The sequence below is a fragment of the Mus caroli genome, unplaced genomic scaffold (genome assembly GCF_978045245.1).
Source record: "Mus caroli unplaced genomic scaffold, Mus_caroli_1 scaffold_11, whole genome shotgun sequence".
In the NCBI taxonomy this organism is placed as follows: Eukaryota; Metazoa; Chordata; class Mammalia; order Rodentia; family Muridae; genus Mus; species Mus caroli.
This window is the reverse complement of record NW_028227266.1, coordinates 51,661,563-51,805,741: the sequence shown is the minus strand read 5'-3', so window position 1 is coordinate 51,805,741 and position 144,179 is coordinate 51,661,563. Positions and strand designations below refer to the sequence as shown.

General features: G+C 42.3%; 3 protein-coding genes, 1 non-coding gene and 2 pseudogenes across 4 annotated transcripts in view; 3 read left to right on the top strand and 3 right to left on the bottom strand.

Moving 5' to 3' along the window:
• The window catches only part of Slc35f2 (solute carrier family 35 member F2), a 47,109-nt gene extending 44,433 nt beyond the window's left edge, over nucleotides 1-2,676 (bottom strand). The window contains exon 1 of the mRNA XM_021172419.3: nucleotides 2,458-2,676. Coding sequence (XP_021028078.1) covers nucleotides 2,458-2,567 — 110 coding nt within the window. The 5' untranslated portion in view covers nucleotides 2,568-2,676. The remainder of the gene's footprint in view (nucleotides 1-2,457) is intronic.
• Nucleotides 2,677-61,065: 58,389 nt separating this feature from the next.
• On the top strand, nucleotides 61,066-61,604 carry LOC110302181 (nucleoside diphosphate kinase B pseudogene; annotated as a pseudogene).
• Nucleotides 61,605-63,149: 1,545 nt separating this feature from the next.
• Rab39a (RAB39A, member RAS oncogene family) lies at nucleotides 63,150-81,689 on the top strand. Its single transcript, XM_021171864.3, has 2 exons — nucleotides 63,150-63,467; nucleotides 81,263-81,689. The coding sequence occupies exons 1-2, from the start codon at nucleotides 63,241-63,243 to the stop codon at nucleotides 81,687-81,689; spliced, it is 654 nt and encodes a 217-aa protein (XP_021027523.1). The 5' UTR covers nucleotides 63,150-63,240.
• LOC147002018 (5S ribosomal RNA) lies at nucleotides 69,409-69,532 on the bottom strand (annotated as a pseudogene).
• Nucleotides 81,690-100,603: 18,914 nt separating the features above from the next.
• Cul5 (cullin 5) lies at nucleotides 100,604-143,596 on the top strand. The gene is made up of 19 exons (XM_021171863.3): nucleotides 100,604-100,886; nucleotides 109,221-109,330; nucleotides 112,559-112,658; nucleotides 115,697-115,873; nucleotides 117,837-117,978; nucleotides 119,485-119,630; nucleotides 119,713-119,793; nucleotides 126,561-126,654; nucleotides 127,720-127,850; nucleotides 127,996-128,103; nucleotides 129,478-129,542; nucleotides 132,418-132,550; nucleotides 135,243-135,374; nucleotides 136,936-137,059; nucleotides 137,206-137,381; nucleotides 138,065-138,226; nucleotides 139,006-139,124; nucleotides 139,671-139,794; nucleotides 142,941-143,596. Exons 1-19 carry the CDS (start codon nucleotides 100,638-100,640, stop codon nucleotides 143,133-143,135), a joined length of 2,568 nt encoding a protein of 855 aa, XP_021027522.1. The 5' UTR covers nucleotides 100,604-100,637; the 3' UTR covers nucleotides 143,136-143,596.
• On the bottom strand, nucleotides 121,733-121,861 carry LOC115032013 (small nucleolar RNA SNORA61). The gene has a single exon (XR_003837662.1). It is a non-coding gene; the product is annotated as a small nucleolar RNA SNORA61 (small nucleolar RNA).
• Nucleotides 143,597-144,179: the final 583 nt, after the last annotated feature.

The following is a 144,179-nucleotide window of genomic DNA, read 5'->3' as shown; positions in this document are numbered from 1 at the left end:
GCAACTTAAAAGTCTGCATGGTCTACTTAAGATGCTGAAAAGCAATAACAAGAAAGAAAGTTGCAGATCTGTGGCCCTCGGAATAAAGACCAACACAGGGAAGAAATCAGAGTGTGGCAAAAATCAAAAGAAGCCCTCATGAACTTTGTCTCAGGAAACAGATACACGCACAGGCAGTTCCAAGTACTCGGGAAGTTAAAGCAAGAGGATTGTTTTAACACAAGAGTTCCCAGCCAGCTTGAGGACAACAGAGAGATACTGTATGAAAGAAAGGGTATGGGAAAACTAAAGACCGGATAAGAGCAAATACTATTTACGGGCTCTAGAGTCCAGAAATATTGTTGAGCTTAATTTGCTTTCCCGACATGCAATTTTGGATCAGGAAAATAAATGGTTTATGAGCAAAGAAAAGTATTAAGAAAAAAATGTATCATCTCACAGCTACTCGTTCATTCCTCCATTCCCCATGCTAAGGGTTGTGCGGAATGCACAAGTGATGTTAAGTGATGCTAAGCAGGACCATCCGGGGGGTGTGGAAGATACCCACAAACCACCATCATACAAAGAAGAAAGTAAAAGCCCCTCAGGGAGGTGCAGAATGAACCTCTCTAGAGGGAGAAGAAATCTGAAATGTGTTATAAAACACATTATCTGAAAGCACTACACTTTGAAGAGAAAATCATCTTTGCTAGTTCTCAGCAGCTCTTGCTGAGCTATCTGCTAGATTATCTACCCCAGCCTGGGGTCACTGGCATCTCCCCAGTTACCACATGTTCCCATTACCAGGGAATGGCGAGAGCTAACAGTGGTAACTAACCTCTGCAGTACTCTGAAGTGGGCCAGGCTGGGCAGTCAACCAAGGAATCCTCTCAAAGCCCTACGGGGTAAGCAGGTTGGGGGGGGGGGGGGAGGGTGGTAGAGAAGGTTTTTGATATTTTTTGCACTTATTTATTTATTTTGTGTGTCCGTGTATGTATATGTATATGGACAGGCATGCCACAGCCCATGAGTGTAGATCAGAGGACAATTTGGGAAGTTGGTTCTCAAAACTTCCATCGTACATGTAAGTTCTGGGTATAGAACTCAGGTAACCAGGTTTGGTGGCAGGGGCCTTTGACCACTGAGCCATCTTGCCTTCTCACGTGTGTGTGTGTGTGTGTGTGTGTGTGTGTGTGTGTGTGTGTGTGTGCTATTGTTGAGAACTGAACCCATAGGTCTGACCCACGTAGAGCACAAACTCACTCACTGTGCTGTGGTACTGCAACAAATCCTCACGGTACAAATAGTGAACACAGAGTTTTGTGAATTGTGCAAAACACCTCACTAAGATTTGAATTCAAAGTCTTCATCCTTGGTTATGTATGCCACGGTAACATCTCCCTGCTAATCAATGACATTACACAGCTGTCGGAGAATAAGCAATTTAAGGTCATTTGCCCCTTCGAACCAGAGCATCTATTTAAAACTATGCTTATTTATGACAAAAAAATGCATGTATACATATTTATTGATCAGCTCTGAAGGTGAGATGCCTTTTCAAGGACACAGCTTTCAAAATCTTTCAATTGAAATTCGTTGCCCAGGTGGGTAGTGGCACATGCCTGTAATCCTGCCATTCTCGTTATCCCCAAGTGAACTGCTTAGCCTTGTGTTTCCTAACCTGGAAAGTGGGTCTAACAATAGCGCCATATCCTAAAGCAAAGGAGATGCGGTGCTATTGTCTACATAAATGGCTAAGCGCAGTGCCTGGCACGGAGTAAATGCTCAGTAAATGGATTTCATTATTTGGATGTTAGCCTCTAGTGTCTTCAGAACGCAAGTCGTCCAGTGACCACAGAAAGCTTTCCCCAGAGTCGCTGCCAACTCTTTGAGAACATCTCTACCTAAAGGCTCAACAGAGCACAGTGACATCAGCCACCTGCTTCCCTGGACCGCAGCTCCGGAGGTGGCCATGTCGCCTCGCTCAGGCCCCCAAACAGGGCAGACGTTGTCTCCGGTTTGCAACAGCACAAAACTTAACCCAGCTTTCTCACTTGAGTGAACTTCAGTTGGAGGTGATCACCAGGCTAGGTGGGCACGGATCCCGATCTGGAGGAATGCGGGCACCGAGCCAGGAAGGGCAACACTTCCACCTGCCAAGCGCCAGGTTGGGCAGCGCTCCTCCACAGCATCTACGGTAGCTCCCACCCTGTCACAGGGAAATAGGGGAACCTATCTCAAAATGCTAATCGGATGAATTCCCCGCGTATCCTCCGAAAAGCCAGCGTCGCCACGGTTTCGAAGGAGCGTGGGGGGAGCACCCAGAGGAAACGCGACCTTCTGGGTGGTTTGGGAGCGCAAGGAACCGAAGTCGAGACACCGCCACCTCCGTTCCCAGTCCAGACACATGCGCGCGGGTCGCCAGTCGGTCCTGCCTATGTCCCCGCCACCCAGGCCGGCCCAGCGCGCTGCACTCACCAGGTGAAGAGTTTGCGTCGGATCCTGCTCAGCTGGCTGCCGATACTGCCCACCGTACCCAGCGCCCGGGGCTCGCTGGCCCCCGCACTCGCCGGCGACTCAGCCTCCATGGGGTCCCTACGAGCCTCGCGTGCCCGGAACCCCGAGAAATGCTCGGGCCCGGAAGACAGGAGGCGGTGCCTGTGAGTACGGCGCGGACTCGGCTCGCGCCCTGCCTTGCTCTCCTGCTGCGCTCGCTAGTACGCTCGCCCGCGTCCCGATACTCCTCCGCCCCGCTCGTGCGACAAATCATTAACTGTCAGGCCCTGAGGGCCAGACAATGCTTTTGCAGATCGCCACCTGGCACCTTTGGAAAGCTGGAGGAGAAAGGGCGGTTTGTTTTCTAGTGTCAGAACTGAGTAGGACATAATGTAAATTTAAGATGAGAGGGTTGGGCTTCTTCCTCTCCCACCTCCATGTGGGTGGAGTTGATTTGGTTAGTTTCTTTGACCTAAGGTCTCACTCTGTAGCCCGGTCTATCCTGGAACTCACAATATTGCCGAGGCATACTGTGAACTCGCAGCAGTCCTCCTGCCTCAGCTTCCAGAGACATGGGATTTACAGGTCGACGCTACCACGCCCGATGCATTTCAGGATTTCAAGGTTCCTTGTTTGAAATCAGCAAACTATAGGTAATCCGATAAGAGGTGCTCTTGGCTGGTTCCCAGGATGCCTACAGGCAGAGAGCTGGTGCCCTCCTGAACTTTGCTATCTGGAAGAACCCACTGACCCCGCCTCTGTGTCCAGGTCTCCCTCCTTTTCCCCTAAAAGAACTGAAGACAAGCTGTGGTTTCTTTTCCTTTCAAAAGAACGATCAGGGTGGTGTGTCTTTGTGGAGCGAGCTAGGCAAATCTTCCCTCACAGACCTGTTGGGTTGCCTTGTCACCTATCCTGGCCTTGACCCGGGCCACGCCTTCTGATGCTTGGATGGACCAAGAAGGAACAAGAGGGAATAAAAAGTGGGATGGGGAAGTTCCTGGTTCTTGCTGACAGAAGCAAGTCTGTAGTGCCAATTAAGCATTTTTTTTTTTCCTGAAGGAGACCAGGCAGACAAAAGAACTACTCCCCACCTCCTCACCCCACTCCCCAATCTCCTCCTTTAGTGGATAAAGATACACTGTAAACGGTAAATTCTAGAAGACTGCGTGGATGCAGAAGAGCAGGTGGTTTTGTAGAAGACACTAAGAAAAACCAGGTTTTTAACTAGCTGGTAGCTCACGCCTTTCATCACAGCTCCTAGGAGGCTGAAGAACCATTGCCTTAAGCTCGAGGCTAGCCTAGAATAGTGTGAATTCTTGGTTAGCCTGAGCTAAAATGAGATCCTGCTTCAAAAACACACGAGGTGGGGGTAGGAGTGTGTGGCTCAACCCGTAAAGGTACGCCATGCCAGGGTTCGGTTCCTGGAACCCACATGGTGGAGGCCAAGAAACAGATCCCTACCAAGCTAAACTCCACATTTAGGCAATGGCACACACAAACACACAATCAATCAAATTGATATTAAAAAACCGTTTATAAAAAGGGGAATAGGTTTTGGAAAATGTAGCTAAGTGAGCCTTAAGTTTGCCAACTACAAGTGCTGTAAAGTTTAAGTATAATTATTTTCTGTTTATTTTTGTCTTTTTGAGACAAAACCTCACTCCATAGACGAAGCTGACTGAAATTCAACTATGTGTAACCCAGTCTGGCCTCCAATTTAGGACAGTCCTTATACCTCAGCCTCCCAAGGGTTGGGGCATACACAATCATGCCTAGTTGAAATGATTGTTGGGATTATTTTTTTATTTTTTCAATTTTTTTGTTTTTTTTTTTTTGTTTTTTGTTTTTTGTTTTTGTTTTGTTTTTTTTTTTGTTTTTTTGTTTTTTTTTTTGAGACAGGGTTTCTCTGTGTAGCCCTGGCTGTCCTGGGACTGAGGGTATAGGTCAGTAGTAAAGAGCCCACTCAGCATGCTTAAGGCCCTGGGTTCATCTCCTGACACACAAAGATATAATTACACAGATAGATTTCCTTAGATGGACAGATGTGTCCATATAGATGACTAGTCCAAGAGTAAAACCCAAAACTAGATGACCGAAGAAGACTGTCTGAATATTACGGGACAACTGGACGAAGGCTGCTGAGAGCATCAGAAGCACACGTAGAGGCTTGGGATGCGGCTCAGTCGGGAGAGTGCATCCCTGGCATGTGTAAGGATCTGGGTTCAGTCACCAGGGCTGGAGAGAATCAAGTCACACAAGCTGGTAAGCCCAGCACCAAGGAGGCAGAAGTTCAAAGTCATCCTCAGCCACGTGGAGGGTTCAGACGCAGGGTGAGATACACCCTGAGCGACACCCATTAAACTCCAGAGACTGACAATGTGGAATTTTGGACACTGTGGCCTAGGTCTTTAATCTCAGTACTCAGAAAGGCAAGTGGATCTCTCAGAGTTGATGCCAGACTGGTCTACACAGTGAGTTCTAAGATAACCAGAGAGCAACACAGAGAAACCCTCTCTAAAAGAAAAGGGGAAAGGAAAAGGACAAGGTGGTATTTTTCACCTGAACCCTGTTTTCATCTATGTTCTATGTTCTTCATCTATGTTCATCTATGTTTCATCTATGTTCTATCACAGCACACCTTCTCGTGTGATTACATTAAGACCCACAAACGACCTCTCAGATCCCCATTCTTTGCTTCATTCCCACTGACTAAATAGAACAAAATACTTATTAGCCAAGTTTTAATTAATTGATGGGGTTGTCGTTGTTGATAATGGTGGTGGTGGTTGGTTGGTTGGTTGGGTTGGTTTTCTGAGACAGGATTTCTCTGTACTGTAGTTGTGGCTGTCCAGGAACTCTGTAGACCAGGCTGGCCTCGAACTCAGAGATCTGACTGCCTCTGCCTCCTGAGTCACTGGTAGGATTAAAGGCATACACCACCATCACCCAGCTGTAGTTGTTTTTAATTTATTTAAAAATAGAGTATGTTACCCAGGCTGGCCTAGGACTCATGATCCTCCTGCCTCATCCTCCCAAGTGCTGTACTTATGCAATTATCAGCACACCTAGCTTTAACCAAGTTGAATTTTGCCTTCTATCCCCAGGCCTCTGAACTTTCACCATCCATGAGTCAGCATTCCAGAAGAGCCTCTCCTAAAAACAGGCCACTTTCGGCTAAAACCTTCTCTTCCTGTCAATCAAGCCAACTCCCTGAAGTCTTGGATTGTCCCGCCCCCACCTTCCTGCTGAAGTAACTCTTGTAACAATTCCCCCACAAAGCCTCTGTCTTAGGGATGGTATTCCTGCACAAAGCATCATGACCAAGAGGCAAGTTGGGGAGGAAAACATTTATTCAGCTTACACTTCCACATTGCTGTTCTTCACTGAAGGAATTCAGAAGAGGAACTCACACAGGGCAAGAACCTGGAGCCAGGAGCTGATGCTGAAGCCATGGAGGAGTGCGGCTTACCGGATTGCTTCCTCTGGCTTGCTCAGCTTGCTTTCTTATAAAACCAAGGACTACCAGCCCAGGGATGGCACCACCCATAATAGGCCCCTCAATGAGCTGGGCCCTCCCCCACCCCACCCCTGTCCCCTTGATCACAATTGAGAAAATGCCTTAGAGCTGTATCTCATGGAGGCATTTCCTCAAGGGAGACTCCTTTCTCTGTGGTAACTCCAGCTTGTATCAAGTTGTCACACAAAAACAAGCAGTACGGCCTCTCCTGAGTATTAGACTTGTTCTATGTGTGATTATAGAGAAAGGTACGGGCTATAGCAATGCACATAACCTTTAAACTAAGGCCAGAGGGTGTCTCGTGGTTAGGAAAGCAGGCACTTACAATGAACTAAGTGTGTCGTGTGTCTGGGATTTCTAGGTTCAATCTACTCCACCAAGACCTGCCCCCACCTCCCAAAAATGGTGGGGGAAAGGTAAGCAGAGGAAAAATCTTCAAAAATGTAAAGAAAAAATTACCAAAAAAATAAAATAAAATAAAATCAAGCATTGAGATAGAGGAGAGGGGGAGAGAGAGGTAGTAAAGCTGGACATGGCAGTTTATGCTTGTAATCCCAGAGCTTGGGTGATGGGGGCAGACGAACAAAAGTTCAAGGCCACCCTCGCTCCATAGGAAGTTTGAAGACAGCTTGAACTATGGAAATCTGTTCCAAACAAACAAAAACTAAGATGGGTTTGGTGCAACACACCTATAATCCCAGGATTTAAGAGATCAAGGCAGAAAGATTTGCCTAAAAATTGAGAACATTCTGTTACATTTTGAGTTCCAAGCCACTCTAGCCTTCAGAGTGAGTCTCTGTCGTTCAACTATGAAATAAGCAACAGCAAGCATGTATCGTATAGTCCTTTAGTGTATGTGTCTTAGTTAGGGTTTTACTGCTGTGAACAGATACCATGACCAAGACAAGTCTTATAAGGACAACATTTAACTGGGGTTGGCTTATACGTTCAGAGGTTCAGCCCATTGTCATCAATGCAGGAACATGGCAGCATCCAGGCAGGCATGATGCAGGAGGAGCTGAGAGTTCTACATCTTCATCTGAAGGCTGCTAGTAGAATACTGGCCTCCAGGATGAGGTTCTTAAAGTCCACACCCACAATAACACATCTACTCCAACAAGGCCACACCTACTGCAACAGGGCCACACCTTCTAAAAGTACTACTCCCTGGGCTGAGCATATACAAACCATCACAGTGTGCTAAGACTGAAAGTTCAGATGCAGCTGGTCATGGTGGTACAAGCCTTTTATCCCAACACTCAGGAGACAGAGGCTGGCAGATTTTGTATGTTGTAGTCCATCCTACAAGAAACTCAGCTGGGTGTGGTGGCGCATGCCTTTAATCCCAGCACCCAGCAGAGGCAGGCAGATTTCTGAGTTCGAGGGCAGCCTGGTCTACAAAGTGAGTTCCAAGACAGCCAGGGCTATACAGAGAAACCGTGTCTCGAAAAACCAAAAAAAAAAAAAAAAAAACAAAAACAACAACAACAAAAAAAGAAACTCAAATATGGCAAGTTCCAGGACAGCCAGAGCTACATACTGAGACCCTGCTTCAAACCAAACAGTAGAAAAACCAAGAGAAATGGGACTAGAGAGATGGCTCAGTGGTTTAGAGTACCAGCTGCTCTCCCAGAGGACCTAAGTTCAATTTCAGGAACTCACAAGTCAGTTCACAACTATCTGCTATAACTGCAGTCCCAAGCTATCCAAGGATACCAGTTACTCACGTAGTACACAGACACACATGCAGACAAAACACTACACACGCAAAAATCTTAAAATAAAATAGATTTTATAAGAAAAGAGTTCAGGAGCTGGAGAGATGGCTCAGTGGTTAAGAGAAGTGACTGCTCTTCTAGAGGTCCTGAGTTCAATTCCCAGCAACCACACCGTGGCTCACAACCATCTGTAGTGGGATCTGATGCCCTCTTCTGGTGTGTTTGAAGAGAGCTACAGTGTACTAATTTACATATATATATATATGTGTGTGTGTGTGTGTGTGTGTGTGTATGTGTGTGTGTGTGTATATATATATATACATATATATATGTATATATATATATATATATCTTTAAAATCAAAAAGAAATAAAAGAGTTCAGATGTGACAGGCTGGATTATGTTTTCAACCCCCAAATACAGGCTAAATCTGTAGAACTACGGGTGGTTGTCTTACATAGCATCAGGGACTTTGTAGGTCTAATGAAGGGCTGCATCCTGACTTGAGAAAGTGATCCTGGATTATCCAGTGGGCCATAAAGGAAATGTCCTCACAGAGGGAAGAAGGGGAGAATTCTCACCAGAGTAATTACATAAGGGGACCAAGGGGTGACACACTTTTAAGACAGAGGAAAGTATGTCTTCAAGCCACACAGCTAGCTGCTACAAGCTCAGAACCTCCCGAAGAAATAGCCTTGACAACTTTAGGCTTCATTTCAATAAGGTAAAACTGAGCTTGAACCTCTGGCCTCCAGAACACTGAAGGAATAAATGAATTTGCCCTGTTTAATCTATAAATCAATGACAATTTATGACAGCAGCCAGGGAAACATAGGCTACTTTGTAAAGACTGTGACCGGATGTCAAGTGAAACAAGCAGGCTTCAGAGAACTGGTGAAACACTATTCCATTAACAAAAGCCACCAACAAAACTACTGTCCTTGTATCTACGTATGCATGATTCACATATACTTACACTTGCTTCTGTTCACATGAACCAGAAGAGTAAGGCAGCTGCTGGTGGATCCTTACCATTTCAGCACTGGGAGGGCTGGGGCAGGAAGTTGTCTCACACCCAGGAGTCTAGGTCCAGCCTGTGCATCATACTGAGCCTTCAGCTCAAAAGGAAAACGAAAACAAAAAACAAAAATAATAATAAAAACAAAAACTGAAGCCACCCAGGGTAGAGCAAACCTGTAATCCCTATGCTTGCATGACCTGGCCTACAAGTGAATTCTAGGTCAGCCAGCTACACAGCCAGGTCCTATCTTAAAGAAGGGAGGAAAAGGAAGGCTAAAGTGTGGAAAAGCACACGCCAGGCAACTGAAAAACCGTTAAATCATGGCACAATCAGGAATGGGGCTAGGGGAGTAAGTGAGGAGAGAATGCCTGTATCTGTCTTTATTTTCTGGGCATATTACTAATTTTGAAATGTGAAAACATCCCATTAAAGCATTTTTCGATTGGCCATATGTTAGGTTCAACATTGTACACCAAAGGGGAAATGAAGTCAGGACGTACAGCCAACCAGTGCATGCTACTGTAAAGTTATACGGCACGTGTTCTCTACACACAGGGCCCTCCCCAGAAAGTAGGACTTCCTAGCTTTGCTCCACAGTGAGCTCATCCCTCACTGAGGAGTATTGATCAGCCTGCATTATTTTGGTATCAGGACTAAAATATATTGAGTTGATCTGTGGGCACAAAGCCACGTGATTTTTTTGTCAAAGGAAATTTACTGGGGGACAATTAGATGTTGGGGATTTTTCTTCATATAGCAAACTCGCTTATTAGAAGTCCAAATAACAAATTTTTTTTTAAAAATCTACCACTTACTAAACACCTTCCGTGTGCCTAATATGATCTATTGTGTGTATCAAATCAGCCCAAATCCCTGCGGTTTCAAACAGTCGTTTTACTATGTCTCGTGGTTTCTGTGGGTCCGGAGTTTGGGGAAGGTATGCGTGTTGGGCAATTCTGACTGGAACTGCCTCCTGCTGTCACAGCTAGAGAGTAGCTGGAGGCAGGAGTGGGAGGCTAGGGCCAGAACATCGAGTTCCTGCCCAACAACTCTCTTTCTATCCTCTTAGTTTAGGGGCTCTCTGTGTGACCTCTCTGAGGATTAATTTGGACCTCCTCACAGCCTGGTGACTTCAAGGCCTTTGGTCAACTTACTTGGCAGCGTCTCCCTCAGCCCTAGGCAAAAGCCAGGGAAGTCAAAGCATGAGATCAGTGCCTTCTGACAAAAGACCACCAGAAAGTCTCTTTTTTCTAAACCAGAGTTTTTCTAGTTGTTGTAGTGCTGGAAACGGAGCTTAGGACCTGGGGCCAGCACTGCTCCACTAAGCCATGTAAGTGCCCACCCTCTTTTGAGACTGAGTCTCACTAAGTAGCTGAGGCTGGCCTTTGGTTTTGGTTTTATTTATTTATTTATTTATTTATTTATTTATTTATTTATCCTAGACAGGGTTCCTCTTTGTGGCCCTGACTAACCTGGAACCCATTCTATACTCTAGACTGGCCTTGAACTAACAGAGCTCCATCAATCTCTGTCTCCCACTTCCGTGCTAGGATTAAAGACATGGGCCAACACACCTGTCCAGGCTGCCTTTTGTTGTATAGCAGTTTCTGAAAGAAAAAAGTATTGGCTCAGGACCCCCAAGACCAAGTTCTCAGCACAAAGATTTATTTGTCCCAGAGGGACAGAGAAACAGGACAAGGGACAAAGACAGCAGACAAATGAAGAGGGAGGAGGGGGAAGGAAACAAGAAAGAGAAGAGAGGTGTTTGTCCCAAAGGAGGGGGACAAAGGACTGTCTCTGGATAGAGAAGATCTCTATCCAGTTTATAAAGAAACAAGGGGAAAGCCCATGTTAGTGTGAGGTGTTAAATTTTAATTGGGCAGGTTATTTAGGTGAGCCAAAGGGAGCTTTTGATTGCTGGACTTCAACACTTTAACAGCTGGACCTTGGTAGTCAGCTTCAGGAGGAGGTGGCCATATAAGGGAATAGACCTTGGGGGCTAGCTTTAGGAGTGTAATCTAAGGTGTTTAGCAAGGCAGAGGGAATGGTGGAGAAGGGCAAGGCCTGCCAAATCCATGCTCACAGTGCTGGAGCTGGCTAGAGCCACTTGACAAAAAAGGAACTCAAAAAATAAACAAAATCTCACCTGTCTGGGAAAGAGGGATTTTGAACGATTCTCTCAGGCCAGGGTTTGTAAAATGAGTAAAGACTGCAGGGAAGGAGATTCTGACAGACTTGACAAGAGAGTCCCTGAACCCTTGGAGCTACTGCGAGGCTGTGTAGAAAGCTCTGAGGTGTCTTCCAGGGCATTAAGGTGGGCTTTTCAGTAACCCAGCTGCTTTTGGGTCACCTCTGTTCCTGTAAGTAACCCCTGGGAACGAGCTGTGTCTGCAGAGGTTGACTGGCTGATTAGTAGACCATTGGTGATGTGGAGAGGTTGGAATGTTGCAGATCCACAGCCTAATTACAAGTTATTTTGGGCTAGCTTTTGTCCTAAGTAGCCGTTTCTTGTCCATCCCTATTTCAGTTCTAACATCCTGTAACGAACATAAAAAAATCCTCTGAAAAATATGAATAGAGCCATCAGTGTCCACCAATCAAAGGGCTAAGTGTGCTGTCAGAATGCATCTAAGGCCTATGGCAGAGTTTCCTCTGAGTTGCTGTATCTACCAGCAAATCCACCTACCAGATGTAACCACCAAATGTATTTGGAAAGTGTTTTAGTGCATAGCTTTCTGTTCTACCACTATGAATAGTTCATGAAATGAATGCTGCCATATTGGAACACTGTATTGGGGAAGACCTAAGTCTGTGTTTCCAGGTCATTGTCACTCATATTTGGCTCCAGAAAAATAACCTTTTATTCTTTTAGAGAGAGATGTCTTCCTTCCATCAATAGTTCTTAGTCCCCAAAGTATGCCCCCAACTAGATTGGTACCAGGACAGGGTGTCCCTTGTTACCTACAACCCAGTTTTGCCTCACCAGCAACTGGGTGGTAGAGGCAGGCAGATCTCTGAGAGCTCAAGACCAGCTTGGTCCACAGAGTGAGTATAACCTATGTAAAGAGACCCTGTCTCAATCAATCAATCAATCAATCAATCAATCAATAAATAAATAAATAAAATATAGTGAGTCTTTTTTCTTAGGGCTCAGACCTTCTTGATTTATTCTGACAGGAAGTTTTTAGGATACTATTTTACCATTTGCATTTGACATGTTTGCTTTTAAGTAGCCACATCTGTTTGCTTCAGAAGCATTTTTTGGTTCCTGATTGGTTGGTTGTCAGCTTGGTTTGACTTGGTTTTGTTTGCCTTGGGAAATAACCTTTGGTTTATTACCTATTTCACACTTGTCTCTTGACATTCCTTCAATAACCAGTGCTGCGTTTTTCTGTGATTCCTCCCGCATATTGCAACCTTGTTACCTTCATCTTAAGAATATTCTGAGTGGAGCTGGAGAGATGATTTAGTGGTTAAGAACATGTGTAGTTCTTGCAGAGGACCAGGTTTCCCAGCCACCATACGGAGGTTCCCAGACATCGTAAATCTTCTTAACTCTGCAGTCTCTCATCACACATGTAGTATACAGGCAAACATCATACATGCGAGCAATACATTCATACACATAAAATAAAAATAAAAAATCTTTAAAAAATAAATTTTGAATCCTTGATCATTAAAACACTAAATATAAGAGACAATTGTTCCCTCCAAACCAACAAGATAAAGATGTCTGGGAGAACTCCCCGCCCCTTACGATGATGTTATAGGGAAACAACAAATATACCTTGTTCCTGGCTGAAAAGGAACTTTATTAGCTTGCCTGGAGAAGACACATATAAGGGTTTGATCATTCACTGTCTTGAAACCTCTCACATTTCCACAAACATGGAGGATAACCCTAGGGACCCAGTGGGAGTCAATGGTCTCGGGGTGAAAGCTGAGAAGGTCCACCCCAAAGCAGCACAGAAACGTGATCTAAAGCATAACTCCCCTACAGAGGCTTGTGATTTGTCAGGAGAAGAAAACTAGTAAGAACACTTCCAACAGGGACAACACGTTTGAAGATAAACCATCATCCGCTTACTGCTTCCGGTTCTTGATGTATAATCATCACGGACATTCAACGTACATGTATTTGGGAAAGTAGAGAGATCTAACCGAAGACGACTTTAGCTTTACAGTTCCTTCAACGTACAACAGTTGCTGCTCCAAAATTGATATTTTGCACGCAAAACAGGAAACTCCCAGCAATAAAACAAAAGTCATGAATAGGCAACCCACTTTAACTGGAGTTTAGAAGCATTTAAGAGAAGAAATAATAAAATTGATAACTTACAGAAAATGAATAATGGGCTTTTGGAAACTATCAGAATTAAGGGCAGACACTGAAGGATAAGAGGTTAATTCTTAAAATGTTATAAATTGTGTTCAAACTAAAGATAACATGCTGAAGAACTTAGCTCTTCTCAGCCTGCTGCTCCCACCTAACCCCTTGACTCCTCTATCAGAAGAAACCCAGTTCCTCTCCTCTTTTTGCACTTTTCCCTTCTACCTTTTACCCTATTCCCAAGGGGAACAAGATTCTATTTACTAAGAGAAAAAAATCTTAAGACTCCTTTTAAGATAAAACTCAGTGGGGAGAGAGGACCCAGATACTGTTTGTACTCCCTAGACAAAATATGAGATAACATCTTTGGTTATGGTGTTCTGTGACACATAGTAGAGCCCTCTAGGTTTTACTAAAGAATTTCAGGTCACCCTATTGACATATGAAACTGAGCTTTCTGACAAGTTGATTCAATTATCGGCTTCAGGAAGCAAGTTGAGGAATGGTTTCATTTGGCAGAATGGAGAAACCCCTTAAGGATTTTAATAAGATGCTGATGATTTAAAAAATGCCTTCCAGGAATTAGGGAAATTCCTCTGCTGTGATACCAAAATTATCTTCACAAAGTATTGACTGGGCTAAACAAACTACATCAGTGTGACACGGGACCAGAGGAACCTGTACCTGACTTTTGTGTCAGATTCTAAACAAAACAAAACATTTAAACAGCACTGAGTATCTCCCCTAAGAACTTAGAGGCTCACAATTTAAATTCTGCATCACTGTAAAAAAAGAAGATGGAGCCACTTTGGTCAGGCAGAATAATCCAGCACACAGACCTCCCTTCCCACTGAGGCCCTTTTAACTTTAATAGACCAGCTTTCATTTTGTGTGTGTGTGTGTGTGTGTATGTGTGTGTGTGTGTGTGTATCCCTAGCCAAGCCACTACAGGCTTACAGGTAGAATAGCTGAGCTTCCAGACAGAGAGATACTAATTCCTCCCTTCTTGAAAATAACTGCAGAGTCAACTGCAAATATTGTGGAAAACTTGGCCACTTCAAAAGGGATTGTATGAAACCGAAGTGGGTGCTTTCCCCAAAAGAGCAGCCTCGAAAGGAAAACTAGGCTATAGTAGAGCTGCTCTGAGGGAATCCAGAACTTTTCTTCTTCTCCTTACTAAAATAAAACAAAACAAAATTTACAGAGAATTACTAACCAAAAGGAAATAAAGGCCCTGGTGGGTACTGAGCTATTCTATGTCATGGTTAAATATTTCCTCAAAGTAAAATTAAATTCTAACTACCCATAGTTTTGACAAATTCTATAAGATCCCAATTGGGAGAAACTGTAGGGCACCACATTTTTTTCATTTTTTTTTAATTTACTTTCTGTGTATGGATGGTTTGCCTGCTTATAAGTCTGTATAACACATGTATGCAGTGCCTGTGGAAACCAGAAGAGGGTATCAGATCACCTGGAACTAGAGCTATGATGGACGTTGTGAGGTGCCATATGGGCGCTGAGAATTAATAGAAGATGGGTTCTCTGGAAGAGCAATCGGTGCTTTTAACCTTGAGCTGTCTATCCAGCCTGTATCACAGTTTTCACTGGTAAACTGTGCCCATGTACACTCGTTAGGATGACTTTTTAGAAACACATATTTTTGTTTCCTAAGAGGGAGAGATGCATAAACTTAGGTGATACTGAGAACCTCTAGCCTCACCACCATTGTCTCCATGACACTTGTCAAAGTCAGAAGACCCTACAAGAGGAAACTGACAGTTTCTTTCTATAAGTACCAGGGAAATTATAGGTTTTCTATTCCTGTACAAACATCATGACCAAGACACAAATTGGGGAGGAAAGAGTTTATTCAGCTTACACTTCCACATTGCTATTCATCACCAAAGGAAGTCAGGACTGGAACTCAAGCAGGTCAGAAAGCAGGAACTGATTCAGAGGCCATGGAGGGATGTCACTTACTGGCTTGCTTCCCCTGGCTTGTTTAGCTTACTCTCTTATAGACCCCAAGACTACCAGCCCAGGGATGGCACCACCCACAATGGGCCCTCCCTCTTGACAGCTGGATCTCATGGAGGCATTTCCTCACCTGAAGCTCCTTTCTCTGTGATAACTCTAGCTTGTGTCAAGTTGGCACACAAAACCAACCAGTACATAGGCAAAGTCCACAAAAGGCATAGAACAAACAAGATCAGCTGCCCCAACTAAAATAACCACAGCAGACCCTTGTCTAACATAAAACAACACCCTTTGAGGCAAGAAACCTTACTGGGAAGCCAACCCATGGAAGAATACCCAGAAAGAGGCTTAAAATCCCTACACCAGTCCTTGACATGTCTCAGAATTACTCATGAAGCGGTCAAATGGAGTCACAGGTTTGTGCAGGGTCTCCAGGCCACAAATAAGCTAGTAATCCCTCAACAACCATTTCTGCCCAATTCCCACATGTGCCGGGTAACAGTCCTCTAAATATAGCCTGTTTGCCCACCCCTGTGGATGGTATGTATATTGGATGACCTCTGGTCTCTGGTCTTCTTTTTACAGCAACAAGCTAAAAGGGGTCATAAAGAATCAAAAGGCAAAAATTCAATTTGCAAGCAGGAAGCTAAATGCCTTTGTCATACAGAGATGTGCCAAGGTTGCTCAAAACTCCCAACCATATTTCTACTCTGAGGAGTTTTCCTACCCCAAGACCAAATAAACAATTAAGAGGAGATTTAAGACAAACTAGCTACTATTGAAAATGAATTCCAAACTATTCCTTAATTTCCTAGCCACTATATAAGAACTTAAACAGACCAACCAGATACCAGATAACTAGGTCTAGAGGAAGAGGCAGTATAAGACCCAAGATAGCTTTTTTTTTTAATTAGGTATTTTCCTCATTTACATTTCCAATGCTATCCAAAAAGTCCCCAATACACTCCCCCCCACACTCCCCTACCCACCCACTCCCACTTTTTGGCCCTGGTGTTCCCCTGTACTGGGGCATTTAAAGTTTGCAAGTCCAATGGGCCTCTCTTTCCAGTGATGGCCGACTAGGCCATCTTTTGATACATATGCAGCTACAGACAAGAGCTCCGGGGTACTGGTTAGTTCATATTGTTGTTCCACGTATAGGGTTGCAGATCCCTTTAGCTCCTTGGGTACTTTCTCTAGCTCCTCCATTGGGGGCCCTGTGATCCATCCAATAGCTGACTGTGAGCAACCACTTCTGTGTTTGCTAGGCCTCGGCATAGTCTCACAAGAGACAGCTATATCTGGGTCCTTTCAGCAAAATCTTGCTAGTGTATGCAATGGTGCCAAGATAGCTTTAAATCAGGCCCCTGCCCAAGGACAACCAGACAATAATCCTCCCTTCTTCCTGTTCATTCATGAAAAGGAAATGAATGTATTGAGCGTGCTGACTCAGAAACATGGGGAAAGGCACAGACCCTTATGGTATTTCAGTCAGCAATTAGGTCCAGTAGACAGAGGCCACCTCCTGTATGAGCGTCACCTGCCTCTGCTGATGTACTAAAACCAGCGGAAGTGCTCTTAGGCTCTCCTCTCACCATGTAAGTGCCTCATTCTGTAGAGCCTTTGCTAATACCCCATTACATCCAACATTGCTCAGCAAGTAGCCTGACTTCCTGAAAGACACTTCTGCTTTCATCATCCAGGGTTTCCCAGGTATAACTCTCTCAGTCCTGTGGTCTCCTGCGCCCCTTACCGTGTGAAGTAGAAGAGACTGAACATGACTATACTCAAATAAGCCATAGACTTCTTGCCCTTAGAAGAGACATATTGAAAACAGCTACAAAAATGCAGAATTGAAGCCGGGCATGATGGTGCACGCCTTTAATCCCAGCACTTGGGAGGCAGAGGCAGGCAGATTTCTGAGTTCAAGGCCAGCCTGGTCTACAAAGTGAGTTCCAGGACAGCCAGGGCTATACAGAGAAACCCTGCCTCGGAACTCCACCCCCCAAAAAATGCAGAATTGATTTTTTATTTACTGACAGTTCTTATACACAAGACAGACAAGGACGTTTTGGGCAGGATATACAGTTACCCCTACTAATGATATAACTGGGAATGTGCTCATTTGCCTGGGACTTAATCTGCTCAGATGGCTAAACTCAGAGCCTCAACCAGAGTGAGCCATTTAGCAGAAAACAAAAGAACCAAAATCTATATAGACAGTCACTATGCATTTGGAGTAGTGTCATACCTATGACATTCGGTGGTGGCAATGGTAGATTTATGACTTCCTAAAGACAATGTATTTGAAATAGTTCACAAATCTCAGAATTACTGCATGCTATCCTTGTCAGGTCAGATGAGAACAGTTCACTAAAATGTGTGTGTGTGTGTGTGTGTGTGTGTGTGTGTGTGTGTGTGTAGACACTGAATTGCAAGCATTGTAGGTTCCTTTCTTTCTGTTTTCTTTTTAGATAAATATCATGTTTCCTTATGTGTTTTTCAGCCATCTATATTGTTATTTTACCTCCCTCCCTTCTTCTCCTGTCTGTACCTTCTTCCTCCTTCTCCTCCCACTTCTCTAAGGAGCCTCTCTCTCCCCATCAGATAGCTTGTACCCTACCATTCCCCTTTACCTTTTCCCACCTTCTGTGTTTACCTCCATCTCCTTTCCTAAGGAGTCCTATCTTTTCCCATTTCCCTGATCAGATCCTTGTACCCTGCTAATCCCCCACTCCATTACTCTCCATTCCCCTCTCCTGGCAAGGGTTCCATTTTACACTCCTGCCTTCTGTAGTAACTGCAGGCTATGTGCTCACATCTGAATATTTGGAGCCAAGCGCTTCCAATGGGAGAGAGCATGTTTGTCTTTCTGGGTCTCAGTTACCTCAATCAATATGATCTTTTCTACTTCTAACCATTCACCTGCATGATTTCATTTTTCTTTTCTGCTAAACAGTATTCTATAGTGTGCATATATCATATTTTCATTATCCATCTATTGATTGTAGGACATTTAGGGTTTTTTTTTTCCTATTTCCTACCTTTTGTTCATAGACAGCAATTGGACATGATTGAGCAAACATTTGTGGAGAATGATGTTAAGTACTTTGGACATATTGCCAGGGAGTGATAGAGCTAGGTCATATAGTAGATCTATTTTTAGCTCTTTAGAATTCTCCATTCTGACTTCCATAGTGGCTGCACCAGTTTGCTACTGTATTGGAACACTGTATTGGGGAATGCCTAAGGCTGTTCCCAGGCCATGGTTACCTGTATTTGGCTCTTCAGAGACCCTGTTGCAGGAAACAAACCAGAAGAAGACAACAATGCAAGAACATGCACTGTAGAAATGGCCGTTTTTCAATAGATGGTTTGAAGAATATCAGTTATCCATTGGATAGAGAATGAAATCAGATGCCTATCTCTCACCAGGTACAAAAATCAACTCAAAAATACCTTGAAGATTTAAGTGTAAAACCTGAAATAAGAAACTTATGTTCTTATTATAAGAAAAACATAATAGGTGTAATGCTTCAGAGCAGTGAAATGGGATGGATTTTTTTTCACAAGACCCCCAAAGCAAAAGAAACTAAAAATAAACAAATGGGATTGCAGCGAACTAAAAGTTCCTGCCAAAAACACAGAGAAAAGCAACAGGATCCAGAGACAGCCCACAAGATGCAAGAGAGCAGATGTAAAGCAGACCCCTGACTCCCAGGGCAGAGAATGCATTTCGAAAGCTCAGGAGCCAAGAAGCCAAGCAATTCCATTTAAAGGTTGGCAGTGGATCAGGCATTTTCCAAGAGGGTGCAAGTGGAACAAGTGTAGGAGAAGAACTGACATTGCTAGTCATCAGGGAAATGTGAATAGAAGTCACAATAAGCTACTCCCTCACCCTAGTAAGAAGAGCAACTATTGGGAAGTCTAAAGACAACAACAGTCGGGGAGGATGTGAAGACAAGGAATTCCTACACACCCTGGATTGGAACGTAAAGAAGCACAGTCATTATGGCAAATACCAGAGATGTTCCTCCAAAATTAAAGAGGACTTCTAAATGACTCAGTGACCAATTACAGGAAATATTTAGAAGAAATACAATCAGTATGTCAAAGAGACATTCATACTTCTGTGTTAATACAGCACAATTCATAACAGCCAGACAATCCACATATCTGTCAACGGATGGATAGACAGAAGAAATGAGTTGCATACCCACAGTCAAGTTCTCTTCTAGCATTAGAGAAAAATGAAGTTCTGTTATTTGCAGCAACATGCATAGATCTGGAGGTAGTTATGTTGTGTGGAATAAGCCCGACACATAATGACAGGTTCCACAAAGCGCCCCCCTCACCTCTGAAGTAAAGAGTTGATCACTAAAAATTGAGCCTGTGTCCTTATTGCATGGTGGGACATCTGGGTATATGCCCAGGAGTGGTATTGCTGGATCTTCTGGTAGAGCTATGTCCAATTTTCTGAGGAACCTCCAGACTGATTTCCAGAGTGGTTGTACCAGCTTGCAATCCCACCAACAATGGAGGAGTGTTCCTCTTTCTCCACATCCTCTCCAGTATCTCCTGTCACCTGAGTTTTTTAACTTAGCCATTCTGACTGGTGTGAGGTGGAATCTCAGGGTTGTTTTGATTTGCATTTCCCTGATGATTAAGGATGGCTGTGGGATCATGAGGTGACTGGTTACATAGTGTCCACTGACAGGAAACCAAGAGAAGTGAGTACTGGGGTTCAGCTTGCTCCCTCCTTTCTCCACTTTTATTAAGTCCAAGACCCCTCAGTTCCACCTCTCTGGGACAGACCCACGACACACTCATAAATGTGTCTCCTAGGTGAATCCAAACCCAATCAGGTTGGCCATGAAGATGAACTCTCAAAATCTGTATCAATAATACCACGTGGTATGACATTAATATGTGTAAGGTTTATCTTTTGTAACAGTTAACAAATAAGTAACAAAAGTTAAAAAAAAATAAACAGACTTTTAATCTAGGGCCAAGGTATTATAAAAAATATTTTCTATAAATTCACTGAAAACTTTCTAAACATAATCTAATGCTGTATTGAAGACCTTGCTTTCAATATCTTCTTTCAAAGTCTTATTTGTAACATCCTATAAAATGTACTTATTGCAAGTACCACTGCACCCCTCAGAGAATAATGGCTCTTTTTCTCCAGCTAGGTTTTCTTATCTTCTCCTTCAGGGTTCTAAGAATCCTTGTCAGTGCCAACCTGACTTTGATTTGAATGCCCAAAATACACAGAGTACCAAACAACTGGGAATGTCAGAATTATTTGTCATTCAGCAGAGTGAATCAATAGCTCTCTGTGCTTAGATGGCAACTTTATAGAGAACTCACATCGTTACAATTGGCTTAGGATAAAACGATCAAAAATCAACCAGCCAGATATTGGTTGAGTGCAAACTTAGTGCATTCTACAATTCCAGATGTGATCTATAATGATTCAAACTATGGATTCAAGGTGCTTTTTTTTTTTAAAGATTTTATTTATATGCGTACACTGTAGCTCTCTTCAGACACACCAGAAGAGGGCATCAGACCTCATTACAAATGGTTGTGAGCCACCACGTGGTTGCTGGGATTTGAACTCAGGACCTTTGGAAGAGCAGTCAGTGCTCTTACCTGATGAGCCATCTCTCCAGCCCTCAAGGTGCTTTTACCTAGTAATTCCTCCCTCTGTAGACATTTTTAGAATACCTACTATGCTAAGGGTCTCACGCCATGTGGTGAAGGGGACAGAAAACTAAAGTGTCTTGATTTCATCCTTGGATTTTTTTTTTTTTTTTTTTGAGACAGGGTTTCTCTGTATAGCCCTGGCTGTCCTGGAACTCACTTTGTAGTCCAGGTTGGCCTCGAACTCAGAAATCCACCTGCCTCTGCCTCCGGAATGCTAGATTAAAGGCGTGCACCACCACGCCCAGCCATCCTTGGATTTTTTACAGTTTAACTCAGAAAAAGAAAAGGGGTTGTATATAAGACCAAATGAGCACCTGATGGTGGTGGCGTAACGCCTTTGATCCCAGTGCTTGGAAGGCAGAAGCAGCAGATCTCTGAGTTCAAAGCCAGCCTGGTCTACAGAGTGAGTTCCAGGACAACCAGGGCCTCAGGGAGAGATCCTGTCATGAAAACAAACAAACAAACAAATGAGACAGACAAGCAAACAAAAGTCCAGATGATCTTATTATTTAGATAGAAGATACTAGAGCATGAATTTCCCCACTCTTCATTCCTTCCGCCCAGCCCCACTCCATCCTTCACCCCTTCCTTCCCACTCACTATCCTAAAAGACTTCTCTTCTTGCCCAGATGTGGTCTGCGCATCTCTTTCTAAGGGCACACAACTTCTGAGATAAACCTTGAATACAAGAAAAAGAAAACCGACATGGACAAAATAGTAATCAATAAATAAGAGTTTAGTGGTGCACATGTGAGAAGATGCCATGATGAAGCTTAACACCTTACATGCTAACCTAAAAACATAATAAACGAATTTTAATGGGACAGAGAATCATCTGGAGAGGCTCTTGATTTTACGTTTCACCATTGCTTTTCTTCATTATTAATCTAATGTCTTACAACTGTGATCTGGCCATTCCCAACTTTTTTTTCCAGCTTATTCTATTATCAGTTTTAAACAATATCAAGAAAGTTTGCTTTATTAAAAACATCACTTTACATTTTGTTCTTATAAAATATTTCATTATTCCTTGATTAACTGAAGTTATCCATGCCAACTTACACAGTTTTAAAAAATATTCTCACGCCTTTAATCCCAGCACTCGGGAGGCAGAGGCAGGCGGATTTCTGAGTTCGAGGCCAGCCTGGTCTACAAAGTGAGTGCCAGGACAGCCAGGGCTACACAGAGAAACCCTGTCTCGAAAAACCAAAAAAAAAAAAAAAAAAAAAAAAAAATTCTGTAACAGGCCCTAGACTGTAGCACAAGTGACGCCATGTAAGATGCACCAAGACGCCACTCTGCCCTAAGAGCCCAGCATGTAGACCTCCAACACCTGCCAAAACGAGAACAAAGACCGTCATAATCCACAGTTCTGGGAAAGTCCACAAATGTACTAACCTTGCTTTTTTGGCTTCTGTTGCCCTACTTATTTCTTTCTTTTTTTTTTTTTTTTTTTTTTTTTTTTTGGTTTTTCGAGACAGGGTTTCTCTGTGTAGCCCTGGCTGTCCTGTCACTCACCCTGTAGACCAGGCTGGCCTCGAACTCAGAAATCCGCCTGCCTCTGCCTCCCGAGTGCTGGGATTAAAGGCGTGCGCCACCACTCCCGGCCCTACTTATTTCTAACTGAAGTGTGTCAATCAGGATGTGGCTTTTGTTCATAAAAAGCAAGGAGTAGTAAATATTGTGACTACAAGATTTAGGTAAGTTTCCTGTGTAGCCCTCCAGCTGGTGAAAAAAAAAAAAAAAAAAAAAAGACTGATTTTTTTGTTGATTTTAAGAGTCCATGTACTAACCAGAGTCAACTAATCTGGATCCTTGGGGTCTCAGAAACTAAACCACCAACCAAAGAAAATACATGAGCTGGACTTAGGCCTTCCCACACATATGTAGCAGATGTGCAGCTTGGTCTTCATGTAGATCACAAACAACTGGAGCAGGGACTGTCTCAAAAGCTGTAACCTGTACATGGGATATGTTCTTCTAGCTGGGCTGCCTTTTCTGGACTCAATGGGAAAGGAAGTGCCTAGCTTCACGGAGACTTGATGTGCCAGGTAGGGGACTAGGGGGACACCTGGTTGGGAGTAGGGAGGGTTACCTGCTCAGAGGAAAAGAAGGGGGAAGGATTATGGGAGGGAGTGGCAGTGAGTGGGATGCAAAGTTAATAAATAAAAAAATTAATTTAATTTAAAAAGAGTCTATGTGCTCTCTGAATGATTTAACTTGCAACAATTTATTTATTTTTATATTATATGTATGCATATTTTGCCTGCATATATAGCCTGACCCATGTGCATGCAATACCTGCAAAGTCCAGGAGAGGGCATCATATACTTTGGAGTTGGAGTTACACGTTTGTTAGCCACCATGTGGCTGCTGGGAATTTGAACCCTAGGTCTTCTGGAGTGCCATTAATCACAGAGACATCTCTCCAGCCCCACATGGATAATTTTACAGTACACCTAACCCCTCTTTTCTACTCTATGCTGTATTCTGGCCAGATACTTGAGGGTTAGAAACGGCTCTAGTGGTTAAGAACACATAGTGCTTTTGCAGAGGATTCACATTTGGGCCCCAGCACCCATGTCAAGTGGGCTCATAAGTGCCTACAACTCAAATTTCATGGGATTGGATGCCCTCTTCTGGCCTTTACTGGTAAATGCACATATACATAGTTGAAAATATAATAAAAAAGAAAAATTATTTCACCAGATACTTACACTTTTTATTTTTATTATTATCATACTTCAATCACTAAATAATGCAGTATTCAAGCAGATATTCTACTGGACTGTTTCTCATTTAAAATGTTCTCTTAGGAGCCGAGGAGCTGTCTCAGTGATTAGGTGCAATTGCTGCTCCTGCAGAGGAGCAGAGTTCCGTTCCCAGCACTCACATGGCATCTCAAAACCCTCCGTAACCCCGGCTTCTGGAGACCCTACAAGCTCTGCCTGCTGTGGATTTGGTTTAACGCTTGTGTTGTCTTAATTGGGTTCCCAAAATTGCATGAGAATCCGTATGTAAGACGCTGAGGATTCTGATTGGTAAATAAAGTTGTCAGTGGCCAATGTTTAGGCAGGGAGACAGAGGCAAGACTTTAGGATTTTCGGGCAAGGGACCAAGTGAAGAAGAAGAAAGGAAAATCACCATGCCGGGAAAGGAATAAGATCCAGGCTTGAGAGTTGCAGAAGAAAGAGCACACCAATCATGTATGAGCTGGGGAAGAGTGCCCCCTCCCCCCCCCAATTGTATCTAGGGTAGCAAAGATGGAATATAGACTTTAATAAGTAATAACTCAAGTATTGGAGGGGAGGCATTAGCAATGTGGAAGTTTGGGAGTGGCCCAACCAATGAGATGATTAAGGCATATTAAGTACAAGTTTCTCTCTCTCTCTCTCTCTCTCTCTCTCTCTCTCTCTCTCTCTGTGTGTGTGTGTGTGTGTGTGTGTGTGTGTGTGTGTGTGTATGTGTGTGTGTGTGTGTGTGTGTGTGTCTTTCATTCGGGAATCCAGAGCACTGAGGCAGGTAGCAAGGAAGTCATGCAGCTGCTGCCAAGGCAATTAGAGTGTTAATCAACTACTGCAACACTTCTGGCCTCCAAGGGCACCAGAAATGCATGCACTGCACGTACACGCATGCAGGAGAAATGCTCACACACATAATTTTTAATTAAAAACTTCACTTCGGCTACTTCTTAAGTACTTCTATACCGTGTTTATCCCTTTTGCATTTCTGATAAACACAACCTACCATTCTGTTTTTGAGGCATTCCCTGGTGTGGTGGTGTAAATGAGACTGGGTTTCACGTATGTTTGAATACTTGATCTCCAGTTAGTGGAAATGTTTGTGAAGGATTAGGAAGTGTGGCCTTGCTGGAGAAGGCATGTCACTGGAGGGTAGGCTTTAGGATTTCAACAGACCCAGGCCATCCCCAGTGTTCCCTCTCTGCCTTCTGCTTGCAAATCAAGATGTGAGCTCTCAGCTGTTCTTTACACCTTACCTTCGTTCTGCCATTATGGACGCTAGCCCTCAGAAACCATAAGTCCATAATGCCTAAACTCTTTCTTTTCTAGGTTGCCTTGGTCATGGCATTATCACAGCAATAGAAAAGAATACACCTGAAGTGCATCAAAGGGGGAATTACATTGCACTTAGACCGTGACAATCCCCTTTTAACAATTATATGTAATTAAATGCTATTCAAAGGCTGGTGAGATGGCTCAGTGGTTAAGAGCACCGACTGCTCTTCCGAAGGTCCAGAGTTCAAATCCCAGCAACCACATGGTGTCCCACAACCTCCGTAACAAGATCTAACGCCCTCTTCTGGAGTGTCTGAAGACAGCTACAGTGTACTCACATATAATAAAATAAAATAAATAAATCTTTTTTAAAAATGCTATTCAAAAATAAAGCACGGAAAGTAAAGTAGATGCGGTACTCAGATGTGACACCTTTTTAAAAAATAAAATTATTTTTAAAGTGTAAATGAGAGAGCAAACAGTTTGCATACGCGTGATGTGTAGCACTCAGTATAAATCTAGAGCACTAAGAACAACCGTTGACTGCATCCTCCAGGCATTGAATGACACCACCATATTTTTAGGTGTATTCTTTCTTCCCATGTATTCAGAGAACGCACCAGACACTGTCTTAACTTTTCAAAGACTGCAGAAATAGAGTAGGCTACTACATTTTTCCCCCACAAATTCAAAGAACAAAGAGTTACCATTATCCATTTACATTCCAGTAACAGCCATGTTAAGAACCAGTTCTGGAAGCATGACTCAGTGGGTTAGAGTGCTTGCTGGACAGACGCAAAGACCAGTGTTCAGATCCTGGCACCTTCAAAGAAAGCTGTGTACAGGTTCTGACCAGAGCATAGCCCTAACTAGGCGATGGGAGCTCGGTGATGTGAAGGTTGCTGGGACTTTCTGGTTGTCAGCTAGTGAAAAGGAAACACACAACGCTCCGTTGCCCATGCAAGGACTCCAGAATCTAGTCCTCCCCTCTAGACTGTGTTAACAGACACAGTAATGTGGGGCTGTATAGGCTGCCATCCTTGGAATGAATAGAAAGAGGCTGACAGATGCATGACCCAACCTTCACCTCCTCTGCCCCTGCTAGAGGGATCCTTCTAAACATGTGCTGTGCCAGAAGAGGAGATTCTGGTTCAATAAATTACTATTGGAGGTAGCATCTGCTGTGCGGCTTCCAGGGCATGATATTGAGAGTCAGCCCATCTCTCATAGATAGTCTCGTCTCAAGTGATTCTAGATTATGTCACGTTGACAACTGGGATCAAGCATTGACACAATATTGAGAGTTGGCATTTGTAGGTGCAGCAAATGCAGGGTTGGAAGGGCCTGGACCTTTGGCAGTTGTATGTGAAGAGAATTCTGAAGAGGCATGTTTAAAAAGGGCAGGTTGGGCAGAAGCCAAACGGGCAGGCCAGAAACGACCCCCCACCCACCCACCTTGCCACTTGAGAGTCTGGGGTAATGAAGGAGTGGAGCTGTGCATGTGCTATGGAGAAAGATGGAACCAGTGCTCTGACAGCCGTGGTGGGCACAAGAGGGCTGAAGATCCTGTTGTTGCCTAGTGTTTTTTTTACAGGATGGTGTGCAGCAGCTCAGAGCTCAAGCAGATGCAGACTCAGACCCCAAACAAGCATCCTGACTGTGGGATCACCCAAATTCGGGACAATGGCAGGGGCCCAAGATGACGAATGGTCAGCTTTCTAGACTGGACCTCCTCAAAGGACCAATGCACCCTGCTATGCCACTAAGGGATACATTTGGGTCAGTGGCCCGGATGCAGCCAAGACTCGGGTTCTGTCCCATGGCCATGTTGTCACCTGACCTGATGGCATGCACATGTTCATAGCCTGGACCATGGTCTGAGTCTGTGTTGATGTTGTGGCCATAATTCCCCCAGTCTGTGTTGATGTTGTGGCCATAATTCCCCCAGTGACCATGCTGGTGTGAGTGGCCTGTGCTACCACCTGAGACTGAAGTGGTTTCTGGGTGGGGGCTGCTGCCGAGTGTCACGGGCCATGTCTGGGTCTGTCCTGGTTTTATTTCTCTGAAAAAGACACCATGACCATGGCAATTCTTACAAAGGAAAACTTTTAATTGGGGCTGGCTTACACTCTCAGAGGTTTAGTTCATTATCATCACGGTGGGAAGCATGGCCATGTGCAGGCAGACATGGTGGTGGAGGAGCACCTCTTGATCTGCAAGCAGAAAAAGGAGACTGTGGTCTATACTGGGCATAGCCTTAAGCATATATGACCTCGAAGCCCCAACTCCACAGTGACGCACCTTCTCTAACAAGGCCACACCTTCTAATGGTGCCACTCTATATAAGCCAAGCACTAAAGCATGTGAGTCTATCCTATGGCAGCCATTGGTATTCAAACCACTATGAGGGTCCATGGTTTAATGCAGCCAGGTCTGTGTTCATGTCAATAGCTCGTGTTGCCACTGAAGGCTGGGCAGATACATATGGTCTCTGATGCATCGGAAGTCGTTATTTGGGTTTGTGGCCCTACTGCAACTGGGAGCTCCATTTGTTGTCTATACTGAGACCAGAAATCATGTGTAAGCCCATGACCCATGCTCTCTTGGATGGCAAAGAGCAAATAAGCTACGCTGACAGTGATATCAATAACTTCAGCTGAAAACGGCGAACATTGAAGACCTTTGTAACAACCGCTACCTCCACCCCACTCCATGCTCCTAAAATAGTAACAGCCTAAAAACAGGAAGTCATCTAGGACAATTCTTAAAGTCTGTGATAGGATGCAAAAGTGTCATCTACACAATAGATGGCTTTCAGCTGGGCTCCGGGAGAAAAAGGACTCAGCTCCATTTAAGGGGCAGTCAGCTAAGAGTTTGAACACACTCCAGTGAGTATATAGATAACACAAATTGAACTTAGTCTTTTTTGCTGGAGAGGAGGTCACGGGGGGGGGCATGAACAGGGAAGGACTGGGAATTGAATGTGATAAGGGTGTATAATGTGAAATCCCTAAAGAATCAATATATTATTTTGAAAAAGAAGAAGAAAAGGGGGAGGAGGAGGAGAGAGAGAGAAGAAGGAGGGAGGAAGAAAGAAGAGAAGGAGGAGAGATGGGGAGGGGGAAAGGAGGGGAGGAGGAGAAGGAGGGGGGAGGAGGAAGAGGAGAGGGGAGAGGAGGAAAGGGAGGACGAGAAGGAGGAAGAGGAAAAGAAGAAGGAGGAGGAAGAAGAAGAGGAGGAGGAGGAGGAGGAGGAGGAGGAAGAAGAAGAAGAAGAAGAAGAAGAAGAAGAAGAAGAAGAAGAAGAAGAAGAAGAAGAAGAAGAAGAAGAAGAAGAAGAAGAAGAAGAAGAAGAAGAAGAAGAAGAAAGGGAAGGTTGGTCCTGGATGAGACAGTCCCTTCTCAGTCATGTCTGATAGGCTTTTGAGTGACTGCAAGGTCACCAAAGGCAAACTCATCCTGATTGTTTAGACGTGTGCTCTGCTTTGAACTGCTGTGTTGTTTAGACGTGTGCTCAGCTTTGGACTGCTGTGTTGTTTAGACGTGTGCTCAGCTTTGGACTGCTGTGTTGTTTAGACGTGTGCTCTGCTTTGGACTGCTGTGTTGTTTAGACGTGTGCTCTGCTTTGGACTGCTGTGTTGTTTAGACGTGTGCTCTGCTTTGGACTGCTGTGTTGTTTAGACGTGTGCTCTGCTTTGGACTGCTGTGTTGTTTAGACGTGTGCTCTGCTTTGGACTGCTGTGTTGTTTAGACGTGTGCTCTGCTTTGGACTGCTGTGTTGTTTAGACGTGTGCTCTGCTTTGGACTGCTGTGTTGTTTAGACGTGTGCTCAGCTTTGGACTGCTGTGTTGTTTAGACGTGTGCTCTGCTTTGGACTGCTGTGTTGTTTAGACGTGTGCTCAGCTTTGGACTGCTGTGTTGTTTAGACGTGTGCTCTGCTTTGGACTGCTGTGTTGTTTAGACGTGTGCTCTGCTTTGGACTGCTGTGTTGTTTAGACGTGTGCTCAGCTTTGGACTGCTGTGTTGTTTAGACGTGTGCTCTGCTTTGGACTGCTGTGTTGTTTAGACGTGTGCTCAGCTTTGGACTGCTGTGTTGTTTAGACGTGTGCTCAGCTTTGGACTGCTGTGTTGTTTAGACGTGTGCTCAGCTTTGGACTGCTGTGTTGTTTAGACGTGTGCTCTGCTTTGGACTGCTGTGTTGTTTAGACGTGTGCTCTGCTTTGGACTGCTGTGTTGTTTAGACGTGTGCTCTGCTTTGGACTGCTGTGTTGTTTAGACGTGTGCTCTGCTTTGGACTGCTGTGTTGTTTAGACGTGTGCTCTGCTTTGGACTGCTGTGTTGTTTAGACGTGTGCTCTGCTTTGGACTGCTGTGTTGTTTAGACGTGTGCTCTGCTTTGGACTGCTGTGTTGTTTAGACGTGTGCTCAGCTTTGGACTGCTGTGTTGTTTAGACGTGTGCTCTGCTTTGGACTGCTGTGTTGTTTAGACGTGTGCTCAGCTTTGGACTGCTGTGTTGTTTAGACGTGTGCTCTGCTTTGGACTGCTGTGTTGTTTAGACGTGTGCTCTGCTTTGGACTGCTGTGTTGTTTAGACGTGTGCTCAGCTTTGGACTGCTGTGTTGTTTAGACGTGTGCTCTGCTTTGGACTGCTGTGTTGTTTAGACGTGTGCTCAGCTTTGGACTGCTGTGTTGTTTAGACGTGTGCTCAGCTTTGGACTGCTGTGTTGTTTAGACGTGTGCTCAGCTTTGGACTGCTGTGTTGTTTAGACGTGTGCTCTGCTTTGGACTGCTGTGTTGTTTAGACGTGTGCTCTGCTTTGGACTGCTGTGTTGTTTAGACGTGTGCTCAGCTTTGGACTGCTGTGTTGTTTAGACGTGTGCTCTGCTAAGGACTGCTGTGTTGTTTAGACGTGTGCTCAGCTTTGGACTGCTGTGTTGTTTAGACGTGTGCTCTGCTTTGGACTGCTGTGTTGTTTAGACGTGTGCTCAGCTTTGGACTGCAGTGTTGTTTAGACGTGTGCTCAGCTTTGGACTGCTGTGTTGTTTAGACGTGTGCTCTGCTTTGGACTGCTGTGTTGTTTAGACGTGTGCTCTGCTTTGGACTGCTGTGTTGTTTAGACGTGTGCTCAGCTTTGGACTGCTGTGTTGTTTAGACGTGTGCTCTGCTAAGGACTGCTGTGTTGTTTAGACGTGTGCTCAGCTTTGGACTGCTGTGTTGTTTAGACGTGTGCTCTGCTTTGGACTGCTGTGTTGTTTAGACGTGTGCTCAGCTTTGGACTGCAGTGTTGTTTAGACGTGTGCTCAGCTTTGGACTGCTGTGTTGTTTAGACGTGTGCTCAGCTTTGGACTGCTGTGTTGTTTAGACGTGTGCTCTGCTTTGGACTGCTGTGTTGTTTAGACGTGTGCTCAGCTTTGGACTGCTGTGTTGTTTAGACGTGTGCTCTGCTTTGGACTGCTGTGTTGTTTAGACGTGTGCTCAGCTTTGGACTGCTGTGTTGTTTAGACGTGTGCTCTGCTTTGGACTGCTGTGTTGTTTAGACGTGTGCTCAGCATTGGACTGCTGTTTGTTTAGACGTGTGCTCAGCTTTGGACTGCTGTGTTGTTTAGACGTGTGCTCAGCTTTGGACTGCTGTGTTGTTTAGACGTGTGCTCAGCTTGGACTGCTGTGTTGTTTAGACGTAGTGCTCAGCTTTGGACTGCTGTGTTGTTTAGACGTGGTGCTCAGCTTTGGACTGCTGTGTTGTTTAGGTGTGCAGCTTTGGACGCTGTGGGTTAGACGTGTGCTCAGCTTTGGACTGCTGTGTTGTTTAGACGTGTGGCTCAGCTTTGGACTGCTGTGTTGTTTAGACGTGTGCTCAGCTTTGGACTGCTGTGTTGTTTAGACGTGTGCTCAGCTTTGGACTGCTGTGTTGTTTAGACGTGGTGCTCTGCTTTGGACTGCTGTGTTGTTTAGACGTGTGCTCAGCTTTGGACTGCTGTGTTGTTTAGACGTGTGCTCAGCTTTGGACTGCTGGTGTTGTTTAGACGTGTGCTCAGCTTTGGACTGCTGTGTTGTTTAGACAGTGAGTGGCTCAGCTTTGGACTGCTGTGTTGTTTAGACGTTGTGCTCAGCTTTGGACTGCTGTGTTGTTTAGACGTGTGCTCAGCTTTGGACTGCTGTGTTGTTTAGACGTGTGCTCAGCTTTGGACTGCTGTGTTGTTTAGACGTGTGCTCAGCTTTGGACTGCTGTGTTGTTTAGACGTGTGCTCAGCTTTGGACTGCTGTGTTGTTTAGACGTGTGCTCAGCTTTGGACTGCTGTGTTGTTTAGACGTGTGCTCAGCTTTGGACTGCTGTGTTGTTTAGACGTGTGCTCAGCTTTGGACTGCTGTGTTGTTTAGACGTGTGCTCAGCTTTGACTGCTGTGTTGTTTACACGTGTGCTCAGCTTTGGACTGCTGTGTTGTTTACACGTGTGCTCAGCTTTGGACTGCTGTGTTGTTTAGACGTGTGCTCAGCTTTGGACTGCTGTGTTGTTTAGACGTGTGCTCAGCTTTGGACTGCTGTGTTGTTTAGACGTGTGCTCAGCTTTGGACTGCTGTGTTGTTTAGACGTGTGCTCAGCTTTGGACTGCTGTGTTGTTTAGACGTCGTGCTCAGCTTTGGACTGCTGTGTTGTTTAGACGTGTGCTCAGCTTTGGACTGCTGTGTTGTTTAGACGTGTGCTCAGCTTTGGACTGCTGTGTTGTTTAGACGTGTGCTCAGCCTTTGGACTGCTGTGTTGTTTAGACGTGTGCTCAGCTTTGACTGCTGTGTTGTTTAGACGTGTGCTCTGCTTTGGACTGCTGTGTTGTTTAGACGAGTGCTCTGCTTTGGACTGCTGTGTTGTTTAGACGTGTGCTCAGCTTTGGACTGCTGTGTTGTTTAGACGTGTGCTCAGCTTTGGACTGCTGTGTTGTTTAGACGTGTTAGGGTGTGCTCTGCTTTGGACTGCTGTGTTGTTAGACGTCTTGACTGTGTGTTAGACGTGTGCTCAGCTTTGGACTGCTGTGTTGTTTAGACGTGTGCTCAGCTTTGGACTGCTGTGTTGTTTAGACGTGTGCTCAGCTTTGGACTGCTGTGTTGTTTAGACGTGTGCTCAGCTTGGACTGCTGTGTTGTTTAGACGTGTGCTCACCTTTGGACTGCTGTGTTGTTTAGACGTGTGCTCAGCTTTGAACTGCTGTGTTGTTTAGACGTGTGCTCTGCTTTGGACTGCTGTGTTGTTTAGACGAGTGCTCTGCTTTGGACTGCTGTGTTGTTTAGACGTGTGCTCAGCTTTGGACTGCTGTGTTGTTTAGACGTGTGCTCAGCTTTGGACTGCTGTGTTGTTTAGACGTGTGCTCTGCTTTGGACTGCTGTGTTGTTTAGACGTGTGCTCAGCTTTGGACTGCTGTGTTGTTTAGACGTGTGCTCTGCTTTGGACTGCTGTGTTGTTTAGACGTGTGCTCAGCTTTGGACTGCTGTGTTGTTTAGACGTGTGCTCAGCTTTGGACTGCTGTGTTGTTTAGACGTGTGCTCAGCTTTGGACTGCTGTGTTGTTTAGACGTGTGCTCAGCTTTGGACTGCTGTGTTGTTTAGACGTGTGCTCAGCTTTGGACTGCTGTGTTGTTTAGACGTGTGCTCAGCTTTGGACTGCTGTGTTGTTTAGACGTGTGCTCAGCTTTGGACTGCTGTGTTGTTTAGACGTGTGCTCAGCTTTGGACTGCTGTGTTGTTTAGACGTGTGCTCAGCTTTGGACTGCTGTGTTGTTTAGACGTGTGCTCAGCTGTGGACTGCTGTGTTGTTTAGACGTGTGCTCAGCTTTGGACTGCTGTGTTGTTTAGACGTGTGCTCTGCTTTGGACTGCTGTGTTGTTTAGACGTGTGCTCAGCTTTGGACTGCTGTGTTGTTTAGACGTGTGCTCTGCTTTGAACTGCTGTGTTTTGTCATGCCTGCAGATGCTGTAAGTGCTCTGCCATCTATCTACCGGCCCATTGTTGACACGTAGTATGGCTCTGAGTGTGTCTACTGACTGGGTATAGGTTTCTCAAGCGCTAGCACTGGCCCCTGTGAGCATCCCATACGAAACGTTACTGTGGACGACTTTACAGTGTTTACAAAAGCTTCCAGTTCACTCAGTGCAAAGACAGACATACAACAGAGACAAATATTTCTTGTACCACCCACTAGCTAAATGTAAACAATGTTCTGCGTTCTCTCATTTTGTTTGTTTGTCTGTCTGTCTCATTCTTTATCCCCACTGTGAATTTAATGCCAACAAAACCAAAAATCTGGCAACCATGGGTGTAACAGAAAATTCTGCCTTCACCTTCTCTCCGGAAGCCCCATGTGAAGAGGGCAGTCCACAGGGGCAGCCTTGGAGCTGGGACTGTGGTAGGCAGCAGAATGAGTTTATAATGATTAAGGGGGAAGGGAGTGCAGCAGTGAGATTTAACATGCAGAACTTTGAGCCCAGCACTCAGGAGGCAGATGCAGGCAGATTTCGGTGAGTTTGAGGCCAGCCTGGTCTACAGAGTGAGTTCCAGGACAGCTAGAGCTCCCTGACAGAGCTGACAGAGCTACAAAGACAGACCCTGTCTTGAAAATGAAACAAAAAAGCAGAACTTTGAAGGGAGTACCAGGGGCGGGGGGCAGGGGGCATTTCATCCTGGTGTGGCAGCAGGAACAGAGGCTGACTGGCACAATTTATCTATGGTCAAGAAGCAGAGGGAAGCTGGGTGTGGTGGCGCACGCCTTTAATCCCAGCACTCGGGAGGCAGAGGCAGGCGGATTTCTGAGTTCGACGCCAGCCTGGTCTACAGAGTGAGCTCCAGGACAGCCAGGGCTACACAGAGAAACCCTGTCTCAAAAAAAAAAAAAAAAAAAAAAGAAAGAAAGAAAGAAAGAAAGAAAGAAAGAAAGAAAGAAAGAAAGAAAGAAAGAAAAAAAAGAAGCAGAGGGAGAAGAATCTGAACGTTTTACTCTAGCATGGACTTCCTCTGGGCTGCAGCTTCTCTGTATATCCTCCAAGAAAGTGTGTGTATGTGCGTGCATGCATGAATGTGTGTGAGTATGTGCAACCACAGTAGCTCGGAGAAAGGACAAGGTAAGTGTCCCTTCCATGTTTAAACATGAGCCTTCAGATCCATTAAATACATACATACATACATACATACATACATACATACATACATAAGGTTCTATTGATGTAAGTTGCTTAATTTGTGAAACACTGCAATAGCAGACCTGGAAAATGACTGTATTATGAACTCAAGAAGGCATGAAAGAAATTTCTGAGGATACAAGAAATGGCTTGTGTCCTGTCCACTTGCTTCATGCTATGTCCACTTCTAAAAATCAAATAAAAATAAAAATATAGTACATAGTATAGTAAAACTGAACTCCGAAGAGATTCAAAAGATAATAACTTGTAATGTCCTCATCTTAATTTTAAAGCTTTTGCTCCATAAAAGGTCCATATATGAACCATTTTACTTTTCAAAATGTTTTTTAAAAACGTCCATAGTGGAAGAAGAGGAAGATGAGGGGGGAAAAGTAGGAATCATATAAAAACATATAGGAAATCTAACACTTATCTCTCTGATCTTTGGGAAGAAGGAATGCTTACGAGGAGAACATGGGAGAGAAAGCAAGTACTAAGCTGAAAGTTAGCACACGTGAAACATGGGGGCCCATCTGCAGTAGAATCAATTTCCTCAGTAACTGAGGTCTTTTTAAAAACATGATTTACTCTTGTGAGCGCCTGACTCGCCAGCAAGAACGATGCCACAACAGGATCCTTCTGCACACGTTTATTGGGAGAGCTTGATTGCAGAGGCGAAAAGACCCGAAGCCCAGAACTGGTGCTGCTTATATAGGCCTAGGAGAGGTGTGTCTCACACCCGGATTGGTTATGCTTTCCACCTCATTTGCATGTTCCTCATCTGATTGGTTATTCTCTCTCAGTACCTCACTGAGCCTCATTATCATACCTCATTTGCATGTCTCTCATCTGATTGGTTATTCTCTCTCAGTACCTTGCAGAGCCTCATTATCATGCCCGGGCCAGGCAATGACTTGGTGAAAACTTTACTGTATATATACACATTGGTTTTTTACCCAGACTTATTTGTGGTGGCCAGCGGTAGCCAGCACCACGCTGCAATGGCACATGTGGCTTCCCACAATTTACCTACTTTTATTTTATGTGAATTGGTGCACAGATGTCTGTGTGAACATGTCAGATCCCCTGGAGCTGGAGTCCAGATGGTTATGAGCTGCCATGGAGGTTCTGGGAATTGAACCCTGGTCCTCTGTAAGCAAGCCAGTGCTCTTAACCACTAAGCCATCTCTCCAGTCCCTGGTGATCTGTTTTGTTTTGGTTTGGTTTGGTTTGGTTTTGGTTTTTTGGTTTTTTTGAGACAGGGTTTCTCTGTATAGACCTGGCTGTCCTGGAACTCACTTTGTAGACCAGGCTGGCCTCGAACTCAGAAATCCGCCTGCCTCTGCCTCCAGAGTGCTGGGATTAAAGGCATGCGCCACCACCGCCCGGCTCCTAGTGATCTTTATAGCCATGAAATACAGTGTCTCCCTCACATTCTTTTGTGGGTTTTTGTTTGTTTATTAAGACGAAGTTTCACTCTTCCCAGGCTGCCCTCCAGGTCACCTAAGTCCTCTTTGCCTCAGCCTCCTGGGTTAAAGATTTAGCTTTCTGGGGTTTGTTGTTTTGTTTTGTTTTGTTTTGTTTTGTTTTGTTTTGTTTTGTTTTGTTTTGTTTTACCAGCCTCAGAATTGCATCTTGGTCCCAGTGTCCCTTAGCAATGCATCATCTCAGAGTGGCCGTTCCTGCTGGATGCTGTCCACTCTCAGAGATAATGAGTGTATTTTTAGTTTTCTTCTTGAAGCCAACAAATTCTGGGAATGCCTTAATGTAAGTTTCTCTGCTAAACTCTTCCTCAGTGAGGAATATACTCAATAGCATCTACTGAAAATGTCAAAGAGGGGAAAAGCAAAAGGGAACCTGGGTAAGGAAGCTGGTCTCAGTCGCCCAGGGTTGGTGCATATTTGAAAGCCTCACTGGACCTTATTCCATCACTGTGCAAACACATAAGTGGTTTGAAGATTTCCCAGGCACAAGTGAAAGGAAAAAGATGTCTGGAGGTTTGGGATGTAATGGAGCAAAGTGCTGCTATTAGGAGGTGAGCACTTGAAAGGCCGGGGCACACACAGCACTGAGTGCACATAAGGATGATATTTTGAGTTACAAACTTGAACTTATTGAACTACTGGCAGTTCTGAATAGTATTGGAAAACCATAGTAGCAAAGCAAAGAATTCAAAAGGCAACTGCAGTGTCAGCCTGTATCAATCACGTACGATTGATCCTTGAACGTTCTTTACAATCATCCTCAGCAGCTCAGCCCACTTGTCAGCAAAAATTAAATGGCAGAGCCATAGGATTATTAGTGCCCACCTTTACCAAACACTCTTCAAGACACTTACTAATGCACTACTATGTATTACTATAAATAATTAAGAGCAAATAAATTTAGAATGGCTAAATAATTTAAACACTTGTCAAAATAAATCAGCTAAGAATATTCTGAGGTTTCATGTATTTTATTTTCAGACTTTGATCTACTAGTTTTCTATTCAGATTTAAAAGAAAAAAGAGCCAGTTAAACTGTGAATTCGTATGTGTTAGATAACATCATCTTTACTGCCCTGTCCATAAAGCCATGTCATCGTGAGCCAGTGACATGGCTCAGCTGATAAAGGCATCTCAGACCAAACCTGGTGCCCCAAGTTCAATCACACACATACACGACGGGGGTCGGGGGAGAGGCACACATTGGTTGGAAAGCAAACTTAAATCAAGAAATAAGAACTTAAAAGCCATGTATAGGGATCTGGAGAGATGGCATACTTGTCAAAGTAGGAGCTTTTCTATGCCCTCCTTTGTTTTGAATAATGACATGGAGACTTTTATATTTATTAAAAGCTTCAGGCACTATAGCAATACCGATTCTGAGCTATCCTAACCCAGCCCTGATGGCCTGGCCTACTTCCTAGCCATGTTGCCTGTTACTGACCATCTTCGTCTCACCTGGGACTTCCTCCTTCATTCACATCCAGATGGTGACTCCACCTGGTCCCCACCTGAGACCTCTCCCCCTCTCTGGGCTCAGAAGTCCCATCCTCCATCACTCAGGGATTAAGAAAACTAGATCAATAGCATCTACTGAAAATGTCAAAGAGGGGAAAAGCAAAAGGGAACAGGGGTAAGGTTAAGAAAACAAGCTGTTCTTCTAGAGGAGCCAGGTTCAATATCCAGTACCTGTGTGACGTCTCACAATCATCTGTAACATCAGTTCTAAGGGACTCAGCACTGTTTTCTGAACTCCATAGATACCAGGCATGCTCATGGGGTACATACATACAATTAGGAAAAACAAATAAAATATTGGTTTAAAAGCTGTTTAGGAAACTTGAATTTTCTACAAGTTGTAAGCACCCCAAGTCATATTTTCATAGAACTTATGTCTGAATTCTGGTCTAACATATCACTCGTTAGCTCAAAACACTCATATATGTATTTTTTTCCCTTTTTCTAAATAGATCCTGTGGATTGGACCCAAGCTTTGCACATGCTATGCATTCTACCACTGAGTTACAACCCAGCTACTAAATATATTAATAGATAACTCTATATGTGTTCTTAGTATCAAGAACTTGGGCTGGAGAAATGGCTCATGGCTAAGAGCCCACACTGCTCTGCAGAGCGGCTGAGTTTATTTCCCAGCACCCACATCAGGAGGCTCATGACCACCTGTAGCTCCAGCTCCAGGGGAGACCTAGCGTCTCTGGCTTCTACACTCAAGGGCAGAAATTATGCGCACAAACATAACTAAAACAAAATATTCATATTGATTTTAATTTCATTTATTTTGTTGTATTAATTTAAAAATAAAAAATAACTCTCCTTAGCAAACAGGCTGGATAGATGGCTCGGTCTACACTGTTTGCCCAGAAAGCATGAGAACCCATGTTCAGATCCACTGCAAACACTCAAAAAGAATCACAGTACATGCCTATCAGCCTGGCTCAGTGGCTAGGCAGTCTGGCCAATCTGTGAGCTGCAGGTTTGGTGAAAGAGCCCCTCTCAAAAAGTAAGCTAGGCTCGAAAAACAACAACAACAACAAAAACAACAACAACAACAAAGTAAGCTAGGCAGTGGTGGCACATGTCTTTAATCTCAGCCCATGGGAGACTGAGGCAGGCAGATCTCTGAGTTTGAGGCCAGCCTGGTCTACAGAGCTAGTTCTAGGTCAGTCAGGGCCACACAGAGAAACCATGTTTCAAAAAGCCAAACAAACAAAGTAAAGTAGGGAGTGGTAGAAGACACTGATGTTTAATGTCAATGCCTTGTCTTCACACATACATGTACAAGCATGTGAACTTGCACACACATGTACACATAACCAAACTCATATACCAAATACACACAGAAGATAAATTAGAGATTTATTAAAGCCTATGTATTACAAGATGGCTGGCAAGTATTAATATGAAGTGCTCTAAGTGACACGTGGAGTTAAAAATATGTAAGACAGCTGTGGGTTCAATCGGACTCCAGCTGGGGTGGATGTGGAAATGGCCTTGTCTTAGTTCCTTTTTTTTTTATTGCTATGATGAAACACACTGAACAAAGTCTGGCCAGACTGACACACTTCCTCCAGCAAGTTAACACTTCCTAAACCTCCCCAGGGTCACCAAATATCCAGATGTCTGAGAATATTTGTGACATCTCATTTAAAGCCCCTCAGCCCTTTCCCTGAGAATTAAGGTATTGTTTGTAATTGCTGATTAAGCAAAACCCTCTGGCTGAGAGGTCAGGACTCAGTGATAGGACACAGAGGATAAGTAGGGTGAGATCTGGGCCAGATTGCAGAGGACCTCAAATTACAAGCCAAAGAATTTGTGTTTCATTCTGCAGACAGTGGCTAGTAGTTTAGAAGTTTGCATCTTTGAACAGCAAAGAACTTAAAACGTCAACTTGTAGAAAAAACGAGCAGAAAGGGGGTTTCAGTGTTGCGCAGGGCCCACTTGTGATGTATCAGGAGGAGCACAGAGAAGGAGCCAAAACAAGAAGTGTCTACACAATCTATAGACCTAGGGCGAGGCTTGGCGAGAAGAAGGAAGAGATAGAGGATAACCCCAAGATTTGGGATGGTTTTCTTTATTATGGTAAGAATACTGAAGGTGGGATCTACAGCATGGATAAGAGAAAAAAAAAAAAACGAGAGAAGGAGAGAAGGAGGAGGGAGGGAGGGGAGGGGAAGGGAAAATGGAAGAGAAAGAGGGAAGAAGGGAGAGAAGGAGGCAGGAAGGGAAGGAGGGAGAGAAGGAAGGCAGGAAGGGAGAGGGGAAGGAAATGAGGGATGGAGGGAGGAAAGGAGGGAAGGAGGCAGGGAGAGAGGAATGAAGGAAGGGAGGGAGGGAGGGAAAGAGAATGTAGTATACTTATTCCAAAGACTTTAGGAGTGAGTGGCTGAGGAAACGATGGGACTGTAGACAGAGTCAGGATAGGTCAGCCTGTGAAGAACAAGGGGGAATTTCAAGGATGTTGCATTTCAAGGAGCAGCTAGGCTTGCAGGAGACCATGTGTAGGATCTCTAAGACACAGCAAAGAATACTGGAGAGGAAGGTCTGGGGTCCTTTCACCTAGTGTTACAGCTCAGCTATTAAGTGTACCCCAAAAGGTTGGCGTATTAAAGGTTCTGGTTGTCGGCTGACGGACCTCTGGTTTAATCAGTGGAATAATTCCTTGATGGATTTGTAATCTGGTCACATTATTGGGAGGTGGTGGAAAACCAGAAGGCAGAGCCTACTCAGGGGAAGTAGGTCACTGAAGGTATGTCCTGGAAAGATAAGCTGGCCCCTTCCTAGTCCTCTGTGTCCTGGTCAGCATTAGGTAAGCATCCTTACTCTACCATACTCTCCTGTGATACCATCCAGCTTTACTGTGGCCGCAAAACAGCACAGGCAGCCAGTGGTGGATCAAAGTCTCTGAAACCTGAGCCAGAATTAACCTTTAATTTAACCTTTAATCCTTTAAACTTATATCAGATATGTTGTCACAACAAAGAAAAGCGAAATTATCTACTTAGAAAGGGTGATCAAAACAATGAAATTACTATGTCCTCTAGATGGCTTAGCAGCTAAGAGTACTGACTGCTCTTCCAGAGAACTTGGAGTCAATTCCCAGCACCCCCTGAGAACAAACTGGTACCACAAATTAGGCTCCCAAGTAATTTTCCTGTGGTCCTGATCTCTCAGTCTGAATCAAGCGTTCAAGACATTTTCATCACATCTGAGACTAGTGTCTTGAGTACTCAATGTGTGGCTGATCCCAACCCCAACAGAGTTGAGCTTACATGTGTGTGCACAGCCATGAGTGTGCTTGTAAGAGAACTCTGTCAACAGAAACATACATCAGGAGGCAGAGACAGGTAGATGTTCAGGTGTTTTCTAACTAAATGCACTTAGCTCATCTAAGTGAGATGAGGGCTAATAAAGTACTCATTCATTAATAGTTCAATCACTAAATACAGAGTTTCTAGGAAGGCTGATAGAGAATAATATGCAATAGATAAATCACCTGTAATAGTAACCTGAACCAACTACATAATTGTATCTTTAATTTAATCAGAGCTAGAGAGATGGGTCAGTGCTTACCCAAGAGCTAAGATGGCTTTTTCTGAGCACCTGAATTCTGTTCCCAGCACCCAAGCTGCGTGCTCACAACTGCCTGTAACTCCAAGCTCCAGGGAGTCTAGCACCCTCTTCTGGACTCTGAAGGCACCTGCACTCACACATTCATATACATATACATAAACATACACACATACAACCGCACACATATAGTGAAAAATAAAATATAATTTGAGATAGGTAGTGGTTACACACGCCTTTAATCCCAGCATTCAGGAGGCAGAGGCAGGCAGATCTCAGACTTCAAGGTCAGCCTGGTCTATAGAGTGAGTTCCAGGACAGCCATGGCTACATAGAGAAACCTAGTCTCAAATATATAAACAAACAAATAAATAAAATTAAATTTTTGATTAATTAGTTAGTTGAATTCCTGTATTTGGTTGTCTTAGGACTGTGAAATCAGCCAGAGCCAAGCATTCAAATATAATATATGGCTCAGGATGGAGGCAGATGCCTGTAAACCCAGCATTTGGGATGGTGAAGTACAAGGATTGCCAAGTTTAAAGTCAATTTGAACTTCATAGAGAGACACTGACTTGAGCCAACAATCAAAAATATATAGATGGCTTCTAATTATTCACTTGACACATTTATAGATAATTCTCAAACCCATTCATCTGTTGGGTCTTGGAATTCTGATTGAATTGGCCTCATTTCTATATTATTTCAAGCAAAAATTATGTTTGAAGTTATTGCCTTGTAAAAGCATGTGTCTACTGTGGGTAAGCTCTTGCCTACCACTGGGTATCAGTATACATTTACCATATTGGTGAATTTTTATAGGACCACCAAGTTATTAGAAGAATTTTGAAAGTTGATATTATTCGAGGCCAGCCTGGTCTACAGAGTAAGTTCCAGGACAGCTGAGGCTACACAGAGAAACCCTGTCTCGAAACACCCCCCCCAAAAAAAAAAGTTGATATTAAAACCTGAAGGCTGGGCCTGCCATCCCAGCGGGACCTCCATTCTCCTGCTGCCTTTCCACCACCTCCATCATTCTCCTAAACCATACAGACAGGAGCATGTTGTCCTCTGAGAGGCTCCACCCAACAGCTGACTCAGGAAGATACAGACACCTACTGCCAAACACTGGATGGAGCGTGGGACTCTTATGGAAGAATAGGAGAAAGGATTGTAGCCCCCAAAGGGCATAGGAACTCCACAGGAAGACCAACAGAGTCAACTAACCTGGACCCTTGGGACTCTCAGAGTCTGAACCACCAACCAAAGAACATACACAGATTGGACCTAGGCCTCCCCGCACATATGAAGCAGATGTGCAGCCTGACCTTCATGTGGGTCCTGAACAACAGGAGTGGGGGCTATCCCAAAAGCTGTAGCCTATACATGAGATATGTTCTAGCTGGGCTGCCTTTTCTGTTCTGACATCAATGGGAGAGGAAACACCTAGCCTTACAGAGACTTGAAGTGTGTGTGTGGGGGGGGGGGAGGTGGTTACCCAGGGAGACCCCCACCTGCTCAGAGAAGAAGGGCAGAGGTGATGAGGGAAGGATTGTGGAAGGGGATGGCCTGGAAGGGGGCAGTGAGTAGGATGGTAAAATGGTATTAGATTTGGACATTAAGCAAACCTAGACTCAAAAGAATGCTGAAAAGATTGGATGAATGGAGATACACACATATGTTGTTAGGGTCTGAAAACCCCAAACATCCCAAGCAGACACAAGAGTCCAGCAAAGCAAGATCTTTATTTGAATTAGGCTGCAAAAACTGACCAGTCAGGGGCAACAGCACACTGGAGCTGACTGCATCTTTAAATATTCCTCTTAGTGAGTATTTAAGTAGATAACAAAAACTTACTGTACTCAGGCCCTTACTGATCAATCAGGGCCACAGAACAGACTTGGGAGCTGAACTGTGACCCCAAGTCAGAATCTGTGCCAAGTTATCCCAAGCAATCAGGATTTGGGGCTAAGGGACTTCCTTAGGATCATGTCTTTGTGGTTCACTTATCCCGTTCCCGTTGGTTGGGTTATTCAACTGTAGTGGGGCAACTTTCATAGCCTTCATATCTCAACTTGCACAAGCAGGATCTTTAATATGTCATAGACACGTCTTTCTGCCAAGCAGGATGTCTGTTACCCAAAGAGGTCTTGGGAAAACTTTATTTGACCCCTATTCAAAATGAAGGTTTTATTCAAAATGGTTTCAGTTTGGTTCCTTCTTATAAAGTGATTAGTTAGTTAGTGTTGTCTAAATAGGTTAATGAAATTCTAACCTTTGATTCTTATGAACAGCAAAGAAAGACAGACATAGAATCACCAAAGAAAACGCATACAAGAGCTGGATGGTATGGGTTACATTGTGATACACACACACTTAGAAACCAAGGAAGGATTATTGTGAGTTCAAGGCCAGGCTAAACCACATAAAAAGACCTCATCTAAATAATCCCTCAAACAAATAGATACATTAGTTAATTAATTAATTAATTAATTAATTAAAAATAAAGTATTAAATCATCATTGTTAAGCACGTAACATATGTCAAATATTATCTTCATTTTATACAAGAAGACACTGAGTTAGAGAGCTTATATAAATCGTGCAATGTGTCACATAGTTAATAAGTGATCATTTCAAACCAGACTTGGCTGGACTGTGTGTCTGAGATGCCTCTGAGTCATCCTGATGGAAATGCATAGCAAGGTGTTTAAAATCGCTGTCACTTAGAAGTGATGTCTTATTATCTATTAATAGCAACTTGAGCTTTTTATTAATTTACAAAACATTTTTAGGTATGAAGAAGCTAAGACATAAATTTATTAGTTTATTCCAGTGGCCATTATCATATACTTAGCCTACAAACCCTGTCTTCAAATGTCACACTGATGGTCAGCATTGATGTATCAATACACACGTATCAATACTCCAAGCAGCAACAGCAAAGCAAAAGTTAAATCACCTACTGCATTTCTTTTAGGCAACTGTTATCCACATTCACTTAGGAGCCAAAAGTAACCCAACAGATTCCCAGTTTATGTGACCATTTAGAAAATTATTTGTAAGGTGTTTTTTTGTTTTGTTTTGTTTTTGTTTTGTTTTGTTGGGTTTTTTAAAGATTTATTTATTTATTATTATATCTAAGTACACTGTAGCTGTCTTCAGATGCACCAGAAGAGGGTGTCAGATGTCATTACGGATGGTTGTGAGCCACCATGTGGTTGCTGGGATTTGAACTCAGGACCTTCAGAAGGGCAGTCGGTGCTCTTAACCACTGAGCCATCTTTCCAGCCCTGTTGTTTTGTTTGTTGGTTGGGTTTTGGTTTTGGTTTTTCAAGACAGGGAGGGTTTTTTTTTTTTTTTTCTGTGTAGCCCTGGTTGCCCTGGAACTCTCTAGAGCAGGCTAGCCTTGAACTCAGGGATTTGCCTGCCTCTGTCTCTTGAGTGCTGGGATTAAAAGCATCCCCCACCACTGCCCAGCTGTAAGTTATTTTATAGCCTGTAATTCTCATATTTAAACCTTAACTGTCAGTGATAATTTTTAGATGATATAAGAAATACTTATTTGGGGCAGGAGGGAGGATTCAGTGGTTAAGAGTACTAGCTGCTCTTCTAGAGTACCTGGGTTCGAATTCCCAGCACCACAGGGCAGCTCACAACCATCTATTACTCCAGTTTGAGGGAATCCAATGCCCTTTTCTGGTCTCCATGAACATCAGGCACACATTTGGAACAGAAACATGTATGTAGGCAAAAATATCTATCCTAGCACCCATGTGATAAGCCAGGAACGCCTATAAACAAACGCCTGTGTCTTAGTTAGGGTTTCATTGCTGTAGAGACACCATGACCAAAGCAACAGGCTTTAGTGATACTGGAGAAGGAGCTGAGAGTTCTACATCTTGATCTGAAGGCAGACACATTGGGTGTAGCTTGGGTTTAAGAGATATCAATGCCTACTCCCACAGTAACAAACTTCCTCTGACAAGGCCACGCCTACTCTAACAAGTCCACACTTCCTAATAATAGCACTGCCTATAGGCCAAGCATTCAAACACATGAATCTATGGGGGCCATTCCTATTCAAACCACCACATTCCACTCCCTGGCCCCCATAGGCGTGTAGCCATAACATAATGCAAAATACACTTAGCCCAACTGAATAAGTTCTCATAGAGAAACCCTGTCTCGAACAAACAGACCAAAAACCAAAAAACAACAACAAAAACAAAATCAAAAAACAAAATATCACAAGAACCATCTCTAGGCAACATACTAAACTTCTCCTCTTAAACTAGGTCCCACAGTTCAAATCACCCTCAGTATAACTGTCTTCCATGTTCCTACTAAAATGGCCCATTTAAGTGCCACGTAAAACATCCAACTGCTCTCCTAATCTAAATTCCCAAAATCCACATTCCTCCAAACGAAAGTATGGTCAGTCCTATTGCCGCAGTGCCCCAGTCCATAATACCAACTGGTGTCCTTGCTAGGGTGTCCATTGCTGTGAAGAGACACCACGGTCATGGCAACTTTTATAAAGGAAAATATTTTAAAAACATGAGTCTATTCAAACTACCACAACCTATATGCCTTGCTCTGAGGTAACCAAAGACAGAAGATCTTCTTGGGCTTAATGGTTTCCAACCTAGCTAAGATGTGAACCCCAGGGAGTGTGAGATGACTCAGCGGGTAAGAGCACTGACTGCTCTTCCGAAGGTCCAGAGTTCAAATCCCAGCAACCACATGGTGGCTCACAAACATCCGTAATGAGATCTGCCGCCCTCTTCTGGTGTGTCTGAAGACAGCTACAGTGTACTTACATATAATAATAAATAAATAAATCTTTTAAAAAATCTTCAAAAAAAAAAAAAAAAGATGTGAACCCCAGAGAGAGAGATTCCACCTCAAAAGGTTAGGCAGAGCGATTCAAAAGTATGCCTTTTTGCACACACAAGCACATGGACCCTGTGCACATACCTGTGTTCATAAACTCACAGAATGCTCATATCTCTCTCTCTCTCTCTCTCTCTCTCTCTCTCATACACACACACACACATACACACACTTTTTAAAAATAAGAATAAAAAGGGCCAGAATATGTAAATACTTGCTATTTTATTTTCCCATAAATGTTAGTCAGAAGTAGTAAAGATCTACATTTCTCCTGGGTGGTGGTGGTGCTCACCTTCAATCCCAACACTTGGGAGGAAGAGGCAGGTAGATCTCTGAGTTCAAAGCCAACCTGGTCTTGTACTGACAAGAATAAAAACATTGTTGGATACTGTAGTCTTATGATTTAGAGAGATGCAGATCTGTCTGTAAGACCAGGGATTTGAGGACCTTGAAGAATGGAGTAGACCACAGTCTAATGTTGTAGACAACTTTATTTCTGTTTCAGTGTAGTTTTATACATGAGTGAAACAAAGAAAGCAAGGAAGGTTGTTTGACTTCAGAAAACCATGCTTATAATTGCATAATGCATGGAATTTGTAGTAATTACAAATAAATGTCAGTAAGCACACAGTATTAACAGAACAGCCTTTTCCCAGATCTTTCTCAGGATAGACCAACATAAACACAACTGCCTGGCATGTGCTGTAGCTTACGTGTAGAAAAAAGCATGAAAGCAAGATATCCAGACTCAGGGTACGATGGGGACAGCACTCAGCGTGGTCTCTCACTTAATTGAGCTCTATAGCTATGTCCTGACATCCAACAAGAATAAATGTATCTTATAAATTGAATGTAAATGTTTGTCACAGGAGGCATGAAATCATGTCCAAGAACAACCCAGGGAACAAAATGCACTTGAGGTAAAAAGCCCTTTGCCCTTTTTTCCCTGGAGTTTCTTGCTCACCATGGGTCATTCTTTTGACCATGTTCTGATGTCTTTCCCCTCCCTCCTCTTCCCCCCTCCTCCTTTTTTAAAGCATGAACAGCTGGTGCAGTAGACAGAGCTGAGTGTTCTCAAGCATTCGTTCTTGTTTCGAGCCACCGGCATCCTAATAGAAGCATGAGAAGACATAAGTGCAAAGTTAGACACAGAGCACTGTGCGTGGTATTTGCCACCAGGAACACGGGACTCCACCTTGGAAGGCATCAACAATTCCTTCTGCTAACCCTTGTCCTGAGATTCCAGGCGATTGTTTAGAAACATGCTTGAAATTTTCATTGGTCTGGTTTTTGATACCATATCAGATGGGACAATGGCTGCACATAGGGCTGAGCATCCTGAAAATGCCAGGAATCTCAAGTAATAGGTTCCCATTGGGTCAAATGTAAAGTAAATACGGTAGTAGAAAGAGGATCTCGGGGAGCAGTATCCTGCTTTTTACCTTATAAAAGTTGCTTAAGGGGGGAATCTGTGGTTTTTACAGATACTTGACCCTTTGGGTTTGTAAGGAATCCCAGTGATATATTAAATCTTGCCATTTATAACAAATTTTTGATAATTTTGCAAATGAATAAGCCGCACGGAGAAGGAAGGTATTGGAAGAGAGCCAATGCTGCCTCATTCCTCCCCCTCAATAACACTGATTTTTTTTTCAACATCTTTGTAAAACCCTAGGTTTGGAACCAGAATAAAATTTGCCACTACCTTCACAGTTTAGGAATCCCAACAAAACAGCTCCCTTTAACGATCATGAGATTCGCTGCGATGATTTATACTTTACGCTTTGAGTTATTTAATTTCCAGTGACGGGAAAAGTGAGGTAAGGGAAAAAAGGGAAGGTGATCAATCACCAAGTTCATCGCCCTCAGCAAAACTGTCAGTGCAATAGGTAAAAACTGCATGCCATTGATTTACATTTCATTTCTATGATTACTACTGAGTCGGGTACTTTCTCAGCACGCACTGGCCACTGTATTGCTTTATTTGGGAACAACCCTCTCACAGGTAGGAAAGGTCTGTTGACAAGTCATACAACACTCCAAGTGGAGCAGAGACAGACCTACCTTTGTCTCTTCTTTTTAAAAATCATTCCTTAGTGGCATAATCCCGGCTTTGGACAAATGGGTTACAGGCTTCTGCTACAAAAATAACAAAAGCAGTAACAGCAACAAGGCAGTATCTGGGAGTGGAGGGATGGCTCCGTGATTGAGGACACTGGTTGCTCTTCCAGACGACCAGAGGACTCCAGTTGAGTCCTCTGCACCAACATGGCTGCTCACAGCCTTCTAAACTCTAGTTCCAGATGATCCAATACCCCCTCATAGCTTCCCCATACAGTGCATGCGTGTGATCCACTGACATCCAGACAAACACTCATGCACATAAATTAATTAATCAATTAAAATAGTTTTAAAAGAAAAATAAATATTTTGTAACAACCAAAATCTTTTTTTTTTTTTTTTTTTGGTTTTTCGAGACAGGGTTTCTCTTTATAGCTCTGGCTGTCCTGGAGCTCACTTTGTAGACCAGGCTGGCTTCGAACTCAGAAATCCGCCTGCCTCTGCCTCCCGAGTGCTGGGATTAAAGTCGTGTGCCACCACGCCCGGCTAACAACCAAAATCTTAAGAATGGATTTATTAATGTTTTTGTGATCACTGAATTTGTCACAGGGATATTTCACTAGTTTCCCACTGGAACCCTGGTGCTTGTAATCTCAAGTCAAATATTTTCAGAGGAGACGCAAAACAGTGTAAAAGAAAGAAGGGGGCTGGAGAGATGACTCAGCAGTTAAGAGCATGAACTGCTCTTCCAGAGGTCCTGAGTTCAACTCCCAGCAACCACATGGTGGCTCACAACCATCTGTAATGGGATCTGATGCCCTCTTGTGGTGTGTCTGAAGACAGCCATAGTGTACTCGCATATATAAAATAAATAAATCTTTTTTTAGAAGACAGGAAAAGATAGGTGTACTGGCTAGTTTTGTGTCAACTTGACACAGCTGGAGTTATCACAGAGAAAGGAGCTTCAGTTGAGGAAATGCCTCCATGAGATCCAACTGTAAGGCATTTTCTCAATTAGTGATCAAGGGGGAAAGGCCCCTTGTGGGTGGTGCCATCTCTGGGCTGATAGTCTTGAGAGAGCAGGCTGAGCAAGCCAGGGGAGGCAAGCCAATAAAGAACATCCCTCCATGGCCTCTGCGTCAGCTCCTGCTTCCTGACCTGCTTGAGTTCCAGTCCTGACTTCCTTTGGTGATGAAAGCATGGAAGTGTAAGCCAAGTAAACCCTTTCCTCCCCAACTTACTTCTTGGTCATAATGTTTGTGCAGGAATAGAAACCCTGACTAAGACACTAGGTAAGGCTTATTACAGAGGAATATAAAGTACTGTCAAGGGAGAGGGTGGACAAGGGCTAAAGGGACTATGTTAGTTACATGTTTCATGCTTTGACAAAATGCCTGGTTTAAAAACAAGACTTAAGGAAAGACAGGCTCATTCTGGCTCGTGTCTGAGAGTACAGTCCATTATAGTAGGGAGGCGTGGTGGCATGAATGTGACACAGCTGGCCACGTTCTACACATTCGGGAAACAGAAAGATAGATGCTGGTGCTATGCTCACTGTATTCTCTCTCCCCTTTAAAGATTTATTCTCATGAATTTTTAACAATTATGAGTATGTATGTGTGTGGGTTGGGGGAATGTGTGCACATGAGTGCTGGCATCCTTGGAGTCTAAAAGATCTCTCCAGAATCCCTGGAGCTGAAGTTACAGGTGTTTGTGAGCACCCCAACATAGGTGCTGACCACCAAACTCAGGTTCTCTGTAAGAATAGTTTGTATTCTTTGTAAAAGTACATTTTATTTACCAGACTTAATTGTCTGAAGACTTACTGCTGAATAAACTCACTCTTTCTAGCTCTTTCTGAACTCTGGTTGCCTGATTTAATGCAGCTCTTCTGGATCAAACTCCCCTCCAAGTTGACTAACTCAAATTGGCTTCTATTAGCTTCTCACTGAATTGCTCTGTTTCAAAAAAAAAAAAAAAAAAAACCTGCCTCTGAACTGAACTGAGCTCAACTGCCCTCCCTGAACTTCCCTCCCTCCCTGACTTACTCTGTGCTGCTCTTAAGCAGCCTCTTTCCTGCCTGTTCTCCTGAGAGTTTTGAGTACCCTATCTCTGACTCATTCTGTTAAATATTTCTCTGATTCATCATTTAGTCTGCCCCTCAATTAGATGTCACTTTCAAACATCACTGCTTCCTTCCACAAACTAACTTTACCTTCACTGCTTGAGGTTAAAGTTTGTACACTAAAGGTGTGTGTGTATGCCAGTTAGAGGGATTAAAGGTATGGTATGTGGTATGGTATGTCTGCATTCCAGCTGGTTCACACAGACTGGAAAGGTCTTTGGGTGTGATGCCCTGACAGACCAGCCATGTTGCTGGATTAAAATTCCTCTGCAACTCTTAACCACTGAGCAATCTCTCCAGCCTCCACTTTCTCCTTTGTATTCAATCTGGGAACCCCAAGCAATGGGAGCCAAAAAAGAAGGTAGACTTGCCCACCTCAGTTAAACACCCATGGATACACCCTCACAAACATGCTCATAGGTTTGTCGCCTAAGTGATTCTAAATCCCATTAGGTTAACCAGCAAAATTAACTATTATAGTCAGGCACGATGGTGCAGGTCTGTAACTTCAGCACTTGAGGGGGTAGAGACAGGAGGATACACAGCTACACAGTGAGTTGAAAGCCAGCCTGAGCTATATGAGATCCTGTTGTTAAGGGACAGTTGACTTCATTTTCTTTTTAGTTAAACAATTTTAGACTTTGATCATGTCCTTAGCTAGAGGTCAACTTGGTTTTTGTTGTTGCTGCTGCTGTTGTTGTTGTCTTCAATAATCCTGCAAGTTACACATTGTAAATTCTTTTCATTTTTCTGAGAATTGATTGACAATAAAATGTTTCATGGTATGTTAACTATCTGACCATGAATCTATAACATGTACCTTTTCCATGATCATAAAAATAATTTCAAAATTCTGCTTTCTTAATCACTAGCTTGCTTGCCATAAGAAGGCCTTTCTGTTTCTGGTCTGAGCTGTTTCATTCCCCTACTCCTGAGGAGAATGTAAGTCTAGTCTAGCCATACAAAATAAAAATTTTGCCTTGTAACATCTTGGTGTTAGTTCCTGGTTTTCTCAATATTGTCTTTTAAAAAATCTTCTTCTTCTTATTATTATTATTATCATCATCATCATCATCATCATTAAATCAGCAGCAGCAGCAGCATCACAAAGACCATGATGATGGCAGATCTTTAAGTGGCTAGAAAAAGAAGCTCTTCCTGAAGGACTTTGTCCTATCTGGGTGATTGGAAGACCCATTTGATTTGATTCTTACAGATGGGAAATGGTGAGTTTTATCAGAATGATAAGTTCTTTATCAGAAAGCCTCCTTCATAGGAGTTATAGGAATGGATCAAATGTAAAAAGTCTTCTGCTATCCAACAATCTTGTAATATTTGGGGATCTGGAATTGAGCTTGCATAGTCATTTATTAACAACCTTCCAAGTTCAGATGTCATGTCTTCTTCCAGGGTCAGAGAGATGACTGAAGTCTCATTCTACTGATCAGTAATTTTAGTTCTTGGTTTTATAGTCTTTCACTTACTAGAGAGAGGTCCAGTACTCAGTTTCTGAGAACTGGCTAACACCTTACCTAACTATCTGACAATCTGTATTAGTCAGAGTTCTCTAGAGAAACAGAACTGATCAAATGTATCTATATTCTATTTAGACATATAAAATATTAGTTTGAATAATCTGACAAATGGCTATCTCCTAAGAGAAAGTTCAAGAATCCAACAGTTGTTTGGTTCACAAGGCTGAATGTTTCAGCTGGTCTTAAGTATACACCAGAATCCTGAAAACAAAAATAGACTCTAATATCAGTGGGGGGATGACCTTGCCAGAGAGAACGAGGGCAAGTAGGCAAAAAGCAAGAGCTCCCTTTTCCCATGTCCTTGACATAGACACAGTGCCACCAGAAAGCGTGGCCCATATTTAATGTGGGTCTTCCCACCTCAAATGAGCCAATGAAGAAAAACCCCTCACAGGTGTACTCAGCAGCTTAGGTTTAGTTAATTCCAGATACAGTCAAGATGACACCCTAAAATAACCATCATACAAGCCAACCTCTATTTTCAAATAAGAAATGCATCTAGGGTTGGAGAAATGACTCAGAGATTAAGAGCTCTGGCTGCTGAAAAAGTGCTCTGTCAGCTTCTTCAGAGTTCTCTGGTTCAATCCCCAGCACCCACAGTGACTCATAACCATCTATAACGTTATAGTGCCAACTTCTGGCTTCCTTGGGCACTGCACACATGTGGTCCACAGATAAACATTCAGAACATCCATATGCCTAAAATAAGAACAGATGTCTTTTTAAAAAAATAAATATAAAAAAATACATCCTTGGGATGCCTGCCCTAGTTAATACATTTACAATTCAGCCCTACATTTAACGATCAGGGAACTCTGCAGAAGAGGGATGGAAAGACTGTAGGAACCAGAGGACCAAGACAATTGCTAAGAGATCTTCCAGAGGGAGGGAGAGAGAGGGGACACAGTATGGAGGGTGAGGTAGATCTGGAGGGCACTGAGGAGTAAATATGATCAAGATATGTTGGATGAAATTCTCTCAAAGTTAAAAAATGTTTATATACATTACATTTACAATACATAAAAACTATATTTGAAAGACATTCCTATGTATTTACTGGCTGGGTTAGCTACATGTATCTCAGTTTGAATAGCTGAAATTAATTAATATTAATTTAGTTATACATGATTTAAAATCATCCTGGGTTAAGCTACTAAAGTTGGGCTCCATCATAGGGTCTAAGAGACTTTTTCATCCCAAAGTGTATCCTGGAGTGATGTATTTTCCCTCCCTAAAGCTGCTTTCATCCCTTCTAAGACATTTCCATCTCCAACAGAGGTTATTTATCTTATCACAAGTCAAAGGAACTATTAAATTTTATCTCTCTGCCTTTAACTGCACTCCTGGCATTGAGATAACATTTAATTTACAATCTTTGTCCAAGTAAAATATAAGTAATACTTACGGATGTGTGATGGAATAGTTTATTCCCCTCATTTATGCTCACAGATATCCCTAGGAAGGACCAAACTAGAAGAAGGCTGGGCCACATCCCTCCTCAGCCACTCCTGCTGGAGTACATTCAGATGGAATGTCACTGTCCTTCACTAAGGGGAATATATATATATATATATATATATATATATATATATATATGCTTTTCATCAGAACCATGAGAGAGAGAGAGAGAGAAAGAGAGAGAGAGAGAGAGACCCATTTCCAAGGTCTCATATATTAAAGTACAGTCATCACTAGAAACTGTCTCACTTCCTAAATGACAGATCAGATGTCTCACCTTCCTGGCAGTCTGTTCAACTCCTTTACTTAGCTGCCTTGGTGCCCAAATGTCATCAAGTGCATCTGTCTACTGACCCACCTTCATTCTACCAAGGTTCGCTTACAGTCTCATTCTTCCTTAACTCCCCACAAGCACTTAGGTCTATATTTATAATCACACATGTGATTTACAAATCAGAGTAAGGGTCCATGAGATGGTTCAGTGAGTAAAGGCGCCTGCTGAGCCTGAGGACTGAGCTCAACCCTGGGAGAACTTGGTGGAGAAAATTATTCCCCGCAAGTACAGACAGACAAATATGCATACATACACACACTTTAAAAATAAACGCACAAATTAAAATTGAATTTTTTTTAAATTCAAGGTTGGAGTTTTGTTAGAGTTTGATATAAAGGATCAGAGGATGTCAGTAGGGAGGATCCTCAAAAAATAGGATAACTGAAGAAACTACACTCTCTCTCTCTCCCCCCCCCCCCTCTCTCTCTCTCTCTCTCTCCTCTGTGTGTGTGTCCTGGCATAGCAATTGACAGACAGACAGATGGATAGATAGATCCTGTCTTAGTTAGAATTTCTGTTGTGTTGAAACACCATGACCAAAAGCAACCTGAAGAGTACTTTTCTTACTCTTCCATATCACAGTCCATCATTAAGAACAGTCAGGACAGGAACCCAAGGCAGGAATCTGTATGCAGGGCCCGACCCAGAGGCCATAGAGGAGAAATGCTTACTGGCTTGCTCAGCTTGCTTTCTTATAGCACCAGGACTACCAGCTTAGGAGAGCTCCTACCTACAATAGGCTGGGCCCTCTCCGATCAATCACTAATTAGGAAAATACCCTACAGGCTTGCCTGCAACCAGATCTTATGGAGCCATTTCTTCAGTTGAAGTTCCTCCCTCTCAATGACTCAAGCTTGTGTCAAGTTGACATAAACTAGCCAGCACATACCAAAGGACTCTAAGTACACAGTAGACACATTTGTAGATCCTTGTCGATTGTTGCACTATGAACCAGTCTAGGTATCCATCAACGGATGAATGGAGAGAGTAAACGTGGTGTACATGCGGAAGTCTACACAGCCAGAAAGAACAACAAAGTCATAACAATTGCAGGGAAAAGATGCACTGCAATGCATTAAATAAAATAAGTAGGGACTTGGGGGAGCACTGTCTCAGAGGCAAGGGAGAGGGGGGTAGGATGAAGAATGTAAATAAATAAAACAATTTTTAAAATAAAATAAATATATATATTTAAATAAAACCATGAAAAAATAAAATAAATAAAATAATGAGTATTTTACTTATTTTATTTCTTTACTTATTTACTTACTAATGAGTAAAAATAAAACAAATTTTCTCTTCTATGTGGAACTTGGATTTAAAGTCTTGAGGGGAGAGAGAGATTGAGAGAAACTAGAAAAGGGATGGTGATCAAGAGGAAGGGATCTTAAAGGAGGTGGGAGGCAGTGTAACGGAATTCACATAATAGGAATACACAAAGGAACACGGACTGCGGAGGGAAGGAAAGAACCGGCTAGAAGGGAGCTATAAAGACACCATGATGAAACTCATTAATTTATACCACGGCCGGAAACATTAATTGAAGAACTCACTACTTAAAGCAGTGACACAACAGGAGGTTCAGCGGCCACCCACAGATACAACTCTCATCATAGCTCCAAGATTCACTGGAATATCCTGTCTGAACAAGCGTGAAATATTTGTCCACATGTACACCCACTACCAACCCTCTTACAAGTCAGTTATGATCCGTGTCAGTTCCTCCTCTGGTAGGAGGCAAGATTCTTCCAGTTTACTGCCGCAGGCATGGAAGTGAATAGTGAATTCTTCCTACAACCCAGTGTGGTGGTCATCCTGAGAGTCCATTCCACCTAATGATAATACATTTACTTAAGGTATCTTTTCAATATTGTTATAGATTTAAATTACCAACTCAGGACTCCCTCCTCCTCATATTTGTTCAGATTGTCCAAATACCTAGATGGTTATAGGATCACAGTAGATTGGAAGTGGGGCTGGCTTGGTGGTGCATACCTTGAATTCCAGCAGACTGATCCCTGACTTTGAGGCCAGCCTGATCTATAGAAGGAGTTCCGGGACTACACAGAGAAACCCTGTCTCGAAACAAACAAACAAACAAACACACAACAACAATGACAGGAGATGGGGGTGGAGCTGAACATTAGCCCACCTGAGAGATGGCAAAGGTTTTCACAAGCAGTGACTGTAGGGTCTTAATTTTTTGTCTTTTGTTTTGAGTCCATAGTTTTGCTAGGTAGCTTAGTCTAGCCTGGTAATTGTGTAAATCCTCTTGCTTCAGCCTTTCAAGTGTTAGAATTACAGGTTTATGCAAGTTAGTTTTTAATTTTTTTCATTAATTTATTTATTCACTTTCCATCTGATATATACTCTCCTCCTGGAAAGGGTAGGGGCCCCCTTGGTATCACCCCACCCTGGCACATCATCTCCCACACAGGCCAGACAAGGTGGCTCAGTTAGCTGGATCCACTGGCAAACAACAGATTCAGAGACAGCCCGCCCCTCTCCAGGTTTTGGGGAATCCTCGTGAAACCAAGCTGCACATCTGTTACATATGTTGTTTGGTGGGGGTGGGGGCGGTTAGGTCCAGCCCATGCTTGCTCTTTGGTTGGTAGTTCTGGGAGCCGCCAAGGGTTCCGGTTAGTTGACTCTCTTGGTCTTTTTGTCTTGTTCCTATCAGCTTCGGGTCCCTCAATCTTTCCCCTAACTCTTCTACAACACTCCCCAAGCTCTATCTAATGTTTAGCTGTGGGTTTTTGTGTGTGAGCTGCATTTGTTTCCATTGGCTGCTGGGTGGAGCCTCTCAGAGGACAGTTATGCTAGGTGCACATCTGCAAGCATAGCAGAGTATTATTAATAGTGTCAGGGATTGGTTCTTGCCCATGGGATGGGTCCCAAGTTGGGCCAGTCATTGGTGGGCCATTCCCTCTGTCTCTGCTCCATCTTTGTCCCTGCACATCATGTAGGCAGGACATGGATTGAAGGTTTTGTGGGTGGGTTGATGTTTTTATCCCTCCACTGGGAGTCCTGTCTGGCTACAGGAGGTGGCTACTTCAGGCTCCATATGCCCCACTGCTAGGAGTCTCAGCTAGAGTCACCCCCATAGACTCCTGCCCCCACCTAATCCCAGGTCTCTGGCACATACTAGAGATGACCCTCCACTGCTGTTTTCCTGCCCCCCCTCCCTACACTTCCTCTCTGCCCACCACCCTATCTCCTCCCCTATTCAGTTCCCAACCTCCATCCACCTCCAATGCTATTTTATTTCTCCTTCTGAGTAAGATTCAACTGTCCTTCCTTGGGCTTTCCTTGTTATTTGGCTTCTTTGGGCCTTTGGATTATAGCATGGGTATTCTACACTCTATGGATAATATCCACTTATAAGTGAGTACATACTATGCATGTCCTTTGGGTCTGGGTTACCTCACTCGGGATGATACTTTCTAGTTCCATCCATTTGCCTGTGAAATTCATGATGTCCTTGTTTTTAATAGCTGAATAGTATTCCTTTGTTTAAATGAATCACATTTTTTTTATGTATTCTTCAGTTGAGGGACATCTGGGTTGCAAGCTATACTACAGAGAAATAGTAATAAAAATTGTATGGGGACTGGGCGTGGTGGCTCATGCCTTTAATCCCAGCACTCGGGAGACAGAGGCAGGCGGATTTCTGAGTTCGAGGCCAGCCTGGTCTTCAAAGTGAGTTCCAGGACAGCCAGGGCTATTACTGAGAAACCCTGTCTCGAAAAAAACCAATAAATAAATAAATAAATTGTATGGTATTCATATAGAAACAGACAAGTTAGTCAATGGAATTGAATCGAGACCCAGGAGTAAACCCATACACTACTGACTCTTGATTTTTGACAAAGAAGCTAAAACCATACAATGGAAAAGGGAGAGCATTCTCAGCAAATGATGCTGGTCTACCTGGATGTCTGCATGTAGAAGAATACAAATAGATCCATATTTATCACCCTGCACAAAACTCAAGTCCAAGTGGATCAAAGACCTCAACATAAAAGTGGATACGGATACACTAAATCTAATAAAAGAGAAAGTAGGGAATAGCCTTGAACTCATTGGTACAGAAGACAACTGCCTGAACAGAACACCCATAGCTCAGGCACTAAGGTCAACAGTTAATAAATGGGACCTCAGCCGGGCAGTGGTGGCACATGCCTTTAATCCTAGCACTTGGGAGGCAAAGGCAGGCAGATTTCTGAGTTTGAGGCCAGCCTGGTCTACAGAGTGAGTTCTAGGTCAGCCAGGGCTACACAGAGAAACCATGTCTCAAAAAAACAAAAACAAACAAACAAACAAACAAACAAAAAATGGGACCTCATGAAACTGAAAAGTTTCTGAAAGGCAAAGGACACTGTCAATATGACAAAATGACAGACTACAGAATGGGAAAAGATCTTCACTAGCCTGATATCTGACAGAGGGCTAATATCCAAAATAAAGAACTCAAGAAGTTAGATACCAACAACCCAAATAACTTAATTTTAAAATGGGGTACAGAGCTAAACATAGAATTCTCAACAGAAAAGAGAAACATAATGAGACTGTTGATAGATAGATAGATAGATAGATAGATAGATAGATAGATAGATAGATGAATGGATAAATAGACAAATTGGTTTTTCTTTTTTTTAAAGATTGATTGATTGATTGATTGATTGATTGATTGATTATATGTAAGTACACTGTAGTTGTCTTCAGACACACCAGAAGAGGGCATCCGATCTCATTACAGATGGTTGTGAGCCACCATGTGGTTGCTGCGAATTGGACTCCGGAAGAGCAGTCAGTGCTCTGAATGGCTGAGCCATCTCTCCAGCCCGACAAATTGGTTTTTCAATACAGGGTTCCTCTGTCTGGAACTCTCTCTGTAGCCCAGGTTGGCCTCAAACTCAGAGACATAACTGCCCCTGCTGGGATTAAAGGTGTGTGTCACCACTGCCAAGCTTAATAAACAATTTTTAAAAGAAAGAAAAGAAAATCCTATCCAGAAAACAACTATAATTTTTACAAGTATTGCAAAGAACATGAACATATATTCTAAACTAACTTTATTTTATGGAATTATTTTTGGCTTCTCTATGTAGTAAATTCTAGACAAGCTCCCTATCCAACACTAAGAAGGTAGATGAGAATCGGGTTCAAATCAGAGCTTTGGTTCCAGCTTCAGCTGTCTCTGTGAGGAATAGGAAGTTGCAAACACTTCACACAATCCCTCAATGGTCTATCTCCAAATTCTCAGCTGGAGCCATTATGGAAAATTCCAGTTTTGACAGTATATTTATGACCGAGTTAATGTATGTACTTTAGTTTAATGTATCAAAAGCTTCTAGAAGTTTTTAAAAGAGGAAGCAATATTGAGGGCCAACTGGATGTTTAATGGGCAAAGATTTGTTCTGCCAATGTGAGAACCTGACATCAGTTCCTAGATCCCAGAAGAGAGAACAGACTTCTGCATGTACGTACCTACAAAATAATAAGTGTTTCAAAATTAAAAATATAACATGAGACTGGAGAGCTGGCTCTGTGGTTGAGAGCACTCATTGTTCTTATAGAGGACCTAACACTCATTTGGTGTCCCACAATCATTAATACCTTCAGTTCCTAGGAATTTGACACCCTTTCCTGACCTTTGTGAGTATCAGGCATCTACATGATACACATACATAAATGAAGGTAAAACAGTCATGCTCATGAAATTAAATAAATCTTAAAAATGTGCAATAGAGGCTGGAGAGATGGCTCAGCAGTTAAAAACAATGACTAGTCTTCCAGAGGTCCTGAGTTCAACTCCCAGAAACCATAGTGGCTCACAATCATCTGTAATGGGATCTGATACCCTCTCTGGTGTGTCTGAAGACAGCTACAGTGTACTCATATAAATTATATGTATCATATATTTATTATATAATGTATACATTTTAAAGATTATATATATGTGTGTATATATATGTATATATGTATATATGTGTGTGTGTAGATAGATAGATAGATAGATAGATAGATAGATAGATAGATAGATAGATAGATAGATATGATAGGAAAAATAGCAAGCCTTGTATCAGACTCTCCTGGATAGATTGTAGATATAATTATATATGCTCTTTCTCCAACACTATAACACACACAAACACAATTTAACATCACCCTCAGTTCCACCCACATTGTTGTTACAAGTATATGCTGTCATATTCTCCTGCAGCCCCTAACTGCAGACCCTCATTCAAGCAGCAAGCACTTTACCCACTGAGCCATCTCCCTGGTTTCATCACAACTATCTTTGAAGTCATGCCTTCCAAGGACCTAAAGACCTTCTATCACCTCCCAGCAATGTGCCTAGCTGGGGGGGGGGGGAGGCAAGGTTTTAATATATGGAGCTTTGAGCTTCATCTAAGGCCCACATTATAGCATGTATGAACACCTATTCTAGACTAAACCAACTAAATTATTTCTATACAGAAACAAACACCATCTAACAGGAGCTCTGCAGCAGCTATAGCCTAATGCCTTTCAGATACCTGCAGCATTCCTATCTGTGGATTCTGCTAAAAGAACAAGGAGCAGCAAAAGGGGGAGGGGAGGAGGAGGAGGAGGAAGAGGAGGAGGGAGAGAAGAAGAGGAAGACAAAAGAAAGAAAGTCCAGGGGCTGGAGAGATGGCTCAGTGGTTAAGAGCACCGACTGCTCTTCTGAAGGTCCTGAGTTCAAATCCCAGCAACCACATGGTGGCTCACAACCATCTGTAATGAAATCTGACGCCCTCTTCTGGTGCATCTGAAGACAGCTACAGTGTACTTAGATATAATAATAAATAAATCTTTAAAAAAAAAAAAAAGAAAGAAAGAAAGAAAGTCTAGCCACCAATAGTTGAATGGGTACTTTGTAGGAAGAAAAAAGAAAGAAGAGTGAAAGACATGCAGCTGAGAAGTAAACCAGAGCACTGGCCCCATCTCCTGGGTACCCAGCTTCAATACCTACATGTTAGTCCACATCCTGTTGTAAATCTGATGCTCCTTTCTGGGCATCTGCCTGCATCAAGCCCCCAAATGGTGCTCAGACATAATGCATTCAAAACACTCATATTCAAGAAGAGGAGGAAAAGAAGGGGGAAGATGGGAAGGTGGAAGACGAGGAGGAGGAGGAAGAGGAAGAGGAAGAGGAGGAAGAGGAGGAGGAGAAAAAGAAAAACAGACAAAAAGGTTGCCATGCCCTCACAGAAAGAAATTATCTTTACCCAAAAATGCCACTCCTCTGTCTCAGAGGATAGAACCGTCACTTGGTTACCCTTAAACGGAGGGGTCCTGAGAGGTCAGAGGTGTGAATGATGAGAACAGGTAGGTTGAATCTGATAATTAGGGGGTCTCATGCACAGTTATCTGAAGCAATTGTTTCGTGAGAGTCTGCGGCATAGAAAGTGTATGAAGGTTTGTCAAAGATAGTCTTGTGGACAAGAAATGAGGGTAGAGGGCTCTTTTGAATACCTGAAAAGGAATAAGATGGTGGAAGCAAAGGAACATCACCGAGGGGGTTCTGATTAATTAGCTTTAGGACTGAGAATACTCAAATACGGTTGTAGGCAGAGGAGTAGAAACAATAGTAGAGCCAGGTGGTGGTGGTGGTGGTGGTGGTGGTGGTGGTGATAGTGGTGCACTCTTTTAATCCCAGGGAGGTATGCAGAGGCAGGCAGATCTTTGTGAGTTCGAGACCAATCTGGTTGACAACACTAGTTCTAGGATAGCCAGGGCTACATAAAAAACCCTGTCTCAACAAAACAAAAATAATAAATAAATAAATAAACAGGAAGGAGGGAGGAAGAAAGAGAGAAAGAAAGAAGGAAGGAAGGAAAGAAAGAAAGAAAGAAAGAAAGAAAGAAAGAAAGAAAGAAAGAAAGAAAGAAAGAAAGGAAGGAAGGAAGGAAGGAAGGAAGAAAGGAAGGAAGAAAGAAAGGAAGAAAGAAAGGAAAAAAGAAAGGAAGAAAGAATTGTAGAAGGGAGACAAGATACATACCACATAAAATAAAGATTGACTAATTGCAGATAGGGGCCTAAAGATGCATGGCAGAGAAAAGAACAGTTCGCTCTCTCCGCGCCGGCTGGTGGTCGTTCTAGTCTCATTGTTTCTGTCGCTCATCGCAGACACCAGCCGACCCACCGGCTTTTGGACCATGGCCAACCTCGAGCTTACCTTCATTGCCATCAAGTCAGATGGCATGCAGCGCGGCCTGGTGGGCGAGATCATCAAGCGATTCTAGCAGAAGGGGTTCCGCCTGGTGGCCATGAAGTTCCTTCGGGCCTCTGAAGAACACCTGAAGCAGCATTACATCGACCTGAAAGACCGTCCTTTCTTCCCGGGGCTGGTGAAGTACATGAACTCAGGGCCCGTGGTGGCCATGGTCTAGGAGGGGCTCAATGTGGTGAAAACGGGCCGAGTGATGCTGGAGGAGACCAATCCAGCTGATTCAAAACCAGGCACCATCCGTGGGGATTTCTGCATTTAAGTTGGCAGGAACATCATTCATGGCAGTGATTCAGTGGAGAGTGCTGAGAAAGAGATCCATCTATGGTTTAAGCCCGAAGAACTGATCGACTACAAGTCTTGTGCCCATGACTGGGTGTATGAGTAGACGTGGAGAAACCAGAGTCCTTTTCAGCACTACTGATGGGTTTCTGGACAGAGCTCTTCATTTCACTGACAGGATGGATCATATTTTCTAAAACAATAAAGACTTTGGAACTGGGGAAAAAAAAAAAGAGAACAGTTCTCTGAAAGTCACACTTCTTCCTCCAAAACAAAGAAAGGAATTAAGGATGAGTGTGATAGTTAGATGTTGCAAGAATGAAATGGTTGGCAAGAAATTTGCACAGTCCTGGCTGTCCTGGAACTCACTCTGTAGACCAGGCTGGTCTTGAACTGAGAAATCCATCTGCCTCTGCCTCCCAAGTGCTGGGATTACAGGCGTGCGCCACCACTGCCTGGCTGAAAATTTCAGTACTGAGGGATCAAACCTAGGGTTTCACGCAGGCTGGGAAGAGTGCTAACACTGAGCTATGTGGCTCTCATCACAAACTTTGGTATAAAACACACACCTTAAAGCTGTTGCACTTTGATTTGACTTTAAAAAGCTAAGTCATCCTGTAACTCTCTGTGTAGCTGAGAGTTACAGGATATAATCTTAAACTTCTGATCCCCGTGCCCCATGTGATGGAATAATGACCGTGGGCCACCATATTTGGTTTATGTGGAGTTGGGGACTGAACCCAGGGCTTCATGTTGCTAGGCAACTCTACCATCTGGGCTGCATCCCAGACCAGAAGAGAAATTCTCTTCTTCCTCGTCAAATTTGAGGGGAGGGATGAGAACACAGTAAGGTCTCACCAACATTTAAATTACGCTTCGTTTATTAGGTCTTTGGTCATACGCAAGCAGAAGGCAGCTATAGACTGAGAATAGTGATGACTCGTATGAGCTTCTCAACATTTTAAGTTTTTCCCAGGCTGGAGGGCCCCAAAGAGCATAGGGCTAGAACTATCCTGAAAACGCTGTGGCAAACAGCAACAGGCAATCCTTAACAGAAACTATCAGAACTAGTTCTGCAAATTTTGTTTTCTTCATTGGAAACTGCCAACTGGAATCTTCTGAGAACCCGGACACCATGAATCCACATACAGAAGCCTGACTGACTTTCAAAACCAGGGTCTCAGTCTGAAGAGAGCCTTCGCAGACGCGTGAGAGAAAATGACTCTCACTTCCCATTGGCTGACCTTTCTGGAGCTTAGCCCTTGAATACATTTTCATTGGTTGCTATTGCTGTCACATCCTTTCGCCACACCCATTCCTTGTCCATTTCCAGCAAGATCTGGACTAGAATGAGCTAAGGTCGTCTAGAGTTCTGCTACTTCCCTATCCTCTCAGCCGATGCTCTTGCCGCGCCCCTCTAGTTAGAGGCCCCGCCCCCGCACGACCAATGACCCGCCTCTACAACGTCAGTTCCCTCCCCTTACAGCTCGGGCCCGGCCCCCTGCCCGAGGCAGCTGCTCTGCAAGTTAGGTTCCCGCCCCCAACTCACGATCACACCCCTACCTACTATCCCTTCCAAACTCGTGGCCCCTCCCTCACCCTCAAACCCCACCCCAATCAGACCAAGTCCACGCCCCCTGCCCGCGGCCCCGCCCCTCCCTCCCCAGAGGGCGGCTACCAGGCGGCGGCCGCAGCCGCAGGAAGATGCTGGAAGCGGGCGGGCGCGCGCCGCGTAGGTGCTGAAGGGACAGTTCCTTCGGCAGAACTTGCTCCTGAGCGCACCCGGCACGTAGGAGATGGAGACTATTTGGATCTATCAGTTCCGCCTTATTGTGATCGGAGACTCCACGGTGGGCAAGTCGTGCCTTCTGCACCGCTTCACCCAGGGCCGCTTCCCAGGGCTGCACTCCCCCGCCTGCGACCCCACAGTCGGCGTGGACTTCTTCTCGCGCCTGCTGGAAATTGAGCCGGGCAAGAGGATCAAGCTGCAGCTCTGGGACACGGCGGGGCAGGAGCGCTTCAGGTAGGGAGGCACCCGCCACAGGCTCTCGAAAGTGCTAGCGCTCGGTGCTCGCTTCCCCTTCGCCCCTCCCCTTCCAGGGGCGACTTCCTCCTCCGCAGTTTCTTCTTTCTTTAGTGCGGATTTCCTGCGCCCCCTTTCTGTCTCCTTTCCTGTCCGAATCAGGGTCGCCGGTCTTTCCCAGCTCTGTTTGCTCCTCTTGGCGTTTGGGTCCCTTTGGCTCCGCCGCTGCCTTCTCCCCAAACTCGACTTCGCTCGCTGTGCACACACACCCTGCCTCAACCACCCTCCTCCTAGCACCTCCTCCCAGCCTTGACCAAGCCTCTTTCAGGCCCGGGAAATATGCCAAGTGGGGTTCCCAGGTCTGTGAAAAATCTTTAGTTCTCAGCAAGCAGAATTCCAGACGGGGTTCCAGCCCTCAGGACGGTTCACAGAGAGATGCATGCGGTAATGGTTTAAACATCTGAAAGCACCGAGTGTGGTCATCAGAAAATTCTGGGCCATGACCCTCGGGAGTAGGTCTTGGAAAACAACTAAATGCAACATCGGAGTCACTGACACAACTAAGGGTGTGTGTTTGCGTTTATAGGGTGAAGTTTCCTTTAAAAGTTCGTCACCTTTGACGCTTTGGTGTGAAAAAGATAATACTGAGGGTTGTCCGCAACCTTTCCTTTATTTCACAGATGGATTCGTAACGTTCTAGTGTGTGACAACAGAAGAAAGCACTTTTCTAAATGGGGAGAGAGTCAGTCTCAAGTAGATAGTCTCGTTCTGGTTGTTTACTGGGGAACCTGAAAGATTGTATAAAGTCGACTGGCCTTACAGAAAAAAAGTAAATGAAACTGAAGTCCTTGGATAGTTGAGATTAAATCACATTTAAAGCCTATTTCCAGTTTTTGAGATCGAAGAGTACTTTGTTCTAGAGCAAAGTAAGAAAGCTGATAATGTAGGGAATTGTTTCTTTAAAAATCACATGATCGGTACTGGTGAGATGGCTTAGTGGGTAGAGATGGCTTAGAGCGCACTGACTGCTCTTCTTCATTCTGAAGGTCCTGAGTTCAAATCCCAGCAACCACATGGTGGCTCACAACCATCCCTAATGAGATCTGATGCCCTCTTCTGGTGTGTCTAAAGATGGCTACAGTGTACTTACATATAATAAAAAAATAAATCTTTTTTTAAAATCACATGATCAATTGGAACTCTTGTAGGCAAGCATTTTTATATCTCTCAACAAGTACTTTTGCTTGTGAAATAAAGAATTCCATTAAGGAATTTAACAAATGTGGCTTGCCCTCATTCAGCCAGGATCCATTCCAAGAGAGTTCAGCCTACATGTGTAAAGTGTTCAACATTCAGAAGTTTGGCTTCCAGTCAGTGTGATAGGACAAGCCTTTAATCCCATCACTCATGAGGCAGAGACAAGCAGATCTCTGTGGTCTCAAAAAAAAAAAAAAAAAAAAAAAAAAAAAAAGTGAGCGGGGCATGGTGGCAGACGCCTTTAATCCCAGCACTCAGGAGGCAGAGGCAGGTGGATTTCTGAGTTCAAGGCCAGCCTGGTGGTTTTGTTTGTTCGTTTGTTTTTTATTTCCATTCCTGGGTGTGACACTGATTCCACTGGTACACAGAGATAACAAGGGATGTGATGCAAGGGAAGGCCAGCTTTCAGAGAGGTGCTAAAGGTCATGGACTGTTTAGAATTCCATGAAGACATTGTCCTTTCCTTTCCAATCAGCCTCCTTTGATTGAAACAGTTTTGTTTTTCTTTAAAACTTGTGCTCCATCTGTAAGATGAAGACATTTTTTATGATTTCTAAGACTTCTTCCGGTTCAATCACTCGTGAAATCCGTTACAGATTCTTCCATTTGTGATCTTAATCAGAGATGATCTTGGAGATATTTCAAGGTCCGGAGGGGGTGGGGAGCAAGCATTTACTAAGAGCATTTGCTTTACCCTTTAAAGATAGTAAAATCTTCCTCTGTCTATTTACTTAAAAGTAATTCCTCACCCTGCCGACAGGAAGGTGAAGGATAATTAATTTGTTAGAATGTAAACCTTTGCTAATTGAGGGTTTTGTAATGGCTTTGAGAAGAATCTAAATAGCAATTCATTTTATGTATACATTATTAAAACCACCCAATAATGCAAGGACAGTTAGAGAACATTTATGATGAGTCATACTTTGCTTAGTTTGGCTCTTTCCCGATGATATATTCATAAATACATATTTCAGTAGCTACCTACAGTAGTTGCCTTTCTAGCATTTAGCAGAATGCCTCACCATAAAACGGCATTCAGAACAACTGCTGTTAAGTCATCCCATGGCTTCTAGAAAACACAGACATTTACTTTGAATCATAGATCTCCTTCAAGGGTACTTGAAGATATATGTCTGTCATTACAGTCGTAACCTGAGGAATTTGTGGGAAATATTATATTAGGTTTACTGGTGATTAGACATAAAGAGAAAAGGAACTTACCTTAGGGAGCTCATGAGGTAGTTTGAAATATATTACAGAACAATGAAGTGATCATCAGATAATTATCACCATTAGTTTTACTTTATAGTATTTAAATTAGCATTCTGGTGGGTTTTAACTACCAGCATAACAAAGAAAGAACAAGATCAGCTGGGCATTGTGATACTTGCCTATCATTCAGAGATTGAAGTAGGAAGTTCATAAGTTCAAGGCCAGCCCAGGCTACACAACCAGACTTGGTCTCAAAAGAGAACATTACTGGGCATGGGGATGCAATCCTTTAGTCCCAGCATTTTGGAAGCAGAGGCAAACAAGTCTCTGACTTACAGGCCAGTCTTGTCTACACAGAGAGTTGCAGGCCAACCAAACGCTACACGGTGAGACTCTTTCTAAGAAAAATAGAAGAATAAAATCAGAATTTTGATTTGATTTGATTTGATGCAATACTTAGGTTTCCATGAAGAACCCTAGTTCAATAGAAAAAAAAAGGGCTGCTCTATGTCTAGGAAGTGGGAAAGGGGAGTTTAGAATTATGAATGTTACAGGGGAACTAGCCATCACCACCTTTTATAATTTTTAATATATTGGGGAAAGTTGATTAGTAAAAGAAAAAAATGTGTTTAATACAGTATTTGGTTTCTGTTTGTTTTGTTATTTGTTATTTTGTTTGTTTACTGTTATTGTTTTTATCCCCCCCCCCCAGCCCTCTTTGTAGCTCTAGGAACTCATTGTAGAGCAGGCTGGCCTTGAACTCAGTCAGCCAGCTGCCTTTACTCCCCAGGGCTTGCATTAAAGGTGTGCACCATCACACCAAGGCAATACAGTGTTAGTAAGTATATAGAGTGCTAAAATATGGAAAAGTATTAAGTAAAAGAATACAAATTTTGATTTTGTTTCCATAAAGTACATTTATGTACTATAAAGTACTAATGTTTATCCTTCATGTGTTGACACTACTAGTCTCAACCAAATTCACCAGTGTAATTGGGAAGAGGTGCTGGGACTCAAAATGTAGGGGGTCTATAGAGTAAAATTATTGGGTCATTGGCTACACCATCCTTGGGAGGGATCAAGTCATTTCTCATGGTAGGGTCTGCAAGATGGCTCCATGGATAAAGATACAAACCTGATAACCTGTGTTTGGTTCCTGGGACCCACATGGTATAAAGAGAACATTGGCTCTTGTTACAAGTTGTCCTCTGACCTCAATGTGGATAATGAGGTGCCTTTCCCCATAAATAAATTCATGAAATAAAATTTTAAAAGAAAAATGTAGGATAGAAATTTTTAAAAAGTAATTTCTCATGGAGCCTCAAATAGTTTCATGAAAATAAGTTCTTTCCACAGAGTGAGTCCAGCCCCTTCCAGCTTTCTGGCACCTTGTCTTGCTATGTGATGTCTTTCTCTCAAACATGCAGCCAGGAGGATGTCACCTACCATGATGGGATGCAGCAGAGGTTGACCTCACAAAACCCAGTGTCACGCTGCTAGATGAACTGTTTTTCTTTATACTGTATCCAATCTCAGATATCCTGTCACAGTAGCAGAAAGTGATCTAATTTACAGGGTGAAAAAAGCATAGTAGCAATATTGAATCCACACATGCATCATGAAACTTGTGAATTTCAAGCCAAATTTGGTCATTTTTTTCCCATATTGTCTGACCTTTTGGGACAGTACAGTTATAGGCACTAATTCTAATGCTCCAGGAGTGACACCTTCTTCCTCACCTTCTTCCCTCAGTCCTCTCAAGGTGTGCTTGATCCTTAGTGATCCTTTTCAAAGGATGACTGAATAATCAAATGTGTCAGAAATCTCTATCACTTTAACATTCCTTTAAAACCCCATATCAAAGCATCTAAGAAGCTGAGCAGTGATGGCATATGCCTTTAATCCCAGCACTTGGGAGGCAGAGGCAGGCAGATTTCTGAGTTTGAGGCCAGCCTGGTCTACAGAGTGAGTTCCAGGACAGCCAGGGCTACACAGAGAAACCCTGTCTCAAAAAAATAAAATAAAATAAAATAAATAAATAAATAAATAAATAAAAATAAACTAAATAAAGCATCTAAGAAGCCAGGCATAGCGGTGATCTAAACATCTGGGAGGCAGAGTCAGGACTGTAAGTTTGAAGCCAGCATAGGCTACCTGGCAAGACTTCGTCTCAAGATACTAAGGACTAAAACTGTGGCTCAGTGGCAGACTTTTTCTTTACCATTCCCAAGGCTCTAGGTTTGACCCTAGCACAGGAGCACCGGAAGAAGAAAGCTGCTAAGATTGCAGCAAAGAGATGTGTTTTGTTTTATTATTATTATTATTAAATTATCCAATTTACTTGGGCTCTTTCAAAACATGCAATCAGGAATAACTGTTTACCAAGGAGTATAAAGAAGAAGCAGCTCTTTTTTCTTTTTTAAGATGGAAAGCAATAGCAGACCTACTAATGAGTTAGCTGACTAGTTAATTTAGCAAAAGGCTGTAGGCAGTAAGGGTCATTGGACTCCAGATCTCCTCCTGCCTCCACTTCCTCAATCCATGCTGCTGTGCCAGCCTTTTTTTTTTTTTTTTAACATGGGTGCTGTGGACCCAAATTTAGATCCTCTTACTTGCAAAGGAAGCAGTTTACCCAGTGAGCCACTTCTGCTCTGCACTCGCCCTTCCCAGTGTATCCTTTTTACAGGACACACTAACATTTACAGGATGCAGATACACTCCTGTGATATGGAGTCATGTAGGTAAGGCTGAAGTATAGCTTCAACCACAGATGCGTGCCTCAGAGGTACAGAAATAGAGGAAGTGATCCATACAGGAATTCCTTCTGCGAGACTAAGAGAGAACGCTGGGGCTAGGGTGAGGGGGAGCTAGGAGGCTCCCAAGAACTTCTCTAGCCATAAAAGAAAGCATTATGAAGAAACATTATAGATTCTCAAATTATAGGTTTTGCCCATCACTTTTCCCTGAAATAGTTTTCAATGTACTATTAGTAGATGTCATTGGAGGAAAGAGCTTATTTTTTATGAAACTAAATTTATTTTTATTGAAAAATGGTCTCAGCCAGGCATAGTGGTGCGCGCCTTTAATCCCAGCACTCGGGAGGCAGAGGCAGGTGGATTTCTGAGTTCGAGGCCAGCCTGGTCTACAGAGTGAGTTCCAGGACAGCCAGGGCTATACAGAGAAACCCTGTCTCAAAAACAACAACAACAACAAAGAAAAATGGTCTCATGAAATCTAGGTTGTCTCCAACTAACTTTGTAGTCATTCCCTTAAAATTCCCTTAAAACCTTGAACTCCTGCTCCTCCCACCTCCAGCTCTCAAGTGCCATTTTCTTTCTTTCTTTCTTTTTCCTTTCCTTTCCTTTCCTTTCCTTTCCTTTCCTTTCCTTTCCTTTCCTTTCCTTTCCTTTCCTTTCCTTTCCTTTCCTTTTCTTTCTTTCTTTCTTTCTTTCTTTCTTTCTTTTTCTTTTTCAGCCTACAGCACCTGGTATTCCCAGGTGGTCTCCCATCCAAGTACTAACTAGGCCCAACCCTGCTTAGCGTCCAAGATCAGATCAGATGAGATCATGCATGTTCAGGGTGGTATGGCTGTAGACTCAAGTGCCATTTTCTAAGTAAGATAATTAATGTGTAGAGATTCTTTGGCTTGTCCACAATCTTATAGCTTATATCTACCTGGCTTGCATAAAAAGTCTCTCTCTCACAGCCGGGCGTGGTGGCGCACGCCTTTAATCCCAGCACTCGGGAGGCAGAGGCAGGCGGATTTCTGAGTTCGAGGCCAGCCTGGTCTACAAAGTGAGTGCCAGGACAGCCAGGGCTACACAGAGAAACCCTGTCTCGAAAAACCAAAAAAAAAAAAAAAAAAAAAAAAAAAGTCTCTCTCTCTCTCTCTCTCTCTCTTCCCCCCCCCTTTCTCTCATGTACGTCTCTGTACCACATGTGTATAGTGCCCATGGCGGCCAGAAGAAGGCATCAGATACCTTGGGATAGAAGCTATATGCCGTTATGACTGCCAGATGTGTGTAGTATTTAATTGTATCTGGTAATCCATTTTATTATGTAAACAATAATGCTAAGAAGCTGGGCATTGCTTTTCTGCAGAAGATACCACGAAACACTGGATTAGGAGCTGGGGAACTGGCTCAGTGACTGCAGAGCTTGCTGTTCAAGCATAAGAACTTGAGTTCAGATGCAGGGTCTTAATACATAGCCAAAGCTGGCTTCGAACTCGTGATTATCCTGCCTCAGCCTCTCAGTCTTGGGATTATAGCCATACACCACAATGGCTAGCTCTGTGGACCTAATTTTATAATGGGAGGAGTTGAACTATAAAATAAGCTAAAAATCACATAGGATGTCAGAATGTACCCACTGCTATGGAAAATTTTTTTAAAAATGGCAACTAGAAAAAAAAATGGCAACTAGAATACTGGGGATGGCAAGAAGCACTGTTACCAAATGCGGATGTGTCATGAAAGAGAAATAAAACATGTCCACAGGGGAGTAGATTGACTGACATATTCAAAGGGAAAATGGGGTCTACCAGCCTCTTGTCAGTATTTCTTGGAGCTTTTGTAACCACAGCATTATTTTTTTTTAATTGAGAAGATGCTGCAATTATTAATGTTTGGGTGAAGAAAGACTAGCCTAACTTCAAAGTGTTGAGTTTCAGAATCCTAGGCAAGGGCAGGGACTGAGCCCTGCTAAGGCGAGAGGGCAGGCATTTGTTGTAAGCAGTCCTAAGGGCCAGCATCACAAGGCAAAAGAAGCAGGTGAGTGAGGCAGTAGCACGATGCCTATCCCCACAAGGGCAGTCGGAGCACAGCGCGCTGGCTGGAAAGGGGGCTAATGCATCTTGGGCTACTAGCTGCCAACCGTCTCCAGCAGCAGAGCACTCTCAGCTTCTAAATGCCGATTTCACAGTTGGCAAAGCCACAGGGCGGGCATTTCCAGGAGGAGCATCTGCTTCACTTAACCCAAGTCGGCAGATGCCCAGTGTTTTAAAGAGTCTGAGGTCCATCCAGCAAAGTTCAAGATGACATGCAAACACTATTTAATCTGGCCACTTACATTTAAATATTTATATATGTCACTGCTATAAATCCGGGCACTCCAGGGCCTGTGGGGTGTTGTCCTCCTTAGAGCAACATCATCTTCTTTTCAGTGCTTGCCAAAAAACTAGGTAGCTGTTTGAGATATCATTAATATATTTTTAGAACCTCAATAATTGTTCTTTGTGCCAAAAGACTCCAAATTCCCCATAGCGGTTCACTCCCAGTTTGTTACATTAATCAAACATTAAGTCTTTATAAATTTAAGTGGGCTCTGAGGCTGCTAGCAATTACTCATGCATACATTATCGCTGGAGGAAAAGAAAGAAAGAAAGAAAATTCAGCAGCTAAAACCCTTTAAGTAGCCATGTTGGACATGGTAGCAAACACCTATAATCCCAGCACTGGAAGCCAAGGCTAGCACTGAGGCCAGACTGGGCTAAACAGTGAATGTTGGAAAGAGACAGAGAGATGTCAGGGGATGTATAATGCATGATTCTAGAAGCATTTAACTTGTCAAACCTAAGGAAGCAGAAAATAGAGTGATCAAGAGAGATCTAGATTTAGAGACCTGAAGACCTGAGCAACATTGTCCTTAAAATGAACAATACTGTACTACGCACTTAAAGATTAAAGATGTGCCGGGAAGTGATGGCACAGGCCTTTAATCCCAGCACTTGGGAGGCAGAGGCAGGCAGATCTCTGAGTTCGAGGCCAGCCTGGTCTACAGAGTGAGTTCCAGGACAGCCAAGGCTACACAGAGAAACCCTGTCTCAAAAAAAAAAAAACAAAAAAAAAAAAAACAAAAAAAAACAAAAGAAAACCCAAACAAACCAAAAATTAAAGATGTGTGACAATTTGAGTCTGAGATGTCCCCCAAAAGCTTGTATGAAAGGGACTTAGTCACCAGCTGATGAGCTTGGGAGAAGAGACTGAATCCTGACCTAATTGATAGATGCTGTCACAGTTTGATGGTGATGTGAAGAAGTGACGAGTGATTAGGAGAAATGTCACTGAACATGCTTGTCCCTGGGGAATGGGTGTGTTCTGTCTCTCCATCCCCCTCTGCCTATCACATCCCTCCCTCTCTATCCCTACAGCCCTCTCATCTCTCTTTCTCTATCCCTACAGCCCATCCTGAGGTGAGCAGTTCTGCTCCTCCACACCCCCCATACCATGATGCTTGTCCTCATCACAGGCCCACACAGTGGGATCATGGGACTTTGGGCGTAAGCCTCTGAGACCATGAGCGACAATAAATCTTTTCTCCCCTTAAATTTCTATCTTTTTTTTAAAAAAAGATTTTATTTTATTATTATATCTAAGTACACTGTAGCTGTCTTCAGATGCACCTGAAGAGGGCGTCAGATCTCATTACGGATGGTTGTGAGACACCATGTGGTTTCTGGGATTTGAACTCAGGACCTTTGGAAGAACAGTCAGTGCTCTTAACCGCTGAGCCATCTCTCCAGCCTAAAGATATATTTTATGTATGTGAGTACACTGTGACAGTCTTCAGACACACCAGGAGAGATCATCAGATCCCACTACAGATTGTTGTGAGCCACCATGTGGTTGCTGGGATTTGAACTCAGGACCTTTGCAAGAACAGTCAGTGCTCTTAACCACTGAGCCATCTCTCCAGCCCCCCATTAAATTTCTTTTCTCAGGTATTTGTCAGGGTGACAAACAGTCTGGCTGACTAACATAGAGGAGAGAGAGAGAGAGAGAATTGATTGATTAGTGATTGATCAGTGATTAAGAGCACATGCTGGGCCGGGCGTGGTGGTGCACGCCTTTAATCCCAGCACTTGGGAGGCAGAGGCAGGCAGATCTCTGAGTTCAAGGCCAGCCTGGTCTACAGAGTGAGTTCCAGGACAGCTGGGCTACACAGAGAAACCCTGTCTCGAAAAACAAACAAACAAACAAACAAAAAAAAAAAAAAAGAGCACGTGCTGTTCTTCTGAAGAACGTGAGTTCAATTCCCAGCATCCACATCTAGCAGCTTACAACTGCCTATAGCCTCAGCTCCAGGTGGGGTCTGACACCTCTGAGCTCCGTGGGCATTCATGCGCACATTACCCATGCCCCACCCCATACACATAATAGAGAGGAAAAAGTGATGGTTGCTCTGATCACTTTTCAGGCTGCCGTGATAGAATGGGATGAGATCGTTCCTAAGCTGGAGAAGCAGGTTTAGAAGAACCAGTAGATCCTATGAGCTCTGAGCAGAAGAACCACAGGAAGCCTGCAGTCCCCAGGTGATGGTGCTGCCTCTCCCTGCCATAAGTAGCTCCGAGGAGCCAGTTGGCAGCCTGGGCTAACTCAGAAGCATTACGGTGTTCTCTAGTGAAAGCATTCCTCATCTGACGGCAAAAGCTTCTTTATCAGCAGAATTTAAAAGAATTCAAGGCACCCAACGTATTTAGTGACTCACATGCCAAACATGGTAACTCATATCCCCTGTTCTTGGGAGGAGATGGCAGAATTGCCTAGAGTTCGAGGCCTAGTCTGCCTACAGCGTGAGTCACTGTCAAAATAAGAAAAAGAAATTGAAAAGCAAAAAAAGACTTAGTGACTCATTAAAGGCTCCCTTACTCAACCTTCACCTATAGCTTCCCATACAGCAACTTTGACTCATGGAGGAAAAAAAACCCACTTTATGTACTATTCATCAGTTTAGAATGAACACATTCTGAAAGATCATGTCACAGTGTTGCCAGGTGACATCCTCTGGCCATGGCACATTTATATCTTCATGAACCTCCGCAGTTGTATAGGAGCAGCTGCCTCTCGGGGATAGTGTCAAGCTCTTGGAATCCCATTGTTGACATTAGTCCCCTTTCCATCTTTACCACCATTAACTGAATGCTTTAACCATTGTGCTATATAAAATACCTCAGCAAGGAATGAAGCATTCTGTGATTTCGTGGATGGTCACTCAGATGTCCTCATTCCAGGGTAAATCCTTGACAGTGAGACTATCCAACTTCTCACATCCCTGGTTGATGGAGATGTGGGTAGCAAACAGGGATGCATGGCCCAGGCCAAGGGTAAGAGGAAGACCCTCAAGCCCTGGCACAGCTCCCAAGGCCACTTTTCAATCAAACTAGACTGAAAACCTTTACTGAGGATGACAGAATGGAATATTTTGTTTTGCTAATTATCAAGAATTCCTCTATGGAGGAGCCTTTTTGGTAACCTTTCATATAAGCTACAAGTGTCCATTACATGTTCATCAACATATTCCTTAAACCTCTTTGTAACTAATCCTCTGATCATGGTTTTTGCTTTTGTTTCTAATATGACCATCCCTTAGCCTGTACTAATGAATTGCTGTGGATCTTAAATCACATCTATCCTGTAGAAAGAGTAGACCATGATTGGGCCACTAGAAGCTTTCCAAATAGGAGTTTCCCTTTCCCATTTATCTTTAAGCTCACCAAAGAAGTGGAGCTGACTGGTACTAACTTGATCTCTCTCTCTCTCTCTCTCTCTCTCTCTCTCTCTCTCTCTCTCTCTCTCTCTCTCTCTCGTGTGTATGTGTGTGTACACATGTACTCGTGCACACACTGTATGTCTGTCTAGTGACAAAAGTCAAGCCTGGTAAATCAAAGAATACCCTACTCACAGTGAGCATCCAAGTTGCACAGTCATTTGGTGCTTTACAGATGGGTATTTAGTCTCTTTCAAGCCAGGTTATAAGCCAGGAACTATTTTTCAAAGGTGTAATAACCTTTGACAAAGAACATGCCTCTGTTACAAAATGTCACTCCTATGATTGTTATTGGAGTCTTCCCTGGGCTAAATAAAACATCTCATTCTGCTGTGCACACTTGAGGCCAATGCCATTAGATCTGATGGCTTAGATGACAAAGTTGCTTTCATTATAGCAGATACCAGTGGTTTTCAATCTTCCTAATGCTACAGTCCTTTAACACAGTTCCTCATGTTGTGCTGATCCCCCAACCATAGAATTATTGTTGTTGCTATTTCGTAACTGTAATTTTGCTGCCATTATGATCTTAGTCGACCCCTGTGAAAGGGTCATTTGACCCCCAAAGGGGTTATGACCACGGGTTGAGAACTGCTGGCAAAGACCAACTGAAGGTACTTCACCTATTAAAGATGATACTTTTTGGGTCTCACAGATATGGGCCAGAGCAGTACATTATTTTATACAAATATCTTCTAAGATTAAAAAAAAAATCTATCTTTCTTCTTGGCAGGGGCATAAGATATACAACTATAAGGTAGCATACAAGCCTGGTGACCTGAGTTTAATACCAGAACTCCTATGTGGTGGTTTGAATAGTTTGACCCCCATAGATTCATGTGTTTCAATGCTTGGCCATCGTCAGTGACAGTGTTAGGAGGTGTAGCCTTATTGGAGGAGGTGTGGCCTATTGGAGGAAGTGTATCACTATCTACATGGGCTTTGAGGTTTCCTATGCTCAGGCTCCTCCCAGTGCAGAAGAGAGCCTCCTCCTAGATGCCTGTGGATGACAGCCCATTTCTGCTGCCTGTGGATCAAGATGTAGAACTCTGGGCTCCTCCAGCACCATGTCTGCCTGCATGTTGCCATGCTTCCCACCATGATGATAATGGATTGAACCTCTGAAACTATAAGCCAGCCCCAATTAAATGTTAGCCGTTACTGGAGTTGCCTTAGTCATGGTGTCTCTTCAGAGCAATGAAACCCTAAGACACCTTCCACCTAAGGGTGGAAGGAAAGAATTGAATCTTCAGATTTGTGCTTTGGCTTTCACATGCATGCTATAGCAAGCCCATACATATACATCATACAAGGATGATGATGATGATGATTTTTTTGAGATAGGATCTCACTATACATGTATCCATGGTTGGCCCCGAATTCACAGAGAGCTACCTGCCTCTGCTTCCCGAGTGGTGTCATTATAGACGCACACCACTGGGTCCAGCTAATTAATTTTAAAAGCTACTACAACTCACATTCTTTGGTCTCATCTACACATCTCTAACTTAAGAGTCAGTCTCCACAAGAAACTTTGCTAAGATCACTGACTACTATTATGTTAATCAACCTCTCCAAATACTGATAGCAACTGCTCTTGTATAAAGCATGAGGCCAAACTAATTGATGACATGTTAGACAACATTTTTGTACTGCTCTTATCTCTTTGCCCTGGCTTTCATTATTCTGTTATGTCTCTTATTTCCTCATTAGCTGTGTTGGTGACCGTGACCACATCAGCCATTTATTGATTCACAAAAATACTGGGTGATCATTCTGTCCTATGCACTTGAAGAACAGTGGGTATTCAAAGTGAACAAAGTGGACATGACCCTTGATGCCTCTCGCAATTAGCAATCCAGTAGCATGCATATAGAGTGGAAGGGAGGGGAAGAGAATGCCATGCAAGAGCCCCAGCAGTGCTCCTTGGCACTTGGGATTGGGCATAATTAATTCATAGTGATTTCAAATAATGTACTGCTGAACCACCTCCTCAGCTCAAATTGCAGTTACAATTGTTTTTTTTACATTTACTTATTTGGGCAGGGATCATGTACATGACAAAGGACATCTTGCAGGAGTAAGCTCCTTTCTTCCACTATGTGGGCCTTGAGACTGAACTCAGGTCATCAGGCATAGCAGCGAGCACCTCCACCCACTGAACCATCTCACCTCACTGGGCCCCCAAATCTAGGTCACTGTAGATGAGAGCATCTAGGAACAGGTGCGGTTGAACAGCCTGCCAGAGTAGCTGCGGATATCAGCAGAATGATGGGACTTGAGACAGAGACAAGGTCAATTGCTAAAATCTCTAGTCTGGGGAGAATGGCCCAGAACTGACAGTCTCAAAGGAGCAGAGGATTTGTTTACAGCAGGGATTAGAGCGGATAACTGGGGGAGGGGCTAGGGGTGGGGTCTTCCTGAGGCCTGGCCAGAGAAGATGCCTTTGAAAGTGGGAGAGACTGTGTCACCTTCAAACTGTGAAGGATCTGCAGGCTTCCTTCACATGCTAACCAGTGGGACTGAGGATATAGCTCAATGAGAGAGTGCATACTTGTTAATGAAGGCTTGGGCTTAATCCTCAACCCCTAAAGACATAGAAAACATCAGACAAAACCTGGATCCTTCCTTTGGGAAGGACAAGGGGCTGCTAAGAGCTTGTAACCTGAACTCCAGTCCCATTATATTGTCCTCTGGGAGTTCTGTATCCCCCTTACGTTCTGGCCAGAGAATGTCTCACAACTCTTCCCTCTAGTTCTACCTCTATCATACAAAATTAGGATTAAAAAGAATGCAAGTTTCTAGAAAACATGGTGTTTCCTATAATGTAAGGCATGCTTACTTATGTATGTATTATGTATGTATGTATGTATGTATGTATGTATGATGTATCTACCTACACACACATTATCATGCAAACATTTCAACATTGAATTTTCCTTTTTGGGTGGTAACTCATTCAGTATTGAGTTTTCAACCGCAAAAGTTTTGTTTATAAAATTGCTCTGGCGCAGCCAGTGAGATGGCTCAGTGGCTAAAGGCACTTGCAACCAAGCCTGAGTTCAGTCCCCAACCCCACATAGTGAAAAGAGAAAAGCAACCCTTGAAAGCTTTGATCTTCATGTGTGCTATGGTATGCATATACCCAAATACATATGGAACATACACACATATATACACACACATTAAGTAAATAAATGTAATAAAAATCACACCAATGGTAAGTTATAGAAAGTAATGTAGATTTGGTGCTGATGAAGTTTTGGCCTAACAACATAGCCTTAATTAGAGTTATCTTATGGCACGGCACATCTGCCTGAATGTACACATACAGATAAGTGACAGAACAATAACAAATCAATTATCCCACAGAATTAAAGAAGACAGCATCGACTTAATTGAAATAGATTATTTGTATCCTGCCAAAGATGGTGGGAGATCTTTCTTCTCATCAGCGCCTGTACAGTACTGTAGTGCTCCTGCTCTTGGAGCTTGGCATGATGGTACACGCCTACAATTCTAGCACTCAGGAGGCTGACCTAGGGAAACAGCTGGGCTGCACAGAAATTTTGGGCCATCCTGGACTTGGAAAACCATGTGTTACAAATAGAAAGATGCCAGCAGAAGCCCCAGGAGGACTGGCTAACTCTGCTGCCATCTGGGCCCAGACCCAGTGCTTTGAGTAGGTCCACCCCAACATCTATTCCATCTATGAGCTGCTGGAGCGTGTGGAGGAGCTGGTCCTGTGTAACTGAATATCATCACTGAATATAGCAGTCCTAGGCCCACCAGCTGGCCCCAGCTTAGAGATGCTGAAACTGCAGCCTGAGCTGAGAGACAGAGAGTTGGGGGTGGGGGCTGTAGGCAGGGAGGTTATGTGGCAGCCTGGAACTTACACAAAACCTGCCTTCCCCAACCCCCCAACCAGTGTAGCCACAAGATCATCCCAACTCTGGGCAACAGCATGATATCCCAGTGATGGTCCAATATTTATAGAGTGTCAGAAACCAGACACTTGAACCAGACCAATGCAATGAATATTTGCATGTAAAGCTGTTAGAGATAAAAACCAAAAAACAAAGACCAAACAAAAACTTTGCGACACACTCTAGTTTCCAATGCCACTACATCGGATGCCATATTTGGTGTCCTTGGCCGGTGTAGCCCTAGAGGCCGTGTTGATGTCCTTGGCCTGTGCTGCTGTGACCTGTGATGGTGTCTATGGTTGGTGCTACAGCAGAGCGCCGTGTTGATATTCAGTGGTCTGTACTGCCACTGGAGACCATGCTGAGGTTTATATAAGTGCTGACTCCGGAGACCATATGGATGTCCATGATCGGTGCTCCCCTGACTGTAAGGGGCAAGGAAGCTATTTTTATAGTGTGATACATGACTGCAGATTCACAGTTAAGACTGAGGGATGTCGAAAGTTTTGGTGACAAACCCCAGCCCACCTCCACAACAAACAACAGCAACAACCTAGACAGGAAACCATAGAAGAGAACTCTTAAAAATAGTAGTAAGGATGCTGAAATGTAGCTCTCCACAATTTTGGGCTTCTGGTGGGTTGGGGGAAGACCTGGTTTCCTTTAAAGGGCTGGCTACTGGGAGTTTGACCATGTTCCAGTGAGTGTACAGGCAACATAAATTAAATTTCTTTTGGAGGAGTAGGTCAAAAAGGTGGGGAACGGACCTAGAAAGACTAGAAAGTGAGTGTGATTGGGGTGCATGATGTGAAATTCCCAAATTATCAATAAAAATATTATGAAAAAAGAGAGATGGATGAAGGGACGGGGGGGGGGGAGTCACTTGGGAATATGCTAGGAATTTTGAGGAAAAACTGGGAGTCGAGTGAATAAAGCGAGAGGTTAGACACTTTGCATTCAGAAAGCAAATTTGCTTTGTTTTGTTCCTTCTAGCAGTGTTAGGTGTTGAAGCTGGGGCCTCATGACTGTTAGGCTAGTACTTAACCAAGCGCCCTGCCTTAGAAGCAAAGGCACACATACTGTTGGGTCACTGAGCTATTGTGGGTGGCTTCAGGGATGAGGATAATGCAAAGAGTACAAGGGTACAAGGCCTCCCACTGTACCGTCATAGAGGTCTCTGTGCCTTGGACAAGTAGGTGAGTCTAGTGTGGAGCACTGACAGCTTGGATTCTGACCCTCAGGAGGTCCTTGGCATTTGGTACTTCCCATCGCCATTTTAATTAGTTAGTCCTATATAGCAAATATTCTTAGTCCTATATAGCAAACGTTCTGTGACATCTAGGATTTACCAGGCAGTATGATGTAAGACACATGTATAAAGTATGTATGACCTTCAAGGAACTATGGACTGAGTCAGAGACATACCTACATAGTCAGTCAGCACATTATATGCATTTGTGTAAATATAGTAGCAGTGTGCTAACAATTCAGTGGAATTATTTGAGAAAGGAGTCACTGGCAGAGGAGGCTTCTCATTTCTTGAACTATTGAAAGAGAGATGGGAGTGTGGATCACAGGATGGGAAAGATTGTTAAGATCTAATTTACTGGAGTTGGGGATTTAGCTCAGTGGTAGAGCACTTGCCTAGCAAGCACAAGACCCTGGGTTCAGTCCTCAGCTCAGAAAGAACGAGAGAGAGAGATCTGATTTACTATCTGACCCTTCTCCCTTTCCACCCTCTCCACTGTTTTGTGTTTGGTTTTTTGTTTGTTTGGGGTTTTGTTTTGTTTTGTTTTGTTCTGTCTCAAGTATCTCAGGCTAGCCTCAAACTCATTATGTAGATAGACAAAGAAGACTTGTGTGTGTGTGTGTGTGTGTGTGTGTATATGTGTATGTATGTGGTGTGTGTTATATACATGTGTACCTGTTTGTGTGTGTGCAGGGGCTCATGCACATGTGTGTGATGAGTGTGGAGGCCTGAGGTCAATCTCAGGTGGTAAAGGTTTTGGTTTTTGGTTGGTTGGTTTTGGCTTTTGGAGACAGGTTTTCTTTGAGTAGCCCTGGCTCTTCCTAGAGCTAGCTCTGTAGACCAGACTGGCCTCGAACTCAAGATATACTTCTGCCTCCCAAGACTAAAGGCATGGGCCACCACCTGGTGTCTGCCTTATGTTTTTTAATCCCATCTCTCACTTGCCCAGAACTCACTCAGTGTACTAGCTGCCTGGACAGCAAGTCCCAGGGGTCTGCCTGTCCCTCACTCCCAAATGCTAGGATTACAATTTTGAGCCACTACACACACACTTTTTTTTTTTTACATGAATTCTAGGAACCAAACTCAGGTCTTCATACTTTCTTGGCAAGCACTTTACCAACTAAGTTAGCTTCTCAGCCCAGCCTTGAACTTCTCATCCTTCTCCCTTCACCTCCTGTGAAGGGATTACAGGAGTGTGCCACCATACATATCATATTTGGTGCTAGGGAAACTCGGGGCTTCCTGCATGCTAGGCACTCTACTGAGTTACATCCCTAGTTTTCTGTTTGTCTATATGTTGTAAACTCAATTTTGTAATAACTTTTCTACCAAATACTTAAAAATAAAACCTCATAAGATACTGCAAGATGATATACTACGTAAGTTCTTATCTATCCGAAAATGTTATTTTAATATTCTGTCAGCATACGAAATGGGCATGTGTTAATCTCAGAATATTTCCTTCACTTATGATACTTCATATTGGATTTTTAAATTCTAGTTACATGACATGACGGTATCTTCGAATTTGGTTTTGGTGTTTCATTATTCAAAGGAGTAAGAAAGAGCATTGTCCTCACACAGCCTTTTTTATTTTTCAGATCAATAACTCGATCCTATTACCGCAACTCAGTTGGAGGATTTTTAGTGTTTGACATTACTAACCGACGGTCTTTTGAACATGTGAAAGATTGGCTAGAAGAAGCAAAGATGCATGTACAGCCTTTTCAGATTATATTTCTACTGGTGGGACATAAATGTGACCTAGCTTCGCAACGCCAGGTTTCCAGGGAAGAAGCCGAGAAACTGTCAACAGACTGTGGAATGAAGTACATAGAGACCTCAGCCAAGGACGCTACAAACGTTGAAGAGTCCTTTACAATCCTGACAAGAGACATATATGAGCTTATTAAAAAAGGAGAGATTTGTATTCAGGATGGATGGGAAGGGGTTAAAAGTGGCTTCGTTCCAAATACTGTGCATTCTTCTGAGGAAGCAGTCAAGCCCAGAAAAGAGTGCTTCTGTTGACTTCAATCTGCCGAAGAACTACCACAGACAGACCATGCCACTCTGGATAGATGTCAACATTCACAGCAGAATGATGCAGGGAGTGACGCCCTCAAACATCCAGACCCGTTTCATAAGCTGGTGGACACAACACTGTGTCTCACCACTTATACCAACAGGCTGGGTAGTCTGCTAAGTTAGGAGGAAAGGAGACAACTTTTCTCTTGAAACCAGGGTCTACAAAATTATATCCATTCCCACTTTGTTAGCATATAGCTGACCTTAATGTCCAGATATGTCAGTATTAATCATCTTTCTTGACAGCTGAAAATAGATTTTTTTGTATATATGTAATTCCTATGAAAAGAATGTATCAGGATTTATATTCTCCTGGGTTAGCTAGTATTGAATACAAAGTGCACTTGAAGGGCCAATGAGGTGACTCACTGGGTAAAGAAGCTTGCCACCAAATCTATAGACTTGAGCTTCATCCCTGGAGCCCGTGTGGTAGAAGGAAAGAACCCACTTCCCTTGAAGTTGTCCCCAGACCACATGCGCACTGTCATACACATGCACATACAAATACACATGAGCAAGTACAGGCCCATACACTAAATAATGTTGAAGATATGTACGGTCCAACCTGAAGGCTGTGCCTGTGGCTCAGTGATAGAATGTTCCTTTAGTTCTGAAAACCCAGATCCAATCCCCTGCATCAAAACTAGAGCAGGAAAAAAGCAGAGTACTTAGAAGCCGTCTTAGAAATACTGACTAGGACTAAAATATACATTTTCTATTCAAAGAAGCAGAGTTGCCATTCTTGGAACATAATAAGTTTTATATTCCCCGTTTGTTCCTGGATTTATTGCTCCTGGAATCTCCACATTTGATAAGAGATGTGAATGTTCAAAGGAGATGCTTTAGGCAAATATTGTAATGAAAGAAAAAGGATCACTTTATCAAATACTTTGATGTTATAGTACATTGTCCAAATTTAACAATGCATATATACTGACATTTTCAAAGAAAAAATACAGTTTACCTTGAACTACTTTTAAAATTATCAACATACATAGTATTTTTTCCAGATTTCCAAACTATCCCATTTCCAGTAAAAGTGTGGACAAGGTGTTCTGAACAAAAAAAAAAAAATGGCGTTAGAAACTCGATTTAGCATTCATAATTCATTATACAAACTCATTTGTAGAAGGGAAGATAAAATAGTTAAGTGAATAAAATAATGCTCAAGTTCAATTCTTTTTTTTAAAAAAATAATATTGTTGTTTTTCTGCTTTACAGATAGTTCTCCTATATAGCTCAGATCCACTTGCCTCAGTCTCCCAAGTGCTGGATATGTGGCACCATGCCCAGCTCCTTAATTTTTAGCATGGGAGGCGAGACCAGGTCTCACTCTGGGAGGCCTTGTGGACCTCAAACTCAGTATGTAGACTCAGCTAGATGTAAACTCAAGAGATCTGCCTGCCTCTGCCTCTGTGTGCTGGCATTCAAGGTTTTAACTTACTGCTTGAACATGCATGGAAAGGACATTTTATAACAGTGTTATATATTTTATAATATGTATACCTGTTCTATGCTAGAAATTGCAAAGTGTATCTAATTACCCAATGAAGCTGACTTTTTGACATTATAAGGCTCTTATTCTTAAACTATAGTAACCTTATGTGTACAAAAAGCAAAATGGTTTAGTGTAAAGAATATTAAGCAAGAAAACAGAACATAGCTCTAAGCTTACCTTTGCTCATTTTTTTTTCTGGTTTATAAAATGAGCCTACCAGACTCATTTATTGAATTCTATGGAGTTACTCTGAAAATCAAGCAAATGGTGTTAAAAAGATTTGAGTGCAGAAAGCATAATACAAGTGTTTTGCTGGTTCTGGACATGTCATTATATTTACAATGAAGAAGGGTTTTCTTGAGTTCTTTCTTGTTATTTCTGTGTGGAGATTCCAGAAGACAGTGTGTGTTTTCACGGACCGGGGGAGCTCTTGGCTGGTGTTTGTCCTCTGTCCTTCTACCTTGGTGTTTTCACGGACCGGGGGAGCTCTTGGCTGGTGTTTGTCCTCTGTCCTTCTACCTTGAGCTGCTGCTGAATCACTGCTTCTCTAAAGCATAAACAATAGAGAAGAAAACCCTTGGGAAACTAATTCAACCAAAAAGTTGTATCTGGAAATATTTTGTGCAACGTTGAAGTAGGTATTTAATTGTATTTTAAAATATAAACACTTGTACATTTTCTAGATTTGTGTATTTTTAATAGTACCCATGAAGAAAAGAACATAAATTATGTCACTATGAAAGTTTTGAATATTTATATTGTCAGTATTTTTATATCCCAGGACTGTTTTGTGAGAATGAATGCAAACTGCCCCTCCCCACACAAGTCTATTTTTACTTTGACAATATTCAATTCCATCACATCCAAACTGGAGTGACTTAAAATGTTGAATATCTAATGGTTCCGAGTACAGTTACCTGTGTCTACTTGTCAAGCTAAAATACTGCAGTGAAAGAGTGACTCCACTTTCAGTGGACACCTTTTCTATTAGTGCTGGATAAAGACTAAAACCTGGTCTGAAGGCTAGATGTATTCCATACTCAGAATAGAAGCTCGAAGAACAGATGGGAAGGCGGGGCCCCCAAAAGTTGATACTTGCACAAGCAAGCTCTACAACTCTGTGTCTTTCAACTCTTTGGTTATCAGGGTGTGTGTGTGTGTGTGTGTGTGTGTGTGTGTGTGTGTGTGTGCATGGTTAATGAGTGTAAAAGGATAAGTAAATCGGGGCACAGTTGATTTTACTTTATAGAGGAGGTCTTTCCCTCCCTTATGGGACAACTGTGTGAAAACTGGGCATGAGATAGAGGCACACAGATTTCTGTGAGTTTGAGGCCTGTCCGGCCTACAAAGTGAGTTCTAGGACAGCCAGTGGTTATGCAGAGAGACCCTGTTAAGTGAGTGAAAACTAACGATTTAAGGCTGCCAGAATGTAGACCCTTATCCCAAAATCCATTTATATATATATATATACATATATGTGTGTAATTGACCTATTTTTAATATATTGTTATAGAGGATGTGGATGACCATGCAAAAACAGCCAAACATTTACTCTAGGCAAAAATATTTTGCCCAGGTTTCTTAGAAACCAGACATATGCCTTTAATCTCCAGCACTTAGGAGACAGAGGTTAGGTGGACCTCTGTGAATTTGAGGCCAGCCTGGTCTACAGAGCAAGTTTCATGTCAGCCAGAGTTACATGATGAGACCATATCTTAAAAAATAGACACACCTTATTTTATATTAATATTACTAAATTTAAATTTATTTAATCTTATTTATTTTTAATGCCAATAGTTGTTGCTAATTACCAAATACTTTAAGTCATTCTAATTTTATAAATGAACAAATTTCTACCCAGTGTATAATAAATTTGTGTCTGGTCGACACTGCTCATTCACAGTGCTAACAATTTCAGAACATGTAATGGTGTGATGGTTTACTGTATGTAAGCGTAAACAAAATGTCCAAGAGATCAGAATGATTATCAAAGCTTTATGGAGCCGTGTGTGGTGGCGCATGCCTTTAATCCCAGCACTCCGGAGGCAGAGGCAGGCGGATTTCTGAGTTCAAGGCCAGCCTGGTCTACAAAGTGAGTTCCAGGACAGCCAGAGCTATACAGAGAAACCCTGTCTCAAAAAAAAAAAAAAAAAAGCTTTATGGTTTTTGTATCATCATAGGAGCAAGCAAGAAAGAGTTTTTCAGCCTGGAAACCTGAGGGTTTGTTTCCAGAAGCATTAAGAACTCCGTGAGCTTTCTTTACACCACTGAGAAGCTGAATCTGGGTCAGTAAAAACATTCTAAGGATGATGTTTGTTTTTATATAGCCCTTGGTTCAATGAGGAGCAGAACTTCCATAACTTCAGCGTGATCTGGAGTTGCATAATTCCTTAGATCTGATCCAATCAAAAGGATATAAGCAAGACTAAAGATCCATTTGGATCCATATGGTTTCCTCATAGTTGCCAGACAGTCTTAGATCTGAAAAGCAAAGGAAACATCATCACCTTTAGGGGGAAATCACTCAGAGTAAATCTTTTGTATTTTAAAACAGTAAAGTAGCAGGGCCAGGTGTAGTGGTGCACTGCTGTCACCCAGAGACAGCAACAGGGTCACTGCTACAGAGCAAAGTCCTTATCAGTCAACCAACAGTAGAACAGGTGACCAAACAAAGCTACTCTTAGAAATCCCACAATTGATACATTTATGATTTCCATTCCTCAAATGTTTGCACCAATCTTTTCCTGGACAACCAATCTTCACCTGTGAAATAAGAAACAATACTATTCTCTTGAACATGAATGAAGTGCTGTGTGATTCAATACTTCTATAAGAGCAATAACTGTAGACCAGAGTCATGAGCCGTGGCAACCTGGATCAATTACTATACATTCTAGTTTACTTGCTGCACATAGTCATGTAGAAGAAATAAAACAAAAGGAGTTCTTTAAAGATATATTACAAACGAATGTACCTTGTTATCTCTCTTGGTAAAAAATTTGTCTCTATTAAAATAGTGCCTAATGGGGGCTGGAGAGATGGCTCAGTGGTTAAAAGCACTGACTGCTCTTCCAGAGGTCCTGGGTTCAATTCCCAGCAACCACATGGAGGGCTCACAACCACCTGGAATGGGATCTGATGCCCTCTTCTGGTATGTCTGAAGAGAACAACAGTGTACTCATATACTTAAAAAAAAATAGTGCCTAACATACTGTTGTAACTGTGACATGACTACTAACATGATTATGGTGTTGAATTATGCCTTTTAAATGTGAGTTCCACATATTTAATTTTAACTTAGACATTCCATGGGAGGATACATGTTTTTCTGTCATCATCTCTTGGTATTTTTTCCCACAATGACAAGAAAAGTAAAATATGGTATACACTTGATCTATATTTTTAATGCTACCTGTTTTAAAATAATGAAGACTGTGACAGAAGCCTTCAAAGCTATGAACTGAAATAAACTGTTTAACAAGCTAATTAGTCAAACTTTTGTTATGGATACAGAAAGTTGGACACTGGTAAACCAGCGTTAGTCAAAGAAACAGAACCAATATTAAGCTCATAGGTGAAAATATTTATTCTGTTTTATTTGTTACATAGCCAATTTGAACCCCACTTCTCTTGTGGAAGCTGTCAGTTCCAAGATACTCAGGCTGGAGACTCAAAAGAACTAATGGACTTCAAAAGCCATCAGTCTGCCAAGAAACAATGAAAAAGCCAGTGTTGGCAATGATATTCAAAGGCAGTCTTCTGGAGAATTCCATTTGCTCAGAGCAGACTGGCTTCTTCATTCTAATTAGCCCTTCAGTTGATTAAATGACACCCATCCACATCATAATGGCTGATATGCTTTACTCAAAGTCCAGGAATTTAAATGTTAACTTCCTCTGCTGGTGTGGTGGCGCATGCCTTTAACCCCAGAACTCAGGAGGAAGAGGCAGGCAGATCTCTGTGAGCCTAGTCTACATAGTGATCCAAAATGGCCAGGGCTATGTAGAAACCCTGTCTCAAAAAATGTAAAGCCGGGCGTGGTGGCGCACGCCTTTAATCCCAGCACTCGGGAGGCAGAGGCAGGAGGATTTCTGAGTTCGAGGCCAGCCTGGTCTACAAAGTGAGTTCCAGGACAGCCAGGGCTACACAGAGAAACCCTGTCTCGAAAAACCAAAAAAAAAAAAAAGTAAAATTCGGGAGGCAGAGGCAGGCGGATTTCTGAGTTCGAGGCCAGCCTGGTCTACAAAGTGAGTGCCAGGACAGCCAGGGCCAAACAGAGAAACCCTGTCTCAAAAAAAAAAAAAAAAAAAAAAAAAGTAAAATAAGGCTGGGCGTGGTATTGCACGCCTTTAATCCCAGCACTCGGGAGGCAGGGGCAGGTAGATTTCTGAGTTCAAGGCCAACCTGGTCTACAAAGTGAGTTCCAGGACAGCCAGAGCTATACAGAGAAACCCTGTCTTGAAAAACAAAAACAAACAAAAAAATGTAAAATAGGAAAAGAAAAAGAAAAGCTAATTATCCTCCAAATACACGTGCACATAAACATCTATTAATGATCATTAATGTCACAGCTCAACAAAGTGGACACATTAAACTAGTCACCCCAAAACCTAGAAAAACAAAAAGAATTCTCAGTTACATGTAAACTCGAAAACAAGAGATCTTATAAAAAGCAGAGATGAGAATGTTTTTTACCAAAGACTAGGAATTGGAGGAAATGGAGGTGTTACAGACCAAAAGATACAATCATTCAATTAGATAAGAGGAATGAACAGTAGATACAATGATGGTATGTGGATTAGGTTGATTCAGTAATTCCACATTGTGTACCTATGACTTGGCATCTCTTTGTATCCCATAAATACATGTACTTTGATTTATGATTTATTTATCTATTTACTTACTTACTTACTTACTTACTTTGGTCTTTTTTTTAATGTATTTCTTTATCTTATTTATGTGACGAGTGCACTGTAGCTGTCTCAGACACAGCAGAATAGGACATCAGATCCCATTACAGATGGTTGTGAGCGACCATGTGGTTGCTGGGAATTGAACTCAGGACCTCTGGAAGAGCAGTCAGTGCTTTTAACCACTGAGCAATTTCTCTGCCACCCGCCTCCCCCAATTTGGTCTTTCAAGTAAGTGTTTCTCTGTATAGCCTTGGTTATCCTGAAACTGGTTCTGTAGACCAGGCTAGCCTTGAACTGGCCCCATCCTCCTACCTCTGCTTCTCAAGTGCTAGGACTAAAGGTCTACCACCACCACACAGCCCAAAAAGTTAACCATACCTAAGAAAACATATCTACCTTTAATCCCAGCACTTGGGAGGCAGAGGCAGGCGGATTTCTGAGTTTGAGGCCAGCCTGGTCTACAGAGTGAGTTCCAGGACAGCCAGGGCTACACAGAGAAACCCTGTCTCAAAAAAAGCAAGCAAGCAAGCAGGAAGGAAGGAAGGAAGGAAGGAAGGAAGGAAGGAAGGAAGGAAGGAAGGAAGGAAGGAAGGAAGGAAGGAAGAAACCATGTCTAGAGCTGTAGAGATGGCTCAGCAGTTAAGAGCACTGACTGCTCTTCCAGAGGTCTTGAATTCAATTCCTAGCAGCCACAACACCTGGCTGCCCCCTGAACTTGCCATACATTATGACTGAAATCATATGGTCATTAAGTGTTGTCACAAACTACTAATATAGTCTCACGATTGCTATTCCTACCGGGAAGCCTGTAATGACCTCTCCTATCACCAGCTTTGGCCTACAGAAGTGAACTGCAAGAAGTGACCTTCTTGGAAAGAGAGACAAATGTCCTTTTATTAGGACACTTCTTACTGACCTTTCTGCAGAATATAGGTATGGGGAAAGCTTCTCACTTTACATGGTACATCCATTTAGCATGCTCAATTTTCTGGGCCTGTTGAGCCCTTTATCTCCTGTCATGGCAGTTCCCGAATTCCAACAGCAGTTAATATGGTCTGATTCTCTGCCTTCCCGAGGTCTACCTAGGAAAAAGCTGGCACTATTTTCCAGGATTCTTGCTAGAGTATTAAATCTTATATTCCTGAAAATGCTCCCAAATCAAGAATATCTCCGCCGGGCGTGGTGGCGCACGCCTTTAATCCCAGCACTCGGGAGGCAGAGGCAGGCGGATTTCTGAGTTCGAGGCCAGCCTGGTCTACAAAGTGAGTGCCAGGACAGCCAGGGCTACACAGAGAAACCCTGTCTCGAAAAACCAAAAAAAAAAAATATCTCCCTTACTAACTCCCCCCTCCACACATTTTCCTTGGCCTTCTGACCGAGTCTCTTTTAAAAAACCAGTGGCAAGGGCTGGAGAGTTGGCTCAGTGGTTAAGAGCACTGTCTGCTCTTCCAGAGGTCCAGAGTTCAATCCCCAGCATCCACATGGTGGCTCACAACCATCTGTAATGGGATCTGATGCACTCTTCTGGTGTGTCTGAAGACAGCTACAGTGTATTCATTTAAATAAAATAAATAAATAACTCTTTTAAAAATAACAACAAAACAGTGGTAAAGCTGGACATAACAGCATAAGCTTTTAATCCCAGCACTTGGGAGGCAGAGGCCAGCCGATCTATATAGTGAGTTCCAAGACATCCAGGACTACTAGAAAGACAGATTCAAAACAAAATACAAAACGAAAACATTACCTGACAACAAAAAAGCCAAAAACTAAAACAAGACAAAACAGAAAAAGAGTGGCAGGCATAGCTCCCAGTCCCTGTCAGGGGCAGCCTTGTAGCAGTGTTTTATTTTGTTTTGTTTGTTTTGTTTTGTTTGAGAGGGATCCACCTGCCTCTTGGGAAATTAAAGGTGTAAACCTCATTGGGTTGTTTTGTTTGAAGATGATTTTTACTGTCCTTCCACTTTATCTCCTGAATACTTAAAAAAAAAAAAAATCAATGTGGGGGCTGGCGAGATGGCTCAGTGGTTAAGAGTGCCAACTGCTCTTCTGAAGGTCTGGAGTTCAAATCCCAGCAACCACATGGTGGCTCACAACCATCCATAACGAAATCTGATGCCCTCTTCTGGAGTGTCTGAAGACAGCTACAGTGTACTTACATATAATAAACAAATAAATCTTTTTAAAAAATCAATGTGTTTCCTGCATGTACATATGTGTGCCACATGTGCCTGGTATCCATTGGATCCCCTGGAACTATAGGTGGCTGTGAGCCACCATGTAGGTGACTGGAACTGAACATAGCATTCTGAAACAGCAACACATACTTTTAACTGCTGAGTCATCTCTCCGATCCCTCCTGAAAATATTTTTAAATTAATTTGCCAAATTAAAAAAAAAAGAAGTAATTTATTGGAATTTTAATAAATACACAGATTACGTTTGGAGAAACATATCAAAGGTAAATGTGACAAGATGTTCCTGCTGGTCTGAGCTGATTCTAAACCATAGAAGTTGAAGGGGAATTTGTACTTCTTCAGCTTACTCCACCTATGATGGAGAAAAAGTTTAAAGACAAGAGACAGGGAGAAATGACTCTTTCAAGATATAGTGTCTATTGCAGCTACAGTGTAAATGCCTTAAGCCCTAATTTTTTCTGTTATGCTTTTTCTCAATTGCCCCATAGTTAGCACTTACAATTACACTATCTGAACTCATCAATACATTGATTATTACAGGGAGCCAACTAAATGAAGTCTAATGAAGCAGGAGTCTCAATCAGAACTGGTCCTGTTTCAACAATGAAAGACCAAAAGAACAATATAGAAAGGACGGGCCTGTGAGATGGCTCAGTGGTGAAAGGTACTGGCTGCCAAGCACAGCAACATGATTTCAATCCTAGGAACCCACGCTGTGAAAAAGAGAACACTCTTGGAACTTGTTCCCTGACTTCCACATAAACGTGCACTGAGCTATACAAACACATATATACTAAGGGGAGCTGAATGTGCTAGTACACACCTGTAATTCCAGCACTGGAGAGACAGAAAATTTACTAAAAGTTCCATGCATACCAGGACTACATAGTGAGAGCCTGTCTTAAAAACTACTAGAGGAGCCGGGCGTGGTGGCGCACGCCTTTAGTTCCAGTACTTAGGAGGAAGAGGCAGATGGATCTCTGTGAGCTCAAGGCTAGCCTGGTATTTAGAGTGAGTTCCAGGCTCTGTGTAGCCAAGGCTACATAGAAAGACCCTAGGGTGGGGGAAAACCAGTAGAGAAAGTGGCAATATTTGGGTATTAATGTGATCTCCTTGCCTAGACCTATAAAACCTGGCCATGTTTTAACTGTATAAGTGCCACACCCACTCCAGTGGAATCTGCATGACAAGTCCAAAAGGTTGGCTGCAGTCCTGAGGCAAAAAGTTTCACAGAAACTGGTCTCCTGGAGAGTCTTTGGCATCCCATAACTCGATGTGGCCCAGATATGTCCTTGTGATAGTTGGTGAAGGATTTAGCATGCTTTCTTCAGTATTGTTTTATTATAAGTGCCTCCAAGGAATGAGTTAACAAATAGCTAAGTTAGATTGGCTTCTACCAGTGTTCCAATATCCTATCAAGGTTGACCTTGAGCTGACCTTGGGCTTTGAATTTCGTAAGAATGCTACTCATTCAGACAAAAAAACCTCCAGTGTTGACAGAGAGAGAGTGAAAGAAATCAGGCATCGCAGTTTACTGGATTAGAGTAGAAATCTCAGGGCAATTTCTACAAAGTTAACTTGGAATTCTCATTACAGTCAGGTATGGCAGACTACATTACATATTAGAAGTAAATTGGTGGGCTCCTCTGTTAAATGGAAGTTCCCTACAGATACTTAAAATAACAACTAAGTCAATCCCATATAGAGGAGTTTACAATGGCCTAGGAAGAAGGTGGGTTGTGGTCTAAGAAGAAATTAGAGTAAATACTTAGAATAACAGCTGAGTCACTCCCATATACAGAAATTTACAATGGCCTAGGGAGAAGGTGGATTATACAATAGACTAGAATTGGAACTATGGCAAAGGCATAAAGCCCTTGCCCCTGCCTTCTAAGAATAAACTGACTTGAGGTAGGGCTGATTTTAATCCCAGTTGTAAACACTGATTTTTATCCTAGTTGTAAACACTGCCTGGTTCCTGTCAGCTTTTATGTATGTGTTTCTCTGTTTTGTGTAAAGAATCGTTATGCATCAGATGACCTTAATATATCACCTAACTTCCTTGTTTTCTTCTGTAATATAAGTCTGATGCTTGCTTTGAGAAATTACACTCAGATCCAGCACTCCCTTGTGTTAGTATTTGTCATTTCGCAGACTTCTTGGCCACCTGAGTATCCTGATCCTGGTTCTCCCTCAGGTTGAGGGACCGACTGAGTCCAGTCTGTGGCATATAAGTAATGTGCTGGCTAATTTTAAGTCAACTTGACACAAGCTAGAGTCATCTTAGGGGAAGGAAATGCTTCTATAAGATCTCACTGTAGGGGCTGAGAGATGGCTCAGTGGTTAAAAGCACTTGACTGGTCTTCTGAAGGTCCTGAGTTCAAATCCCAGCAACCACATGGTAGCTCACAACCATCTGTAATGGGGATTTGATGCCCTCTTCTGGGGTGTCTGAAGACAGCTACAGTATACTTACATATAATAAATAAATCCATTTTTAAAAAAACTCACTGTAGGCAAGCCTGTTGTGCACTTTTTAAATTAAGGATGTGAGAGGGCCTAGCTCATTGTGGGTGTAGACACTCCTAGACTGGTGGCCCTGGATTCTATAAGAAATCAGGCTGTGTAAAACAAGAGGAGTAAGCCTGTAAGCACACCCTTCTGTGCCTCTTCATCAGCTCCTGTCTCCAGGTTCCCACTCATTCTGAGCTCCTGCCTTGGCTTCCCTCAATGGACTGTGTGACTCAGGACATGTAAGGGAAAAACTTCCCTCCCAAGTTTCATCACAGCAATAGTAACCCTAAGTAAGACAGGTAAGTAGCTTATTAAGTTTTAAGTTGAGAGAGAGAGAGAGAGAGAGAGAGAGAGAGAGAGAGAGAGAATACAATCATTGCACTTTAACTATTATACTTGCACACAATAAAAATATTCTAATGAAACTTACTTTAGTTTTAATTTTATTTATTTTTAAGATTTATTTATTTATTTATTTTACGTATGTGAGCACACTGTAGCTATCTTCTGACACACCAGAAGAGGGCAACTGGTCACATTATAGATGGTTGTAAGCCACCAGGTGATTGCTAAAAATTGAACTCGGGACCTCTGGAAGAGCAGTCAGTGCTCTTAACCTCTGAGCCATCTCTCCAGCCCCTGATTTAATTTTATTAAGAAATTGAGTTTGGGACTGGAGAGATGGCTCAGTAGTTAAGAGCATTGGCTACTCTTCCAGAGGTCATGAGTTCAATTTCCAGCAACCACATGGTGACTCATAACCATCTGTAATGGGATCCAGTGCCCTCTCTGGTGTGTCTGAAGACAGCTACATTGTACTTGTATACGAGAGAGAGAGAGAGAGAGAGAGAGAGAGAGAGAGAGAGAAAGATCTTTAAAAAAGAGAAAGACACTGAATTCTGAGAGTTGGAGCAATAGCTGGGTAGTTAAGAGCACTGGCTGCTCTTCCAGAGGACCCTAGTTTAATTCCCCATACCCACATGATGGCTCATAACCATCTGTAATAGTCACAAAGAATCTGGTGTCCTTTATGACCTTGGTGTCAATGCACACATGCACTGCATAGACATCTATACACGTAAACCCCTGACACACACACACACACACACACACACACACACTAATTAGTAAAATAATTTTTAAAAGAAGAAATTGAGTTCTGTGTAGTTAAATCTTTTAAATCCCATTACTAAAATATTACTTTCATTTGGTCCATTCTTATTTTTGAAAATTTTGACTGTGAATTTAAAAACAATTTTCATGCCAGACAGTGGTGGCACATGTCTTTAATCCCAGCACTGAGGAGGCAAAGGAAGGTGGATTTCTGAATTTGAGGCCAGCCTGGTCTATAGAGTGAGTTGCAGGACAGCCAGGGCTATACAGAGAAATCCTGTCTAGAAAAAAAAAGAAAAGGAAAAAATATGGTTTCCTTTTTCTTTTCTTTTCTTTCTTTCTTTCTTTTTTTTCTTTTTTCAAGACAGTGTTTCTCTGTTTAACAGCCCTAGCTGTCCTGGACTGGCTTTGGAGACCAGGTTGGCCTTGGACTCACGGAGATTTGCCTGCCTCTGCCTCCTGAGTGCTGGAATTAAACGTGCACACCACCATCTCCTGTCTCAACACCCATCCTACACAGCAAAACAAGAAGTGCTGGGAGTGTGATTCTTTGAATCTGTCCTTTTTTTTTTTCTTCGAGACAGGGTTTCTCTGTATAGCCCTGGCTGTCCTGGAACTCACTTTGAAGACCAAATCTGTCCTCTTCTTGTATCAAGTCCAAGTGAGACAGCAGTCCCTGCCATCGGAGTTAGTTGTTACACCACAGCTGTTACACCTTAAATAGGGGTTGGAACACTCTCCAACCATCTCCATTTCTGCAAGCAGAACAGCGGCCATTAGAGGGAACCAGAGTGCCAGGTTGAAGAACCGATCTAAAATTCTTGCCTTGTCTGTAGCTACTTAAGGTAGAATAAACCTGACATGGACACTGAACCAAAGGGGTCTAGAAGGCAAACAAACAGGTCAAATGGAAACATCAGAAAATCCAGAACAACCTCCAGGTTTATCACTCCTGTACCACGGGAAGAGAGTTGAGGGAAAACTCTTGCTAATTATGGTCAAAGTCTATCAGGGGTCCCCTTCTCTGACCTTGTCTGAGGAATTCAATCCCCCATCCCTCCATCTCTACCTGCAGAATATCTCCTAGCCTTAGTTAGATTACAGGTTCAACTTCCTTTCTCCTTCAGGACCCAAGATTCCTGAAATGCTTGAAAAGCTTTCCTATGCCGATGAGGTATTTCGATACCCTAACCCATCCCGGATGTTACCACCCCAAGTTCCCAAAATTACAGAAGCCTTCAATCATTCCAAGTAAAGTTGATCTGCCTCCCTGCAGCTGGTCTTGGTGTGCTATTACCAAACATACTCACAGGGTTTCCGAACCCCTCAATTTCCTCCCCTGTGTAGCCTTTGCCCTCGTGAACACACCAATGATCCTGAGGGCAGGGAGTTGAAAGGTCAGGAGAATAAGGCAAGGCAGATCATCTTTAGATAAGGGGCAAAGAGGAAATAGTTTTGGAGGAGGCAGCCTCAGGGGAGAAGGAAAAAATTAGGCTTTGCTTTGCAGGGTAAGATTCACATCTAGAGTCTTTTGTTTCTGTTTTCGTTCATATCCCCATTCCACCCCCTGAAACCATCCTTCAGACAGAATAAGTAAGCATCCAGTCACAAATTGGAGCCCCAATTCTGTCAATCACCCATACTATGGTGGTGAAGAGGTCAGTTCAGCTGCTAGAAGATTCCATTGGACTCCACCCCCCCCCCTTGGGTGGATGACACTTTTTGGACGTTGGACAGACTGAAAGACAAATTAATTATTCTTTCCCACCTCACAGGTTCTGGCCATAAGGAAGAAAGAAGCACGGGAGGAGAGATCTGGACCTGTGAAACTTTGGTCCTCCAAGACCCTTCAACAGCAGAACTATTACTCAAGACCCCCCTCCTCCAAATCTCCCTACCCTTGCCCCTATGGCCCCGCCAGCACCCGTTCTGGCATCCTCAGCCCATACAAGTCTGGGGTCATTGCACCCCATCTTTACTGGAGGGAGGAACGGGAGGAGACCTGAGAGCCACCTCCCTTGATACCGCGATGGCTCTCTCACTTGAGGGCATATGGGCTTCCTATGGGCAATTAGGCTAAGCAATATTGGCCCTTCTCTTTGGCTGACTTATACAACTGGAAAGCCCAACCACCACCACCCTTTTCCCAAAGGGCCAGTTAATCTCTTTGAGACTGTTTTATTTATAATGCAGGAGGCCAGAAGCCAGAGACATGGGGGCACAATTGACCAGGCTGTCATGGACAATGGGCTTTCCCTGACTAGACTTGACTAGGACTTTAATATGGCAAAAGGTAAGGGGCACCTAAAGGTCCACCACCAGGCTCCACTGGCAGGTCTCAAGGGGGCTGCATGACGACCCACAAATTTAAACAAGGTACGTGAGGTTAAGCAGAGACCAGATGAGTCACCCACCTGCAGTCCTTCTAGTCCTTCTAGAGCAGCTCATGGAGCCATTTACTCAATATACACCCTATGACCCCAGCAGCAAAGAGCATAAAGCTACTGTGACAGTGGCTTTTATAGACCAGGCTAGTAGAGATATCAGGAAAAATATTCAGAGGCTAGAAAGACAGGATAAGCCATTGAGGGATTTAGTGTAGGTTGCTGAGAAAGTTTACCATTACAGGGAAACAGAGAAAGAGAAGGAGCAGAGAAACAAAATGAAAGAAAAGGGAAGGGACAGGGAAGGAATCTACAGAAAGTCTGGGCTACAGTAGTTAGGGAAAACAGAGAAGAGAGACTCCAACCAGAGAGAGACAGAAAATCCCTTAAAAAGGACCAGTGCGCATGCTGCAAAGAGAGAGGCTGCTGGGCTTGAGAATGCGCTAACAAACAGAAGCTGGGAGCAGGAAGTCCCAGGCCTTAGGAAAAGCACCCCCAAAAGGCAAAGGTCTTAGCCCTGGATAAAGACAGTGATTAGGGGAGACAGGGCTTGGACCCCCTCCCAAAACCCAGGATAACTCTGGGAGTAGAGAGGAAACCCACTCAATCCTTGGTGGACACAGGGCTCAACACTTAGTCTTCCAAGCTGATGGCCATTTCCAAGGAGAGAGCTTGGGTCCAAGAAGCCACTGGCACCAAAATATATTCATGGACTACCCGAAGAACAGTGGACCTAGGGATGGGCCGGGTATCCCATTCTTTTAGGGTTGCCCCAGACTGTCCCTACACTCTGTTGGGACATACTCTCCAAAATGGGGGCCCACATACACTCCCTGCTGGCCCAAAAGGAGACCTCTCAAACTGATGCCTGCTGAAAGCCGAGGCTAGCTGGTTTATAGATGGGAGCAATTTTCTCCATGAATGTCAGAGACAAGCAGGTACTGCTGTGGTGGATGGCACAAAAGTCATCTGGGCAGAACCTCTACCTCCCCCCCCCCCACACACACACCTCTATCCCATGGCACATGGACACAGGAAGTGGAGCTAATTACCCTCACCAAGGCCTTGGAACTTGGAGCCAGCAAGAAAATTAACATCCATGTGGATAGCAGGTGTGCCTTTGCCACAGCCCACGTCCACAGAACTCTCTCTGTAGACCAGGTTCTCCTCCAACCTTGCCTCTGTCTCCCAAGTGCTGGGATTAAAAGTGTGTGCTACCACTGCCTGGTTCTTAATAAGGCTCTTCATGTTACACTGAGAAATGATATGCATCCCTTGGTGCGCAGTGGCATGACTGTTGGGGATGTAAACAACTAATTTTAGGATTGAGCTTCTAGTCTATTCCACAAGAGAAAACTTAGACACAGTGCTGTAACAAAGGACAAAATGCCAGTGGCTGGGAAGGTCTTAGGCCTCAGTGGGGAAGCAACTGCTACTGCACTGTTAAGTGAGTATGATGTGCCTAGTAAATTGCCTTTTAAACATTTGTGATTATACACATAATTACTGCCGCTGTCAGCCTAGTTTGTCCTGGAGGGATTTCCTTTCCTGCAGTGTACGCAGAGACTCGTTAACCAGTTAGCTAACCTCCTGAGAATAACTGTGGCTGTGGCAGAATGGCCCGGTGTTCAGCTTCCCATGGAAGGAAACAACCGGGTACCTACAATTACCACCCACACCTCCCAATAAGCTCAGAGAACATCATAGAAGTAAGGATGGAAAGAATATAGCCAAAGGGAGGGATGGCAGGTTGTGTGGCTACTACTCCTTGATTGAAACATTTCTTCCTAAAAGGATGGAGGCTAATGAGACTCAAGAAGCCGAGGTTAAAGTTCAAAGCTTAGAAACTGTATTGGCTGGTGTTCTCTTGTGTTACCCCAAACACCTGTTTGCCATGTCCCGCTTATAGGCTAAAGGAAGTCTGCCTCCAGCTGGCTCTGATTGGTAATAAAGACTTGCCTTACAGCCAATGGCTGGGCCGATGGAGAGAGGGCAGGACCTCGAGAGAAGAAGGACTGGATATAAGAACACCAAGAGAGCAAGGCCAAACAGCTTTGCCTTGTTCGTGTAAGAAGTCGGGTAAGTGGGCACTGGCTACCCGGGTAGCAGGGGAAAGTTTAGGAGTGCCCAATCTTTGAGCTAGCCATGGCATGTCAAAATTAACTTACGTACATGTGTGTTGTATGTGTATCTCTCTGTGTATATGTATGTGAGTACAGAGGCCCTGGGAGGCTGGAAGCATTAGATCCACACAGAACTGGAGCTATGGATGTTTGCCACCAAATGTGGATGTTGGAACCAGAACTCCTGGATCTTTTCAGACAGCCGGTATGTTTTTTACCCCAGAGTCATCTCTCTGGACTATTCTCCCTTCTATTTTTGCATCCTTGGCTTTTTTTTCTTCTTCACTGTTCTTTTCACAATGTTTAATTAATACTTAAGGTTTCTGCCATGAGTGATAAATTCCAGCATTCAGTAATTAATCTATTAAAATGTATGGAATCAGCTGAGGTGGTGGCAAACTCTAATCCCAGCACTCAGGAGATAGAGGCAGGCAGATCTCCGAGTTCAAGGCCATCCTGTTTAAAGAGCAAGTTCCAGGAGAGTCAGAGCTACACAGAGAAATCTTTCTGTTGTGAAAAACAACAGAACAAAACCAAAAATGAATAGAATTATGTTTTTTTGTTTGTTTGTTTTGGTTTTTTTCTTTTTTTTTTTTAAGATTTATTTATTATATGTAAGTACACTGTAGCTGTCTTCAGACACTCCAGAAGAGGGCGCCAGATCTCCTTACGGATGGTTGTGAGCCACCATGTGGTTGCTGGGATTTGAACTCTGGACCTTTGGAAGAGCAGTCGGGTGCTCTTACCCACTGAGCCATCTCACCAGCCCTGGTTTTTTTTTTTTTTTTTTTTTTTTTTTTTTTTTGAGGCAGGGTTTCTCTGTGTAGCCCTGGCTGTCCTGAAACTCACTCTGTAGACCAGGCTGGCCTTGAACTCAGAAATCCACCTGCCTCTGCCTTCCAAGTGCTGGGATTAAAGGCGTGTGCCACCACACCTGGCTCTCATGTCATTTTTTTTTTGTTGTTGTTTTGTTTTGTTTTGTTGAGACAGGGTTTCTCTGTGTAGCCCTGGCTGTCCTGGCACTCACTTTGTAGACCAGGCTGGCCTCGAACTCAGAAATCTGCCTGCCTCTGCCTCCCAAGTGCTGGGATTAAAGATGTGCGCCACCACGCCCGGCTGCCATGGAGGGATGTTGAGAAACTTTTGTATTTTTGGTTTTTTTTTTTGACCTAGCTGTTCTGAAACTTGCTCTGTAGACCAGGCTGTCCCCAATCTTACGGAGATCCTCCTTCCTCTGCTTTGAGTACTGGGACTAAAATTGTTGGGCAGTGAGAGATGAGTTTCAAAGAAACAAATTTGATACCAGGTGGTGGTTTCCCACACCTTTAATCCCAACACTTGGGAGGCAGAGGCACCTCCCTCCACTCTCTGAGTTCAAGACCAGCTTGGTCTACAGATGGAGTTTCAGTACAGCCAGGGCTACATAGAGAAACTCCGTCAAACACCAAACCAACCAACAAAGCAAGCAACTAAACCCCCAAAGGGTAGGATTATGAATTTGCATAATGCATTAAATAACAGCTAACCTGAGAGATCCCTGTATAAATTACATTCTCTTCCCTTGATCAGAGATTCGTGATCGGAAGCGATGCAATTTGGAGAAAATACTATAGGGTGCTTTAGGATATATCTTAAGGAACCCAAGATTAACAATCACTTCTTGAACAAGCCGGGTTTTTTTTTTTTTTTATCGGAATAACAGTACGTTTGTGCATAATTTACTGGGCGCCTTCTCCCTGTCAGCCTTTCCTGAGGACAGCAGTAAGAAACCTTCCAGACTAATCTAATCCCGAGCTCTGAATAGCCATCCCGATCTGGGGCGAGCGCGTGAGGGCTGCGCCGGCTCCAGCCAGCAGAGGGCGCGCTCCCACCCTCTGCGCGGGCCTCGGGACCCAGTGGCTTGCTGTCGCCTGGGTTGCTCCCGAGCACGCCCCCGCCCGCCGCGTCACGTGACGCCGCCACGGAACCTGAGGTGCGGGCCCTAAGCCGAGCTAAAGTCGTTGCCGGCGGCCGAGGCGGGTGCAAGCCCAGCGGCAGAAGTGAAGGCGAGCTGGGGAGGCCCGGGGAAGTGGCTACTACCTCTTCCCGGTCAGGTCGGCTCCCGGTCCCTTCCCACCATTCGCCGCTCGCGTCTCCTCAAGCGTTTGCATGCGCTCTCTCGCGTGGGCAGGCCGGGGTGACCATGTAGCTGGAAAGCCCGAGGAAGCACGGGTGCCCGGGACGAGCTCGGCGCTGACGGCACGCCGCTCCGGCGTCCCCCGCATCCCCCGCCGCGGCCTGCGGGGTCCTGCTGGGAACCCCGGCCTCTCGAGGAGGCCTGGCCCCGAGCGCCGCCAAGTCTCGCCGCGTCTCGCGAGAGTCCAAGTTGAGAACATGGCGACGTCTAATCTGTTAAAGGTAAGCCCCCCGGCTGCAGCCCGGCTTCTGCCCGGCCACCGACGCGCTCGGCTCCCGGGGAAGGACCGGGCTCCGTGTGAGCGGCAAGATGTGTGTGAGGAGAGCAGCGGTTCGGGGTTGTCCACCGGAACGAGCCGGGGTGGCTGTTGCCCTAGCACCCCGACGCCGGGCCCTGGCCTCGGGGTCCAGAGGACCTGGTGGGTTCCTCCCGCCGGCTGACCGACTCGCAGCGATGCTTTCAAGGGACCAACCCCCGGCTGGGAGCGAGAGCAGTGTCGCTGGGCCGTACCAACCCCTCATTGTGACTCTTGGGGCCCGTCCCTTCTGAATGGAGTGTCAAAGACATAAATAGGGAAAAAAATTCCAGCAAAATGCTGCCTAGCAGGTTTCAATGGCTGGTCCCCCCCATACTTCCCCAACCCCATTCCTTAATTCCTGTTCGCACTCTGCAGGTCAGACAGCAGTCAGTGCCTGCCTGCCACTTCACCCCTTTCCTCCCTTCTCTGAATGTCACACCTTCCCACCAGTTCTCTCACGCCTGACCGTCTATTTCCACCTTTTCCCTGTCCCTTGAGGAACTGTCTCCCAATCCCGACCTCCCTTATAGGACATCGATGGCACCCGATCAAGTGCTGCCGTCCATCCTTTTAGGGTGTAGAAAAGTTTTCATTTAAAGAAAGCATTGAAAAGTTGTAAATGCCAGGAGAGTCCCGGGGCGAGCAGGTTATGTAGAATCATTTAAAAAAAAAAAAATGAGGATTGAGGAAGACACGAGGCGAGTTTGTGTTTTTTAGTAAGAATTCTGACCTGAAATTACTAACTGAAATATGGGACTAGTGATTACCCGAGGGGACATAAATACTATGTTCTCAGGCTGTGTGAATGAATGAATGAATGAATGAATAATAATAATAATAATAATAATAATAGAAAAGGCTACCTCTCCCCTAAAAAAGGGTCTCATTGGCCCCGTCTTGCCTGAACTTGCTGTGTAACCTAGCTGGCCTTGAATTCACAGAAATCCTTTGTCTACACTGAGACTGAGGGGAATGAAAAGGCCTACCTGACCCAGCTAGGAGTAAAGATAACTAGGATGATTTTTAAAGCTCTGAGTTCCAATATGGTAGCACAGACCTTTAGTCCCAACATTCTTTTTTTTTTTTAAGATTTATTTAAGTATATGAGTACACTATAGCTGTACAGATGGTTCTGAGCCATCATGTGGTTGTTGGGATTTGAACTCAGGACCTCTGCTCACCCCAGCCCCACTTGCTCTGGCCCAAAGCTTTATTTATTGTTATATGTAAGTACACTGCAGCTGTCTTCAGACACACCAGAAGAGGGCCTCAGGTCCTATTACAGATAATTGTGAGCCACCATGTGGTTGCTGGGATTTGAACTCAGGACCCAGGAAGAGCAGTCAGTGCTCTTAACCACTGAGCCATCTCACCAGCCCTAGTCCCAACATTTTTGAAGCTGAGGGAGGCTGATCTCTGAATCTAGGCCAGTCAGGGCTGTCATTAGAGCCTGACTCAAAGCAAGAAAGAAAAAGAAGTACTGTAACTTCATGACAATATATTGGAAAAACCAGTAACTGACTGAGCCAGATATATGAATTTTCAAAAAGATCTTTGTAGCTTTGCCTGATCTTGGTACTCACTGTGTAGACCAGGCTGCTCTTGAACTTAAGAGAGGTTTGTATAGTGCTGGGATTCAGGGTGTTCCCCACAAGGCCTGGCTAATAGTCTGATTTTAGATAGCTAGTACTGTTGTAATATGAAGGACATAATAAACAGACATTTGATTCTGTTATCTACATTGTCAAACATTTACCTATTTTAGTTGTTGGCACTTTTGGGGAGAGGATTCCAAATACTCATATTTTGAAAAGTACTAATCATAAAATGGGGAGACTGAAGTTTGTCTTTGGAATATGTGAGGACCAGCCAGGGTCTGTCTGTGATTTAATTTAGGGGATTTTAAATTCAGGGCTGTTACTACCTTGAGTAGCTATAGAGCTTACTGGGGAGTGGCCAAATTAGCATATTTTTTGTTGGATTAGTATATTGGCTTATTTGAGAAATGCCTTGGACTTCCACAAGTAGATTTTACCAAAGAGAAAATTAGCCTGTCCATCGGTCAGAAAGGGGAGATGTAGGCCAGACAAGAATCGTTTGAGTCAGTACCAGATCTACCAGCTGTACCTGACACATGCTCAGTAACGAGCCCTAGTCCCTTCAGGCGGGAAATTCCAGTTTGCTGTGACTTGCAGAAAGGTGGTGTTTTTGTTTTGTCTCATTTGTTTGGGGTTAGGTTGTTTTGTTTTTATAGTTGACAGAATTCAGAGAAATAACTACTAGTACATTTGAGAAAATAAGATTAGAAACTTTATGAAATTTCTAAGAATCTGATGCAATAAGATCTGCTTTTATATTGGCATTTTATTTTATTTGGGATCATGTTTTCTGGTGAGATCAAGTGAACTGTCAATTGGATTTTGGCAATTTTTTTGAGTCTGTAGTGCATATTTGACATACAGTTTGCACCTGGTTGAATCTTCTGACTCCTTTTCATATGGGACCTATCCCTGTTTTCCTTACACAGTCTAGCTGTAGAGCATTTCATCACAGCCCCATTTCATCTCCTACTTTGGATTACTTGATACTTAATTCTGCCTGTTCTTTTTCTTTTGTAGTTGTCATCTGAGCCCAGAGTGCTCATTCTCTTCAGTTTCAGTTGATTCTTCTACTCCAAACAGCAATTGTTCAAATGTTTTCACTCCTCTTAGTTCCTAACACTAACCAGCAGTGTCCACATTCATTTATTTCCCTTGACCACTACCATGGGTTTTTCTGATTTCCCCATATTACCACAGCTCTTTTTCAGGTTGCCCTCCACCTGTTTTGTTGAGCCTGCAGTGTCCTCCTGGACTTGGTGGTGTGTCTCCCTCTTGCTGCTCTTTTCTTTTCCCCTGGGTAACTATAAGAAGGCCTTGTATCTCTTGTATAAGCCTGTAAGACTTTGCCCGTGGGCCCTTTGTAGCCCTCTTTTCCCTTAATTGGCCCATTCAGTTACCTTGAAGCTGTCAGATGTTAAGAGCCTGAACAGTAGGGATATCCTGATTGCCAAACCAGATTAGATTCTTCTTGATAAGCTTCATCCTTTTGTCAGGTATTACATCTCATTCTCTGTTGTTTCTCTCTTTTTTTATGTGATTTTTTTTTCTCCTTGTTTTTACTGTCTTCCACAATCACTTGTTTTTCACTAACATACAAATTATTTCTCTGGATTCAATCTTTAGCTTTCTGTCTTTGTATTTTGTTGTTCTGGTGCAGTTACAACACCTCTTTCATAATTTTATCTCTTAGTGCTAATCTGATCTCTAGACCAAATTAGGTTTCTGACCTTATCACTTTCTTGCTTAGCTATGGTCCATCCTGCCAATCATTTTAAACCATCTCAGTTGGATCTTTCAACAAGAAACTGAAAAGGAACTGAAATGGGATGCCCAGCTTTCTCTCAGTGAAAACTTTCATCATTTGGACAGAATATAAAAGTACAAACAAGCAAGTCTAAGTGTCTAGTATTTATTCATTCTTAAAGTATTTTATTAGATACCAACATGTAACGGTACCCTAAGGAATTCAAAGACAGACATAATAATGCCCATGCTCTATGGAAATTTGCCATATTGAAGAAGATTGTACTGATGGTTTTCTCTTAAGGCAGGAGAAGTTTCAGAAATGTTACTGTGTGCTATTTGTGCCTTACATATTGAAATATTTTTGATGGGATGATGAAAGAAAACTAGGAAGAGAGCATTGGAGGGAATTTTGAAGAGTGGATGCTGTGTGTTTGCATATGCATATGTTTGGATGTGGAAGGCAGAGTCAACCCAGGAGCTGTCCACCTTGTTTTTTGACTGGCTCTCTCTCACTTGCTTAGAATTTTCCAGTTACCCTAGATTGGCTGGGAGGGAGTCTTGGGGATACACATGCCACTCTTTCACTAGCACTGGGCTTACACAGAAAGGCCACCATACTCAGTGGTTTGGTTTGGCGGTTTGTTTGTTTGTTTGTTTGAGACAGGGTTTCTCTGTGAAACAGAGCTCTGGCTGTCTTGGACTGGCTTTGTAGACAGGGTTGGCCTCAAAGATCCTTCTCCTTCTGCCTCCCAGTGCCCAGTCTTTTTTTTTTTTTTTTTTTAAATAAGAATTCTCGGGGCTGGAGAGATGACCCAGTGGTTAAGAGCACTGTCTGCTCTTTCAGAGGTCCTGAGTTCAATTCCCAGTAACCACATGGTGGCTTACAACCATTTGTAATGATATCTGATGCCCTCTTCTGGTGTGTCTGAAGACATCGACAGTGTGCTCACATACATAAAATAAATAAATCTTTAAAAGGGGGGGGGGTCTGGATGATTAAATTCATGTCTTCTCATTTTTGTAGAGCAAGTACATACCAACTGAGCCATCATGCAATACTCTGTAGCATCTTGAATTTTGATTGTAAGACTTGCATTGCTTAACTTTATAATTGCCAAAAGTGCCTGTATAGAATGATTTAGTTGAAATGAAAAGGAGAAGGGAGTGTGATAGCATGCACTGGGTGAGGGTGGGGCGGAGGCGATAGGTGGATCTCTGGGTTTGATGCCAGCTAGGTCATCTGAGATTTATAGTGAAACCTTGTCTCAAAAAGAGGGATAGTAGTTGGGGAGATAACTCAGCAGTTAAGAGCACTGGTTGTTCTTGCAGATGATGTGGGTTCAGCTCCCAGCACCCACCTTGTGTCTTATATGTAACTGCCTGTAAAAGAGAACCAATGCTTTCTTCTGCCCTCTGCAGGCAACTACACATGCACTTAAGTACACACAGACGGACACACATAAATACAATATTTTTTTTAGAAGGAGAAGTGAAGTTACAGGACAATATTAGCAGTAGAAAAAGTAATCGGAAGCCAGGCATAAGGTTAGCACGTAATGTATACTTTGGGATCATAAATCTGGCCAAGCTCATTAGCTAGCTCCACGAGGAGAACAAAATTAATCTTTCAATTTACCTAAGTTTTTCTGTTTAGACAGGGCCTAACTCTGTAGCTTTTATTGTCCCGGAATTTGCTTTGTAGATCAGACTGGCCTGGAACTCAGATTCAGACAGGGCTTCTGCCTCCTACGTGCTAGAACTTAAAGGAATATGCCATTGTGCCTGGCTCACTTAAATTCTGCAGTTGAAGGGAAAAGGGCTCAGCTAATTCTGGTGTTTATCTCTCAGTGTCTTTATAATATTACTAGGTGATAGCAGTAGGCCCTTGGGGCAAGGCCTTGGGGTAACCTTTGTAAGTGACTAGAAGAAACATCACTTCCTGTTAGTCTTATATGACGCCATAGACCCTTTTACATTTTTACATGAATTTATCATTTGATTAAGCCTGCTGATCCTGAATTCTAGTGGGTTCAGTAGGTCTATGGTAGGTTTAATGTTTTAGGTAAAATTATTACCCCAGAAGATTTGATGTAGGTTGTCAGAGAATATGTTGAAAAATGGTTTCTGAAGTATATAATTTAGAAGGTTTGCTGATTTCATGCAGTATCTGAACATCAGGTTAAGAACTTGTGGTAGCAGTGGTGGCACACGCCTTTAATCCAAGCACTGGGAAGCAGAGGTGGTGGCACACGCCTTTAATCCCAGCACTGGGAAGCAGAGGCAGGCAGATCTCTTGTGAGTTTCAAGGCCAGACTGGTCTACAGAGCAAATTCCAGGACAGCTAGCTCTACTAAAATAAAAATCAACAAATAGAACAAAAAGAATCCTACAATAAATAATTAGACTAAGCAGTATCCTTAAAAACATTTGTGTGGTCTGGCAAGTCAGACCAGCTACTCACGCTCTTGCTGCCAGGCCTGAGAACTTGAGTTCAGTCCTCTGCGACTCTCATGGTAGAAGAGAACCTACATTCAGAAATTGTCCTCTGACCTCCAAATGCACCCGCATAGGAAGATGTAAAGTAAATAGGTAGAACTTTAAAAAGTAAATTATATAAAAACAAATCATAAGTTTCATAAAATAGTCCTACTTTACTAGAAAATGAATGGGAGGGGGAGGAGTCAAAAAAGAAAAGAAATGAATGAAATTTATTGGCCAGAACAAGTTGTATAAATACATTTAGCCTGAATAAGAGCTAAGCTCTTGACTGGTACAAATGAGGTTGTTCCCTCTTTCTGTCTAGTACCTGACTAATTTGTTTTTTCCTCCTAATAAGATAAATAAATAAATAAAAAGCTGGGCGTGGTGGCGCATGCCTTTAATCCCAGCACTCGGGAGGCAGAGGCAGGCGTATTTCTGACTTTGAGGCCAGCCTGGTCTACACAGTGAGTTCCAGGACAGCCAGGGCTACACAGAGAAACCCTGTCTTGGAAAAAAAAAAAAAAAAAAGATGATATTCATAGGACAAAATGGTTAGGATGAACTAGTATTTTGATATACTTATTTGATAATGCTCATTTAAATCTTTGTATATGTTTCCTTTGTGTCTCAGGCTGCTCTCAAATTTGATGTCAAGATTTTATTAGCATTGTAAGATGAAATATTTTCTTTTGGCATTGATTTCAACCAACTGTGGATCAAAGTACTTTTTTAAAGTACTTAAAAAAATTTAGACTTTTACACGTATACAGATATTTTCCTTGTCACTTGGTAATTATTTATATAACATGATATATTAAGAATTAGAAGTAAGCTGGGTGGTGATGACCCATACCTTTAAACCCAGCCCTTGGGGAGGCAGAGGTAAATGGATCTCTGAGTTTGAGGCCATCCTGGTCTACAGAACGAGTTCAGGACAGCCAGAGATATATAGAGAAACCCTGTCTTGGTAAAAACAAAACAAAACAGCAGGATTAAAGGTGAGTGGCACCACTGCCTGGTGGGCTTTTGTGGGTTTATAATGTTTTATTTTGTTTCTTTGAACTGGGTCTTTGTAGCTATAGCTTGCCCTAGAACTCACTATGTGGATCAGGCTGGCCTTGAACTCACAGACATTCATCTGTTTCCAAGTTCAGCCACCACACCCAGCCTCCCTCCCTCCCATTTTTAAAAAAACATCCATGGACGTAAATATTTTACATGCATGTATGTGCAATATGTGCATGATTGGTGTCCCTGAAGTCTGCAGCAGGAGTCAGATCCCTTCGAAGTGGAGTTGCAGAGAGTTGTGAGTTAGCGCCGATGCTAGGGTCTTTGCAAGAGTAGCGAGCGCTCTTAAATGTCGCGCTCTCGGCGGCTGACAGCTTTACAGTATGAAGAGTTGAGTACAGCTACAGAATTAGAGGATTAAGTCTCTGTAAGATACCCATTCATTTTCAACACCAGGAAGACTCAGGCTTTACTGCAAGCTGGCATAATTACTGTTATTTGTTATGTAGCTGCAACATTCAGTTCAAGATCAGCTTAAGAGAGAGAAGTATAGGACGGAGTCTAGGAGGTCCCAAGTGTAGCTTCTGTTATCCTTCCTGTGGTCAGTGTATGACAATATACACAGATTATGCCTAAGGAAGCTAATCTAACTTTCTTCCTGTCCAATAAGTGTGGAATTTCTTCACAAAGACGAGAATGTTTATGTCCATGAGTACTTTGAACTCTACATTGACACAAAGCCCTTCTTTAAATTACATTGTTAATCTTTTAAATTGGCCAGCCCCACTTTTGAGACCATGTTGACCCTGCCAGTCCCCTACCAAAACTACCATTTGTTAGCTTGATCCTTACACAGGACCTAAGGTTAGTTTTAGGTACACATTCCAGTTGACCTGGGATTATCTGCCGGAAGGAACCAAGAGGGAAGGCCACACTCTATAACAAATTCTTCCCTGTACATTCCACTGTATTCTTAGTATTGCTGTCTCTTTCTTCCCCCTTCTCCTAGGATTGACCCCAGGGACTCACGCACAGCCTATAATTCTAACCTATAACTTCAGCCCTGATTTGTGTTTATAGTTATCTTTGATTCCCTGCTATAAGATTAACCCTATAAGAACTCTGTTTTGGAAAGGTATTAATTTTGATCTCTTTATTTTTCTGGGCTTTTTTTTGTTTTGTTTTTTTTCGAGACAGGGTTTCTCTGTATAACCCTGGCTGTCCTGGAACTCACTTTGTCTGGCATCGAACTCAGAAATCCACCTGCCTCTGCCTCCCGAATGCTGGGATTAAAGGCCTGCGCCACTACAGGTGGTCTCGGGCTATCTTTTAAGAGATAGATATTTTTAGATAAAAGTATGTGAAACTTTTGTATTTAATTGATTTAAAATAAGCCATATTTTATCTCTTTTATTTTTAAGAATAAAGGTTCTCTCCAGTTTGAAGACAAGTGGGATTTCATGCGTCCAATTGTTTTGAAGCTTTTACGCCAGGAATCTGTAACAAAACAGCAGTGGTTTGATCTATTTTCGTAAGTAATCCAGTAATTCTGTTTGCTAACAGAGTGGGTTTTGGTGGCTTTCCATACTGGATGGACACTGAGTTTAAATGATAGGAAAACCTGTGTATTGTTACTAGTTGTGTTGGAGATTCCCAAGACAGAGTCTAGGGTCCTTGACTTGCTAGGTGACCTTATAAGCCTGAAAATACAGCGAAAAGACATATGTGTTGAAATCCGGAAGATTTAAAGGGGAGATTAAGCACAGATTCCCAAAAGTCCTTTTCCAGGGGATTCACCTGGGACATTACATTCTTTTTCTTAGATTTGTTTATCTCATTTTATGTGTATGAGTATTTTGCTTGCATATATGTCTATGTAATATATGTGTTCTTGGTACTGGTGGAGGACCGAAGAAAGTGTTGGAACTCCCACTTCCATGGAAATGGAGTTAGTGAGCCACCATGTGGGTGCTAGGAAATGACCTCGGGTCCTCTGCAAAAATAACAAGTGCTCTTAACTGCTGAGACATCTCTCCAGCCTTGGGACATTTAATTTCTTCAGCAGGAAGATTGAAAACATGTGATATGTTATCAAGAGTTAATGAAAGTGGCTATATAGTCATTCAAATTCTGGATTCCTAGGAAGAGTAAGTATAAATTCAGTAAAAATCAGGATGTTTGTGTTATCAGTTTAGATACACTGAACTAGTATTATCATTTCAGGAAGGTTTTATGTAGATGTGGGAACCTGGCAGTTCTCAGATTCCAGTCTAAGGCTAACCTTACAAACAGATTTTTTTAAGGAATTGAATCTCAGGTCTGCTTTGTTACTGCTTAGCCCTTGGCCAAATGTCTAGAGAACAGTTATTGTTAGAAGTCCCTAGGAGGCAGTGTAGCAAGTTTTAACAACCCTATTAATCACAAAGTTCACCTTAGAAGCCAAATGAAATGGTTTTCTCCTTCAGTTTCTATGTGAACTGTTAATTTAATATGTATGAGTGTTTTGCCTGCATATGTACAAGTACACAGTGTGCATGCCGGGTGTCTTTAGAAACCAGAGGAGTATGCCAGATTCCTTGAACAGTTGTCAACCTCCATGTGGCTGATGGGAACTGAATCCCAGACCTGGGAGAGTAACAAACAAGTCTTCCTAATCCCTGAGCCATTTCTATAGAATCCCCACCCCCACATCCTTGGTTTTTTTGTTTGTTTGTTTGTTTGTTTTAAAGATATATATTTCATGTATTTGAGTACACTGTAGCTGTCTTCAGACTCACCAGAAGAGGGCATCAGATCTCATTACAGTTGGTTGTGAGCCACCATGTGGGTACTGGGAATCGAACTCAGGACCTCTGGAGGAGCAGTCAGGGCTTTTAACCGCTGAGCCATCTCTCTAGCTCTTCCCCCAACTCCCTCACATCCTTTTTGAAAAACTAACTTTTGGTCTAGTGATAGAATACTAGCTTAAAATGGACAAGACCTGGTTTAATCCCAGTACTGGGTTGGGAAGGTAGGAACAGGAACTTAGCTAAGGCCTGAAACATTAATTTAGGCACAGAGCCTAAAGCTTCCAGGGCTATAGTCTATAGTGTCTAAAGTCAGGACATTCTATACACGCCTATTTAATTCCAGAGGCCACATTTTTGTTAGCAAGCAAAACCAAATAAGTTGGTTAGTGAAGGTGAATGATTCCAGCAGTGTTGGGAAGCTCTCCCTTGTTGGACTTCCCAGTTCAGTCAGCTCATTCAGCTCAGACCTTGGTATCAGGTGGCTGTTCTGTGTTAGTCTCAGTCTCGCTTACCTGTCACACCACTGAGGTGAGCAAAATTTGCAAGTTTTCTTGATGGCAAGTGCAGAAAGAAGTGGGAGTTGTCTCAGCTGTTTCATCGGCAGTGCAGTAGGTGTGATTGCATCTGGACGGAAACCACTCACAGCAGTTTAGAAAATCAACTGACCATTTTCACTGAAGAAGAGAAAGCTTTGAGCAGTAGTTCTGAAAAAGCACAGCTTAATGACCATTACCTTTACCTGAACTCGCGTCTTCCCAGGTTCTGCTTCGCAGTTTTTTTCATTTATTCAGAGCTATGAGAACAAAAGTATTCATTTAAATAGAAATACAGCATTATAATGTAACTAGAAAGACATGGAGTGTTTATTATGAGTTGGTCAGGTTGAAATCCACAAATTTTACAACTTCTAAGAATAGGTTTAAATTGCAATGGAAAAAGATTCTAAGTTACATGATATATTAAATATTAGAAGATACTCAAACCTTACACGGTCGGCCAATTACCAAGTAGTATAGCTGGGAAAAATTACAACCAAAGTATAGTCAGGGGCTAGGAGAAGATTCAGTAGATACAGTTCTTGCAATGCAAGCGTGAGTACCTGAATTTGATCCCCAGAAATGGTGTGTGTGTATTAATTAATGCATGTGCATGCATAATAAGCCCATGTGTATGTGTATGCAGAGGCCAAAGACTGACAAGGTAGACGGGAAGAAGCAAAGTCTTTTACTTACTAAACCTGGAACTCACCCATTCAACTACATCGGCTTACTGTGCATCCCCACCCCCACCCCACCCCCCCTGCCCGCGTTGGGACTGCAGGCATGCACAACACTCCTGGATAACAAAAAAATTATAGCAATTAACTTTGGGGATAGAGATTAGGAGACAGGGGCATACTTTTGTCATGATTTTGGTGTTTTGTTTGTTGTATTGTTTTTCAACACAAGGTTTTTCTGTGTAGCCCTGGCTGTCTGGGAACTCCTTCTGTAGACCAGGCTTACCTGGAACTCAGAGACCCACCTGCTTCTGCTTCTTGAGTGCTGAGATTAAAGGCTTGTGCAGCCACCACCTGGTTTGTAATACATTTCTATATGACACCAAGAGAATTAAGAAAGCAGCTGGGAGGGAGGTGATGCTGCACATCTTTAATTGCCAGCTCTGGGAAGGCAGGGAGGTGGTTTTCTGTGAACTTGAGACCAGCCTGGTTTACAAGTTCTATGACTGCAGGGGCTGTACAGAGAAACCCTGTCTAAACAAACAACAAAAAAGCAAAAACAAAAAAGAACAACAATGACAATGGAAATAATAGTATTAGAAAGTTACCTGTTTGAGTACCTTACAAAGAGTGCTTACTTCTTACAAAGAGTGGTCCATGGAAACTGTACTAACTGTACATAGAACTTAAGATGAATGTTTGTCTGTGTGCCTATTTCACTACTGATCTTTATCCTTCTGATTTATTTTTACAGGGATGTACATGCTGTCTGTCTCTGGGATGATAAAGGCTCATCAAAAATTCATCAGGCTTTAAAAGAAGATATTCTTGAGTTTATTAAGCAAGCACAGGCTGTAAGTTCTACATTTTCCCATGTTTAATTTACATTCTTTTTCTTTTTAGTGCAGGATGCCAATTACAGAACCTTAGACTCTTGACTAATAAATGAGCATGGACTGGATCAGTGAGCCACAGCTTCACATCCTTAGATTGCTTTGTATGTTTGGGTTGGTTGGTTTTTGAGACAGGTCTAACTGTAGCTCTGGCTGTCCTGGAACTCACTATGGAGACTAGACTGGCTTCAAACTCAAAGAACTGCCTACCTCTGCCTTCTCAGTGCAAGGATTAAAGGCATGTGCGACCATACCTAGCCCCTTGGGTTGCTTTTAAAAACTATATATCTGGTGCTAGAAAGCTGCTCTGGGTTAAGAACATATACTGCTTTTGCAGAGGACAGGAGTTTGGTGCCTAGCACCCATATCAAACACTCCTAAGCTGCTTGTAACTTTGACTCCAGGGGTCCAATGTTTCTAACATGGACACCTTCACTCAAATCAGATAATACAAAACTACACGTAATTAAAAATGAAATAAATATTGAAATTGCATATCTAGCTGGGGAGATGGTTGACTTAATAAAGTAATGGCTTGCAATCACAAGGGTAGGAGTTTGATTCTCAGAACTCAAGTTTAGAAAAAGCCAAGTGTGACCAGTGAGATGGCTTAGTGGTACTTGCCATCAATCCTGACATAACTTGAGTTTAATATCTGAGACCCACATGGTGGACCTACAAGGTAAAAGTTGTCCTCTTGCTTCTATATGTATGCTGTGGAGTTATACCCATCCTGCACATAAGTAAATGAATATAGTATGTGGAGAAAGAGGAACACTCCTCCATTGCTGGTGATATTGCAAGCTGGTACAACCACTCTGGAAATCAGTTTGGTAGTTCCTCAGAAAACTGGACATAGTACTACCTGAGGACCCAGCTATACCACTCCTGGGCATATACCCAGAAGATGCTCCAACATGTAATAAGGACACATGTTCCACTATGTTCATAGCAGCCTTATTTATAATAGCCAGAAGCTGGAAAGAACCCAGATGTCCTTCAACAGAGGAATGGATACAGAAAATGTGGTTGTACCAGCTTGCAATATCATAATTCATAATTGTATGGTTTAGTAATGTGGGCTTGCCTCAGCTAATTTCACCCAAGCTCATAAATGCATTGGTAGTTGGGTCTGCAAGGTTAGGTAGTCCAAGTGAGCACAATGAAGTACCTATTACTCAATGCTATTCTTCTTCAAACAAGTGATCTCACGTTCTCAGGGAAGACATCTAAAAGGTGTTTGTGGGGCCTACAAGATTTCTTCAGGTCTAGGTTTGTAAATGCCACATTGCAGTGGCAACATGGTGTCTGGGTAAAGCTGATCACAAGATCAGCTCCGTGTGAGCAGTGGGAAAATAGAGGACCATTTTTTTTAAAAAGTGAAGTCTATTGATTACCATGTTTAAGCTCTAGGTAATGACTTCAGCACCAATTCCATCCCTGCAAAGAGAAATAATTTACATGTCATAAAATTTACTGTTAACTGGATGTTGTAGGGCATACTTTTAATCCCAGTACTCAGGAGGCAGAGGCAGGCTGATATCTGTGTTGGAAGCTAACCTGCACCACATAGTGAGTTCCAGGCCAGCCCAGGGATACATAGTGAGACCCTGCCTCAAAAAAGGAGTGAAGATGACAGACAAAAACTTAGAAACAAAATACTTCCCTTAAGTGTATGCTGCAGAGAGGTTTAAGTTTATAGCCTCAGCCACTAATTGTACAGTATTTTCACCACCCTCTGAAGAAACAGTACTGTTAACAGACAGACACTCCTGTTACTTCTCAAACCCTGTTCACCACCTCTCTTTCTTTCTCTTTTCTCTCTTTCTTCTTTCCCCTTCCACTTGCCCTGCTGTTCCCAATAAACCTCTTTCACATGGAAAAACAAAACAAAACCCTGTTACACATGAATTTTTTTTTCAATTTTTTTTTTTTTTTTTTTTTTTGGTTTTTCGAGACAGGGTTTCTCTGTGTAGCCCTGGCTGTCCTGGCACTCACTTTGTAGACCAGGGTGGCCTCGAACTCAGAAATCTGCCTGCCTCTGCCTCCTGAGTGCTGGAATTAAAGGCATGCGCCACCACTCCCGGCTTTTTTTTCAATTTTAAGATTAATTTATTTTATATATATGAGTACACTGTAGCTGTCTTCAGATACACAGAAGAGGACATTAGATCCCATTACAGATGGTTGTGAGCCACTATATGGTTGTTGGGAATTGAACTCAGGACCTCTGGAAGAGCAGTCAGTGCTCTTACCCACTGAGCCATTGCTCCAGCCCTGCTTTTTATGCCTCTGAGTGTGTCTGCTCTTGGATTTCATAAACTGATTGATCTTTTATGATCAGTCTTTACTTGGGATAATGTTTTAAAGCTCAGCTGTGTGTTCTTCCCTCTGCAGGAGTACTGCTGGGTTGAGTTGTGTATCACCTCCTGTTTATCCTTCATCAGATAATGGACCTTAACACTCTTATTGTTGTTGTTACTTTGTTTTGTTTTGTAAGTTTATCCTGTAACCCTGACTGTGCTGGAACTTGCTTTGTAAAACAGTCTGGCCTCTAACTCAGAAATCCTTCCTCTCCTACCAACAGCTGGGATTAAGGGCATTCTCCAACAGGCCTGGTTTCCATTTCCTACCTGTTGACTGTTTTGGATAATGTGGCTCTGAACATTTATATACAGGATGTTTATTAGGACATGTGTTTAGTTTTTCTTTTTTTTTTTTTTTTTGGTTTTTCGAGACAGGGTTTCTCTGTGTAGCCCTGGCTGTCCTGGAACTCACTTTGTAGACCAGGCTGGCCTCGGACTCAGAAATCCGCCTGCCTCTGCCTCCCGAGTGCTGGGATTAAAGGTGTGCGCCACCACGCCCGGCTTTAGTTTTTCTTAAACATAATACTTTGTATAATAAATCATGTTTTTAAATTATTGTTTGGCTGCATTCTGTTATTATTTTTTTCAAAGCATTTTAAGTTCATTTCAAGTAGATACAATTTTGTTTTTCAGCGTGTACTGAGCCATCAAGATGACACAGCTTTGCTAAAGGCATATATTGTTGAATGGCGGAAATTCTTCACACAGTGTGATATTTTACCAAAACCTTTTTGTCAACTAGAGGTGACTCTATTGGGTAAACAAAGCAGCAATAAAAAATCAAATATGGAAGACAGTATTGTTCGAAAGGTATGTGTCTCACCCTGTTGTTTCCTGATGTTACCTAATGCCCTAAATGTCATTTATTTATTTATTTATGTTTGTTTATTCATTTATTTATTATGAGTACACTGTTGCTATCTTGAGACACTCCACATCAGATCCCATTACAGATGGTTGTGAGCCACTATGTGGTTGCTGGGAATTGAACTCAGGACCTCTGAAAGAGCAGTTGGTGCTCTTAACCACTGAGCCATCTCTCCAGCCCCCCTAAATGGCTTTAGGAAGAAGGTGTTCATTGATTTATGTCTGCAGACACTTTATGGCTGTTAGATTTTTTTTTTTTTTTGCACTCAAATTTTTGCTTCAGCTTTCCTTATCTTTGTATGTCCTCTTAAACTGTAAGTCTGTTTTCAAACATAACCTCCTCTTTTTTTTCTTCTTTTTAGCTTTTCCTTCCGTATCTTTTTGTTTTATTTCTTTGTACTTTATCTTTTTATGAATTATTCATTTTCTCTTTGAAAAATCATTTCTTCTAATTTTCCATTTAATTATGCTAACCAACTGTTATCTTTATAGTTACTTTATGCTAGTTTAAGCTTGGTATATACTGTTTTTATTTCTTTATAGTGCATGTTTTCTAATTAAAAAACTGTGCCCGGTACCTACTTGTGCTTTAATCCTGTGTGTCACAGGGTTTCTTTCCACTCTAAGATAGTTTTTTAAATTTGTCTACCTACTTACCAGTTACCTTCCTACTAGTGAGACATGAGTGAAACATACACGCTTCTGTGTGTGAGCACTTGCATGCTTCTGTGTGAGCACATACACGCTTCAGAAGCTTTACCACTGAGCTGCAGCTTCAGCCTTAACAAAAGGTGACAAATAAAAACTGCCATTTGAATTTCAAAAACTGTCTGCTGTGATGGCTAGGTTAACAGACCAGCACCAGAATTGTGTGGTCTGGGTGTTACCACCCTATCCTACTCTTACATTGTGCTTTATGTTAAGATACTATAAAATTATGTATAGATGGTTTTTCAGTGCTAGAATTTGCTGCAAACTGAAACATTTCTTTTTAAAGGCAAAAAACCTTTGAAGATGCTGTTTAATGTGTAGCCCATAACCTGACCCTCTTTTGCTTTATTTTGTTGTTATTCCTTTCATTTTTACCATTTTTAAAATTTGCTGCGAGCCTTACTGGTTTACATGAGCATTGTCTCTGGGATCAGGCTTGTTGGGTTCAGATGTGGGCATGTTAGTGCTGCCTGCTGGGCCCCAGCTCTCACCATAGGAAGAGAAGTAGTCCCTACTTTGGGACTGTTATTGGCATTGCGTTAAATGCCATTAAATCTGTGGAAAAAACACAGTGCAGTCCAGGGCATGTGTGTGGTGAGAGTTACAGAATTGTTAACCGTTGTCACCACTCTCCCTGTTACTGATAACTGTGGAACAACCTGACTTGCAGCATCAATGTTTGTTTATTTCTATAATTTTGATAACCCGATAGTAGGAAGATATATACATTTTTATTAAGACCATTAGCATGCATGTGAGTATTCTAAACACAGTTTTCCATATATTACCATATTTAATTTTTATAACAAACACTTGATATTTGGCTATTAGTGTTTTGCACATGAGAAAAGAAATAAATAGCAGAGCTAGGAACCAAATTCTTTTCGGAAGAATTAGTTTTTTGTTTTTTGGATTTTTGAGACAGAGTCTCTATCTTGTTTTGCTGTCCTGGAGCTCACTGTGTAGACCAAGCTAGCCTGAAACTCAGAGAGATCCCCCTGCCTCTGCCTCTGAGTGCTCAGATAAAGGTGGTGTGTGTCCTCATGTTGGTCCTAGTTCTTTACTATTGGTCTAAAGGACCCAATACTGAAGATCTGGTAATAGGATTTCCTTTTCTCCCATTTGTCCTGAGCCCTGAGTATGGTACTTGAGATGTTAATCACTGAAAATGACGCTGTATTTTCTTCTTTCCCAGCTCATGCTTGATACGTGGAATGAGTCAATTTTTTCAAATATAAAGAACAGACTCCAGGATAGTGCAATGAAGCTGGTGCATGCTGAGAGATTAGGGGAAGCTTTTGATTCCCAGCTGGTCATAGGAGTGCGAGAGTCCTACGGTATGTTCCCAACTTTTATGATCACATTTCCATCCTGGAAATCTTAGGATATTATAGTTTGGTCAGACTCCCATGTACTTTCTGTTCCAAATACTTTCTAATTTTAAAATCATACAAATGATATTGACTCTGTGTCTGAGAAACCTGCTAAATTAAAATGTATTTTTCATATTTCCTCTTTATTAACTCCTTGGGTTAACAACTTTCTGGTGTCCTAAATTAGAGAACTGTAAATTGCAACCTACAGCTCATAAAAGGTAACTTTGTTTTATCTAGATATTCTCAGAAGTTAGGTTTCTGTGCATGTTCTCTGCCTTTTCTGCTTCTAACAATGATGCTTGGTTCTATTTTCTCAAATACCTTGTCTCTTCTGACTTAGAGAATGAATGCTTCCTCACCTTCAAATTACCCTCATGCCCCGTCCCTTCCTACTTTTCACACTTGGTTAAGTCCTCACATTCAATGACTCCTAGTAATTGTGCCTCCTTAGTGTAATCGTTTACATAAGGGTCTTTCTTACTGATGCTTCATTTTACTGAATTAGTGTACCTAACAAAATAATCTTCAGTAAATATATTTGTTGAAGTAATGAACTTCAAATCATTTTTTAAATGTTTTTTCCTTTTTTTTTTTTAGATTTATTTATTTTAGATATATGAATACACTATAGCTGTCTTCAGAGATACCAGAATTGGGCATTGGATCCCATTACAAATGGTTGTGAGCCACCATTGCTGGGAATTGAACTCAGGAGCTCTGGAAGAACAGTTAGTGTTCTTAACTGCTGAGCTATCTCTCCAGCCCTATTTTGGTTGTTTAATAAGTCTTTAGATTTTCTTTACTTTATCATTGAAATTGTTTTTATTTCATCTGCTACTTGTCTAGACCTCTTTAAATTCTACACCTAGACTTTTGAAATGATCCTCTTACAGTACTGGAAATGTAACCTTGGGCCTCACATGTGTTCTGTCTAAGCTCTGCTAATAAACTGTTTCCTCAGTCCCCCTTTACATGCGTGTGCCATGCTGTATGTGTGTGAAGGTCAGAGAACAACATTCAGTTCTTTCCATGACGTATGACTCAGGGGCTGAATTCAAGCTATTAGGCATGACAGCAAGCACCTTTGCCTGTCACCATCACACCAGCCTGCTGCTTAGTGGTATCTCAGAGCGGAGTCTCCCCACAACTGTTCTTCACTTCCATTCTTGTAGGCAGCTTAATCAGTATAATTGAGCTTTTGGGCTTCTGGGTATTGATTTTCTTATCTTGACTATGCAAACTCTTGTTTATTCCTGCAGATTCAGATAAAGTAATCAGTTCAGAAGACTCTCTTCTTTTAAAAAGTAGAATATTCCACATTACTATAATATTTGTTAGTTTACTGCTTTGTGCTATGATCTTTGGAACTTTTTTAGAGTCACATAACCATACCTCAGTATGTTATTCATGGGTCATTCTTAAAAATACTCAAAAATGATAAAAGTCACTTTATTTTCTGTTTTTCAGTTAATCTTTGCTCCAACCCCGAGGACAAGCTTCAGATCTATAGGGATAATTTTGAGAAGGCATACTTGGACTCAACAGAGAGGTTTTATAGAACACAGGCACCCTCATATTTACAGCAAAATGGTGTGCAGAATTACATGAAATATGTAAGTCAGAATTCAGTGCATTTCGTAATTTTGACTAGTCTGCTGATAGTCTTAAAATGATTGTTATTTTGCTTCTGGACAGGCAGATGCTAAATTAAAAGAAGAAGAAAAAAGAGCACTCCGATACTTAGAAACACGACGAGAGTGTAACTCTGTGGAAGCAGTAAGTAATGTGACTGTACTTTCTGGGACTGTGAAGTCATAGCACAGGGACGACAATACACCAGTGACACCACGTCTTTGTTGTATGTATGTATGTATGTATGTATGCATGCACTGTTCCTGACTTGCATCCTTGGAGATGAGGTGGTCTTAGATATCTGGAACTGGTAGTTGTTTTTTGTTTTTTTGTTTTTGTTTGTTTTGAGACAGGATTTTTCCATCTGTCCTGGAACTCACCCTGTAGACTAGGCTGGCCTTGAACTCAGAAATCAGCCTGCCTCTGCCTCCCAAGTGCTGGGATTAAAGGTGTGCGCCACCACAGCCGGGCTGAAACTGGTAGTTGTACATCAACATGTACATGTTGGAAATTGAATCTGAATTCTCTGGAAGAGCAGACTGTGCTCATAACTGCTGAGTCATCTCTCCAGCCTACCACACTGCTCTTTGTTATGCCTTTAACTAGTATTGGTAACTGGTTATAATTCTCATCCCAGGTGAGAAAAGTAATCTGCAAAGGTATCCTAGTCTGTATTCTAGTCTTTACTGCATGCAATGTACAGTATTTCAGCTTTGGTCATCCTCCTTAAATATGTTTTGTTTATATCAAAAACACATGTTCTATACATAGCTAAAAACAAATCAGTGGGATTACTCATGACCTTTTTTTTGAGTTCTTTTGTCTTGATTGATAGTCATGATAACTTACTCTTTGTTCAGATATAACACTGAGTAGAGTCTTTGAACATGGTTTTTCTTGAAGAGGCCTACTTGTTCATTATTCATAGTATATTTGGATTTTAGTCATTAAAGTAATTTTGTTTTGTTTTGTTTTTCAAGACACGGTTTCTCTATATAGTTCTTGCTGTCCTGGAACTCACTTTGTAGACCAGGCTGGCCTCGAACTCAGAAATCCACCTGCCTCTGCCTCCCAAGTGCTGGAATTAAAGGTGTGCGCCACCAAGCCTGGCTCAAAGTAATTTTGATGCAGGCAAAGAAAAGGTGAAAAGTTGAGGCTAATTTAGTGGTTGTTTATAGAAAATTTTATAGAAATTTGTAGCCAGGCCCTGACTTACTCAGAAGTCAGGGCCATTTTTTGTTTGTTTTATTTTTAAGATTTATTTATTTATTTAATGTATATGAGTACACTGTAGATGTTTACAGACACACCAGAGGAGGGCATTGGTTCTTGCTACGGATGGTTGTGAGCCACCATGTGGTTGCTGGGATTTGAACTCAGGACCTTTGGAAGAGCAGTCAGTGCTCTTAACTACTGAGCCATCTCTCTAGCCCCCAACAGGGCCGTTTATTAAACGAGTATGCCATGATCAGAATTACTTACTCTTTGTGGCCTGGGGAAGTGACTACGTGGGTACTGTGCTTGGTATGCAACTGAATTATGCTGTTATGGAGCAACTGAGTATAAAACATTATAAAAATGTTGAGGGACTTTGACAGTAGTGCTAACCCAGAATCCTGGGCCAGCAGTAGAATGGTGCTCACCATCAAGCCTACTACAGAATTAAGTTCAGGCTTCTGGACCCATACGGTAGAGAGAACTGATACCTATAAATTGTCCTGACCTCTACATATGTGCTGTCCCCTCCCCAAATAAAATTATAATTTCCAAAATTTAAATAGAATTTAGGTAACTTTTAGTTTAACTCTTATTTTACAGCTGAGGCAAAATAATTATTTACAAGTTTATATAACTAATAATAACCAAAGCTGTTTTGTTACCTTCATTAAATTTCAGTGGAGTAGAATTAATTGTGCAATTAATTGATCCCACTAAAAGAAAAGCTATCCTACCATTTAGCTTTCACTTTCACTGTCAGTATGTTTTTTTTTGTTTTTTGTTTTTTTTTTTTGGGGGGGGTTGCAATACTACTGCCCAAAGGCATTTTTAATTCTCAAGTTATTCCATTTTACAAAGAGCCCAGAGATGTTTGGATCTGGCCTGATGATCTACAGCAGACTACATTGCTGTTAGGCCAACTTCAATGTGTTCTTCCTCCTTTACAACCACTAAGACCAGCGTTGAGATCCGATGGGAAAGGGAACTGGAGGGTGTGTTCCTTCTTTTTTAAATGCTAGCTGTGCCCATGGCAGCCTTACCTTTGAAGGGTGTAGCTGAGGGTAAAACATCAAGCACATTGATAACCTGTTCCGCTTTGCAGATCCCTGGGGATGGATTGCTCATCTCAGGGAAACAAACACAGGAGGAGCTGATGGCATTTGACAAAAAGGTTTCTTGTTTCTCTGTGGAAGCTAGCAGATGGAGACAGAAGGGGAACCTGAGATGAGAGAGGTGGTCGAACATCCATCCATACAAGATGCTTTCACATAGCAAGTATATATCTAGGCTCAACTATGTATATAGTATTTTAATAAATGGTATAGAAGAAATATTAAAAAAAAGGTTTAAATGGTTTCTTCTCAAGAAATGGACTTTTTTGGTACAGGATGAGACTCATTTGAAGCAAGAAAAGAAAATGATTTTCTAAGTGATTTTTTTTTTTTAATAGATAGGGTCTGTACCATAATCTTAGGGGTAAAAGAACTTTCAAGAGTTTCATTGTTTTCATTATGTGTATTTTAAGTTTATATGTATAGGAGCACATGTGCTATAGCATGCATCTGGAGCTCAGAAGGATAGCTTGCCAGGATTGGTTCTCTCTACCATATAGGTTCCAAGGATCAAAACTCAATCACCAGGCTCCATAACACTCCCAAAGTCACACACACACACACACACACACATTTTATTCGTTTCTTTTTGTCTAGTGGTGCTGACGATCAAAACCATAACCCTCATGCAAACACTCTGCTACTGAGCCAGACCCTGGCCATCAGATTTATTAATCAAGAAATAGTGGACTGGAGGGGAATGAAATATGGAGTGTAAAAAAATTTAAAAAAATTTTTAAATTAAAAAAAAAAAAGTGAGCCGGGCGTGGTGGCGCACGCCTTTAATCCCAGCACTCGGGAGGCAGAGGCAGGCGGATTTCTGAGTTCGAGGCCAGCCTGGTCTACAAAGTGAGTGCCAGGATAGCCAGGGCTACACAGAGAAACCCTGTCTCGAAAAAAAAAAAAAAAAAAAAGTGAAAAATAATAAATTAAAAAAAGAAATAGTGGCCGGGCGTGCTGGTGCACGCCTCAAGAGGCAGAGGCAGGTGGATTTCTGAGTTCGAGGCCAGCCTGGTCTACAAAGTGAGTTCCAGGACAGCCAGAGCTACACAGAGAAACCCTGTCTGGAAAAACCACCAAAAAAAAAAGAAAAAAGAAAGAAAGAAGAGAAATAGTGGGGTAGCAAAGGCCAGATTAGATACATCCTTCCTCACACTTTGCACTCTCTTGGGTTGGAATCTCCTGGAAAAGAGACTTCTGAAGAAACAGTATCGTATCACCCATATACAAACTGCTGTTTAATTCCAAACTGACATTTGGATTGTTATAGTTCTTATTCTTTTTTTTTTTTTTTTTTTTTTTTTTTTTTTTTTTTTTTGGGTTTTTCGAGACAGGGTTTCTCTGTGTAGCCCTGGCTGTCCTGGCACTCACTTTGTAGACCAGGCTGGCCTCGAACTCAGAAATCTGCCTGCCTCTGCCTCCCGAGTGCTAGGATTAAAGGCATAGTTCTTATTCTAATCTATCTGTACAGACCTAAGTTTTATTGGTTTTTTAATATTCTTCAATTTCCCAGTGTAATAAAATTTAAAAGATTTTCTGTACATTTAAAAATTGGGTTGGTGCTGGAGGAATGGTTCAGCAATTCAGAGCACTAGTTGCTGGGTTTGCTTCCCAACACCAGCACCCTCTTTTGGCCTCCTGCCAAAAACCTGCAGCCAAAACACGTAAAATACAGGTTAAAAGAGTTAAATATCACTGTGGTGCTGGAGAGATGGCTCACTCATTGCTTTAGCAGATGACACAGATTTTGCCATCAGCACCCACATAGCAGCTCACAGCTCTAACTTCAGAATGGAGTCTGATGCTACCATTTCACAAATGCCAGGCATACATACAGTATACATAGATAAATTCTTACCCATAAAATAAATCTTTTTTAAAAATTATTGATAAAGCTGGGTGTATTTATTGTTGCTTTCTTTTGTAATTTTTCAAATTACAATTTTTACATTTTGTAATTTTTCAAATTACAATTTTTACATGTCAATTTTTCAAATGTATCATTCTGAATCTGTTACTTATTATTTAAAAATCACTTATTGAATCTGAGTACTTGACAAGCAGAGGCAGTTGGATGTCTGGGATCAGGTCAGCCTGAGTTCCAGGACAGCCAGGGCTACACAAACCTGTGTCCAAAATCCAAAAAAATTCATAATTTCCTATTCCTAATTCAAGGCCCTTCAGAATCTGGCCTTTGCCTATATGTAATACTCAGTATTATTCAAAATAGTTGGACAAAGTGGCACACAAATTATAATCTGTTTTGTCATGTCCTTTATCCAACATCAGCTGTTTGAGGGACCAAGACTATATCTGTGGACAAAGCCCAGTCCTGTCCTTAATGAAGTTTACTGAGTGTATGTAGCAGTCATGTAGGTATTTCACTTCTGTACTTATTTATGAACTGAACTTCTTTCATGTATTCTCCTATTTTGTGAGTGATACACATAATTGTAGGTACATAATTAGGTTCCCAGAAGGGCTGTAGGCTTATGGAAGATAGCCTGGCTGTTGTGGTGCATGCCTTTAATCCCAGCACTCAGGAGCCAGAAGTAGGTGGGTCTCCGGCCAGCCTGGTTTACAGAGGGAGTTCCGGGAGTATACAGGGAAAAAAAATTGGTGTTTCTTTGCTGAACTTTTACTCCACCTATAGACATGTTCTCTTAGTATATCAAGAGGGATTGTAGCCGGGCGTGGTGGCGCACGCCTTTAATCCCAGCACTCGGGAGGCAGAGGCAGGCAGATCTCTGAGTTCGAGGCCAGCCTGGTCTACAGAGTGAGTTCCAGGACAGCCAGGGCTATACAGAGAAACCCTGTCTCAAAAACCAAAAAAAAAAAAAAAAAAAAAAAGAGGGATTGTATGTCATAAAATCATATTCCTGTCTTTCAGCTGAAGCACCAATCCTTGTGAATTATCTGGTTAGTATTGTGGTTTGGCCTTTCACTGCTGACCTGCCTGCTCTCTGAGATATGGTCTTACTTAGCTCATGCTGGCACCTTAACTTCCTGTATAGCTAAGGATGGCCGTGAAACTTGATCTGACTCTCGTCCATCTCCCATGTGCAGGGATCATAGACACATACCACCATGCCTTACTCAGCCCATGTCTCCGTATGTTAAGAAGACACTTTATAAGGCGGCTGATTACTTGTGAGGCTTGGAGAGCTTGATCAGCAGTTAAAAATAGTGGTTGCTCTTCCAGAGGACCCAGGTTCACTTCCTGAATTTATAGGGCAGCTTGCTACCATTTGTAACTTCAATTCCAGGAATTCTGATGCCCTTTTCTGGCCTCCTTGTGTACCAGGAATGGGAGTGGTGCTCTGATATACAAATATGAATACACATATAAAATAGAAGATACTTGTTAGAAATATTTGAATGTTTCAAACTAGAAACTGCCTCATCTACCAGATTCATTTCATTGAGGCAGTTACTAAATCCTGTGTAATTGTCTTGTTTTTTTCAATTTGACTTCCCATTTAAATCTTGTAAACCACAATAACAAGTACATTTTATGTTTATGTATATTTATATATGAAATATCTTAGTATATATATTTACATGTATGTCTGTTTGTAATTTATTTGTACATATCTGCAACAAAAGTTTTATGGAATTATGATCATTGTTTTGAGATGTGATATATTCTGCTGTTTTATTGTTTTATTTTTTACTCTTTTGTGACTTTCTTGGTTTTGGAGATGGGGTCTGGCTGCCTGAGTTTCCCAGGTGCTGGGATTTAAGGGGTTTGCTACCATATCTGGATTTACTGTTCTGTAACATTAAAACAAATCGTCATAGCATTTAAACCTGTCTTTACAACATTTTGAAATACAACAGGCTAGATTTTTGGGATCTGAAAGTGCTGGATTGCCAATCACAACATGTTTCTGTGCAACATTTATTGGAACAGAAGACATTTCAGTGACTGGGCCGTAAGCTTATCTGTTTGTTCCTTCAAATGATTAAACTTAGCTGGTTTTCATCTGCTCTCACTGGGCAGGTACATGGGTGTGTGTCTAGCAGGAAGGCTCAGCTGTTAAGAAAGCACTGTTGCTGCTGAGTTCCTTCATAGTTCATAGCTAGAACTCCAGTTCCAGGGATCTCATGGCCTCTGATGGCACCAACCATGCTCACAGGCAAAACACTCATATGAATAGCATAAAATTAGTGTTTAAAGGGAGGATGCCGGTCTATAGTAGAGTGACATCCCTCAGCAGGTGGGGCAGAACTTCCTACCATATTGGGCAAGAGGCTGTTAACCATGTGTGTATTATTTTTGAATGTTCTTGTATTTTTGGATTATATGTAGAATTAAAATTCTAATACAGATTTCACCAAGTAAGAGAAGTTAGCCAAAGTTTATTTTGTTTGTAACATAAGTTCTGTGGGTTTTTCCCTTTACTTTGGTACAGTAGTATGGTGTGTTCATTGACCCATACATTGACAGCAATCCTGCATAAAGGTAGAGAAAGTCTACTTTCAGCGTACTTACTTTTCTCTTTTTTGTTCAACAGTATGATTTGACTCATTCGTGTGCTGTAAAGCTTATAGTAGCTGTTACTGTTCTTTCTGTTTCAGCTCATGGAATGCTGTGTAAATGCGCTGGTGACCTCCTTTAAAGAGACTATTTTAGCAGAATGCCAAGGCATGATCAAGCGAAATGAAACTGAAAGTAGGTAAAATCTCACAGACAGAACCTTTTAAGAGGGTATCTTTTTTTTTTTAAAGATTTATTTATTTATTATATGTAAGTACACTGTAGCTGTCTTCAGACACTCCAGAAGAGGGCGCCAGATCTCATTACGGATGGCGCTGAGTCACCATGTGGTTGCTGGGATTTGAACTCTGGACCTTTGGAAGAGCAGTCGGGTGCTCTTACCCACTGAGCCATCTCACCAGCCCTTAAGAGTGTATCTTAAATACATCGCCTAATTAATTGCTATTAGGTCATTCTTGTAGATGGAGGTGCATTTCCTCCTGTATAGACCAACACTTATTGTTTGAGAAGGCTTTTGTCTTTTTTTTCCTTGAAGTTGAACTGTGCTTTTACAGACTAGTATAAGTTGTAGACAGTGTAGACTAGAACTGGGTATTTGACTTGTATAGAAATTTGGTGCATCTTTTTAGAAAACTATTGTTTGATGATTCAGTAGGCCTGCTGACCTGAGCTCAGCCTCCAAAGCACAGGTGGTGCAAGGAAGACTCCCAGATTGTCATCTGACTTTGCCATGCTTAGGGTGTGCATTCCCACATGTATGTGCATGTGCTCTCTCACGCACCGGCAATGTTTATCCTGCCCAGCAGTGCTGGCCCACAACTTTAATTGGAGCACTCAGGAGGTAGATGCAGGCGGATCTTGAGATTGAGGTCAGCCTGGACTATAGAGTGAGTTCCAGGACAGCAAGAGCTACAAGGTGAAACCCTATTTTGAAAACAGCAATTAAAAACAAACAACATTTTTCTCTTAAATTTTAGACTTAATTATAGCTACATGATACTAATAATATATTTCAAACTCCCAAGTAACATTTCTTCAGAATCTTATGACTGAAGACATAGCTGCCAATAGTGCCACACACCTTGGGAAGCGGAGGGAGGCAGGTGTCTGTGAGTTTTAGGCCAGCTAGGGCGTAGTGAGACCATGTCACAAAAATAAAAAACAGAAGGCCACAGACATTAATGAAGAAAGAATTTTATTCTTATAAAGTAATTATATGAATGTGTTGTGTCCTTTCAGAGTTACATTTGATGTTTTCCTTGATGGACAAAGTTCCTAATGGGATAGAGCCGATGTTGAAGGATTTGGAGGAGCACATTATAAGTGCTGGCCTAGCAGACATGGTGGCAGCGGCTGAAACCATCACTACTGTAAGTTCCAAAGCCACATCTACAATAGTGGTTGAAACAGCAGATTTACTTTTAAGAAAATAATTTCCCCCAAGTTTAAACCTTAGTATTTTATTAGAATAGTATTTTCTTTTAAAAGCTAATATGAAAAACATTTTGTTTCCAGGACTCTGAGAAGTATGTGGAGCAATTACTTACACTGTTTAATAGATTCAGTAAACTGGTCAAAGAAGCTTTTCAGGATGATCCTCGTTTCCTTACTGCAAGAGATAAGGTGATCTTTCTCTTTGTGGCCATTTTGTATAAACGCTGACACTGTAGAGTTGACTGACTGAGCAGTGGCAGCATACTGCTGAGTTGAGAATTAAGAATGTGGGAACTCAGATTTTCTGTAGAGCACAGCAGCTCTATTTTTTACATTTGGCTTAGTCTTTTTGTATTATTGTAAACTAGGATTCAACCAGGAAGCTTCTCCCTCCTTCATTTTTTCAGGGATATTTTCCTGTGTTTTGAAGGTTCCTGCTGGTTGGATTTTTCTCCATTCTCTCTCTCTCTCTCTCTCTCACTCTCTCTCTCTCTCTCTCTCTCTCTCTCTCTCTCTCTCTCTCTCTCTCATGTTCTGTTTTGTTTTTAGATAGGGTTTTTCTATGTAGCCATGGCTGACTGGAACTTAGTCTATAAACAGACAGGCTGGTCTGGAACTCAGAAATCTACCTGTCTCTGTTTCTGAGTGCTGGGATTAAAAGCATGTACCCACCACCCTCTGGCTGATAATTTTTCTTTAATATATATTATTTATTTTGCTGGGGTGAGAGAGGGTGTGTATTCTGAGCTGTATTTGAGTATGGAGGTCAGAGGACAACTTCCAAGAGATGGTTCTCTCAAAACTAGGGCATCAGGCTTAGCAGCAACTGCCTTTACCTGTTGAGCCACCTCTGTCCTTTGGTGGAGCTCCTGTGAGAGTTCCTTTAAAGTTAGTTGTTTTTGTGTCCCATAGGAACACAAAAGAAGATGCATTGCATCTTCTCTGACTGTCACAGTTTTCTCAGTGGGAGAGCGCACCATTTGTTGAGGATAGATACTGGAAAGAAAATGTTGGCAGTTTTAGGAGAAAGGAGGTAGAAGAAACTGTTGTTTAGGAAGCTGAGCACGGGCAGGTAGAGGTTATGGTCTCACTCTACTACTGCTAGATAGAATGGTGGTAGTCACATTGTGACAAGGAGTGTGCTGGAATGTTTGAAACAGTTCCCTAGGAGGGCATCAGTGAGGTAGCTTAGAGGATGAGTCACTTGTCATGATATCTTTTCTCTAGAACACGTCAAAGTAGATGGGAGCCTCACGCCACAGCATACACACACATGGCACATCCTGTGCCTACCCCTACACCAATAATAGTAATGTTTTATTTTTAAAAATTACTAAGGCAAAAAAAGAAATAAGTTACTGAGTAAAAATTAAAATTGAGTTGGAGATAAAAGTAATAGTGTATGTATCTTGCAGTCTTCATGCAGTTCTAGCACAACAAAAAAAATAAATAAGTAAACTGAGAAAAATACCTGATTTAGATTTACTTGTCTCAGCGAACATGTAGTTTCTATATTTTAAATATTAAATCTCATTCCATTCCAAATTGGGTTTTATTTTACAGGCATATAAAGCAGTTGTTAATGATGCTACTATATTTAAACTTGAATTGCCTTTGAAGCAAAAAGGGTAAGCTTTTAAACTATTTGTTTAAAAAAATAATTCAAGTTTGGGGGACTATATCACACATTACTGGGCTACTGGGGGAGCATGGGGCACTGTGTCCGTTTGGGTTTTACTTGGGCTTGCTTTTAAGTTTAATTGTTACTGTTTTGTTTAGTTTTTGAGACAAGGCCTTTAGCCTTGAATGGTCTCAACCCCCCCTATGTAGCCAGGGAGGACCTTAAAAGACTTCCTAATCTTCCTGTCTCTACTTCTGAGTGTTGGGATTACAGATTCAGTTCACTGTGCGTGGTTTATTCAGTGTTGGGAAATGAATTGTTATTATCCTATCCAGGGCTTTCTGTATACTAAGCAAATATTCAACCTACCAACTGAGCTATGTCCTTTACCCTTTTTGTTTGTTTGCTTTATGTGTATGAGTATAGTATGTGCCTGGTATCCATATAAGTTAGAAGATAGCCTCAGATCTCACAGAGCTATTTGTGAGCCCCCACGTGTGTGCTAAGAACCCACCATGTCTGGGTCCTTTGGAAGAGCAGCTTGTGCTCCTGATCACTGAGGCACCTCTTAAGTTTCATATCCTTTTTATCTTTTGGTTTTTTATTTGTCTCACTATGTAGCCCTGACTAGCCTTTAAGTTATGTAGATCAGGCCCAATTGACTACAAAAATCATTATCCCTCCACCCATGCTTGGATTAAAGGCATGTGCATCACAACTGGCTTTGTCTCTTGACTTATAAGCATGTGTGTCTACAGAGCCTCCTGCGTCCAGCTCAGACGTGCTGTGTTGTATACCTTACTATTTGGCTGTTGTTGTTCTTAAAATTTTTGCTACCTGTTGCTATTAAAATTCTTCAATATAGAATTTTTTTGAATCTCCTTTGTACCAAAATACTGTTTTAGAAGTTAGAAAATAACTTTTGTTTCAAGTTTTTAGAATCTCTATTAGTCACTAAAAGTTAACTATTCTGAAAGCATACAAAATGACTTTACTCTCATGATATAAAAAAGGAAATGGGTTTGATGTAAACTATGAATTGCCATTTTTAATACATGATCCCCTTACCAAGTATGAGGCCCTTGTTTGATCTCCATCTCAGAAGGAAGTAAACAGGTGAATTGGTCAGGGAATGCACGTACCATGAAGGCAGAAGAGAGAGCGAGACTAGCTGGAGAAGGAAGGAGGAGCAACTAGTTGGAGCAGGGATGCGGGATGCACAAAATGTCAAAATAAAGCCTACTAGTGAGCCTACAAAATAGTTCAACTGATGAAGAGCCAGACAGTCTGAGTTCAGTCCTAGAGATTGCACATGAGATGAGAACTACCTCCTGTAAATTGTCTCTGACTACCATCTAGCTACAACACACAATAAAGGGATTAATTAAATAAAAGAAACTCACTACTTTTCTATACTAAATTTAAACCACAAGTTAAAAGGAAAATAAATCCCTTCATAAAGTGAACTGGTTCATGCTAAATAAAACTTAGAGAAAAATGGAACCTTAGAATTTGGACTACTGGGGGGCTGGAGAAATGGCTTAGCGGTTAAGATCACATCTGCTCTTCTAGAGGTCTTGAGTTCAATTCCCAGCAACCACATGGTGGCTTACAACCATCTAAGCTGGGATCTGATGCCCTCTTCTGCCATGCAGGTGTACATACAGATAGGGCGCATTCATTTACATACAATAAATTTTAAAAAGAATTTGGACTACTAATTAATTTGACTTAGGTACAGCATCCCTTCTTACAGTTTATAGCTGAAAATTAGCACTTCTTAGAAATTTGGTGCCAGGCATGGTGGCGCACGCCTTTAATCCCAGCAATGAGAGGCAGAAGCAGGCGGATTTCTGAGTTTGAGGCCAGCCTGGTCTACAAAGTGAGTTCCAGGACAGCTAGGGCTATACAGAGAAACCCTGTCTCAAAAAACCAAAAAAAAAAAAAAAAAAAAATGTTGTGTGGTGTGTTCCTTTAATTTAGCACTCCTGAGAGTACAGTGAGAGGATCTTGAGTTTCAGACCAAACTGGACTTTATAGATCCTGTCTTCAAAAATAATAAAATAACACTCCTTTAATCTGAGCACTGCAGAGTCAAAGGCAGGAAGATCACTTGAATTTGAGGCCTACAAAATGAGTTCCAGGACAGCCAAGACTATACAGAGAAACCCCGTAAAAAATAAAAACAAGCAAACAAAAGAAAGAAAAAAGTAAAGATTAAAAATAAAATCTTAAAAATTAAATAATGTGAAAGGAGCAAAGATTTATTGTTTTGTCAGCTCATGATGGCAGCGAGGGTGTAACGGCAAATTATATCACAGCTGATAGGAAATAGTGACACCAGAAATAGGCCAGGGAAGATACAGCCCTGAAGAATGCCCATGCCTATGGTGCCTGGTAACCTACTTCCTGAATGAGGCCATAGCTAGTAGTCTCTTCACAATTTGAATCCATAACAGATGATAGCAGAGACTAGCCCTAACTGGAAACAACCCTCACAGATACAGCCACCGGGTGTATCTCAGTGAAATCAGGTTGGCAGTCAAGGTTAATTTACCACTAAAGGTAAACTTGTAGCAGCATCCAGACTACTTAGGCACTCACTCGTGAGGGGGACATAAGTGGTTGATGCTAGGCCTGTGCTTCTGGGGAGAAAAACTGGAATGAGGTGCATGCCTCACAGGTTGAGACTGTTTAGTTCATACCTGGATTAAAGTGCTCACCTCTTCCCGTGCAGAGTGAGGGGCGAACCCACTGTTGTGTCCTCATGATTCTCCCACACACAGTGCCATTGCCAACTCTCCATCACCAGTGCTGTGGATACAAAGATGTTTGGGTGATTTGAGTATTCCAGTAAAGGACAGCTATGTTTTCTTTTCTAGAGTGGGGTTGAAAACTCAGCCTGAGTCAAAATGCCCCGAGTTGCTTGCCAATTACTGTGACATGTTGTTAAGGAAAACGCCATTAAGCAAAAAACTAACATCTGAGGAGATTGAAGCAAAGCTTAAAGAAGTGGTAAGTACACTTTTTATTTCATGTCTTTATCAGTAAATATTTATTTCCTGCGCTAGGTAAGGAAAACGTTTGTATCCAAATCAGTGTCCTCCATCAGTGGAGTAAAGGACTTGCTGTGCAAGCATGCGGACCTGAATGTGGACCCCTGCACTCACATAGAAACGCCAGACGCTTTGTGTGGGCTGTGCAGCTGAGGTCCAGCCCTGGGGTGAGCATGTAGTGCCAGAGACAGGTAGAGTACAGGGCTCACTGACTAACCAGTCTTGTTGAACCAGTGAGCTCTAGGTTCAGTGGAAAACCTTGTCTCAAAAATTAAGGTGGACTGGAGAGATGATCTGCAGTAACAAGTTCTCACAACCATCTGCAACTTTAGTTCTAGAAGATCTGACATCCTCTTATGACTTCCACAGGTTCCACATGGAGGAACACTCATACACATAAAATATATTTAAAGAAATAAGGTGCCGGGCGTCGTGGCACACGCCTTTAATCCCAGCACTTGGTTTACAAAGTGAGTTCCAGGACAGCCAGGGCTACACAGAGAAACCCTGTCTCAAAAGAGAGAAATAGAGGAAGGTGCCAACCTCTGGCCTCCATAACACACACATGCAGACTCCACACAGATAAAAATGTATTTATTTGTAAAATTATAAAGTTTTACAGTGTAACACACTTCATAAGGTATCTAGTTATACATAAAATTTTTATTCAGTGCCTTCCTGAAAAGAAACTATCATCTCTTTATTCCTAACTGTGTGTGTGCATGCCTTTTCCTGCGTGTGGATGCTGTGCTTGCCTGAATGTGGTCGTAGAAATGGACTTCAGCCTATGCATGCTAACCTGGCACTATGCTATTTAATTACATCTCCAGCCCTTTGTTTTTCTGGTTCTCTTCAATGTTGCTGGTTGACCTTATCATTATCATCAACCTGCCTCTTTCTTCTGATTGCTGGACTACAGGCATGCATCTCCTGTTTTTTTTTTTTAATTAATTAATTTTTTATTAATTGCTTTATTTGTTTACATTCCAAATGTTGCTCCCCTTCCTGCCCCTCCCCCCAAGAGTTCTTCACTTCATCCCCCTCCCCTTTGCCTCTGAGATGTCGCTTTCTACCCCTCCTTCCACCTTCCTGGGGTACCCAAGTCTCTACAGGATTAGGTGCATCTTCTCCCACTGAGGTCAAACAAGGAAGTCCTCTACCACATATGTGCAGGGGAGACACGGACCAGCCCACGTGTGCTCTTTGGTTGGTGCCTTAGTCTCTGGGAGCTCCCAGGGTTCCGGGTTAGTTGTTACTGTTGGTCTTTCTATGGGGTTGCAATCAGCTCTTTCAATCCTTCCCCTAGACATAGGGTCCCCTACCTTAGTCCAGTGATTGGATGTAAGTATCTGCATCTGTCTTAGTCAGCTGCTGCTAGAGCCTCTCAGAAAACAGCCAGGCTAGGCTCCTGTCTGCAAGCACAACATGGCATCAGCAATAGTGTTGGGGTTGGTCCTGCATATGGGATGGATTCCAAGGTGGGCCTGTCATTGGATGGCTTTTCCTTCAATCTCTGCTCCATTTTGGTCCCTGTATTTCTTTTAGTTAGGATCAATTCTGGGTCAAAAATTTTGAAGGTGGGTTTGCCCCCTCCACTGGGAGGCCCTGTCTGTCTACTGGAGGTGACCTCTTTAGGTTCCCTCTCCCTCTCTCACATCCCAGGTCTCAGGGCCTTTCTAGAGGTTTCCCCCACCCTCCTGGTTTCTTTCTTGATACATTAGTTAATTAAAGTCACTTTCTGTTAAAGAATAAAAATTAAGTGGACTATGTTGTGCTTTGTGTGTGTGTGTGTGTGTGTGTGTGTGTGAGAGAGAGAGAGAGAGAGAGACAGACAGACAGACAGACAGACAGAGACAGACACACAGAGAGAGAGAGAAAGAGAGAGAGAGAGAGATGAGAATAGATGAAAATAAGTTTATATGTACATTAGTGTTTTGCTTACCATGCATGTGTGTGTGAGGGTGTCATATTCCCTGAACTGCAGTTACAGACAGTTGTGAGGTGCCAAGTGGGTGCTAGGAATTGAACTTGTGTCCTTTGGAAGAGGACTAGTGCTCTTTAACTGCTGAGCTATCTTTCCAGTTCCTTGGGTCCTCCAGGTTGGTTGTTAGTAACATTATTTTAGCCCAGGAATGCCGAGAGGTGTGTATAATGAGGAAAACATGACATAAGCACAGGCAGAAAGGCCGGGGAGATGATTGCTGTCACACAGGGAGGATTAAGATGCGCTGAGAAGTTGCTATTAGTTTTCCCATAAGGTCTTAGCACATTTATATGCAGTCTGAGAAATTTGGATTAGTAGGAACTAAAAGATGAGTTGATTTAAAGTCTCAAGTGTGTAGCTAGACATAGTGCTGCACCTTTAATCCTAACATGCAGGAGGCAAAGGTAGGTGAATCTCTGGGCTTGAAGCCGGCCTGGTGTATGTAATGAGTTCCAGGACATACCCTGTCTCAAAAATAAATGAACGGATGAATAGAAGCAAGATTTGCTGTGGAGCAGTTACTTAGAGTTAGTTTCTCAGAGATGAGTACTCTAATAGGCCTGTCTTTGTAAATCTCTTCAACTTTGCTGTTGGGGATATAGAAAGGTCTACGTGAAAGAAATGGCTGAGTATATAAGAATTGAAAGGAATTTTGTCTTCTGTGCAGCTCTTGGTACTTAAATATGTACAAAACAAAGATGTTTTTATGAGGTATCATAAAGCTCATCTTACTCGACGTCTCATATTGGACATCTCTGCTGATAGTGAGATTGAAGAAAACATGGTAGAGTGGCTAAGAGTAAGTACAACAATTTTAAAAAATTTTATTGGTGGTGTGGTCTGTTAAATGTTTTGTCTACATGTTAGTGCATGTAGAAGAGAAAACAGCTAGAGAGGTGCAAGTGTCTTATTAAATAGAATTGCTAGTGTGGGGAGGCCTCAGAGACTATTCCAGAGAGATGTGGACAGCCCAAAAGAGTGTAGTAGGGAGTTAAGGTGGAGGGAAAAAGCAGCTGAGAGAATCAAATTTGGCGGGTGGCAGAAGCCAGCAGAAACAAATAATCCATACATTCCTTAGGACAGTCATCTCAGCAGCTTGGATAGGAGCTGCTGAGTTCCTTGGGGAGGGAACTCATTTAAGTCACTGCCTTGGTTTCTACAAAAGATGAATGAAAAAAAAAATGGAAGAAAGAAAGAAAAAGCAAAGGATGTGACTGCTGCTGTAGGTGTGGTGGAGGAGAAAGCTTATTGTAAACAAAAGGGAGACACAGCCAGAGGCAGACACAGCTGGGAGAGTCCAGAGGGGTCATGACCCTGAGCCATGAGAGGAGAGAGGAAGGTGAAGGGAGAGACTGGAGCCAGATTTAGCAGAGGTACAGAATGGGGGAGGATAACCAAAATGTCTGGAGTAGGGGGCTGAGGGGTGCCAGGAGAACTCAGAGGCCACGTCTGCTTTGATATGTTAAATAAGCATCTCAGATAGGCATCTTGGTTGACTGTTTCGGATTTGAAATTTAACAGACTCCTACCTTGGTGTAGGAATTGAATGCAGAGTCCTTTCAACAAGCACCTTTACCTGATGAGCCATCTCATTTGCCTAAAGTGTTTTTTTTTAATGCTTCTGTTATTGATACAGCATATTATTCATGTGCATGCTAAATTAATTGTTTTAGCATTGCTATTAATGTCAGACAGATTCGTTTTATAAGAATATATAGTAAAATATATGAATAGTATCTAATAAAGTGAATTTTCTTAAATTTAATCTTGCTTTCTTTTTACTGTTGTACTTTCATTTCCACTCACTCTCAATTTTAACTGATTTTACTTAAGTAGTATCCAAGACAAAAGAGCAACTTTTTTTAACCATGTCTGGTAAGAAATGCTTAACTATAGACATATTTGTAAATAAATAGTAACCGCTGTAATTTTTTAAGAGACTGGAGTGGTAGTTCCTAACTGTAAATAAAGGAAGTGTAGAGGCTTAGAGGATCATCTTCCTCGAATTTGTCAAGGCCATCCTGATGAATGGGTTTGTTCTTTTTAGTTAGTGGCCACGCACAAAGACCCTTAGCTATATGACTGAGCTATACCAGTGACAGCCTTCTGTCATTTGTCCTGACTGTATGGATTGAGGAGTTAAAGGTGTAGGTTGCAGTCCATGCAAACAAATTTATCTTACATAGTGTCTACAGTAGTTGGGGTGGGAGCTGATTTTATTCACACTGTGGTAACTGAAATCCATGCACACTGGAATTGAACAGAACAAAGAGTACCAAAACAACTGTTTATTTAATACGAATCATGCAATAGTATTGATTACACTGTATATAATTATTATCTGTCTTTTATTTTCATAGGAAGTTGGTATGCCAGCAGATTATGTGAACAAGCTTGCTAGAATGTTTCAGGACATAAAAGTATCTGAAGACTTGAACCAAGCTTTTAAGGAAATGCACAAAAATAATAAGTTGGCATTACCAGGTATTATTTATAATTACATATAAGTATATTTTTAAGCTTAAAAAAATCTTTCTTTTTCTTTTAACAAAATCTTTCTTAAACAAGATTTTTCACCAAATTTTAACTTGTCTCAAAATATTTATAATATCTGATTTTCTTACTTGCAGCTGATTCAGTTAATATAAAGATTTTGAATGCTGGTGCTTGGTCTAGAAGCTCTGAGAAAGTCTTTGTCTCACTTCCTACTGAACTGGAGGATTTGATACCTGAAGTAGAAGAATTTTACAAAAAAAATCATAGTGGTAGAAAATTACATTGGCACCATCTCATGTCAAATGGAATTGTAAGTAGATGGACTGTCAGTTTGTGTGTCAGTAGAAGGAGTCACTTAAGGGCTGTAGAGATGTTTCTGTGGTTAAGAGCTCTGCTTTTCCAGAAGATCTGGATTCAATCCAGGCAACCACATAGCAGCTCACAGAGTTATAACTTCAATCCCAAAGAGATTTGATGCCCTCTTCTGGCCTCTACAGGCTTATACGGTGCATAGGCATCTATGCAAACAGAATACCCACACATGTAAAATAAAGTAAAAACAAAACAAAAAGGTAAGAACAAGAACAGTGGCTGCGTCCCTAGTTTTCAGGACTGTAGTTTTCATCATTGTGTTGCTTACCAAACAAACCTCTTGACTGTAGAATCCAGTCTGATCCCCAACCCTCTCTGTCTCCCTGCAAAAAGGAGGGCAAGGGAGAACCTGCTTTTAAGGCAACTGATAAGCAGTTTCCTCACCATTTCTACTTCAAACACATTGGACAGAATGAAGTCATGTGACCACATTGAGCTGCAGGGAGATCTGGGAGATGCATCGTATGTGTGCTAAGATTATTACCTCTGAGTAAGGAAGAATGGGTCTTGGGGAAAACTAGCAATCTCCTTTCCCCATAGTATCTTATGTGCATTTACTAGGTATTGGAATAAGCTTCATGAACAAATGAGTTACTTATTAAAGCCCATTATCTATTACAGATAACATTTAAAAATGAAGTAGGTCAGTATGATTTGGAAGTAACCACGTTTCAGTTGGCTGTGTTGTTTGCATGGAACCAAAGGCCTAGAGAGAAAATCAGCTTTGAAAATCTAAAACTTGCAACGGAACTCCCTGATGCTGAACTTAGAAGGACTTTATGGGTTTGTTTTATTTTCTGTTTGGCTTTGTTTTTAAAATAGCATTGTGTCACATAGCTGGGATGGCTTCTAAAATTGGTTTTTTGGTGCTGAGAGTTAAATCTCCAGCCTTGTACATGTTAGGCATACATTCTACCACTAAACTACATAACTAAGCTACTGTAAATTTTTTTTCATTCATGACACTCTAAATATGACTTTCCACACAAAATGTACAATATTGAGGAATTTATAAAAAACAATATGAAAAGAGGCTAATTACCAAAGTGGAAAAGGAAAGAGGGAGAGAGTGAGCTGGTGGTAAACAAAGACACACTACAGTTACGTTTTATAGTCAGAGTGAGTTAGTTCTTCTCAGTTTATAAAGTGCGCCAAGGCTTTCTTGGCTATAACTGCATTTAGTTCTGACTCTGTAATATGAACTCCAGAATAAACTGTTTCCACTGGACACAACTGCCTATATATTACTGGCAGGTAGTTTACTGTAGTCCTGTGTATCAGTCCTAATTGCTTGTGTCACTCACTATATGTGTAGTAAGAGAACATTTATTGCTTTCTCTGAGCCAGCTCTTTCCTTTCCCCTCTTGATTATGCATTTACATTGTCATGTGCTTCATGTACTGCATAAAAGTCTGGATTGTGATTTTGTACATTTGTACATACATAATTTACTGCATGAGTTTGAGCTATAGATTGTCTAGAAGTCATTCTTGCCTGTGTGGGAGAGTTGAACTATCACTCCACATAATTTACTGTGTTAATTGTTTTCTTTTTCTTCATAGTCTTTAGTAGCTTTTCCCAAACTCAAACGGCAAGTTTTGTTGTATGACCCTCAAGTCAACTCACCCAAAGATTTTACAGAAGGCACCCTCTTCTCAGTGAACCAGGACTTCAGTCTCATGTGAGTAAGCTCGGGCTGCTGAACGTTCCAGGGCTTTGTTTTTATTAAGGTGATTGTTTTTCTTATGTGATATTAAAAACAGTAAATGAATAGTGTCACTAAATCTGTTGTCATTACATTTTTTAATTAGACCAAAAGGTAGAGGGGCTGGATAAAACTGCTTTATTTAGGCAGAGCTGTTTATCTGAAGACTCAATCAGATGATGCTGCATAAAACTCTTTTGCTTTAATTATTATTATTTTCGGGGCAATGTAATTTATTTTCTTCTGAGGAATGCAGTCATGGTCAGCAGAGGTTTTATTTTTTGAAAGAATCACATTTTTTAAAAAAAATTCTGTTTGAAACAGGTAGACCAGCCTCAAACTAACCCCGACCCTTCCCCCACTAGGACTATGGTGATTACAGACCAAGTTCTACCATCATAGGCATAGGGACTGCTTAAAGGAAAGCTGTATGAACAGCTCTGAATGTTAATTTTAAGAATACTTATAAAACTTCAGACATTGTGCTGTAATAAATGTTTAACACTTTGATATTTTTTGTAGAAAAAATGCAAAAGTACAGAAAAGGGGGAAAATCAATTTGATTGGACGCTTGCAGCTCACTACAGAACGAATGAGAGAAGAAGAAAATGAAGGGATAGTTCAACTAAGAATATTAAGAACCCAGGTTTGTAAAGGGAAAAGGAATGTCTGAATTTTTAAAAGCTTCTTTGAAAAAAACAAACCTTCAAAGTTGAACATGGTGACACATTGTTTTAACCTCAGCCCTCTGGAATTAGAGGCAGACAGATCTCTGTGAGTTAGGCCTGGTCTGTAGAGGATTTCAGAACAGCCAGGACTTCCTAGAGAGACTCTGCCTCCAAAATAAAAAAACCCCACAAAAACAACAACAACCAAAAAAACCCCTTCAAACATTGAATTAAAAGCCATGAAAGTTATTTATTCATAAATAAGAGCTAATGCTCATTTTATTAGTAATTAAAAATTAATTTATCATTGCTACCAGAAATGCTCTTATGGGTTGGAAGTTTCTAATAAATTCTGATGTATTTTTTGGATAAAATCTTGTTTTTTACTTACGTCTCTTTTGATACGCAACTGGATAGATGTATCTCAATAATAACTTAGAATTTGTAGAATTCAAGTATTTAAAATTTAATTTTGATGTGCCCATAGGAAATTTGTTTTATTTAGCACAAAAAGCATTATCTGATGTATTTTCCTTTGAAAAAGGTGTTAAAATTAGGATTAAGATGGCTTATTTATTACTAGAAAGATAAGATGGCTCCGTTTGTCACTTGACACCAACCTGACAACTTGCCCTGTCCTGGGGACCCACATGGTGGGAGAAGAGAACAGATTTCTTAAGAAAATTGTCCTCTTGTCTCCACTACATGAAAATAAATACAATATAATATGAAAAAATAGAGCTTGTCAGGTGATGGCTCAATAGGTAATGTAATTGACAACCTGAGTTCAATTCCAGAAATTTACTTGATGTAAGGAAGAAACCAGCTCTCACAGTTGTCTTCTGACCTTCGAACGTGTAGAAGAGCAGCACACATGCACATGTACACATACAAAGAGGTTTTTAAAACCTTTTAATGTATTGCAAACCAGTAGTTATTTTAATTTTAGAAAAAGTCTCTTAACGGGACTGCTCTTTTTGTTCTAATTTTATAGTTTTTATTTAATATAATTAAATTCTGGTGCCAGTTTGAAGCACAAAAAAGATGAAAAGTTTTCATGGTCCTATAATCTTCACATTCCTGGATGAACAGACTTACCTTTTTTTTCTTTATATTTTTGTGGTAAAATCCTATTTGTAATCTGATAAAAGCCTGGTATCATTGGACAGGATGACTCATCAGGTAACAGAAGCCTGGTGATCTGAGTTTGATCCCAGGAAGCCACTTACAGATGTTCCAGGACAGCCACGGCTGCACAGAGCAGCAAAGCCTGCCTCAGACATACTAACCAACCAACCAGAGACGGAGAGAGCTGACCTTAGAGAGCTGTCTTCTGACTTCCACATGCGTACTATGGCATGTACTTATAAACATGTAATATATAGTGTATGCACAAAAAAACTTAAATAAAAACCCTTGTAGCTGGATGTACCATAAATTATCTAGCCGGGCGTGGTGGCGCACGCCTTTAATCCCAGCTCTTGGGAGGCAGAGGCAGGCAGACCTCAGACTTTGAGGACAGCCTGGTCTACAGAGTGAGTTCCAGGACAGCCAGAGCTATACAAAGAAACCCTGTCTTGAAAACAACAAAATCATCATCATCATCATTCAGTATCAATGGCAAGACTGTCATACCTGTACAGGAAAGCTGACGGGATTTTATCCTGCTGAACGCTAGGTTCCCGAGCCTATTTGTATTATTAGTACCAGGGGTTAAGTACAGTGTCCACAGGAAATTAGTTCAAGGATTTCCTGCAGGTCCCAGAGTTTTTTGTATAAAATATTCACCCTACAGGCTTTATACTATATATTTAAATAATCTTTAGGTCATCATAGCACCTAATAGAGTATAAATGCTGTGTGCCTAGTCACCATACTGTGTTGTTTAGGAGGCAAAGTTTGTGTGTTTAATACAGATGCAACTATCATAGGTCTAATTATATTTTTGTGGTTGGTTGGTTGGTTGGTTGGTTATTTGTTTTGTTTTGGTTGGTTGGTTTCCTTCTTGAGACAGAGTTTCTCTGTGTAGCCCTGGTTGTGCTCGAACTCACTTTATGGACCAGCCTGACTCAGAGGTCTGACTGAGATTAAAGGCATGGACCACCATACTCAGCTCACAGTTAGTTCTCTTGTTCATTCAGTCTGTGGGTATGGAGCTCATAGATACAGAGAACCAACTGTTTTCTCTTTTGCATTTCCTTTACTAGGCTTTACTAAGGCACCTTGTTGCTTTTAGTTGCCTAAGAAAAGCTAACGCTTAATGATGATTACAGTAGGTGTACTTTGCAGGTAATGTCATTGCCAATTTCCATGTAGTTTAAAAATCACCAAGAACGTAATTGGTAAAATTGACTTAGGTGAAACTTTTTGATTTCTTTAGAAACATTTAATCATCAAAAAAATGAATTAAATCAATAAAAGTAAAAACAGGATCTGTGGTAAATTTTGCTATCACTTTATTAGTCTAGTTAATATGTAGTGTTTACTGATTTTTAAGAGTAGATACCCATGGTTCTTTTCTGTTATGCAAAGATACACATTAATATTAGGCAAATTTGTATAAGTGGAGCCTTATGTCTTACTTTTATCTATTTATTTGTATGTGTGTGTGGTCATATGTGTATGTATAGGTCTCAGCACAACTCTTTAAGAATTGATACTATTTTTCCACCATGTTGGTCCTAGGGCTGTAGTTAGGTCACCGTGCTTGTTAGCAGACAAGCGCCTTTACCCTCTGCGCTCGCTTGCTGCCATAGCAGCACTCACCTGTTTGCTCATGGTATCTAGAACTCCAGCTCCAGGGCATCCAGGGCTTTTTTTCCCAGCCTTTTCAGGCAACAGACTTGAATGTGATAGAGTCATATGAGGAGACAAACATTCAAATGCGTTATTAATTTTAATAAATTTTAATAAAACAATAGAGAGAGCATAGGTTAATTTTGGCTTCCTTCTTTGTGAAAGTGTAATGGAAAAAACTGTAGCTGCTGAGTAAGTCTCCAGGTGATGACCTGGGGCTGCTGGACAGTGTGGGTGGTGTTAGAAGTAATATAGGAAAAGTTACTGGTTTGCTTTGCTCAAATGAATTGAATGTATTAATGTACTTTCATTTTCATTTTTCTCTTAGGAAGCCATCATACAAATAATGAAAATGAGAAAGAAAATTAGCAATGCTCAGCTGCAGACTGAATTAGTAGAAATTCTGAAAAACATGTTCTTGCCTCAGAAGAAGATGATAAAAGAGCAGATCGAGTGGCTGATCGAGCACAAGTACATCCGGAGGGACGAGGCCGACATCAACACCTTCATATACATGGCGTAGCCGGGCCGGCTGCCGCACGCGCACACCTGGAGACCTGGGCAGAGGCTGTCCCAGTCCGAGCTGGAGGGAGGTTTATGTGGACTTTGATTACATAAATATTAAACTCTGCCTTACCTTACAAAACGACTCTATTTTGCCAGTCACATTAGTTAGCATGATGGCATCCCTTCATGTTGCACACTCTTTAACAGCATGCTGTTTTGTGGAGAAAACTGCATTCATGAAGAGCCCATTATGAACTTTCAAAGTCAATTCAATTTTTACCCACCTAGAGAAACAACATGTTGGAAGGGTGAGGGTGGGGGTCTTTTTGCTTCTTTTATCCCCTTTTCCTCTTCAAAGGAATATACTTGCACAAGGAAAGATTTTCAGATATTCATGCACTGAAAAATGCTGGGGATTTTTGTTTCTTTGTTTGTTTGGTTGGTTTTTTTTTTTTTTTTTTTTTTTTTTTAATGAAATTAAAGCTAGACGTAGCACTAAGCTACTTCTGATGCAAAGAATGAATCGTCAACACTGTGCTGGGCAAGGGCAGGCATACGTGAAGACACGTGTGCCAGTGTCAAGTTGTTTGTCAAACACTGCTTTCACTTTAGTGACTGGATCTTAATGGTAACCTGAAAGTGGTATTAAATATTTCTACCTTATAAATCCTGATTTTCCTTGAGCAGGAGAGTGCTGTTTAGTTATTTGTTGTTAAATGATAAAGATTTGGGATTTTTCTTTTAAACCTTGTATGGCTGGAGAGCTTGTTTTGAAAACACAGTTTATAATGAATGTCGCTTCACCTAAAAAATGTATGGGTATAGGTACATTATTGATTGCAGAATCAGAATCTTGAAGCAAAAATTCAGTGTGTTACTAATACATTTAGTGCTCATGCGTCTAATATTTATTATACTGCACCTGGATTTGTTGAAAACAGTGCAGACATATTGTGATGCAGTGCGGTGAGAGAGCTGCTTCCTTACCTGTAGCACAGGGTCATTTGCTGATTGAGAGTGTTGTGATTAGGGATTTAGCACCTCAGCTTTCTGGGAAGAC

Bases quoted from the DNA above. Each gene is read 5' to 3' on its own strand.
- Rab39a (XM_021171864.3), top strand. From the start codon at position 63,241: ATGGAGACTATTTGGATCTATCAGTTCCGCCTTATTGTGATCGGAGAC. The intron at 63,468-81,262 runs GTAGGGAGGCAC...TTTATTTTTCAG, and splicing joins GCGGGGCAGGAGCGCTTCAG to ATCAATAACTCGATCCTATT.
- Cul5 (XM_021171863.3), top strand. From the start codon at position 100,638: ATGCGCTCTCTCGCGTGGGCAGGCCGGGGTGACCATGTAGCTGGAAAG. The intron at 138,227-139,005 runs GTTTGTTTTATT...TTTTCTTCATAG, and splicing joins AACTTAGAAGGACTTTATGG to TCTTTAGTAGCTTTTCCCAA. The intron at 139,125-139,670 runs GTGAGTAAGCTC...TATTTTTTGTAG, and splicing joins AACCAGGACTTCAGTCTCAT to AAAAAATGCAAAAGTACAGA.